This window comes from Brassica napus, chromosome C5, assembly GCF_020379485.1.
Source record: "Brassica napus cultivar Da-Ae chromosome C5, Da-Ae, whole genome shotgun sequence".
NCBI classification, from domain to species: domain Eukaryota; kingdom Viridiplantae; phylum Streptophyta; class Magnoliopsida; order Brassicales; family Brassicaceae; genus Brassica; species Brassica napus.
The window spans coordinates 9,233,994-9,340,921 of NC_063448.1; the positions used below are offsets into that span (position 1 = coordinate 9,233,994).

The following is a 106,928-nucleotide window of genomic DNA, read 5'->3' on the forward strand; positions in this document are numbered from 1 at the left end:
GTTTTCGCCAGTTTCTTATACGTACGACATGGGAAGAGTAAACTCAGGGGTAACAATGCCAACAAATGGGTTAACAAGTCTGATCTGATTTGTTAATAACAAATTGTTATTTGAGTTATGGAAGAAAGTAACCAATGAACATGGGCTTTCTCTTACATCGAAAGCCCTTTTGTGTGTGTTACTACTTACTAGTGAATGTAAAAAACTAAGCGTATACCGTTGACTAATAACTTAATTCCTTAATAGTCATATGGTTATTAGTTGGCTACCCTCTACACGCTCCATTACCGGCTTCAATATTTTACCTTCTTTTTTTTTTCTTAACTACGCACATTGTTCTGTATATAATCTTGCTATAAAATTTCAAACCAACATAAGGCATGCAAGTATTCTTATATTTCGTAATATTAAAGGAAGAGATCAATCATACGATTCATATCACATGCATATGCAATGTTGCTCCATGCTAAACGTATGAGATAGTACGGATAATATGCAATATTTTGTTTGTTTTTTTGGATTAAAGGATTCTTATTCTCATCACGTATACATATATGTAAGTATATCCGAAAACCCCATATAAAAACTCAGCTAACGCTCTTTTAACATTGCTTAAATATATGAAATTGCTTGCTTTAAATAAGATATAAATGAGAAAGGGACTAAGCATCAGTTCTTTTTTAAATTTGGAAAGGAACTTTCATATATCTTTGCTTCAATACAAAGGAAATTATGTTTGGTGTACGATATCACGTTTCAACTCAAAAACTACATATCTCACAAATTAATTTCTATACTTTATAAAATAAAGTACTACTATATTTTTCGTCACTCGGAAGATGTAAATATGTAATATACTCTACTAATTTAGCAATATATTGTTGTAAATAGACATAACACGATTAAAACGGACCAAAAAATATGTATGCATTTAATAATGTCACCAAAAAATGCTTAGCAAATAACAACTTGCTCTGAAACTAATAGAATTTATGTTTCTGTATTATTCATATACATAGGAACCTTTTATATATAGGAAATTACACCGTCATAGAATAATAGAAAGACTAAAGAAAAAAAATACAAATATGGAAAGAGTACAAATCATAATCTAATAAGGAAAAGTCAAGATGCTGATTCTCTCTCTCTCTCCTCACGGTCGACTCTCTCTCTCTCTAGCATTGGACCGGTTATGAACCGGTCCGGTTATGGACATCCACAATATGATTTATAATACTCCTCTTTGGATGCCATAACCATACATGGATTGTAATACGCTTTAGATGTTGCCTCATTAAAACCTTACCAGGAAAACCCAGTGGGACAAAACTATGGTGAAGAAAAAAAAGTACAACACGTATTACTCCCTCTGTTCTGAACAACTCGCGGCTGGCCTCATGAACAGCCAAGATCTTCGAATGGTTTGAAGATGTGGCCGCGATCGTTTGCTTCATGGAACGCCATGATATGGTCGTTCCACCATATGTAAAAATATAGCATATCTGTGATCGAGCATTGTGTGGATCCGAAAGATAACATGCATCAGCAAAATCAACTAAACCTTCTTTGTTTTGGTTAGTATAAAATAAACTCAAGTCTTTCTTTCCTTGCAGGTAACGAAGAATATGTTTAATCCCGTCCCAGTGCCTTTGGATTGGACAAGAGCTAAATCTAGACAATAGATTCACGGCAAAACATATATCTGATCGTGTGTAACTAACCAGATACATCAAAGCTCCTATGACACTGATATATGGCACTTCGGGACCAAAGACGTCTTCATCGTCCATCTTAGGACGGAATGGATCAGTGTCCAGGCCGAGAGACCTCACGACCATGGGGCTAGATAAGGGGTGAGACTCGGCCATGTTGAATCTCTTGAGTACTTTTTCTGTATATGCCATTTGATGCACAAAGATTCCATCTATTATGTACTCAAGCTGTAATCCCAAACAAAACTTTGTTTTTCCAAGATCTTTCATCTCGAATTCTTTGTTAAGATATTCAACTGTTTGGAAGATTTCTCCAGAGGTTCCTAGGATATTTAAATCATCAACATACACTGCTATAATCACAAAGCCCTGGCCGAATTTCTTTATAAAGATACAAGGGCTGATCGGATCATTCTTGTATCCTTCTCTCTCTAGGTACTCACTTAACCTATTGTACCACATTTGGCCTGATTGTTTCAATCCATAAAGTGACTTATTCAACTTTATACAGTGTTTTTCTCGAGTTCTCGATTTGTTTTCAACTCTATACCCTCTGGTACTTTTATATAAATCTCATTATCCAGTGGTCCATATAAGTATGCAGTTACAACATCCAATAACCGCAAGTATAATTTCTCTCTTATAGCCAGACTTATCAAGAATCTAAAAGTAGTAGCATCCACCACAGGGTAGTATGTCTCCTCATAATCGATTTCTGGTCTCTGTGAGAATCCTTGTGCAACAAGCCATGCTTTATATCTCACGACCTTGCCGTGTTCATTTCTTTTCCTCACAAAGACCCACTTATAGCCGACTGGTTTAACATCATATGGTGTCAGGACTATTGGTCCAAAGACATCTCTCTTCTTTAAAGAGTTTAACTCCACGTTTATAGCTTCTTTCCATTTGATCCAATCTGATCGTTGAGTGCACTCATAAATAGACGTGGGTTCATGATCCTCATTCAAATCCATAAGTTCAAGTGCTACCTTGTATGCAAATATATCATCAATGTCGACATTCTTTTTGTTCCATTGTATCCCACACAAGACATAGTTTATTGAAATCTCATTATTATCAGGACCTTCAGTACCTTGAATCTTAGCGTCCCAAGAATCAGTATTAGATACATCAGGGCTGGCCGCATCTAAGCATTCATGATCGGCCGCGATCGCTATTAGGGTTTTGGGATCGGCCGCGGTTAAGTCTCGGGATTTAGGAATGGCCGCGGTCGTTTCTAGGGTTTCAAGAACCTCGGTTTCATTCTCTGCACCTTTCTTAGTTTTCCGAGGGTTCTTATCTTTGGAACCTATTGGTCTACCACGTTTCAAACATTTTCTAGACTCTGTAGCAACTTGATTGTGTCCCTCTTGAACATCAATTCTGATTGGTGCATTAACAGCTGGTATATATGACTTAGTCACTCTTTTCGAGTCAGCAAAGGAATCTGACAATTGATTAGCTAGCTTTTGTAAATATATAATATTTTGGACTTCTAAATCACATTCCTGAGTCCGAGGATCTTGCCAAGATATGGATGTTTGATTCCTTGTAATATTTTTTTTACCAGCTTATTGCTATCTCTCCCTAATGTTGGATGTTCAGATTCATCAAAGTGACAATCCGCATACCTGGCCTTAAATAAATCACCCGTAGTTGGTTCAAGGTATTTTATATAAGTTTTAGAGTATAAAGAGTAATCTGAGAGTTTAGGAGAGATTAGAGAAGTATTAGAGATGATTTAGAGTAGAATCTGAGATCAAGAGACTAAGAGAAAAGCCATGGAGGCTAAGAATAATCTCAACTGTCTAATCTTTATTATGGATGAGGTTACAATATTTATAGGAAAGTCATTAGGGCTTTTGCGCAAAGGGAAATGACACTAGTCTAAGCATGTGAAGTCAAGGCTGAATGGAGTGTCTCCTTTTGAAATGAACGGACAGGAGAGCACACATGCTTCTGGCTTTACAGCCTGTCCAAGAGCTGGATGGATAAGGCGCGTCCCAACCTTATCCATAAACGGTCTGATCCGTTCCAAACCTTCCGTGTCTAATGAAGGCACTGCTCGTCCATCTTCCTCTTCTTTCACGTTCCCTCAGATGTACGGTCATGCCCTATCCGTACACACCATGCCCTAACTTTGCAAAACCTTTAAACTGACTTTAAAGGTTATTCAAGCTCTCATGGTCGAGGTGATCCGTACCGTCCGTACTTAGGCCGTACCGTCCGTACTTAGGCCGTACCGTCTGTACTTAGGCCGTACCATTCTTCCTTTGCACATTACTTTCCCAACTCCTCTTTTCTTTCACATAATGGCTTCCTCATCTCAACACTCCCCCTCAAGCTTGGCTTTGTGAAAGCCTAAGCTTGGACAGCCATGAGATCTTCCTCATTAAAAACCTCACCAAGGAAAACCCATTGGGACAAAACCTTGATGAGGGAAAAAGAGTAAAGACCTCATGACTTAGGGAATTAGCTCCTTCTCTTCCCAAGATCTATGAGTCCCAATCTGATATGAATGGACTCCACAGTCTTCTGTCTTGCTGCCTTAGTGAACACATCAGCCAACTGATCTTCACTCCTAGTGTAGCATGGCAAGATGACTCCTAGGACAATCATCTGCCTCACCTTGTGACAATCAACCTCAATATGCTTGGTTCTTTCATGGAACACCGAGTTGGAGGCTATGTGGATCGCGGCTTGGTTATCACAATGCATGGTCATTGGCGTGGCTTGATCAATCCCCAAATGCTTCAAGATGCCCTTGATCCATACTAGCTCGTTTGTAAGCTTCAGCATGGCTCTATACTCAGCTTCTGCACTTGAGCAAGACACCACCTTTTGCTTCTTGCTCTTCCAAGTCACCAAGTTGCCTCCAATGAATGTGCAATAGCCGGTTGTTGATCTCGTGTCAGCTCTATCACCAGCCCAATCAGCATCACAGTATCCAACAACTTATGTGCTTCCATTGCAGCCCATCCATACTCCTTGATCAGGTGAGCCATTGAGATACATCAAGATCCTCTCCACCATCCGTCAATGATGCTCCTTAGGCACTTGCATGTGTTGACTCACCTGATTCACAGCAAAACAAATGTCAGGCCTAGTTATGGTAAGATAAATCAATTTGCCAACTAGTTTTCTATAGAGTTTGGGATCCTGATAAGGTTTGCTGTCTTCAATCTCCCCCTCTCGTGGGACTTTGTAGCCATCCTCCATAGGCATCCTTGATGTCTTGCCTCCATAAGCACCTGCACCTTTCAAAAGATCAAATGTATACTTTCTTTGGGACATGAACAAACCCTCCTTGGATCTACATATCTCAATTCCAAGAAAGTATTTCATTTTTCCCAAGTCTTTAATCTCAAACTTGGATTTAAGGAACTCCTTGGTTGCTATGATACCTTCCTTATCACTCCCTGTGATAATGATATCATCAACATACACAAGAAGTGCAATCATACCTGAGGGAGTAGTTAGAGTGAAAAGAGTGTGATCTAGCTCAGACTTCTTGAAGCCTCGGCCATTAAGAGTAGTGCTCAGCTTGTTATACCAAGCTCTTGGTGATTGCTTCAGCCCATAGATAGCTTTCTTCAGTCTCAACACATTCCCTTTCTTTACTAAGTGTTCCAAGCCCGGAGGTGGATGCATATACACTTCATCCTCAAGCTCTCCTTGTAGAAATGCATTCTTCATATCCATTTGCCATAAGCCCCATCCAAGATTCACAGCCAAGCTTAATACAATCCGGATTGTGTGTAGCTTAGCCACTGGTGCAAAGGTCTCAATGTAATCTTCTCCATATGTTTGAGTAAAGCCTCTTGCAACCAGTCTTGACTTCTTCCTCTCAACCTGACCATCAGCCTTATACTTGATTGTGAATATCCATCTACTAGTCACAGCCTTCTTCTCTTTAGGTAACTCACTCTCATACCATGTATCATTCTTGATCATAGCTCCTGCCTCAGCTCCAACTGATTCCTTCCACTCCTTGTCTTGTATTGCCTCTTCATAGCTTCTTGGGATATAACCCTCATCCAGATTTACCATAAATGCGCAATGTGCTTTAGGATATTGAGCAAAGGAGCACACAGCTTGAGAAGGATGCTCCACTGCTTGGGCATTGTAGTACACTCTCGTGTTTACCCAAGAGGAAGGATCCTTCCTCACTCTTGTGCTTCTCCTCAATTCTGGTTGTTGAACTCTCACGGCTTGCTCTTGAACATCCAGTTCTTCTTCTTCTTCTTCTACATCCTCAACTGATGCTTCTACTTCTCTTTGTTCCTGCTCACCTTGATTGTGAGAGCCTGAACTTGTCTCCCTTTGTTCCTGATTCAAGCCGGCTCCATCTTGGCCTAAACTTGTCTCCAACCCTTCCTTATTCAAGCCGGCTCCTTCTTGGCCACTTTCTTGAACTTCAGGCTCATTTCCCCCCTCACGATCATGGTGAGAGTCTCCATGTTGTTCCCTTTGACCAGAGTTCTGATCCTGGGACATCTTGATTCCTAGCCCCTCTAGGATAATCCTTAACACCCCAGCCTTATCTGAGGTTAGATCTTTCAAGTCTTCTTGGTTCTTTTCTTCATAGTATCCTCTTTCTTCTACAAACTTCACATCCCGTGATACTAGAACTCTTCTTCCTTCTGGATCATAGCATTTGTATCCCTTCTGTGTTGTAGAGTAGCCTATGAATACAACCTTTGTACTCCTTGCTTCCAACTTGCTCCTCATCTGTCCCGGAATCAACACATAGCACAAACACCCAAAGACTCTCAAGTGTTCTACCGACGGCTTGTGTTTATTCAAGACCTCAAATGGTGCCTGATCTTCAAGTATCTTTGTAGGTGTCCGGTTGATCAGGTAGCAAGCAGTGGCCACAACATCACTCCAAAATCTTTTAGGAACATTTGCTTGAAACATTAATGACCGAGCAGTCTCCATGAGATGTCGATTCTTCCTCTCAGCCACACCATTCTGTTGAGGTGTGTAAGGGCAGCTTGTTTGATGAAGAATCCCATGATGAGCTAGATGATACTTGAATGCATGGCTAGTGTATTCTCCTCCATTATATGATCTAAAAATTTTAATCTTAGCATGATAATGGTTAGTCACATAAGCTTGAAAGTTTTTAAATGCATCAAGAACTCTATCTTTAGATGAGATTAAGGTTAACCAGGTGTATTTGGATTTTTCATCAATGAATGTGACAAAATACTTATGATTCTCCCTAGATAAGCAAGGTGCAGTCCATACATCAGAATGAATCAAATCAAAGCATTTTTCATAAACAGTAGATGACCTTTGAAACACAGTTTTACAATGTTTGCCTAAAATGCAAGCTTCACAGTCTTTAATCTCAAAATTAACACCTGGCAACATCAAATTCAAGGCTCTACTATGAGGATGTCCTAGTCTAGCATGCCACAAAGCATTCTTATTCAAACTTGAAGTAGTAAATAAACAGCTTGATTTAGAAACAGGAGCTAATTCTTCAAGCATGTAAAGATCCCCTTTAGTAACTCCTTTTCCAATCAACTGGCTGCTCTCAATATCCTGAAACTTCACATCATTAGGACTAAAGATAACATTGCAATGAAGATCAGTAGTACACTTCTTTACTGATAGTAAGTTTGATGTGAATTCTGGCATGTAGAATGCTCTAGTATGTTTATTAAATAGTTTTAAGTTTCCTATTCCTCTAATAGGAATTTTATCTCCATTTGCAATCATCACATGTCCATTAGCAGGTTCAATATCTTTAATCAAACTAGTGTCACTAATCATATGATGAGATGCACCAGAATCAACTACTAATGGTTTAGTCATGTCACTAGCCATAAGACAAAGTGTACTAGATGACTTGAGAGAGTGATCAGTCCTAGCAAGACTAGCATATACATGATCCGGTTTGGCAATTCCATGTTTCTCAAGACTATTATCATCATTCTTAACTATCATTGATGCACCAAAGGAATAACCATAAGTGTTACCGTTTTCCTTAAGCATCTTGATGAGGGAGTCAATGTCTGATCTCCTAATGTAGTCTTGCTCCCCTCCTCGGTGATTTGGATTGCCTGCATACGCCACCAAAGACCTACCATCACTCTCCCTTCCTCCTTCATCATTGCTCTTTCCTGAGGTACCAGCACCGCTTGATCCTTCACTCACATTTGCCCTGGCATCCCTCTCCTTCACGAACTTGGCCGGCTTCAGATGGGGGTGGAGTATCCAGCACTGGCTCTTCTTGTGGCCATGCTTCTTGCAATGATCACAGCTCCCATTGAACTTCATGTCTTCAACCTTGTTGTAACCGGCCTTGTTTGCTTGAGGAGCTTCATCAGAGTTGACTTGCGCAGCCTTATTTGCAAGTGACATCTCCCCTTTGCTTCCAAACAATCCAATAGACCCCTGCTCCTTTTGAATTTGAGAGCACACCTCCTCAAGGTCTGGTAGCTTATCCGCTCTCAACATGTGTTTAATCAGTGAGTTGTAAGCCGGATTCAAGGTAAGCAATAGTCCAAAGACCTTATCCTGCTCCCTCCTCTCATTAAGCAGCTCTGGATCGGTTGTGCTTGGCCTCAGCATCTCCAGCTCTGACCATAAGGACCGGAACCTCCCCAAATGCTTGGTGAATTCCATGTCATCTTGTACCAAGCCGTTTATGGCTTTTTTTACTTCAAACACTCGGTGAAGGTTTGAAGCATTCCCATACACCTTCTTCAAGGTGTCCCATAGTTCCTTAGCTGACTCACAATAGCTGTAAGCCTCTAGGATCGCCGGCTCTAGAGAGGCATGAAGAACTGACATCACAAGCATGTCTTCTCGCTGCCACTTCTCTACGGCCGTTTCATTTGAGACCTCTTCCGAGTCTTCTCCCTGAGTAATGAGCTATGGAGCTTCACCATCCGTGAGATGCTTCCACAAAACCTTACTTCCCACTGTGGTTTTCACCATCCGAGACCACACCAAGTAGTTACTCCCCTTGAAAGTAACTGCCACCTTCATGTGCATGCTTATCCCTCCATCCATCTTCAACAACTTGTTCTTGAACTACTTGTAGAAGACTTTGAACTTGAGACTAGACTGCACCAACACGTCAAGAACTCACAACACACACGCAAAAGCTTCAATCTTGTAACCACAACGTAACCAAGGAAGACTTGAGGCTAGAGACTCCAAGGAACCTTCAAAGCTTTAGTCTTTAGCCCACGCAAAGAACTCAGATTCTCAAGAACCTGGCTCTGATACCATATAAGTTTTAGAGTATAAAGAGTAATCTGAGAGTTTAGGAGAGATTAGAGAAGTATTAGAGATGATTTAGAGTAGAATCTGAGATCGAGAGACTAAGAGAAAAGCCATGGAGGCTAAGAATAATCTGAACTGTCTAATCTTTATTATGGATGAGGTTACAATATTTATAGGAGAGTCATTAGGGCTTTTGCGCAAAGGAAAATGGCACTAGTGTAAGCATGTGAAGTCAAGGCTGAATGGAGTGTCTCCTTTTGAAATGAACGGACAGGAGAGCACACATGCTTCTGGCTTTACAGCCTGTCCAAGAGCTGGATGGATAAGGCGCGTCCCAACCTTATCCATAAACGGTCTGATCCGTTCCAAACCTTCTGTGTCTAATGAAGGCACTGCTCGTCCATCTTCCTTCTCTTTCACGTTCCCTCAGATGTACGGTCATGCCCTATCCGTACACACCATGCCCTAACTTTGCACAACCTTTAAACTGACTTTAAAGGTTATTCAAGCTCTCATGGTCGAGGTGATCCGTACCGTCCGTACTTAGGCCGTACCATTCTTCCTTTGCACATTACTTGCCCAACTCCTCTTTTCTTTCACATAATGGCTTCCTCATCTCAACATTTTATAATCGTGGGGGAATCATATCCAACATATATCCCCATCCTCCTTTGAGGTCCCATCTTTGTTCTATGTGGTGGAGCAATTGGTACATAGACGGCACAGCTAAATGTCTTAAGATGGGATATGTCTGGCTCATGACCCGTAAGAAATTGTGATGGGGAATATTTATGTTCACTATACGGTCTGATACGAATCAGTTCGGCCGCATGCAAGACCGCGTGTCCCCAAGCTGTGTCCGGAAGCTTAGACCTCATAAGCAATGGTCTAGCTATTAGCTGAATTCGTTTTATGAATGATTCGGCCAAGCCGTTCTGTGTAGGTACATGTGCCACGAAGTGTTCCACACTTACCCCCATGGACATACAGTAATCATTAAACGCTTGGGACGTGAACTCACCAGCATTGGTCTCTATCATTCCGACCTTAGCATGGTAAAAGGCCAGTAGAGAGCGCATGTATAGACTCTAGGACTTTCTTATAGCCTTGGCCGATCTCTATGATCTGAAGGAACTCTTTGTTTCCTTCGCCCTTAGTCTCAATATGAAAGTCATTCATTCGAATGTCTTTAAAGCTCAATAGGCTTCTCTTAGAGCTGGGTGAATACAATGCATCAGATATCTCTAGATGCGTACCCTTAGGCAACATGATGTTAGCCTGGCTGTAGCCCTCTATGAGACTGGCTATACATGGAATGATACTTTAGAGACTTCATATAAAAACTTTCATTCATTAATAAAATAAGTTCAAAGCAATCAAAACATAGAAAACATAAAGAAAAGAACACTAAAACATAGATGTCGAATTCAACTTTATTCTTTTAAACAATCTGAAGTTTCATAATCCATAAGATCGTCTCGTTCATGATTGAAATCATCTTCACCATCTTGATAAGTCATATGAGCTTCAGGATTCTTTCCTTTCAAACTCTTTTGGTAGAGGTCAGCGAGATGTTTGGGAGTCCTACATGTCTTAGCCCAATGATTATCCATACCACATCTATGGCACACAGATTTGGTCGAGTTTTGTGGCTTGAAAGATGTACCATGGCCTCGGCCATGTCCACGGCCTCCATAGGAGCCACATCCATATGAGTTGCCTTTGCCTCGACCAAACGAGTTTCGGTCTTGACCACCACGTCTATGTCATTTTCCACGACCACGGCTGTGTTGGCTATCACTCTGGACATGGTTCGACTCTTTCTTAGCCCCTACGGTCGCATGTGCCTCAGGTAATGGGTTTGTTCCAGGAGGTCTCAATTCACTGTTTCTCATCAACAGTTCATTGTTCTGCTCAGCGAGCAAGAGACAGGAGATCAGATTAGCATAAGTTGTGAAACCCTTCTCACAGTACTGTTGTTGTAACAACACATTGCTTGGTGGAAGGTGGAAAAAGTTTTCTCAAGCATATCCTTATCTTTTATATCATCACCAGACAGTTTCAATTTTGAAACTATTTTAAACAGAGCCGAGTTATACTCGTCCACGGACTTGAAGTCCTGGATTATGAGATTCCTCCAATCATACATAGCCTTTGGTAATAACACCGTTCTATGGTGATCATATCTCGTTTTCAACTCTGTCCAAAGGTCTAGAGGATTCTCAATAGTCAAATACTGATCTTTGAGACTCTCAATAAGATGATGGCGTATAATTAATATCGCATTGTATCTATCTTTCTCACTTGCATTATTTCCCTCGGTGATACATTCACCGAGTCCCTTGGATTTTAAGATGATCTTAGCATCAAGTGCCCGTTGCAGGTAATTATCTCCAAAGAGACTTAAGGCAGTAAAATCCAAGTTGTTGATTTTCGACATCTGAAATCATATGTTTCATAATTTAGATTTAAAAGTGTTCAAGCAAATGCAATCAATATGCTCAAGCAATCTGGATTCTAGGTATGATGGAAATAGGTCATTTGTATATGATGCATGCATGTTCAATCTTAGCATTCAGATTTTATATGCAATCAGTTCATACTATTATGCATGCATGATGCAAACGAGCCGCACGGCTACAATCTTAGCAAACGGTTTCAATGCAATCAATACAATGGTCATTCGTTTTCAATCTTAGCAAACGGTTTTCTAAGAGTTCAATGTGTAATTGCAATTAAATAGTCGAGCAATGCAACAATTAGGGTTCATTCGAGAATGTATGAAAACTATCAATACTAGCCGGATCATTATCAAGATGAGAATGCATAAATCATTTAACCTAGCAAGCGATTTTTATTTAAATTCAAGCATTCAGCTTTAATCAATCAAACAAAATAGTATTTGATTTTAATTTCAAGACATTAGGGTTTCGATCAAACAATCAATACGACTTCAATTTGAAAATCATTCAATCGGTTTTATAAATTCAAACAACCAAATTCAAGAATGAGATTATCAATCCTAGCAATCGATTACTATGTGATCAAATTCAATACGGTTTTAATTAATCAATGCTATCATACTATATCCAAACATACAATCATTTAAACAATCAATTTCGATTCAAAGCATTAGATTGGAGTTTCGATTTTAATTCATTCAATCAATCAATTTGATTTCGAATTAGGGTTTATAAAATCGAATGTGTTAATATTAGGGTTTTAAATAAAATCGATTTCATGCATTCATGCAATAAGCATGTATGCGGCTAGGATCATGGATATTAGGGTTTCGATTTTGATCTTAGATCATTGGGGTTTTGAGATTCAAAACCATTAAGGTTTCGATTTTAATTGATCAAACAATCAATCTCGATTAGGCTTTGGGGTAACAAACTTATGATTATGAGCTTCGATTTACTCATTGGGGTTTTGATCTATTACCCTATGGTTTTGATTTCAACATTAGATCATACTATTAGGGTTTGTAGTTTTTATGGTTTCGATTCTTATCAAACAATCAAATTCGATTATGGGTTCTCTTTAAGGTTTCGAATTACCTTAACCTCAAGTAGGGTTGAATGGACCACCAAAGAGATGAACCGCAAGCTAGAACTGATCGGAACGCGAGCTGATGTTGTCGCGAGCTGTCTGATTGCTGAGATCGGGAACGCGAGCTGTCCAACGTGCTGATCGGGTCGCGATAACGTGTTGTGAGCTGTCCGCGAGCTGTCTGAGATCGTCTTGTTTGCGAGCTGAGGTTGAACAAGCCGAGATCGTCCGAGCTAGGATCAGGAACGCCTTGAGCTGAAGCTGATCGGGAACAGATTGCAAACAAGGATCGGGATGTAAGGTTTCGCGATCGGGATTAGGATGGTTGCCGGTAAGGATGTTCGCCGATTAGAATTAGGGTTTTAGGCGGTTTGTTTTAGCTTAGGGATTTATATTCTATGGTGTTGTAAAACTAGAGAATATAATCTATGTTTTTGTATTATTCATAAACATAAGAAGCCCTTTATATATAGGGAATTACACGGTCATAGAATAATGGAAAGACTGAAGAAATAAAATACAAATATGGAAAGAGTACAAATCATAATCTAATAAAAAAGGCAAGATGCCGATTTTTTCTCTCTCTCTCCTCACGGTCGACTCTTTCTCTCTCTCCTCACGGTCGACTTTTTCTCTCTCTAACACTGGACCAGTTATGAGCTGAACCGGTTATGGACATCCACGATATGATTTATAACACAACCGGAGCCCTCGTGACTTTTTAGCACCGTTTACTTACTCTTGAAAAGCGTGACACGAACGCGCTCATGCGACGCGCGTAAGCACCATCTTCCCGCGTTGAGCTGTCACTCTCTTTGTCGGTCTCCGTCTCTTTTTCCATCGCTTACTCTCTCATTCTCCACCACTTTCATTATTAAACTAATCAGCCATTAGAAGAAAAAGCTTCAAAAGCTTCACTGTAACTCTCCCACAACCATTTAAAACGCCATTACATTTCAACCACTCTTTTCATCTCTCTCTCTCTTCTCTTTGAATCTCCGACATGACAGACGACAGAGTTTACCCGGCGTCGAAACCTCCCGGCGCAGCAGCCACCGCCAACCCAACTTTCCCGGCGAATAAAGCTCAGCTCTACAACGCAAACCGCCCCGCTTACCGTCAACCAGCCTCCCGCCGCCGCACGCATAGCCGCGGATGCTGCTGCCGCTGCTGCTGCTGGACGACTTTCGTGATCATCCTCCTGATCCTCCTCGCCGCCGCCGCGTCCGCCGTCGTGTACCTAATCTACCGTCCTCGACAACCGAGCTTCACCGTCTCTTCCCTCAAAGTCTCCTCTCTCAACTTCACCTCCGCCAACCACCTCACCACCGCCATATCCCTCTCCGTCATCGCCAAGAACCCGAACAAAAACGTCGGGTTCAACTACGACGTCACCGACATCACGGTCTACAAAACCTCTCCAGGAGACGATGACGTCGTCATCGGCAAAGGCTCGATCCCGTCGTTTGTCCACGGGAAGAAGAACACGACTCTGCTGAAATCGACGATCGGGAGTCCCCCGGGAGATCTTGATGAGCTGTCGGCGGGGAAGCTTAAGGGAGAGCTGAAGGCGAAGAAAGCGGTGGCGATTAAGATTGTGCTTGATACGAAGGTGAAGGTGAAGATGGGGTCTGTGAAAAGTCCTAAGTCGGGGATTAGGGTTACTTGCGAAGGGATTAAAGCGGCGGCTCCGTCCGGGAAGAAGGCGACGACGGCTGCTACCTCCGCCGCTAAGTGTAAGGTTGATCTTAGGATCAAGATCTGGAAATTCACTTTTTAACCGCTGGGTAAAAAAGGAAATGTAATTCACGTTCGTAGTTTTTTTTTCATCTTTCCATTGTTTCAATTTTCGTTTCTTCTTAATTTGATTTCATATACAGCTCTTCGATTCCCGTAAGACTTTTTTTTTTTGGTTTATGTAAATGAGGTATAATATATTTGTTGTGTTCAGTCTGAGCTTCACTGTTCTCTATTGTTTTGTGAAAATTGTTTGATTTGTTATACAAAACAAGTTTAATCAGTTGAATATAGCTATCGTTACTGTTCGAATTTGATTAAGAGAGGTGATCATGAACAAGAGAAATGCGAGAAGAAAACGCCATCCTTAATTAATGTGGTAATAATGCAAGTGAGGTGACCACTACTATAAGTCTATAACTTTGGACAATTAATCTCTGAGAAAATTACAACCAAAGACACATTTAACCATATCATTTACACTCAAAGACACATTGAATACTCGACACACTTTTCAGCTGCGAAAAAGTTTTACTATCCTTGTATTAGACCATCTCTAGTTTCTTCTAAACCAAATTAAAAAAAAAAAAATAATGAAAAAGTTAAGAGAAAAACATAACAATTTATCTTCTTATTCGTTTCTCGATTTCAGATTCCAAAAATCCACCGGTTTTTTGTCTTTCACCAAGATTCAGGCTCCTCCTCCATCACAGGACATGTCTCTCACCGAAACTAATTGTCGTGGTTTCATGTCTGTAGAATTACGCAGCGTACACGAGAAGCAACGATAGCGTGTGTGGCAGCCACGGAGGATGAGCTTAACCAAATCAGAAGGGCAAAGAGATAAAGGAGTGTAGTCCATGTACTTGTAGAGGTCAGGGTCGTTATGTCAAGCATAAGCTATGAAGATAACTTAGAGTAGATGAAGAGATCTTACGACGCGGAGGAGGAGACGATGGAAGGCTGGAAGCAGTTGAAATGGACTTTTCTTGCTGGTGGTTTGTGAGGTGGTTGATGGTGGTGTGGATTGTGTGGAGCTGACAGAGGAGGTGGTCAGGGACAGAAGGGACAAAGGCCAGTGAGGATTTAGATAGGAAGAAATTGGTGGTGGAGGAGAAGATGGTTGTAGCTACCATGGCTATTACTAGAACCAGATTCAAGCTTTATGGACTTGAACGGAGGAGATTTGGAGAGTTTAGTGAAGTCACAGAGGAGAGCGAATTCCAAAATCTAGCTCCGGTGACTAAGGCAATTAATCCGTCAAGAAGATTCGAATTGAGACTGAAGTTGAAAGCAGTGAGCTTTTGAAGCTTGAGCGGAGATCTGGGATTGTGGTGGAGTCACTGAGGAGATCTGAGTTCCGACGAGACTAATTATGGTGACTTAGGAAGGTGGTTATGGATATGAAGATGGTGGATACTAAGGTGGTTGCTCGAGATGAAGAGATGGTGGTGGATACGGTGGAGGTGGAAGACGGAAGAGTAGGGGGGATACGGAGGTGGAGATGGTGGTTGACACCGGAGTGGAGGCCATGGTGGTTATGGATACAGAGGCGATGGATACGAAAGTGGATACGGAGGTGGAGACTGTGGTGACGATAGATACTGTAAATGAGGTTGTGTGGTTATGGATGTGAAGTTCGTGGTTACTGACTTGGAAACATCACGCCTGTCCATACATCACCTTCCCAAACATTATGTATGCTTTTGTAATATATGCGGTTTCTATGTCTTTTATATTATCAAACATTATGTATGCTTACCAAATTAAGTTATTTGACATATTCACTATATCACATTCATACTATATGTGCTAGAAACTTTGTATCTTTTGTACCCTAACCACAACAATCACGTCCACAACAATAAAAATGCGTCCTAAGCCTAACCATTATTTCCTATCCACGACTTTGTAACCACCATATCCTAACAAAACGCACCGTTTAATTTATTAACATAAAAGGAAATAACTAGTTTAATCATTGCTTCTTTCTAAAAATAAGACATAGGTATTTTGATCTCGAATCTACGAAACCTTACAAGTAAAGTGTGTTAAAACCATAATGTATCTTTTTACTGTAAAAAAAAAAACGAAATGTGTCTTTTTCATGTAACCTCCTCATAATCTCTTAAGTAGACCTTTAATCTGGCTACTCTCAGTTGTTGTCAATTAATTGAGCCAGCCATGTGGTCCATGTGTGTATGAGAGAATATACTCATAACATACCCTTATTAAGAACCTATCAACTATTGCTTCACTATGAATTTACATTCATATAATTGGTTTCTATTATTAATCTCAAGGTCTGTTGGGTGGTGTATTTTTATTAATAAAATGTGGGCACGAAGTAACTGATAAGGTCTAGAAGGTGTCGGTGAATATGTTCGATTCAACTTTAACAAGCACAAGCAAAGCTACGATGAATCATGATTGAAAAGCAGGTCTTATGTAATTATCAACAACAAAAAGGAGATTAGGTGTTATGGTGTAAAACGACGACTAACATGTGATGGAATTTGTTTGTTTTCCACAAAATAATATATAAAAAATAAAGCAGTTGCAAAATCCTCTTATTTCAACTCAGAAAACCAATTTTTATTTTAAGTTGGTTAGTTTAATCAGTTATGAATATAATATCCGAAAGTGCACATAAAAGTGCGAGAAGAATTTATCTTATTGACCAGTGACAATGTTTTAGTAAATATTTTAGGTTTATAGAAACTATAAACCCAGCCTAAAATTTCTATTCATAAGATTTTAGTGAATATCTCCACACAAAAAGATGAGACTATTTTAGTTGTAAAAGTATAAAATCCATGGTGGCAACAACAAAAAATATCAGTTTTCCACACAACTATATTTTCTTATTCTTCCATATAGGTATTATTTTTTTAACGTCTAAATAGATTTTTATTAATATACCAACGTACCAATGGAGTTATAGAATTGTATACAAAGCAACAAAATACAAATTATTACACAAAGAGAAATATGCAACATGTTAAAAACAAATCATTTATAGAAGTGAAGATTGGTGTTACTTTTTTTGCAGTAAGCTTTATACGCTAATAGAACATATGATCTTTATTTTCTTTCTCCAAAATTAGTCTCACTCTCATACGATGGATATGCCATTTTGGCATTTTATTCCTTTTCCATATCGTAAAAGTAAAAATCCATTATATCCATATAGGTATTATATTGAGTTAAATGTGCTGTTGATCAATAAATATCAAATTTCAACCAAAAATTATATATTTAAACGGCTAAGATAATGAGAACTTTCATATAAGCGGCAGATAGTAAAAAACTTATTTCTACAATTATAATGTTAATAAGTGTGTAGAATCAAAATGATAATTGTCACAGAACTGGAGAAAAAACATGTGACCACCACATGCTATTAGATGTCCAAGTTTGACTTTTATCAGTCACTCACAAACGCCTTGGCTAATAATAAAACTCCTCGTGCTATTTAATTGTGTTTTGGTTATGACTTATGCTTAATTCACTTACCTAAAAAATCACTTTTACTTAATGGAAGGATGTAATAAGATAGACCCTTTGTTTCAAAATTTTCAAAATAATTCATTTTTAGAATTTTCACACATACTAAATTTTAGTTATAAATGTATAGTTTTTTGTGATTATATATTTTATATAATTTTAAACCAATAAAAATTCAAAAAATGGAACACAACTAATTTATTTTTTTTGGAGTTTACAATTAATCATTATTGGTTAATAATGAATATATTAAAAATTCAAAAATATATCTTTTGAGAAAAAAAAAATTATTTCAAAAACATGCATCTATCAAACGATGGAGGGGTATTTAGCCTAATTTTAACGTGTCCAGCATGCAAGTTCTCATCACAACTTTAAATTTTACAAAAAAAAATTCCTTTGGTTTCCCTCTTCGACTTGATGGTCCACCCTTCTTTCTGGCGATTTCGTCTTCAAGAAATCCCTCCGCGTCTTCGCAATCGTTGCTTCCACACCTCTCCGGGTGCATACACACCAACCTCTTCTTCTCAGAGGATCGTTTCGGTTTCCTCATGCTGGTCACTTACGACTGATAACGATCACCAATCCCTCTTCCGTTACTTCGACCACGTTCTTGAATCAAGCGTGACAGCTCAGCAATGCCAGCAAGTTCACGCCCAAGTACTTCTATCCGATTTAATCTACCGTTCCGGGTCACTAGCTGCGAAAATCGTCTCGGTTTACACCCGGTTTGGTCTCCTCAACGATGCCCGTAACGTGTTCGACACTGTTCCGCTTGTTCTGTACTCGGATTTGCGTTTATGGAACTCGATTTTAAAATCCAACGTCTCTCACGGACAACACGAGAACGCTCTTGAGCTCTACGATGCAATGCGTGAACGAGGTCTCACAGGGGACGGGTTTATCTTACCCTTGATCCTTCGAGCTTGTCGTTACTCAAGTCGTTTTGGTTTGTGCAGGGCTTTGCATAGTCATGTGATTAAGATTGGTTTGCTAGAGAATCTCCATGTAGTGAACGAGTTGCTTGCACTGTATCCAAAGGCGGGAAGGATGGGAGATGCACTCAAGCTGTTCGTTGAAATGCCTGTGAGAAACCGAATATCGTGGAACGTCATGATTGCAGGTTTTTCTCGAGAGCATGATTGTGGAAGTGCTGTTAGGGTCTTTGAATGGATGCAACGCGAAGAGTTTGTACCGGACGAAGTGACTTGGACTTCGGTTTTATCTTGTCATTCTCAATGTGGGAAGCTTGAAGATGTGATCAAATATTTTGATGTTATGAGGATGAGTGTGAATGTAGTTAGTGGCGAAGCTCTTGCTGTTTTCTTCTCCGTGTGCGCTGAGTTGGGAGCGTTCGGTAATGCTGAGAAAGTTCATGGGTTTGTTGTAAAAGGCGGGTTTGAAGAGTATTTGCCATCGAAGAACGCGTTGACGTACGTGTACGGGAAGCAAGGGAGGGTTAAAGAAGCTGAGCAGTTGTTTAGGAAGATAAGGAACAAAGGTATAGAGAGCTGGAATGCTTTGATAACTTCGTTCGTGGATGCTGGCAAACTCGATGAGGCGCTCTCGTTGTTTACTGAGTTGGAGGAGATGAATGGCTTTTGCAACGTCAAGGCTAATGTAGTTACTTGGACTTCGATTATCAAGGGGTGTAACGTGCAAGGAAGAGGAGATGATTCGCTTGAATATTTCCGGCGAATGCAGTTTTCGAAAGTTTTGTCTAATTCGGTGACGATTTGTTGTATACTATCCATCTGTGCGGAGCTTCCAGCTTTGAATCTGGGGAAAGAGATCCATGGACATGTGATTAGAACCTCGATGAGCGATAACATTCTGGTTCAGAATGCATTGGTGAATATGTACAGCAAGTGTGGGTCACTCGGTGAAGGGAATCAAGTATTTGAAGCAATTAGGGACAAGGATTTGATCTCATGGAACTCGATGATCAAAGGTTATGGTATGCATGGGTTTGGTGAGAAAGCTCTGAGTATGTTCGACAGAATGATAAAATCCGGGTTACATCCTGATGGAATTGCTTTGGTAGCTGTTCTTTCAGCTTGTAGTCACGCAGGGCTTGTTGAAAAGGGACGCGAGATTTTCAGTTCGATGAGCAACAGATTTGGAATAGAGCCACAACAAGAGCACTATGCATGTATTGTTGACCTCCTTGGCCGTGTAGGATTTTTAAAAGAAGCTAGCGAGATTGTGAAGAGCATGCCTATGGAGCCTAACGTCTGTGTGTTAGGAGCTCTATTAAATTCTTGCCGGATGCACAAAGACATGTACATCGCAGAGAATATAGCATCACAGCTTTTTGATCTTGAACCGGAGAAGACTGGAAGCTATATGTTGCTGTCTAACACTTACTCTGCTAGCGGAAGATGGGAAGATTCTGCAAAGGTTAGGGCTTTGGCGAAGAAAAAGGATCTTAAGAAACTATCTGGAAGCAGTTGGATTGAGTTAAAGAAGAAAGTCTACAAATTCTCGTCAGGATCATCAGTACAGAGCGAGTTTGCGAGCGTCTACCCGGTTCTTGAGGATTTGGTAAGTCATATGTGGAAGAAAGGCCCTACTACACACGATGGACACCGTTACGAGGATGATCATGACTTATGGACAGCGTAATAGATGAGTATATCCCGCACAGACTGAGAAGATGCAGAAGAAACAAAACCAAATCTACAGAACTTATCAGCAATGCTACAGACCTTTATCAAACTAGTCTCAAAAGTGAAGAGTATTGCAGGTTCTGATAATCCACGGCGTTATCTTTGATGTGCTAAATGATGATCGTAGGCAAAGCTAAAGAACGCTATTGCCTGTCCTGTACTACCGAGAAATGTCTAGCTGCTGCAGAACCAAGTTGAGTTCAGCCTTGAAACGTTTAATCTAGCACTGAAGATCGCACACAATTCTAGAACACCCACCAATTGGTTCATGGTCACACAGATCAGCGTCGAAGTCAAAGATAATGGTGTGCATAACGATATCTTTCTGAGATTGTACTATAACAGTTCTAAGTTCAATCATACTCGTACATTACTTTCAAATTTATGAAATAATCTCAATACCAACTATAACGTTTAACACCTTTTGTAATTAAACATGCTTGGCATCAAGCAGCCCCCACCCTCACAGCAGTTGAATGTGAAGAATTGGTTACAAGTATCCCAATCTATCTCGCAAGTCTTAACTGTTCCTCAAAAACTAAAACCAAAAAAAAAGTCTTTTTACAAAGTCTCTGCAACAGCGTGAAGTTCTTACTTCTGATAAGGATGGTATCGACCTGGCCCTATACCATTGCTCCCATTTCCTCTGCCACTACTTGAGCCACTGTTGCCGTCTCCATGAGCTTTCCCACCTCCATAAGCAGCTGCCGCAGCAACACCATAGCCACCCATATGGCTATAACCGCCAGATCCATAGCCAGGGTTAAACATTTGGCCTCCATAGCCATAACCATAACCATAGCCATACCCACCACCGTAACCATAAAATCCAGCGGCGGCATTAACCATGGAGTTCCCGGCGTAGGCTCCATAACCGCCATAACCGCCATACATATTGTAATCTTCATTTGCATTCCCACCATAACAATCTTCCTGATCATACTTGCCAGTAGCACCATAGGAGCGAAAGCTGTTATCTCTCCCGGCTCTCTTTGGTTCAGCCCTCTTTATATCGACCTATTGAGTCATCATCAATGCTTACGATCACTAACTAGTAACTACGGTTCTTTAGCTTAAATTTGAAAACAAAAGAGGTAAAAGAGAAGGTTACCTGTTTGTCACCGAGCTCATGGACTTTACCATCGGAGAAAAGTCTGTCCACAGAATCTTCAGCGAGAAAAGTTACAAAACCGAACCCTCTTGACCTTCCAGTGTGGTGGTCGTACACGATCTGATGCTCAATTATGTCACCATATACACAGAAATACTTCTTCAGCTCATCTACAAATACGAAAAGCCACATTAACAGCTACAGTAAACAACCACATACAGACCATAGAAACTCTTACCTTCTTCCAAAAATGGTGGAAGGCCACCAACAAAGATTTTCCTAGTTTTTGATACTGCTTTGGTATCAGTATCCCTGTCTCCTCTAGGAACTGTCCTTTTCAGGTCAACCTAATATATAAATGGCGGAATTAACTAAATCATCCAACAAGTTATGAAATGAGAAACTTTAGGTGATAACTACCTTCCGGTCATCTATTACATGCTCTTCTTCCTCCAAAACTTTCTCTGCAACACCTGAATCAGCAAAAGTCACAAACCCAAACCCCCTTGGCTTTCCAGTCATTCTATCTCTCATGATCACAGAGTCTACAACTTCTCCAAACTTCTCAAAGTACTTCCCAAAATTTTCTGGATATCAAAAGTGGAATCAAAACGCAAAGAAAAAAAATAAACCAACAGAACAAGAGAGACCTTTTGAGTCTTCCAACGTGATAAGAATTTAAGACAAATCATTCATGTTAAGCTCAATTCAGACAATGAAAAAGACACAACAGAAACATGTTTACCTTCAGTTGTTTCCCAAGAAACTCCACCAACGAATAGTTTCCTAACACAACAACACTTTCCATCAAAATCCTAAGACATGAACAAAACAAAAAAAAAGTATAAACCCTAAGATAACACTAACCCAGGAGAACACATGGACGAAGAAGAGTGACGATGGACACTAGATTGCTTCATCTGCATCCCACCAGTATCTACAGCTGCAGCACCACCGTTACTCCGATCATCAACAGTCTCCACTACATAATCAGACGGTGGTAGCTGTTCGTCTTGTTGGTGACGATGGTAAGAGTCATCACCATAACCACGACCTGAGTTATAATCCATCGATCACTGCAGATGTGAATCAAAACACACACAAAAACCTAAACTTTCTCCTTCTCCCGATGAAACCCAAACAATAACAAGTAAATATTTTTTTTTTCTACGATTCAGATTCTTAGAATCTAGAGTTCCGATGGCATCAAAAACGTTCAAAGTTTTGAACTTCAAGCCCAGACGAGAAGTTTTTCTTTTGAACAAAATTATTATTTTTGATTCGGCGTTATCAACTTAATCATCGGAATATACGAAAACGACAACGTTTCTAATGTGGTCAACGTTGGTCAAACAATTCTTTATAGCTTTTTAGTCAACACATCAGGAGATCAAAGGTTGAATTTTGTGTTGACGCTTTTAACAGTAAAGTTGACATCTTTACATACTACAACAAAGAAAAACTCTCTTTAGTTCCGGTACAACTGCAAATGAAAGAACAAATCTTTTAAGCAGCTTAGCTTTGTTGAGATCTTGCAGCTTTCAGTGCTTCAATAACCGCAGAGAAGTCTTCATCGCTCAAACCGTAAGACCTGGCAACTTTGTAAAGCTCGTTTGCTGCTGCTGCAATTGGAGTAGACTGAGACACGGACTCAGCTAGTCCCAGTGCGAGTCTCATATCCTATATCACATGCATAAACAAATGGTGAGTCTTTGTGAGAGTTCTCAAGAATGAGATAACACTACTTTACAAAGTACAAACCTTCTGCTGGTGCTTCAATGGAAAAGCCGTAGGGTACACTGACTTGATCATTGAAGGACCTTTAAGCGAGTACATTGGCGCATTGATAGCTCCTTGTGAAACAACCTGCAGTGGTTTTTCCTCATGTTAATAGCAAAATTAGAGAGGGAAATTTGCTGTTGAGAGGATGGTGTTTTTGACTTACCTCGACTAGTACATTTGGATCAAGTCCTACTTTCTGGCTTAGAAGTATTCCCTCGGCGAATGATGCCATCATACTGCAAGAATGAATGAGACTGAGAGTCTGATATTTGAATCCTTGGATGGTGAAATCATATACCTTCCCATGATCATGTTGACAACAAGTTTCATTGCTGCTCCATTACCAACATCTCCCAAGTAGAATCTTGACTGAAATCATATAATGCAAACTAGTAGTTTATTTACACAAGAAAGAGGAACTGAAAGCAAAGCACAAGCAAAAAAGAGAATACCTTTCCCATGATGTCTAAGAAAGGTGCAGCTTTTCCGTAGAGTAGCTTGTCACCTGAAATTGTTAAGCGCCAGGTAGTCTTAAATATCATTTCATTTAGTCATGTTACAAGGCATAGACAAGACTAACATGGACAACCAGAACGCAAAGGAAATGTAATCTGAAAATGTATAAAATGATGTAAGCATATAGATGATACAAGCTCAGTGAGGAATAAGCTGTTACTAACCTGCAGTGAGGAATATTAGCTGACCATCTTCGGCAGGCTTTTTGGAACCGGAAACTGGTGCCTGTGAATAATCAATACCGGTCCCATTTGCTAAAAGTTTTCTCAATGATTCCAAACAGAGATTTTTAAAAAGATGTCTTTACCTCTAAAAACAATGCTCCGGTATCCTTTATTTGCTTGCTGATTAACATCGATGAGGCAGCATCAACAGTTGAGACATCAACATACCTGCATTATAGCAAGGCAAGTCCCATTTTTTTTATTATAGCAAGTGTAGTAGAGGTGGTAAATCTAACGAAGGAGTAGTAGAAGGTGGTAGGTACCCTTTTCCTGAACTAATTCCAGATACGGCTCCATTCTTTCCACAGGCAACATCGATCTGACAAAAAGCATAACATAGTTTCTGTCTTTTAAATGGAGTGGAAGAAGATGAACAAAACAAACAAACAAAAGTGAAACATACGCACTGCACTTTCAGGATCTGCTAGCATTGCAAATGTGAGATCGCAAGTTGCAGTCACTTCTTCAGGAGAAGACTTGTATCTGCAAGAGGTTTTGCATATATACATAAGCTTTAAAACCTCACCTGGAGATAAATCACATCATTCTTTATAAAAAAAAAAGCATTGAGATTCTTACTTTGCTCCTAAACCGACGAGAGGATCACATTTGCTCTTAGTTCGATTCCACACAGTCACATCACACCTTAAAAGATCAAAGCAGAAAATTGATGAGAATTGTATTGTTACCCGTAACATTTCTCTCTAAAGTCTAAAAACTGTTCCTATATTCAAGGTATAGCAAAGAAAGTGTTACCCAGCTTTGAGGAGGTTTTGTGCCATAGGAGAACCCATGATTCCCATACCCAGAAACCCAATGCTTACACTTCCAAGTTCATCTGTCATATACAAACAGGCCATTCTTCAGACACAAGACTAACCAGAAGGGGAAATTCGAGATTGTTATCCAAACATCTTTCTTAGCATTGGTAACACAACTCATGGTTCTGAGAAACAGCAAGACTTGTGGCAATTGAGTACCATGTGAAGGCATAAACCAAAACAAGAAAAGAAATTACCTTTGGTAGAGGGAGTAGGTTGCAGGGAAGAGCAAACTCTATAAGAGAGGGGAAACAAAGGCTTTGAGAGGAAAGGAGAAATGGGTTTGGGTCTGAATCGAACAGGGATACGAGGGCAGAAGATCGAGCAAAAAGCCATGGCTCTTGCAGGAGCAGAAGAAGAACGCAAAAGATAACGGAAGCCAAGGCAATGGCCAAGTGTGTTTGTAAAGTTATAAACTTGGCTCACATTTCGAGGCGTAAATATCTCATTATTTATCATATTTACCGAGGAACAAAATGACAAAGAAACACGAAGTGTTCGACAGGACAACAAGACCAAACAAAAGACACGCCATCTCGATTCTCAAATGATTTATAGGTTGGTTGATTACAGTCTGTTATTTTATCGGTTGGTTAATTGATTTAACAGCCAATCACTACAATCTGGTATATCATAAACCGTATTTATGTAACTCAAACAGAACCGAACCGAAAAATCTAATTGATAACCGGGTAATGTACTACTAATGTATCCCAGGGAAAAAGAAACCAACGTATATGCCTATGGAGGAAACTATTTTTATGTCTGTTTAACTCTCTCTCTCTCTCTCTCTCTCTCTCTCTCTCTCTCTCTCTCTCTCTCTTTCTCTCTATACAAAGCACTTAAAAAGGATTTGGTTCTCCGGCTGAGCTCACGGCAGATCACCAACAATTTCAGTCACCAATTCATGTCCTGCTGCAAGTTCGTAATCTTCCATTTTTATGCCTGAAAACCAACACCGGAGAAAACAAGATGATCAAAGAACAAAACCCCAAGCTTCTGGATTTATGATAACAGTCCTGAATACGATTTTATTCGCCTTACTCTGAAAGGCTGATGAGCAAGTAATTTAGATTTACTAATAAGCTTGAGAGAGAGAGAGTTACTAACCAAAAGGAGTCTTTCTTCTCCTGTTCTAATAGCTCTTCGAAGGAGATGTCTGAAACTTCATCATCTTGACTGTCTAACTCTGTACTTGTTTTGTCTTTGAGTTCCATGGAAGCGCTTATCTCAAGAACCTACACTATCAGAAAGAGTACTCATGGCTTTAGCTATAGTTAAGCAGAAAAAAGAAACCAGAATACTAAGGAAAGTTTGAATTGTGCTAACAGATTCCAATACAAAAAGTTAGCACAGAGAAGACTCTACTGGTCTATTAGACAACATCAATTATAAGATCTTGAAGTTTCGGACACAATCTACAGAGATCACAGAATCCATTGACAGCTGCATAAATGACTAGTAACAAGAGATCGAGTTTGGCTTTACCTTTTTGTACGCAGGTGAAAGTTTTAGTTGTTGTTGGAGCCAGTTATATACAAGCGCATCTTCTTGTACTCTTTTTTGTTCCATCTCCAGCTTGTAAATCTGTTGAGACACAAACATTACTTTCTGCCTAAAAGCAACTTAAAGACAAAAAAAAAAGAATCAGGCAAAGAGCTGATGAAGCTAATATTCACCTGTTGACGAAGGCGGTCAAAGGAAGACCTATCAGCCTTGAAGAGAAGAGCTTTTGTTATTGAATACTTACGCTTGATTACCTCCGACCTACAATATAAAATAATCAGGCTCAAATTAGCGTCACTGGGGAAGAAAATGGTTTGGAGGCACATGAAAAACTAAAATGTCACCATCAGATGTAAACTTTAGGATTAAGCAACAGAAAACAAAGCAGCTACATTTGTTATGAATCCAGAAATCCAAGTCTTGAGTTGTCAACAGCATATGAACATCTATAACATCTTCCCCAAAGTGGACACTTAGTTAACATATTTTGATCGTACAAGAAACAATCTGGTTTCCTCAAAATGTAGGAAGAACAAAGTACAAGGATCAGAAATGAACATATGATGATGATAACCTCTAATGGAAGCGTTAACTTACTTGTTCTGTAATTCATTTTTGGCTTCTATCAAACAGTTAGCAAACTCCCCAACCTGCATAAGCGAAGGAACCCAAAGGATCATCAATCCAAACTCAACAAAGGTTCGAAATCGTAGATCATAAGGAAGCAAGCTGATCATGTTGTTTATCAACTCAAGTAGTATATGATATTGAACTAACACCACCATCAAGCTAAAGGCCACAGAGGTTCAACATGCACAAAAAGCCTATTGCTTTAGGGAAATTCAGAGTCTTAGCAGACATTAATGCATCAGACTTTGATCTAAGGTTCAAATCCTATAAAGTTATAACCTTTAGAAGCTAACCTGAGCTAAGGTCAATCCTTTAGCACTATTGCATTTGACAAGATGATCGTACTGCTGCTTGATCTTCCTCTGCGTTGCACTGCTCGACGAGGTAAAAGGATACAAGCAAACAAACTCCGGTTTAGTTTCCAGCTTCGGAACCAACCCATCGCCGCCGGATTCATCATTCCCACCTCCTCTTACCTCCGACTTCTTCTTCTTCTTACCTCTCCTCTTCCTCTTCTTCTTCTTAGCAGACACTCCTTCATCCCCATCCCAATCAGACTCTTCCTCCGACTTCTTATCGCAGAGCAGTAACTCGTAAAGACGCGATTTTGCACAACGGGTCTCGTCATCTTCACCGGTTTGGTAATGGGCTGATTCAGAAATCTCCGATGGTTCGAGTTTGGTTTCGGATTCGGATGAGAGTTTGTGGTTGGAGATAGCAGCTCTGCGGCGGGAGGCTTTGAGGAGGAAGTAGGTAGCGGAGATGAATGAGAAGAGGGAGAGAGATAGGAGACATGAGAAGAGGAAGGAGTACATGAGAGGGTTTAGTGAAGATGCTGTGGTTTCGATTTGTGTGAAATGCGGAGCCGCCATTAACGTGCTTCGTACATCACAGAGGGGAAGGGAAAGAGATAAAAGAGAAAGCGACGACGGGACTTTTTATTCTTTTAGTATCTTAGGATATTTTTATGGCAAGTTCTTGAAATCATTTTGGACTTCAGTTTAATTGTTGCATTAATTTGGTTGTGAATTTACCGATACTATCAGATTATAGTTGTGTTTTTAATCTTCACTGACCAAGATTTTTTTACTACATTATTTGTTTATAATTTATTAATATATTTTTCTGCCAAAGTTATAATTTATTAATATTAAATGATAAAACTCTACATTTATAAATATACTAGGTATCTTCCTACACCATGTGCATTAAAAAAAATTAAAATATTTTTTAACAGATAAACTAGATTTTGATCCTTTTTTTTATTGATAAACTTATTGTTTGTTATTTCACTAATATGTTTAAAGCTACGCGTTCGGTTTCGATTCAGATCTTTTTAAAGTTTTAGTTCGGTTTCGATTCGATTTTTGATTTTTGATTTTTTTATTCAAGAAATATAGGAACTATTTAGTTATTTATAAGTTTGAGTTTGGTTTCAGTTTAGTTGTTTTGGTTTTTAGTTTGTTTTAGATACCAATTTTAAAAACCTGTTAAAATCTTGAGTTCAATTCGGTTCTGGTTTGGTTCTCGCTTTAAGCATAATCTTAAATAATTCAGGTAAAAGTCATATTTTTATTTTTGGATAAAATATCATTGAACAGATGAAAACATTTGTGATTGTTATAGCGGTTTTGCACCTTGCGTAGATGTGAAGTATTAACGAACCTATATTGTTTGAACCATTTTATTAAGGGGAATTAGTTGAACCATTTTGTAAATATATTAAAGTAGACACAATTTCACTGACCATATATTTTATACACCAGTATATGTATTTATTATTTTCGGGATTTAGAGTTTAGGATTATCCTTCTACATATATACACATTTAGGGACACTGCTCTAAGGTTGACAAATATATAACTGTAAATCATTTTAATATAAACTCCATGGACTATATACAAATATAAAAATCAATATTGTTAAACTTGTGTATTCAGTAGGTCTGATATGTGTATTTTTAGCTTTACCAGTCAAAACTATATGAAACCATAAATTGTTAAAACCGTAAGTAAATATTTTCTGATTGCATAGTCTATATGTCATTTGTTTAAATAATGATAGTCCACTCATGAATCTCACAATGTTTTGTTTACATGAAAGAAATGAGTATTATTTATTATTAATTAATATATAGCTAATTATCTTTTAGGCTATATTGTAGATATGATCGGCAAATATATAAGTATCACATATCGCTTTGATTCATGTCACAAAAATTTAAAATATTTTATTTAAAGCAAATCTTAGAAAATTTAGGAAATCTAGTTATATCACCTATTAAATTGATTAGATCATTGTTAAAGAAATATATGGTAATATATTGTTAGTATAAATTTAAGATAAAGACCAAAATATTAATAGTCTAGTGAAAGGGTCTAACAACTTTGTATAAGTAGATTTTTTCAGAGTGATTCTCTTTTAATAGAATAGATATAAATTATATTTTAAAATAAAACTTTATTAATATTGTAAATTTTCTTTTTCGTATCAATATTTTAATATAAATTTGATTTAATTAAACATAAAAATTATATTTAAGAATATACATGTATATATTTGAAATTATAATCTTAGATAGATTTTTCTATCTATTTATTTTAATGAAATATATTAAATAAATTTGTAAAAGTTGCATAATTACCAAAAATTAAAATTAAACAATATTTATAAAATTTGTAGATATATAAGAAAATAATGATTTTACGATTAAATTTTTATCATTTTCTAAAAAAATTGTATGCATTTTTGAAAATTTTAGTAATAAAATTGTATAATTTAAAAATATTTAATTAAATTATTTTTTGAAATTTATAATGCCATATTTTAATATATTTATTTTAATGATGATTTATGAGTTATTTCCATATTCTAAAAAAATTTCCAAAAATATAAATTGACATTAAATGTAATATATGAGTTATTTCCATATTTTAAAAAGTTTACCAAAAATATATATTAACATTAAAAGCAATGGTCCATGTCATATTAAGTTATAAGACATGTCATCAATTTCAATAGTCTTGTCATATTTGTTTTATGAAATTGATTGTAAAAAGGACATGTGGCAAAATCACTTCGCAAATATAGTCTAGGGGACTAGATGTTTTCCTGCACAATGTGCAGTAAAAAAATTTAAAATATTTGTTTAACAGATAAATATAAATTATATTTAAAAATAAAATTATATTGTAAATTTTCTTTTTATTATCAATATTTTAATTTAAATTTGATTTAAACATAAAAATTAAGATAAAAATAATTTTGTTTATTTTAAATTATATTTAAGAATATGCATGTATATATTTAAAACTAGGGCCGATCCGCGCTTCGCGCGGGATATTTGCTTTGATTAGGGCTTTTTGCTTGCTTTGATTACTGTTGAAATGAACTATCTGTGTAAATTAAATTGGTTGGTAAGTTGTTAGTACAAAACTATACGTCATGTCTTGGGATTTTCATTGAGGTTGTGATGTTCATTGCGTTTAGCAATTGCTGCGTTTAGTTGAATGTGTTTGTTGTTTTTGATTAAGTTATTTAAAGTAGTTTTCTTTTTTCATGGTTATATACATGCATGTTTCTTTTTTCATATACATGCATGTTTTCTTTTTCTTTACTTGGCGGATTATTGGAAATTATAAATATACTCTACCATTAAAATATTTTCATGTATATATATTTTATAAAAAATATTATCCAAAGTTTATTCTACCTTGATTAGGACAATAAATTGAATATATCTTAGACCACAAATCATAAATATTTTCAGTCTTATACATTTTTTTCTTCAAGTCATTGTTACTTTTATTTCATTTTATACATTTCTCTTAATATATATATATATATATATATATATGCATCCAAATATTTTTAAAAATAATATTTTCATTTAACTAATGTATCTATTGTAATTTTAAAAATATTATAGTTTTTGTGCACTTGATAAAAATATATTTGGCGTTGGTGGTATTTGTATTGATTGAGAACCTGAATGGATATTTACTTGCATAAAGTTTTTGAAAAATAATCTTAAGGATAAATCTCTTTTCTCAAATTCCATTTATTTTGTTTGGACTTCAATTAGTATTTGAAAGGAAAGAGATTTGAGTGGTATTGCAAATAAAAGGGTTCAAGATTAGTAAGATTGGCACGTCGAAAGATAAGTAAAAAAGAAACATGATTTTTTTTTTTGATGTTTTGAATGCGAGCAACACTCTTAAATCCAAGTACAGAGAGACTTTTGAGAATCGTTTAAATTTTAAAGCTTTGTAAAAAATTTCAACCATATGTACATCAGCAAACCCAAAAGCAGACAAAATAAGAACATTCATTATTGATGAGAAAAATGGAGAGAACCCGATCTGTGTTAATCTGATTACTATTGTTGCAAAGTAAATTCTTGATTGCCAAAGATGAGATAATGTTCGGGTCTGATGAGCCAAAAGGCCCAAAACAATAAACAAATCAGATATTGAATGTTGTCTATTTTTTCTATTTGTGCGTCTTTCAAGTTGATGATTCCTAAAATCATCATTCTCTTGATCATCTATGTTTCTAAACGCTAGCTTTACCGAATGCTGCAGAGCAAGGTCATGATGCAGATTCAATCGATTGTCATTAAGCTTGTTAAACCGCTTATTCAAATCATTAAACTTATCCTCACACTGCTGAGGCGAGACATGATAACCTCTCTCAAACAGAACTTCAGAAACAAATTTCCATTTGCTCTTTCTCTGTAAAGCCGCAAACTTTCTTCTACTACCACCATCCATACTCAAATCATCACCTATATAAGGCACGTCGGTTATCAGAAACTTCAACATCTTATCAGTCAACTTCATCACTGCCATGGAGACTTTTTAGCTGATGGATTCGTTGTGACCATCACCACCTTCCTCACTAAAACTTGGTTCATGATCATAACTCACTGAGTTATTCTCTCTTTCTCCTTTATGTTGCTCAATCAATGGCATGTTGTGATTACATGTTTGAGTTGTACCCACGGTAAAGGGAAGACTTCCAAGCGGTCTGGAATTGGGGTTGTGATGATGAACTCTCATGGAACCTTGTAGATCGAAACTTCCGTACGACAAAGCTCCACCACAGACCATACCTTCTTGAGGAGAATTCTCATCCCTTTCTCCCTCAAATCACTTCCTATGTGAGAAAAACATTAAATATAAACAATTCAAGAACCAAATCCAAAAAAGTATAGACCTTTGTCACCAAAATGTGAAACCTCAAGTGATTGTACAAAACTATCAGCAGTGCTTCTTAACCTTTCAGGATTCCCAGAAACGCAAAAGCCTTGCCTCAACACGCTACCTGCACTGTCCAGCCTTCAATTCAGATAGATGAATCTGCGAAAGAAGCCATTATCAAAGAGTATGAGAGATATTTAACAGAGGAAATTTTCTGAAAAAGCAGGGTTTGGACCTCGAGGGCGATTTGGCTGGCTTGATACCAAGGTTCTCGAGGACAATTCGGCTGGCTTGAAGAAAAACGGTCCCCACAGATCCCAATCCCTAAACGCCTTCCCAAGATTCTCCCTATTCGGATTTGGAAATACCACCAGCTTCAGATTACTCATGATCATCGACAAATCCCTCTTCACCGTATCCCACACCGGCTCCGTCAACGTGTGCGGCTGAGACCCGAACCCGCTCCCCCCGATCGTCCTCGAACCTTCAAGCTGCCGAAGTTACCTGCCGGCGGAAGCGACGGAGGGGCTGAAACTGGCGTCACTTTCTGGGAGGTGGAGGAGGAAGACGGCGGAAGCGGAGGGAGATTGGATTGGACGAAGGGAGAGGAGAGAAGACTACGGTTTAGGGCTTGCGTAAGCCCATACACAAAGCCCAGATCAATTGTATTCTAAGTTAAATGAAGCTGTGCGTTTTGATGAAAAGGACACGTGTCATTTCCTCAAGCAGCGACTTTCTGACCTGGATCCTAGGTGGCAGCACAGGAGGGAGGCAAACATATTTTTATATATATATATATTATAATCTTAGATAGATTTTTTTATCCATTTATTTTAATTAAATATATTAAATAAATTTGTAAAAATTTGAATAATTATCAAAAATTAAAATTAAACAATATTTATAAAATTTGTAGATATATAATAAACTAATGATTTTACGATTAAATTTTTATAATTTTCTAAAAAAATTGTATACATTTTTGAAAATTTTAGTAATAAAATTATATAATTTAAAAATATATAATTAAATGATATTTCGAAATTTGTAATGCCATATTTGAATATATTTATTTTAATGATATTACCATATTCTAAAATAAATTCAAAAATATAAATCGATATTAAATGTAAAATATAAGTTATTACCATATTTTAAAAAGTTTACCAAAATATATAAATTAACATTAAATGTAATTTTCCATGTTATATTAAGTTATAAGCCATGTTATCAATTTTAGTATCTATCTATACTATTATTTGCGAAGTAATTTTTTGGAATTGAGCTCTCACGTTAAAAGTTAGAGTGGTTAATATCGTTTATACCCTTAATGAATAAAATGTATAACTAAATTAAAAATAAAAACGAAATTTTAATTTATTTGATTAAATAATTGATTAAAATTAGTAATAGTAAGAATTATCCAAAATCTGAAAATATAATTTAAAAAGAGATAATTTATGTATATATTGTATTGTTATCTGAAAAAGTCTTTTTAGTAAAAAGTTAAAAACATAAATTATATAACTAAATATTAATCAAATAAAATTCTTAATTATATAATTAAAAATAGAATATTGAATTATCCAAAATCTAAAAATATAATTAAAAAAATGATAATTTCTATATATATTGTATTGTTGTCTGAAAAAGTATTTTAGTAAAAAGTTAAAAACATAAATTATATAATTAAATATTAATCAAATAATTTTTTTTAATTGTATAATTAAAATTATAATATTAATTTATTTTAAGATTTATTTTAGTATAATTAATATAGTGTACAAAGAACTTTTCAAAAATTTATGAAAATGTTTAAGCCCGCGTCGCGGGAAAAACACCTAGTGTCATATTATTTTTGTGAAAATGATTGTAGAGAGGATATGTGGCAAAATCAATTCTCAAATAATGTATAGGGTATCTATCAAAATTAGCTTCAGTTTTGTTTAATTTTATATGGCAATAAAAATAGATAGACGATTTATGATAAAATACTAATAATACATTAATATTATAATGATTTATTAGTTATACTTACTTGTACCGGTATCTGATATTTCAGTTTTTATGTTTTCAAGTTTGTATGTCGACATAAACAAAAAAGCTGATCTAATGTTGGATGATATTCTTGTAATGTAACTAGTGAGTAGTTTTCTTTATCGTAAACTAGGTAAGGAACTCGTGCGATATCGCGCGGGGACTCATTTTATAAAAAAATATGACTTAAAAAGTATTCAAAAAAAAAAAAATATATATATATATAAACCTTAATGTTCCGGTTATATTTTTATCAGAACACATATTGTATACAATTGCCTCTCCATCCTTTTTTTAGTTTCTTTTTCTTACTTTTTCACATGATATTTTGTTTCAACCACTTTTTGAACAAATTTCAATTTTTTTTTGCTTTATAGATAGATAACATTTACTATTTAAGACACAATATTAGAAGCATTAGTTTATAATTTTTAAACAATTACTATTTCTATGTTGGTAATTGTTATTATATATATATATGTATTTACGTGCTTTACTTCTTTAAAATGAATATTCAGAAATTAGATATTGTAATAAATATATGCTGATTTATGTTAATATGACGCTTCTCATTTATAATATTTTTTTGAATTTTTGGGAGAGTTCTTATAAAACACTAACATTTATTATATTAAAGTAACACAATAATTAAATAAAATCAACTAAATTGATAAATTATTGATCTACCTTTTTGAAATCATGATGATTTTGTTGGATCAGTAAATAGTATTTTCTAAATCTATGTGGTATTAAGATATAAATATTGTAGAAGTTTATCGGTTTCTTAATGAAAATTTTCAAGTTAAGGCTTAGATACAAGAATAACAAATAGACTTTTCATGTTTATATGTGTTTCTTAAAAGTTCTTTGTAGATCATTTTAACATTGAATATCTACATTTTGAGCATTCATCTCCCACACCTGACAGCTGGAAACTTAGAGAAATTTTTGCTACTGGGGTTGTGCTTGGAAGCTACCTAGCCGTCATGACTGTTGTTTTCTTCTGGTTGGCAAACGAGACAGACTTTTTCTCGGTAATAATATAATATATATATATATATATATATGTCTTCTTTGCTAATTGTATAGAGTTGTAAACTAACCTTCACTTTCGGTTCGCAGAACGTGTTTGGTGTGAGGTCCATCAAGGGTAATGAACACGAGTTAATGAGTGCATTGTATTTACAAGTTAGTATCATTAGTCAAGAACCGCATAACATGCCGCACATAATGTTTTCGGTACGTTAAGCAGCCGCGTAGCGTATACACACCGTATAGGCGTCCGCACGGGGCGTATTTTAGAACATTGGTCAAAACAAACCTAATATTATTTTACAGGGAATTGCGTCATGCAAGAGGTTAGAAAGGCTTTCAGATAGGACCTAACTCAACAAGTGGTTGGATGAGCTCGTACAGCCCTCTCACGTAAAGACAAGTTGTGGTGGTCAGAGTCCGACTACATTGATGTAGGGTTAATTAATTAAACAAAGTAGAATCAATATTTAGGGATGGCAATTAAGGATCTGGACCACGTGCCTAACCCGTAAGGACTTGTTGCGGGGCGGGATTGAGCCACCATTTAGTAAGCCTGCAAAATTGCGGGCTTCGCGGGACGGACTCAAAGTGGGACCGGCCGAAAACGGGATGGGCTACAGGTTAGCCTGCGGGATTTTGAAGACCCGCAACCCTAAATTCCCATTTCTGCTTTCACCTAAAATATTGAGAGAGAGAATATATTGAGAGAGAGAAGACGATTCGACGTTATGGAGCTCCGATGATGGTGGTTTCAGGGTCGATGATGCTTCTGGTCTCCCTAACGCCTTCAATCTGCACCGGTGGAGCATCTTCGAGCCATCATAAAAAGTTTGAAAACCCACTTTCCATCGAAGAAGAAGATCTAGTTCCTGCCATGGGTTTTTCATAGTTTTGCCTATATGTATTTGTTCACATTATCATACATTTTGGAGCTTTAGGTTTCAATATATATTTAACTAACTTCTATTATTCTTATTTGCAGAAGATGAAGTTGATGGTGAAAAAGAGAAATCTCCATCTTTTTGTCGCTTGTTGGTGATAAAGTTGAAGAACAAGAAGTGTGATTTGGTGTTTTCTTTTTATTTACTTTTGGGATTAAGATCTTTGATTTGATGTTTGGTTTTATTTAATTTTGGATTTAAAAAACTAAAGCATTTGTTATAAACATATGAGTTATAGTATTTAGATTCAGCAACTAAAGAATTGTTTATTTTTAATATATTTAGAGTGTAACAAAAGTAACTAAACTATTGTTTTGATCCTACAAAAATCTTCAACTAACAAGTGTATTGTCTATCCAGTTCAATCCTCGACTAGACTCAATTACTGATGCATCATGAAGCTGATAAAGCGTCATGAATCATGTCTTGAAGCGTCCAGGAGCCATATATCCGTTTGTAATTTTATGTCCCGCGGGCCGATCCGCAAAGGCCTCACTACAAGAAAACATGAGATTAACGACGGCGATATTCCTCGTGAGTTCGTCGTAAAAGAGGCTTTACGAGAAATTAGCGAGGAAACATGTTTCGGCGTAACGCATATTTCCTCGCTAATTCATCGTAACTTAGCGAGGAAAACATTTCGTCGTAAAGACGAAGTACATAATTTCGTCGTAAAGACCACATAATCATTCCACGTAAGGAGGTCGCTATATTTCCTCGTAAATACCTCGATAGGTGTTCCTCGTAAATTACACGTAAATATCTCGAAAGTATTTCCTCATAAAATACACGTAAATACCTCGAAAGTATTTCCTCGTAAAATACTCGTTTAACATTCCTCGTCATTTCGTCGTAAACTTTCCACGTAAATAAGTCGTAATCTAGCTACGAATTTACTTCGTCTTTTTATTTTACAGAATTTAAAAATATAATTAAAAAAATAATTAAAATTATTTAATTTATTAATAAAATTATAATTTAAAATAAAAATCAATACGAAAATATTTTATATATAAATAAGTTTTGAATTTATAATACAACAACCGAAAAAAAAGAACTAAGGGTTGTTCATCGCCTGGTAGAATTCCTCACTCCTCCTCGCAACATCCGCCTCGTTACGTGTGCCGGATGACTCGCCTGAAATGGGATGTTGTTATCGCATGTTCCTCAACATGGACTCCCATTCCGGATTTGTGGCCGCTATAATGTCCAAGAAGCCCTCGACTCCACCCATACAAGCTGTGAACTCAGTTTTTGTCGAGGCCAACTCGTTACACAGCTCAATGACTTCCTCATCCCGTCTCTGACTATAAGACGACGTCGCTCTCGGAAAATTGTTGACGAAACCAATCCCCAACGTACGTCCCTTTTCTTAGGAACAACCTTAAAAACAAAAATTAAATATTGTTAGTAAAAATTTAAAGTTAAATTAAATGAATAATAAAAAAATTAAAATTTTAAAAAATTTTCCTCCTCGTAAATCCTATCCACTTCAAGTGTGGATAAGGTGACGGGTAATCCGTCGGTGGACTGCTGGGTCAGCTAGGTCAGCTGGGTCTGGCGGTCGTCAACCCGAGCAACCAAGTCGTTGAAGATTTGCTCGGACTTGCGATCTAAAAATTGGTCCGCCTTGCTCTTGTGGGTCCTCTCGTAAAGTTGCAAAAGAGACGGGAGTTGTCCCGTCTCTTTGGCCTAAAAAACATTTAAGAAAGTTAGAATATATATATATATATATATATATATATATATTAAAAACTAATTAAATAAAATATTTAATTACCATTTCCAAACGGACACCAGCGTGGGGTTTTTGGCCCGTAGAGTGAAGCATCGGCCCGTGGTCGTGCTCATCTGCCGTGTTACGAGAGGAAGAGCAAGACTAGGCGATTATAATGGCGTTAGGATCCCGCACATCCGTGGTGAGCTCAGCGGGTTTGCCGCGCTCATACCCCTTCACGATCCAGTCACCTTTCCAGTTGGAGACCGTGTCCAACAAACGAACTTTCGCCTTCGCGTAAAACGCTTTCCTCACCCTCTCATTGACCTCCATGAACCAATGATATTTTTGCTGTAAAAAAAAATTTAATTAATAATTAGTTTAAAAATATATATATATATATATATATATATATATAAATCATGAAAAAATTAAAGTATATAGAATTAATTAATAGTAACTTACAGCGTAAATTTTGAACCACGTCTTTCTGGCGTAGATAGACGTCTTTTTCCAGTTCGGATGTGGCATGGAGAAGTAACCTTTGATCGTGTCGGTTACGTCCGATGCAAGACATCCGTCAACCCCAAACCTGAAAAAACAAATTTAAAGTATAAATTATTTATTAATGTTATAAAAGAATTTTAAAAGAATTAAAAATAATAATTAATGTAACATACCACAAAGTTCCGTCCGGTTGGTCGGGGTCTATGACTGGTAAACCTTCTCTGCCTGGCTGACCGGGAAGGTCCTCGACAGTGTACCGCAAGTAAGGAGCACTCGGAGGCACCATCAAATCGGGATGAATCTCGGCGGACATCGGAGGAGCCATCGGAGGAGGCACATGAGGAACCGATGGTGCACTAGAAGAAGGCGACCGAGAGACTCTCTGAGAAGACTGAGTCTCGGGGACAGTCTCCGGACCCAAAGAACCGGGAGCTGAAGAAGAACCGGGAGCCAAAGAAGGCGGGTCTAAACGACTATCAATCTCACTGAACAATTCTCTGTAATGGGGAGTAAGCATTTTTTTTTTCGAAGGCCCTGCAAAAAAATTAAATCTTTGAAGTTAACATCAACAGTATTAACAAATTCTATAATTAACAATTTCTATAAATCTAGCTAAATTCTCTACATTAACCACCTAATCAACACTAATTAACATAAAATCTTTAAACCTATCTAAATTCCCTACACTAACCATCTAATCTATCCTAAACTAATCAAATTAGAGAGGAATTAGAGAGAGTTACCAAATAGAGAGGAAGTGGAGAGGAAGTTGAGACGAAATGAAAGTGTGAGCGATCGCTAGTATATATAAGAGATTAGATATCCTCGTAATTTCCTCGTAAATTTACGAGGAATTACAAAGGCCGGCGTTTTGTTTCCTCGTAAAGCCCACGTTAAATTACGAGGAAATAGCAAGGCCCGTGTTTTTATTTTACGAGGAAATAGTAAGGCCCGTGTTTTCCGGTTACGAGGTCTTTACGACGATTTTTTATTACGTGGAATTAACGAGTCTCGCGTTCTTTATTTTTTAATTTTGTCATTATTTCCTCTTTATTTTACGAGGAAATTACGAGGATTATGTTTAAATCCCTAAAATCCAAAACCCCAAACCCCATCTTCCTTATCTTCTACTTCATATATTCCAGACCCCAAACCCATCTTCCCTTTAACGAGGAACTCGTGAGGCCCGTGTTTGGTTTCCTCGTAACGTCCTCGTTCATTTACGAAGAATTAGCGAGGCCCTCTTTTTTATTTACTAGGAATGAGACGAAGCTAATTGGTCGTAAAACTTTACGGAATTTCCTATAAATACTCATCAGTTTGCTTCTCAAATCAAAGATAAACTCACCAATTTGCTTCTCAAATCAGTGATAATTACTCACCAATTTGCTTCTCAAATTAGAAAGATTTGAATAAAAAAGAAGGAGAAGAAAGATACTGGAACACATGTGGACGGAGACAAGGCTAGACTTACGTAAGTCTCGCCTTGTTTCTTCCCACCTGTGATTCCAGTATCTTTCTTCTCTTCTTTTTTTCAAATAGTACAACGGTAGTCCCTAATTGGTCGTTCATTTACGGGGAATTAATGAGGCCCGCTTTTTCATTTAGGAGGAATGAGCGAGGCCCGCGTTTTCTTATTACGAGTTTTTACGACGAATACGGCTTACATGGAATTAACGACTCCCGCGTTCTCTATTTTTTAATTTTATCCTTATTTCCTCATTATTTTACGAAGAAATTACGAGGATTATGTTTAAATCCCTAAAATCCGAAACCCCAAACCCCATCTTCCTTATCTTCTACTTCATATATTCCAAACCCTAAACCCATCTTCCCTTTAACCTCAATCTATTGTTTTCATTCCAAATCCCAAATTCTAAAATCACAATTCCTTAACTTATAATCTCAATCTCTTATTTCTAATACAAACTCCCATTACCTTACACAAAATCAAATTATATTAATAGTTTTTCATGATTAAATCCATCAAATCACATGCATTAAGTCTGAAAATCAATCTTATTAAAAACAAATACATCAATCGGATACATCGACATTCTCGTCATCACTAGAAACATCATCATTTTCATTAAACTCGTCTTCAACAGCTTCGTCCGTGGCATCGTTGATAATATCTTCGTACTCATGATTATGCGGATAATTGAGAAGGATGTCATCAATTTCTTGTTCAGGTTCCTCGACTTCATTTATTTGTTCTTCTTGTAATGGTGGTTCTTCTCCACTGATGATTCGTCCTCGAGGTGTAACTTTGATCACGGCTAACCAATTTATTCTCGATTCCCTCATCCGAGGGTATGGAAGGAAGCTAACTTGGTCTGCTTGTGAAGCTAATATGAAAGGCTCGAATTTGTTGTACCTTCGTCCACCATTGACATCAACTACACCGAATTTGTTAAGCCGAACACCTCTGTTGACGACGGGGTCGAACCATTCACATTTGAAGAGGACGCATTTCAGCTTCAATATCTCTGGGAATTCGACTTCAATAATCTCCGTCAAGATCCCGTAGAAATTTGTTTCCCCTTTCACACATATTCCATAGTTACTGGTCGCCCGCTGTCTACCATAGTCATATGTGTGAAAAGTATAACCTCGTGTGAAATACATCTGTGATGTGGTGACCTTTACAAGTGGAGATTGAATTACTTCGTCTAACCACTTAGGATAATCTGCATCGTCGTCATAATCAATCTGCAAAAATAAAGAGAACGTCGAAATACAGATCATGCATGAAAAAACAATTTGATCAACCTGAAAAAATTAAGAGTTTGAGGTAATACCTGATTCTTCAACCACTTAATAAAGTGTTGATCTTTCCTTTTGTCTACGTCACTTGTGGATATACCTGAGAATGTTTCTTCGACTTGAGAAACAAATAGGCTGTAAAATCACATTTTATATTAATTAATATTTGGCAATTATATAATTTATACTTATATGTGTTTAGAAGTGTCCATATATGTTACCTTTCAAAATAATGCATCAATGGATCCTCGCAATTGAGTAGAATATAGGTGTGTGCACTATGAGCGTCTTCTTCACTCGACGACCAAACCTCTTTTGATTTTCCACCGAGTCGTCCAGTCTAGCTAAAGATGTATGGAACACCAGCAACTGCATATGTTAGCGCGACACCACCATCATCATTTCTTCTTGGAACTCTTTTCCGAGTACGTACTTTTGACGCAAAGTAGTACGATGTGAAGTGAGAAGTTTTTTCCGTCACAATGAATATTGTCTCCCTGACATTCCGAATGGACTAAATCCATATGTGCATAATCCAAGATACACATTCTGGCTATTGCTAGCGAATTCTGGATGTACTTTGTTAAAATGTTTCCAGGCTCTTGCATCTGATGGATGACTCATCTCACCATCCGTCTGAGTATGCTCGGCATGCCATCTCATCCCTCCGGCTGTCTGCTCAGATTGATACAATCTTTTCAATCTGTTTGTAATTGGTAGGTACCACATCCTTTGGTACGGTATCCTATTACGTCCCCATCCTTGCAGCTTGAATCGTGGCTTCTTGCAGAATCGACATTCTTCTAACTTCTCATCATCTCCCAGTAGATCATGCAGTTGTCGATGCAAACATCTATCATCTCCGAAGGTAACCCAAGACTATAAACCAGTTTCTGAATCTCATAATAAGAATCAACAGACACATTATCTTCCGGCAAATACTTTTTAAACAAGTCTGCCGATTCATTCATGCAACTTTCAGGTAGATTGTGATCAGTTTTAATATTCATCATTCTAGCACCCAACGACAATTTAGAGAGAGACCTTCTCTACAACCACTGTAAAGTGGCTGATTCGCTGCATTTAACATTTCATAAAACTTTTTTGCATCTATGTTAGCTTCTTCATCTTCATCATGAGCTATGAATGCATCATCTACCATATCATGAACCATATCATAATCTACCATCTGCTCCTCCTGATGGTAACTATGTTCATTATGCAAATGATGATCAACCGGTTCTTCCTGAAAATTGCTATTACTACTACTAGCTTCATTCTGATCATAATTATAACCTTCTCCATCTTGAAACCAGATATAGTAATTTGGCGTGAAACCTCTATTTATTAAATGCTTCCAAACATTTTCACGATTTGCCAATTTTGAATTGTTGCATTTCCGACAAAGACAAAACATCTTACCGCTTTCTTGGGCGAGCGGTGTGGAATCTGCTTGATGCATAAATGTCTGCAGACCCGCAAGGTATTCTTTCGTCACTCTCCCGTTAGCATCTCTATACATATACATCCACCTCCGCAACTCAAAAATATTCCCGGAGCCCGACATTTTTTTTTCTTTCACGTTTTTTTTTTTCTGTTGGTGTGTTTAAAATGATGTTCAAACGTCCATATTTATAGAAATTTTTCGAATCTGGTAGTTGTAATTTTGCTAGGAATTTATAACGAAATTTAGTTAGGTTGCCGAAAAAAATGTGTTACAACTACAAAGTTGGTGGATTCAAAATTTCCTCGCTAAGTAGACGTAAAATATTTTCTCGTAAAGTACACGCTACATTTACGTCGAGTTTACGAGGAAAGCGTATTTCCTCGTAAAAGCCACGTGGCATTACATCTACTTTACGACGAAATGATTTCGTCGTTATTTTACGAGGAAATAACGTTGATTTTATATTTCTTCGTAAGTTCCTCGTAAAGTCGACGTAAATTTATGTGGATTAGTTTTCCTCGTTAAGTTTCCTCGCTAAACTTGTGTTTTCTTGTAATGCCTACATGTTTTACGGTGCGGGTTTGGTCAGCCATTTTAAGAACTGCAGCCCGCACGGGCCTGACCCGCTCGAAGACGAGTCCGCTGCGGTACGGGACGAGACGGGATGGATTTGACATTCCTATCAATATTATCCATGAGCTTTTTAGGTCCATCATAAAGGCAAACGCAGAGGGATTATTACAAGGCCACTATCAAAGACCAAGGACCACAGTTGTCTTACTCTTATCTTTTCAAAGCAAAGCATGCCAGAGGGACTACACTTGGATACATGACGTTAGCCTTTAATTCAATTTCTCATTATTCCCTTTCTGATATCACTTGGTAAAACCTAACTTGGCTTGATGTACAGTCAAAATATTGTCACTTTGAAGTTTAATTAGGGCTTGGAATGATTTTTCCAAGCTAATAACCTTGTGTAATACTCTTTAGCAGTGCACACTGCAAGTGAAGTTGTAGTAATAGGTCTTTGATTAAATTTTTGCTCTGATTCTTGACTTTCATTGTCTTGAATTGGCATATAGGTGATTTCGAATCAGTATCCAAACACATCCCTTAATCCAGACCAAGGGAGTCAACACTCAAGATGAAGTCTCATGATACAAAGGGAGATGTGTTACATCTACTAGAGGCTAAGACAGAGAAGAATGGAAGCCATTACCGATGCATCTGATTCATAGTTATAACCGTATCTCTTGATATTCTATTTGATTAAGAGGTGTGATGAGCATGTTTCTATTGAAACGTTGATTGATAGTTACTGTTATAACTATGAATCAGATAGATCCAGTCGGTACGAATGAGAATGGGAATGGGTGATCCACCGCTCGATGTGGTGGTAATCATCCAACGTCAATGCAGGAATTGGGTAGTTGTCATCATAAATTTTGGTGACATATATACATCAAAAATACATTAATTACATTTCTCTTCAGTAGATGCAAAATGTCTTTAAAAAAAAGTAATTTTGGAGCTATGGAACTGTAAATAATGCAAGGCTATTTAAAAAAAAAATGTTATACATTTTCCTATAGGTTTTTTTTGGCAACACATTTTCCTATAGTTAGTCGTATTTCTTTTCCCATATTTTCCTAGTGATATGTGTAATACATATATATACTATACTTGAGAGTAGAGAGAGAGTGTGAGTGTAATAACTAAAAGACATGATTGTTCTGCAGGATCTAAGCAAAAAGCCTCTCTCTCTTTTTTCACCCTCTTCAATGCAGTGTCTCTCTTTCTCTCTCTTTACTCACAGCTCTTGTTAGCTTCAAATCCTTCTCTAACCCCTTCCATTCTCTATTTCATAGACTAGAAAGCTGCATCCAAATCCTGTGGACCGTGGTTAGCTCTGGTGCAACGCCATGGCGGTTGTTGTTGTTCTTGCTGTGATTTTGTTGGCTATGGTTGGTCACTCAAGTAAGACAACCTCCTCTGTTCCAACTCCTGCAAAAGTTGAAATATAATAACACTTCTCTCTCCATCTCCCATCACATGGATTCTTTTGCTGGGAGAAATATTTGTTTTCCTTTTTTACCCTTTTCTTTCTCAAATGCTCCTTTGAATCAACTCTTTTTTAGTACAGTTCATTGTTTGAATTTTTCTAAAAAGAAGAACCCTTTCTTGCTCTTCTCATACCTTTTCCACAAAAGGTGTGCCTTTTTTTTATGTGGAGTACCATCCTTTTTGAATTACACATTAAGGTTTCATTTCAGTCAGTGAATGAGAGTTCAATAATTATGCGAACAACCTTATTATGCCCTCTTTAATTACGCATTTAGTTTACATTTCACACATAGTCGCTGAATGAAAATTGAAGAAATATGTGTGGTCATGAAAGTTTGTGTGTGTGTGTGTGTGTGTGTGTGTGTGTGTGTAGGTGGGGCATGGTGTGTATGCAGAGAAGGATTAAGCGAAGCAATGCTGCAGAAGACATTGGACTACGCATGTGGCGCAGGAGCTGATTGTGGACCCATTCACCAGAACGGACCTTGCTTTAACCCAAACACCGTTAAGTCTCACTGCTCCTACGCCGTCAACAGCTTCTTCCAGAAGAAAGGTCAGTCTCAGGGAACTTGTGACTTCGCCGGCACAGCCACCGTCTCAGCCTCTGATCCCAGTGAGTCTCTCTCCCACCAACCACTACATTCATTCATTAGGATTTAAGTCCAAAACAGTTTGCTGAGACCATCTTTTAAAGTTGGTAGCTCTAGTAGTTAAGCAGAGTTTTTAATTGCGAGTCAAAAATGGAAAAAAGCAAATCACAAGGAGATAGTATATATCAAATCTAAACTTCACATGTTTCAATGTGAATGATGTTGAGATACAAACTATATACTAACTTAATATATACTATATAATAACACGTCAAGATTCTCTACACAGAATTAAGAAGATATATTTAATTAGTAACTGTTGTCTCTTGTGGTGTTATATGATAATAGGCTACACATCGTGTCCTTTTCCTGCGAGTGCAAGGTATACACACACCATTCTTTCTTTCTTGACCACTTGTTTCTCATTCTTTGTAATTTAATTTTGAGATCGTGTGTTTGTTTTGTTGTTGTTGTGTCCATATTTTGATGATGCAGTGGTAGTGGGACAACGACACCAGTGACGACAACACCTTCGACAAGAGTCCCTACGACAACTAATACAAGACCCTACACGTCCTCAACAGGAGGAGGTTTGGGAATCCCGTCTGGAATCCCAGATTACACAGATCCATCCTCTGGATTCAAACTCCATAACCCAAGAGACACCACCTTCTTTGTATCCGGACTCTTGGTCTTCTTCTTATTCTTTTTCAACTCCTACTTGTTGAGCTAGTAAACAACAACTAATTAAGATGGAATGTAGTAGATCATGTGAGTGTGGGTCACTCTCTCTCAATAGTCACTACTGTAATGATGGGAGAGACATTTAGTTGGACGTGTCTTGTTTTCCTAGCTGTTATCCACTTGGCTCTGAATCAAAAATGTACATTTTTTAAAAAAAAATTAGATTAAGAAAACAGCAATATTTAAAGTTGTCTTTCACCGGAGCTGTTTAGAAAAAAACTATATTCTTTGCCGGAAAAGGTAAATCTTACGTAGTTTTTTTTTGGTGACGCATCCCCGTTGCGCTATTGCAGAGACAGAGACAAAGAGCTGGCAAAAAACCAATCTAGGTGATGATTGTTTCACTAGTTTTTAGTTTTAGTTTTTGGTTTTTAGATTTTACCTTTTGGTTTTTGGTTTTCAGTTTTTGGTTTTTGGATTTGCTGTATTTTTATAAAATTTTCAAAAATTAACTAATTCATTACTTTAAAATAATATAATAAAATAGAAATAAATATTTAGATTTTACAATTTAAATTTATCAAAATCCTGTGATTATTATTTTAAAATAAAATAGAATAGCATATTTTAATTATTATATTTTTATAAAAAATATATTATATTAAAATATAAATGATAAAATATATATAAAATTACACAAAAATAAAAAATTAAATTTTGAAACTACTTAGAAATTTTTCTTATATAAATTATTTTTAATTTTTAAAACTTGAATAGAAATAGTTTTTCTTATATAAATATTATAAATGATACAAAAATAAAAATACATAAAATTTTGAAACTAATTATAAATTTTCTTATATAAATTATTTATATTTTCTTAAAGTTGAATGGCTATTTTTATAATTCAGGATTATACAATATATTTTATTAATAAAACATATTATGTTTTTATAATTTTTTGTTATTTTTAATGTGACTAATAATTATTAAAATAATTCAATTGTTTTATTTATAGAAACTAATAACTAAGTTTTAAAATTAAATAATATTATTTATAAAATATATAAATTTATTTACAGATATGAAACACAAATTAAAATATTTCACATTATTGTTTAAATGATATCTAATGTACAAAATATTTTATGATAATTTTAACTTTTATGAAAATATTATTTATTAATTATTAATTAATTATAATGTAATAGTTTCTACAAAAAAATCAAAATTCGTTTTTCTTCATAAAAGCTCACAAAAGTTTGTTTTTGATTTTTCTTCATAAATTGGTTAAATTTTTCAAAAACTAGTTTTCCTAAATTTTGAATCAAACGCTGAGATGGACCAAATGGGCACACAAAAATCTGGAATAGGACACTTCTATTTCTAATTCTTTAATGAATTAATAATAAATATAAATTCAGCTGAAAATACCAGAAAACAAGTTCAACATATTTACAAACACAACCACTCTACCCACCCAATTACTAATAACCTGACCCGACCCATCTGTTTTCCTCTAAATCCCTAATTTTTTTTCTTCGACGTAACCAAGAAACACAAATCCTCCAAACACAATCGACAATCTCAAATCACTATCTCCCTCAATCTCCCCTCACTAATCAAACTCTGTAACAATCATCTTGAAGTTGGTCCCTTGAATCTCATATATTTCTCTGTTTCGTGTCACTCATTGAAAAACTATGGCTCCTAAGACTCGCTTCGCCAGAAAAACAAACAAGGAAGGTGCGCCGGAGAAGAAGAAGAAGAACAGGTCTGCGGCGGAGAAGAAGAAAGCTGCGGCGGTGAAGAGAAGGAGAGAAGCCGTGAAAAAAAAAAGAGATGCATCAAAGAAGAAGACTGAAACCGCAGAAAAGAAGAGGAAGCAAGACTCGTCTTCGTCGGAGTCTTCATCCAATCCAACCAAGCGGCGTCGGACCGCATCTTCACCAGAACAACATTCCGATCCCGATCATTCCCCGGCACCATCAGCGGAATTGCTTTCTCAGGATGATAGAGAGGGTACGCCAAGCCCATCATTTCCGATTGAGCCACAAAAAGCACCTACTCAAACACCCAGTGAGGCGGAGAATCCACTGCAAGATCCAATAACTTCTAACAACAGAGAGGATCCCAACAGAGAGTCACACTCACCAGAGGCTGCCATTAACAATGAAGCGCAAAGAACGGTAAACAAATCAATTTAAAATAGTTTTGGAATTTTTATGATAATATTGAACTAACAAATAGGAACCGTGAGCAGATTGGATCTAACAACAGTGATTCAAACCCACCTGAGGCCGCCATTGGATCTGCTACCATTGACAATGACGCGCCAAGAACGGTAAACAAGTCAACTTGAAATGGTTTTAGAAATATTTATCATAGAGTTGAACTAACAAATAAAAGAATGAAACTAGTTCAACTGGTAATAATATGTTGTAAAACATATTCACTGGAATTTATAACTGGTACAACTATGAAAATTATAACTAGTTTAACTTATACAACTGAGTATCGTATAATTAGTATAACTAAAAGAGTGAAAAATGAGGAACTGGTAAGTGATACAACTATTAACAATATAACTAGGTTAACTAATTAAACTGAGTATTGTTTAAGTATATGGTTTTATTGATGTATAACTGGTTTAACAAATGTCGTATAACTAGGTTTACTAGTACAACTAGTAATATTATTTTTAGTACAACTAATTTAAGTGGTACAACTAAGTGATTTTGTGTTGTGTAACTCGGGGATATTTATTCAGTGTATTTAGTGTTCTTATTTGTGTCTTCAGGCTGGGGAGGAGAATATGGCCGTAGAACCAATGAGACCTGTTGGTTTTTTCTTCAAGCCGAGTGATTAGTGGACAGCTTGCAAGCTCTCCTCAAGGTGCCACCAACACGATTTTCTGGAGACGATTAAAGACTTTAAGGAGTCAGAGAAGAGTTGGTTTGAGAATCACCCTCAGTTCAAGCATTTATTCCACATGGATTGTTGCGAGAAAAGAAAGGTTCAGGGATTGTGGATGTTGCTACTTCGTTGTATGCATACAGGAAAGGAGCGACAAGCTTGGTTTGGGGTAAACGGTGTTCCAATTAGATACTCTATCAGGGAACATGCCCTCCTCTCTGGTTTATACTGCGGATCATACCCTGAAAACTATCCGAGAAAAGGGAAGATGAAGTTTGCAACAAAGCATTTTAAGCACTTGCAGAAGAAGACTAAGGAGAAGAATAGGAAGAAACAGGGTCTGAGAGTGACAGAAGCGGATGTCTTAGAGAAGCTTGAGAAGATGGAAGCTGATGATGGTAGTGATGAGCGTCTGAAGATGGTGGTTCTTTATTTTTTGACCAGAGTAATAAGAGGAAGGACAAGAAATGCATACTTCATTGAGCCTTTCATTCTCCAGGCAGTAGATGATCTGGATTTTTGCAACAAGTTTCCATGGGGCCGTTACACATTTGATGATTGCATGAAGGAGATTTTCCACTTGAGGGATCATTTCGCTAAAGGGCTCCCAGAGAATAATATGCAGTGGACATTTCCTGGGTTTGTCATCCCTTTGGAGGTATATGAATTATGTTTTCCATAAGCATATTAGTTATTATATAAGTAATTAATTATTATATAACTAATATGATTGTGTGAAATGATGTGCAGATATTGGCTTTTGAATGTATCCCTGTCCTTAGGGAAAGTTTCAGAGATCCTGATCCAAACTGTCTTCCAGATTGCCCAAGAATGTGCAAATGGAAGTACAAGAGGACTGGGACAACAGGATTTGCATTAGAAGAGATTTATAAGGCGCTTGGAAACACAAAGGTAAAAGATTTTAATTTTTAAGTATTGTTCTATCTTTATCTTCAAGTTCATAGTTAATTTTAAGTGTGATATGTTGTTGGTCATATTTCAGGTGATTTCAAGTACGCTGAAACCACAGGGAGATGAACTAGACCTCTTGTATGAAATCATGGATGAAGGGAGTGTGGAAGACGTGGAGCTGCAAGATGATTCAGATAAGGCAGACATAGCCGTTGACGGTTGGAACCGGATCCTTATAGAACCGGAAGGAAAAATATTTTGGGAGGATCTATTCGAGATGGATGTGAGAACCCGGCCTACCACACAGCAACAATCTGAGCCTCATGGTATATTCGAAGGACAGGAGGAAGAAAGGGTATGTGAGGAACCCGAGGCAGGGGCGAGGCAGGCCGTGAGAGTGTAAAAGAGTTGGAATTGAGATTGAACAAGAGAATGGATGACGGATTTGCATTGAGGGACGAAACAATTCGTCTCTTGGAAGCACGAGTAAAGGAGTTGGAAAAAGATAAGATTCAAAGAGAAAATTGGTCATTCCAATTTGGTGAATATGAAACATGTGAGGCTTCAGGAGGTAATTGATTTTAAAATTAGTTTTGTTTTGATGTCAAATTTGCATTGGAATTGTTTTGATGGGGTATTCATTTTTATTATGTTGTAGATAATATGGGCAATGGCAATGAGGATGGTGAGGCAGTGGCTGAGAAGGATGGTGAGAAACAGGTCGAAGAAGAGGCTGAGAAGGATGGCGCGAAAGAGGCTGAGAAGGATGGCGCGAAAGAGGCTGAGACAACACCTGAAGGTATTTGTTGTTGGCTTTTTTTCATGTGCTATCGGTTTAGATTTGCTTCAGTGATATAAATTTTGCCGTGTGGTGGTTTTGTTGTAATTTGTTTTGTTGTAGATGCTGATGGTGAGGAAGAGGCTGCGAAAGAGGCTTATGAGGTCGCTGGCAATGAGGATGAAGTAGGTCAGAAGGAGGGCGAGACAGAGGCTGACAAGGAGGGTGAAACTGAGGAAGGCAAGACAGATGTGGAGGACTCGCCATCTACTCTTCAAGTGATGGCAGAAGCTGCGGAGAAACTCGAGAAAGAGGTTGATGATAAGGCTGCTGCAGAGAAGGCTGGTGATGAGTTAGCTGCTGCTGAAAAGGCAGCTAGTGATAAGGAAAAAGTTGGTGATGAGGAGGAGACCAGGCCAAAGAGGACCCATAAACCTTCTCGTCCGCTCAGGTCTCCGTATCAGAAAAACTAATAGCTATTTGGAATAGCTTTTAAGAACTAAAACTTATGTTCCAACTAAAACTTATGACTTATGTTTCTTTTGATGCTAAAACTTATGACTTATGTTTCTTTTGTGTTAAAACTTATGACTTATGTGGATGTTGTGTTAAAACTTATGATATATGTTTCTGTTTCTGTTTCTGTTGTATTAGGACCGTTGTATTATGCTAAAACAGGTATTATGGAATCACTAATACAAGTATGACAATCCAATAACATTTAAGAATGGTACAACTAGTACAACTACGTAATAACATTAGTTTTACATAGTTCAAAATAACGTGTTGCAAATTTAAAATGTGTTGAACATTTAAAACGTGATACACATTTAAAATTTTGTAGTTTCACATAGTTGTACTAGTTTATTAGTTGTACCAGTTTGTACATAGTTATACTTTGGCAGTGAAATCGGAAAATATTAGTTGTACCATATAAAAAATACAATTACCTTAGTTGTACCACTGTTGTACGTTTACATATGCTTGCCCGGATACAATGAAATCATCACTATTGTGAAAATACTTGTCATGTATGTTTTGAAAAAAATAAGTGGACAAACAAGTTAACAAACCTTAAAAGTATAAGGTAGATCAAACGAACTTTTGTGATGGAGTTAGAAATCTAAAAAAAAAAAAAAGAACACAATACAAAACACAAAGAAACATTTCCAAACACTTAAAAATTAGACTATTTGATTGGTTTTTTAATAGGGAACACCCAAAAGAAAATTTAAATTTTACAATCTGCACAGTTGTACTAGTTATACTAGTAGATCCTATTTTAGTAAATTAGACATAGTTGTACTAGTTTTACCAGTCGAACCTATTTGAGTTTTACGAGTTGTACCAGTAAGACAACACAAACATAATGCATAAATAAAGTTCCACAACACATAAATAAATTCTACAACACAAATAAGTTCCACAACACACAAATAAATTCTACAAACAAATGAGACTCATTCATCATTTTTTTCGTTACCACTTCCTTCGTTGTCACCTCCTTCGTTCCCATTTCCACTGCTGTCACTGCTGTCACTACCACTGCTATCACTGTCACTGCCATCACTGCCACTTTCTTCATTTTCACCAATCAATGGTGGAAACTTCTTCTTTCTCTTCCTCCGATATTCTCCGGCAGATGGGAATCTAGTAACTTGTAGTCTTCCTTTTTTTTCTCCACATACGGAGGGAGGACAACCTGATATCGGATTTCCTCAGGAATTTCAGAATTTTCCCATGTTGAATGATGAGGCACTGGATATATTGTCCTGTAATATGCCAAAGTCCACTGCTCCATCCAGTAATACCTAGAACAATAATGTTCAGCCATTTCTCCACGTGCCATGATGGCAGCAAGTGCATGCACACAAGGATACCGATCAATATCAAAACACCTACAATAGCATGTTTTGTTGCTCAGATCAACCAAATAACCATGACCATCCTCGCCAAGCACATTGTAGTGACCTTCAAATGTATTTAGCTCGGTCACCTTCAGCTTTTTAGCCGAAGGATATATGTGATGCAATATCCCATGCACATGTGGGATTAGTATCTGCCTCTCTGGTACGCGTAGAGATAATAGACGGTATTTGTTGAACCATTCTGTTATCTTTTCCACGATCACATCAAGCATTGGCAACAACGCATATTTCCTTGGTTCCTTCAAAACACCATTGATAGATTCAACAGTGTTGGTTGTGTCTATGTTGTACCTTTCTCCCGGAAATTTACATCTTGCCCATTTTGTCTCATGAACACTGTCATCTAGATACTCGGCCGCTTGAGGATACATTTTCCTGAAATCGTTGTAGCATTTGATGAACTCCACCTCACTGTAAATACCAGCAATACTTCTAAATTTTTTGGAAACCCCTTTCTTGTTAACATTGCTGCAAGCTCCGCTGACATTATTAGACAAGTGATAATTGCAATATCCATGGATCGCCAATGGGTATACCTCGTGTACTTTCTTGATGATACTTTGGTTTCTATCAGTACAAAATACAAGCTGGGGATCATCTGGTATCAAAGTTTTTAATATAGTTAAAAACCACTCCCAGCTTGCATTTTTCTCACCATCTACTACTGCAAAAGCAAGGGGATAATGATGATGATCTGGATCTTGAGCAGTGGCAATGAGAAGCACTCCTTTGTACACACCCTTCAGGTGAGTTCCATCCATTATTATCACTTGCCTCATCGCCTTGAACCCTTCGATGCAAGCTCCGAGCGCAAAGAACATATACTTAAACTGGTTCTTCTCATCCACTTCTAATTGTGTAATGGTATTAGGATTCATCCTTTGTAACATGTACAAGTAAGATGGCAGCCTAGCAAAACTCTCCTCCGGGTTACCACGTAAATCACTCAAAGCTTTATTTTTCCCTCTCAAAGCCGTAGAATATGAAACCTTAACACCCAGCTTGTTCTGCACCAAATCTATGAGAGTCTTTGGATCCGGAGTCTTGTATTTGCCGGGATAATCAGAGTGCACCACTGATGCGACCAAGCTTGGCGTGCCTCTTTTCTTCTTCTTCATGACACTTGCATCTCCACGAGAGCACGTATGAATCTTTCTATACGTTCTGATAGAGAAAAAATCAGAGTTTTTCAGCTTTGCAGCTCGTAAATACCATCTGCATCCAGCCCCACGACATTTCAATATGTAAACCCGAGGATTCGACTTCTGTATATCAACCTCAAAACAATTGGAATGCACACCTTTGTCCACTAAATCCCTCACTTCTTCTCTAGTCGCAAATTCTTGATGAAGACTAATATCAATGCCATCATCCCATTCTGAATTGACAACAGGAGGTTCAACTGCTGTAACAGCCGGCAACTCCTCCCTATCATCCATTTCATCACCCTCTTCACTGATTTTCTCATGCTCAAACTCATCCTCTTGAATATGAGGAACAATTTCCAACTCTCCAACTCCAACCATGCCATCATTAGCTCTGGCATCACTCAGATTTTCCTCATTCATAAAAAACATCTCGTTGCTCTGATTTTCTGAGACGATTTTGGCAAGTTCCACATGCAAGACACAACGTCGGTTCTTCTTATCTACCATCATCAAATATCCTAAAACATCTTCATCATCCAAGATATAACAAGAATTTTTATTATTCAAGACCAGCGGAAAGTAACTCAGTTGAAGCTTGGTGGCATCTACATCAATCTTCAGTTTTTTGCCTATTCTTTCAACCAAGTTGGAATAAGTAATCTCCTCATATCTTCCTTTCATCACCAATGTAGAAATATGTCGGTCTACACCATGTTCAATGTGTATCACCACAGATCCATTGCTATCCATACTTCCTGAAATGAGTAAAAAACAACAATATTATTGAGTAGTTGTACAAGTTATATGAGTTTTACGGTTGTAAAAAATATCTGTTATATTATCACTTTGACGGGTTTACATATCAAACTAGTTATAAGTTATACAAGTAATACCAGTTATCCGACGTTCATTTTGCACATGACTATTACAAGTTATATTAGGTGTATCAATACCACCTATTCAATGTGTTACACTTAGTTGTACCAGATTTACTAATGATACATTTTCTATAAAAATGTTAGTAATACTACATCAGTTGTACCAGTGAAACTAGTTGTTAAAAAATTTTGAGTTACAAGTTGTACCGGTTGTACCATACACAAAAACGATTTCTTTTACAATTTTATGTTTCATACTCTAACAAAATTCTATCAACCAACCTTATAATCTGACTAACAGGTAACATGTATTTTATATGACTTAACCGAAACAAATAAAAATAAAAATATAAGAGAGAAAGACAAAAAAGAGAGAGGAAGAGAGTTTACACTTACCAATAGATTTCAGAACCAAGGACGACGCAAATGGGATGTTTCACGGTGTCATAACCTGTAAAAATACCCTAAGAAACAGAGGTAAAGGTTTGTGGGTGAAGAGTTGAAGAATAGAGGTTTGGTTGGTGAAGGAAATGAATTTTCGTGGTTGGGTATGGTTGAAGAAGAAATGGAGAAGAAGAAGAGTGATTAAATGTTCAGTGGGACCCAGATAAAATCTGATGGCTAAGATTAAAACAGACTCATAAGATCCAGCGGCTGAGAGACAAGTTTCATTAATGACATTATTGTAAATATTTCATCTTTAAAGATCGGACGGCTCAGATTATAACGTGAAGAATCAGATCCAATGGTTGATGTTGAGCTTTCATTAAGGGTATAATCATAACTTACACTCATTTGTCCCATAAGAGATTAGTTTTGGTTGTTATAGATTTTTTTTTTGTCCTTTGTCCCTTTGTAGATTAAAGTCCCTAAATTTTAGAGAATCTATTTATTGAAAATTTTGATTGGCAACTCAAATGGTTTTTAGAAAAACAAAAACAAAAACCAAAAACTTGATTGGTTGAAAAATAGTTTGATAACAAAAGCAAAAAGCAAAAACCAAAAACTAAAGCAAAAACCACGAAAAATCAACCTTAATAACAAGGATGCTAAAAGTGTCATTTAAATGTTTAATCTTAAACTAATAAAGGGTAAATTAGTCATTTTGGCTGTTAATACTTCTTCCACCAACTCAAGAACACGGGACTTTTTGATTTGATTAATCAGATCCCACGACCAGCTGCCGAAGACGACCGCCGGCGATTTTCCCGGTTTGATAACTTTCGTTCCCTCTTCTTCTTCCTCGCGGGTGCGGAAGTTAGTTTGCTTCTTTATCACCTGGAACTTTAAAATCTACAACCATTGTATCGAAACACGTTTTCATTTTACGTTATAGCTGTTCAAATTCTCGATTTTTCTGATGAGAATCTATATTAGTTCGGTGTACGTGAGTTAGAGAGGGTTATGTTCTATGCGCATTTTTGTGAAGTTAGTTTACTTTTTTTTTCATGTCTTAAGATTAAATTTTTTTTTGTCTTTTTGGTTTCTGCTTTTATTGTATGAGTTGAGGATCGAATCAAATGTCAAGACTTAATTGGAAACTGTTGTTTTATTGTGGGTTGGCAGTTCCAAGTTTGATGGAAGCATTAATTACTTCCAGGGTTGTGCCACTTCGGGTTGCCTCTAGAAGGCTCTCATCAGTTTCTGCTCATTTCTCTTGCCTTGAGTTTAAAAGTTATCATTGTAGAAGTGGGCGTGTCTCCATCATGAACCATCCCAAATTGCTCCATCCTGTGACTGCTTCTGTGCAGCCGCAGGAGTTGTCAGCTTTGGGGAACGAAGGAAACGTTGTTCCTTCTAAAGGTAAAACTACTAACTATTACATTGGAATCTTAATGTTGTGTTTGGGTTTAGGGGATGATAACATCTTAGCACATTGGTTGTACAATTGTTAAAGCAGGTTTATATTATTTAGGAGGTGTGATCAAAGAGTTATTTGAAATAAGTTATTAGCTTTTGAAAAATTTATAGATCATGTATGTTGAGCAGCTGAGTTCCTACTGCTGTTTATTTATTTATAGAAATTATGGATCTTTGGAGAGATGTTGAAGCTGTATGCTTCGATGTGGATAGCACGGTTTGTGTGGATGAAGGTATTGATGAACTTGCTGAGTTTTGTGGAGCTGGAAAGGCTGTTGCTGAATGGACTGCCAGGTTTTACTTCCATCTCAGCCCAAGTATATATATACATTGGAGCTCTCTGATTATTTATCATAGGCCTTGTGTGAGTTATTATACTGAGTATTGCTTTCTTAGAGCAATGGGTGGATCTGTTCCATTTGAAGAAGCTCTAGCCGCAAGACTTTCTTTGTTCAAGCCTTCTCTTTCCAAAGTCGAGGAATATCTCCAAAAGAGACCCCCTAGGTACTCATTTTGTTTACTTTGGATATGTTGATTTGTCTCACTCTTTAAGTGTTCCATTAGCCAAGCTCATCTCTTCAAATAGACTTTGACCAAAAGAGTGGTTAACATCTAGCTTGCTTGATCTCGCACAAGATATGTAGAACAACAGGCCGGGTCCATATTGCTTCTGAATTTAATAATATACTTTGTTTCCTTGATTTCTGAAGACTGTCCCCTGGCATTGAAGAGTTAGTCAGGAAGCTCAGAGCTAATAAAATTGATGTCTATTTGATATCTGGAGGTTTTCGGCAGATGATCAATGTACTTTCTCTATCTCTCCTTTCATTCTAGTTGTTTCTTCGCTTTCGTTGCATCAGTTCATTAGTAGACCAGTAGAATAATGGTGATAACGTTTTGAATGAGTTTGTTTACACTCTAGCCCGTGGCGTCGATTCTTGGCATCCCTCGAGAGAATATCTTTGCCAACAACATTCTATTTGGAAACTCTGGCGAGTTTGTGGGCTTTGATGAGAATGAACCTACATCAAGAAGTGGAGGCAAAGCCAAAGCAGTGCAACAAATACGAAAGGTTCATCAAACTTTTTCTTACTTAGCAAGCTCCATTAGTCTTGTTGAATACAACACTCTTTACCAATGAGAGATGGTTTTTTTCAGGGTCGTCTCTACAAGACTATGGCCATGATTGGAGATGGTGCTACTGATCTCGAAGTACGCTTAGCTTTTCATTAATTGAGAATTTACACATAACAAAGAGATCTCAGATGAGCAGCTAACTAAAAACTTATTCACTTGCAGGCACGTAAACCTGGTGGCGCAGATTTGTTCATATGCTACGCAGGAGTTCAGCTTCGTGAAGCTGTTGCAGCACAAGCAGACTGGCTTATCTTCAAGTTTGATCCTCTCATAAACTCGTTGGACTAAATGTCTCTATCTATGGTGATTAGCTCCATTGAGCGAAAGCTGCTAAACTCATTATTCATATCTCAAAAAAATTGTACTTCTTTTCCTTTGAATGTATGAAAACTCCATTGAATCAATAAATGTTTTTGGCAGCCACTTGATCTGTTTGTTCAAGCTTCACTGAACTTATAACAAAATGTTGGTCTTTGTGAAGAGAAAATCAAACAATAGATTAATCAGATCTTGTTGATAGACATTCTGGATCTCAAGTTAACGAACAAAGTTATAGCCTCCACGTCCAAATCCACCACGACCGAACCCTCCTCGGCCACCACCACGACCTCCCCGTCTTGCTAAACCACCTCCACTGCCTCCTGAATCGGCTGGGTTCACTCCAATTATTCGCCCATCAAGTTCCTGTTTAAACAGGAAACTCCATAAATGGCGGCGGATAGACAAAACCAAGCAAAGAAAGAACAATTCTATTGTGGTCTGAAGCACCAATGCAGTACCAAATCATTAAACTTATCGTCAAAGGAAAATGAGATAAACAAAGCAAGAAAACAAACGGTTCGGTACACATATGTCATAGCATCAGAAGATCTTAAAGGGTAATGAAAGAAAGCAAAGCGAGAAAGAAACTAGCTAGACTCATGTTATATCTTTCAGTAACCAAAGAAGCTGGAAAAATTGGTAACACCTGATCATTCATCTGTTGCATTGCCTTATTAGCAGCATCAATCGAATCGTATGTTACGAAACCAAATCCCTTCGATACACCAGTCTCACGGTCCGAAATCACTACGACTATGATGAACAAAAGTATATATATTAGTCCAGAAAAAATGAGGAAGACAAACCAATGGGAAAATGATTCAGCTACCATCAACAATTTTGCCAAATCTGCCAAAAGCATCTCTCAAGATATCTACATCAGTAGTTGATGAGAGACCTGACAACAAGAGGCAGCATATAACAGAGGATGAGATTCTTAAAGACAATCAAAAACAGAAAAGAGAAGACTATATTGTCTTAGTTTTGGAGTCTCTGACCTCCAACAAAGAGTTTGGAGGGAGTCAAAGAAAGATTGCCCTGTAACATAGCGTTGGCGGACTGCAAAGCTCTAGGCTGCCTAAATATGTTCCCAGCTTTACTAAACAAATCCATGTAATGCATCTTCTTTCAATCTGTTAGCAGATTTTTCAAGACAAGACAAAAATCTCAAAAGAGAGAACAAACCCATAGATTGGTGATCACAAGGGTGAAAAGCTCATGAAAGGTCCATTATGTCTATAAGAATTGAGTCAAAGCTTACAACTTTAACTCACTAATCACATTCCTGATGAAACCATTTTATTGCATATCGAAATCTAGCTAGGATCAGGAAGCGAATGTTCAGTTTCAGTAAACAAGATCGAAGCCGGATTCAATAGAGAAATACAAACCTTGAAAGCGAATGAAACTACATACATACCTTTTTGGGTTTCTATGTCGATGATAAAAACATCTCGAGAAGTCGCCGGAAACGAAAAACCCTGCCTTTTATGTCAGAAGTCCGATTCTGCACGTGACGATCTATAGTCCGTTGATTAATGTATGAATTGATCGTGACCGTCGATGAAGTTTTTTTTCTTTTTTTTTTCCAAAAGTGATTATATTTTGTTAAACCCCTAAACATCTCTATACAAGTTTCGAAGCAGTAAGCCATTTGATCTGAGACTACACCAGTACCAACATCTTCATCTTGCCGTTTTTTCTATAGAGCTCACTATTGAATTCTGTATATCTTTGCCATTGAGAAGACCTCTCTGATTAACCTTAAATGCTTGATAGAAGTGACTGAAGTTAGGTGGTTTTCACATTATAAATCGAACAAAGCTTGAAAATTGCAATGAAAATAATCTAAAGAAACTGAAGATATATAACATTCTTTGTTAGTACATTGACTTTGTCTGAGTTAGCTTTGCACAAAGCTTGGTCCAATTAGCTAATGCTGTACGCCACAGGTATATCATATGCTTCTTGAGTGTTGACTAGAAAGAATTTGACTTTGTAAAATACATCTCTTTCTGCAACTTGTTTTTTTTTCTATTTCATAAAGAAAGATTACTTATAAACATGGAGGTTCTCCAACATATTGAATTCACAATCTTTTTTCCCCCAAAGTTTCTGCTTTCTTTTTGGCTATTGGATCATTTCAATGGAGAGGAGAATGTTCCTAGTTCGAATTCTGATATGGTGATGATAGTGATGGGGCAGATTCATCGTTACAAGAGTTGTGTTGAGAAAGAAAGGAAGGGTTTGTTGGAGCTCAAGACATACCTGCTGCTCTCATCGATCAAGGAAGACAGACACTTTTGATACTTGGAGTAATGACACAGTGAGTGATTGTTGCAAGTGGGAGAGAGTTAAGTGTAATCGTACAACTAGACGGGTGATTGGCCTTGCCCTCCATGAACACTTCCTTTAATAGGTTTACCTCTTGTAATAAATCTTTCCTTGCTGTATCCCTTTGAAGAGCTTCAAAGTTTGAACTTATCTAAGAGCTGGTTCGGAGGATTCAATGCCTCGTTCGTTGAAGGTATACCAGACTTCTTTCCCAGATCATACCGTCTTAAGTTCAGTGATGCATACCCTTGCTGACAAGATTTTATTCTTTTGCAGGTTATCAAAGTCTAGGGAGATTAAGAAACCTAGAGATACTGGTTCTCTCTTACAATCAATTTGATAACATGGTTTTACCTTTCCTCAGCTCCGCAAAATCACTTACAACTTTGTTTCTTCGTGGTAACAACATGGATGGTCCCTTTCCTGCTAAAGGTTTGCTTTTCAATTTCCTTATCCAGCAGATCGTGTCTTTTCAGTTCTTTCTGAACATTCTCTTGGGATCCTTTCCAGAACTTAAATATCTGACCAACTTGGAACTGCTGGACCTGAGTAGAAACAGATTTGACAACTCCACACCTGTACAAGGTAAGTATCTATTTTACTTGTCACTGACAACATCCTGGTCGGTCACGTGTAAGTATCTTCCTTTCCTTTATGTGGTTTTGTCTTGTGGCAGGTTTAGCTGACCTGAGAAAGTTGAAAACTCTGGATCTAAGTCGTAACGAATTTACAGGCTGGGGTCAATTGCAAGGCAAGTTTAGTCAAGCCTTTTAAACGTTCAATTAAGAATGGTGCTGGTGAATCCAAATGTTCATATATAAATTTGTTAATCTAGGGATTTGCGAGTTGAAAAATCTGCAAGAGCTCGACCTCAGCCATAACCAACTCATAGGTGAGTTTCCATTATGCTTAACCAGCTTGACTAGACTCCGAGTTCTTGATCTCTCATCAAACCAAATGACTGGGAAGGTGCCCTCTGCTATTGGTAGCATTGAATCCCTTGAGTACTTATCACTGTTTGATAACGACTTCCGTGGTTTCTTCTCGTTGGGTTCGCTTGCCAACCTCTCAAACCTTAAGGTACTCAAGCTTTCTTCAATATCCAACTCTCTCCAAGTGGAGTCAGAAGGTTCATGGAAGCTAGACTTCCAGTTACATGTTATTGCAATTCCGTCTTGTAACTTGGGAAAGCTTCCTCATTTTCTCCTACACCAGAAGGAGTTACGTCTGGTTGACAGACTTCATGGAGTATTCCCTTTTTGGCTAATGGACAACAATACAAACCTTGAAGTTTTGCTTCTACAGAACAACTTGTTTACGAACTTTCAGCTACCCAAATCTGCTCATAGGCTCCTCTTGCTGGATGCTTCAGCTAGTCAACTCTTTCCCCATGACATTGGGTGGATACTTCCTAACCTACGGCACCTTAACCTGTCAAAGAATAGTTTACAAGGGAATCTGCCATCTTCTCTAGGTAACATGAAAAAGATGTACTTCTTAGATCTCTCTCACAATGTTCTCTACGGAAAGCTACCAAGGAGTTTAACAATGGGGTGTTATTCTTTGATGTTTCTTAAGCTTTCTCACAACAAACTTAGAGGCAACATTTTTCCAGAGCCACTTCCTTGCAGGTATTGTCTTTGGATAATAACCAGTTTTCAGGGAGGATTGGAGATGGTTTGCTGAACTCAAGTTCCATGTCTGTGCTTGACTTGTCGAATAACTATCTCACTGGTGTTATTCCTGGTTGGATTGGCAACTTGTATGGCTTGTCTATGCTCTTGATTCCAAACAATTACCTAGAAGGTCAAATACCTGTTTCTTTGATTGACATATCCTTCCTTGTGTTGTTGGACCTCTCTGCAAACAGATTATCTGGTGACCTACCTCACCGCTTCAGCTCTGATACAAGAATGCTGTTCCTGCAGGATAATAATTTCTCAGGGACTATCCCAGACACAGTACTGGGAAATGCCTCTATACTTGATCTAAGAAACAACAGATTGTCCGGGAATATCCCCAAGTTTGTCAGCAACCAAAAGATCTATATTCTTCTTCTGAGGGGGAATAACTTAGCAGGCTCTATTCCTTCCCAGATGTGTGGCTTAACCAACATCCAACTTTTGGACCTTTCTGACAACAGACTGAATGGATCTATACCCTCATGTTTTAGCAATATATCATTTAGTTTCCCTAAGCTACAACACGATGGGCAAGAGGGTTATGATAATGCTGGATTGATGTTTGTGTCTAGTGATATCTTTGGAGGCATGGGTATAGACGAGGAATTCTTCTCCACGGAAGATTTAGGCAGGTATTATAGATCTATGCTTATGTTGGATCCTTTTACTGTAGACTACACGGCAGACAGTGTGATCGAAGTCCAGTTTGCAGCAAAGCTAAGATATGATTCCTACATAGGTGTAACTCTTGGGTTTATGTTTGGACTGGATCTCTCTGAGAATGAGCTGAGTGGTGAGATCCCAGCAGAGCTTGGAGATCTTGTTGATATACGAGCACTGAATCTATCTCACAATCATTTATCTGGTGTCATCCCAGAAAGTTTTTCTAATATGGAGGATTTAGAGAGCCTTGATCTTTCCTTCAACCTCTTACACGGCCAAATCCCGAGCCAGCTTACAAAGCTAAGCAGTCTTGCTGTGTTTAATGTCTCTTACAACAACTTATCAGGTATCATTCCATTGAAAGGGCAGTTTAGCACCTTTGATGAAACCAGCTACATTGGCAATCCTCTTCTCTGTGGACAACCCACCAACAGAAGTTGTAATGGTGACACTTTAAAAGAAACGCCGGCGGATGTTGGAGAAGAGGAAGAAGATGTGATTGACATTGTATCTTTCTACTGGAGCATTATTGCAGCCTATGTGACAGTACTGCTAGGGATACTTGCTTCACTCTCTTTTGATTCTTCGTGGAGCCGAACATGGTTTTCTGTTGTTGATGCTTTCATCCATAAAGTGAAAAGTCTGATATCATAGACTTTTAGTCAGGTACTAAACCATATGTCAATGTTTCTTCTCTTTTCTTTTTCTTTTATAATAAGATGTAATGTGAAATGTTCTTTGGCTTGTAAGTTGTAACTCATGTATTGTAGCTCCTCATGAGAGCATTACTTGTATTCTGTTCCTGTGCTATACTTACTGTCTGTTCCTCTGAGTTTTGAAGTACTGTAATGTCTCAAACTTGTTTTAATGCATGAATCACCAAACAAAGAAGACAGAAAGGAAAGAGAGAGTATGGAGGATGTTTCTCCACAGGTCGTATTAAGACCAGATAGACTGTGAATGAGAATCAGAGATGATGAAGGAATACCAGATGTCTCAACAAGTCTGGCAGGTTTCATAATCAACTATTGGTCCTCTCAAAGTGGGTGGCATCACCTGATTCTGTAAGCCTCTTGAGTTTAAGCTTAGTAGCTACTTTCGAGTATCAAAGACACTTTTGGATTGCACTGCCTCTAATATCTCTCTAAGAGCTCTGAGATCCTTCCCCGAATGCTTTAACTCGGACATCTTTCAACCTTCCCTCCAATGCCTGCAGGCTTGCTTTTGTGAAAACCAGCTTCTGTCAGTTTGCTTCCATGGAGCTGGTTCAATGGGAAGTCTCACAAGGGTTTCATAACAAACTCAGAGCTTCTCCATCTTGGAGATCTCCAGTTTCTTGTGAATCAATTCCCACATTATATGTATTAAGACAGAACTTGACAAAGATATTGCAAAGTTTTTACATTGCTTGCAAGTTGAAAATAAACAAAAACAAAAAAAGAAGATGAAACAGAGAAATTGCACAAAGCAGAAAGAGAGAGAAAGTAGATCGAGTTGGTTCCGGCGTACGGCCGGTGCGTGCGCGCGCGTGCCGTCGCCGGAACCGGAGTCAGTCCGTTTTTAAAGCAATCCTAGTATCTCTTTTTCGTATCCCTTCCACCTTTGCCTTGTCTGAGCTCTGGCGGCGACTGAATCCATGGTGCATGGCGGTTTGTCTGTTTTGGAGTTAAGACGCGACTGTGGGTTGGGGTTCTGTGGTGGAGAGACGGATCGGTTAGATCAAGGTGCGATTCCAGGAGGAGGAGGCTCCTACAGCTCCGTCGTTGTCAGTTTTCTCCGGGAGGTGGAAGTTCTTATTTGCTCCGCCGCCGCCGGTTCAGTTTTTTCGGGAAGGGGAGGCTTACAGAGCTCTGCTGTCGCCGTATAGTTTCCGGAGGGTGGAGGCTTCCTTAGCTCTACGCTGCCGGCTTGGAACCCGTAGGAACATTGGGTGCTAGCGGTTAAAGGTTGGTTTGGTTTTTTGCTCTTGTCGGCTCGGGGAGACAGGAGATACATCGGATGAGATCTTTGAAGAAGTTAAGCCTCTCCGTCGTTCAAATCGCCGACAAGAGAGATTAGACGAGGTCGTGATTTACTTTCGAGAGAAGAGTGGGTGGTTCTGAGGAAAGCACGGTATGTCCGATTAAGCTTTCGATGGAGGATCACCGGAGAGGAAGGCGGTTTGACGTGGGTTTCGAGATCCGGCGTAAACAAGGTTTGGTGAGGTGGCTCAGGAGGCGTTTCGAGGCGGAGAAGATCAGGTTGAGGCGGTTTTGCGACGCGTGTCGATCCGAGGGAGTAGATGCTTCCACGTGTCCTGCAACCTGCTTCCTTGATGCGCGTTCTCCAGCCGGCGTCGGTCGGGTCTGAGTGGTGTGGGCCGCGGACCTGTCTTAAGTGTTTACATTGTAGCCCGTATGTGTTGGGCTTCTTGTTGTCTTATGTATTTGGGCTTTGGGCCGGTTTTATTCAATAAAAAAACTTAATTTGGGAAAAAAAAAAGAAATAGAGAAATTGCAGAGCTCCAGCAGAAGAAAGACAACAACAAAAAAGAACTAACTCAGAGTTAGTTAGCTTTGCCCTCATCATCACCGAACCTAACTTCGATTCTAAATTAAACCCATCCTATCTTCAGCCTAATGTACAGAAGAAGAAAATAAATGATGCTTCTAGCTGTCCTTGTTCCTCTGTAACGCACTCAATCTCTGATCTGCAAAGATATTGTTCAAAGGAACAGATTTAGACATAGATGCAATGGATTCACCTGTTGTTGCGTAAACTAGTGGTTCAATCACAAGGACTTAAAAGCCCACCTTTGTTTTTTCTGTACCTATGTCTCTCCAGGTCCGGTCTTGGTAGCTTCAACATCAATCGATACGGCATTTCTAGATTCTAAAGAAGCTTCATCTGTTTGAGCAACTGAAGATGGGTTTACTGCATTCACAGTGCCCTGCACACAGATTTTCAGTGTTTTCCATTAAGTAAAACGCATAATCAGGCATCTCAAGAGAGAAATAGTATTAAAATCACCATATCGAGCTGAGGTGCCACGGCCGCTGTGTTTATGTTAACATCCAGAGGGTTGATGAGACCAATACCACCCTCAACTCCGTTTGAAGGAGGATCTTTGACTTCAGTAGCAACAGTTTGATCCTTGCTTAAAGTTCTTGGTATCTTTGATGTGTTAGCCTGATCCCCATTCGACATAGCTGGCCTCTTTCTGTACAACAAAGAAAGAGAATTCTTCAGGAAAAAAAACAACCAACTGATAAAACCTCAAAAGTAAGAAACTAATATAAGCACTCGCCTATTAGTTGAAAACAAAACGCCACGAAGCAATTTTCCATCTATCATTGTTTCAATACTATAACCAACTGGGAATGTCTCGGTGACCCTGGCGTGAAACATCATCTTTACTTGATCAAATTGGCCAGTGTTCAAACCGAAGTTCCCTCTTCCTACAATAAAAGCAATCACAAACAGGCTTGTGATATCCCGCTACAGATAAATGATACCTTACAATGTTTCAATTGAATCTTGACTAGTTTGCTTTAAACACACCTTGATGCTCCATATTGTTTCTGACAAGAGAATTATCGTATAAGGGATTTGCATGACTTTGTTCTTGGCATTTCAGCTTCAGTTGCTTCTTTAGAGACATGCTGCCTACACTCTGATCAAGCCTTGCATCATATCCAAGTCCTATCAACCAAAAAAAAAAGAAAGAATAAAAGTTTAGAAAGGAAACGCCTGGAGTTTTGGCAATTTGCAAGTTGAACAGAGATTTGTTGAAACCTGTGTGCAAGTAGAACATGTCATCCAGTGCCTCAAGACTTTTATTGCAGCCACCAACAAAGATGAGAAATCCCGCTTTATGAGGATCTAAACAAGCCCCTGCAGAAGAGAATCTAGCAGATGGTCCTTCTCCCATGGCGAGAACCTTTGACCACACACATGTCTCTACAGGTAAGAACGACAAGAAACCAAAAAATGTGAATATGCTATAGATCTCAGAGACACAAAAAACAATATGACAAATGGTTAATCTAAAAACATTTGCCTGCACAGCTTTAGTCCGGACAAGAAATTAGGGGAGGTCCTTGCTTTTATAGAGAGAAAGGACCAAAGCTAATCTCCCTCACAAGTATTAAACTTTGGTATTGAATAGTTTTTTTCAGTTCACATACCGACATCAAGCACATAGAGATCATCGTAAAGATTCTGAGCATCTGTAAACCCTCCAAACACATACAAGTTTCTCCCAAGTGAAACAGTAACATGACCAGCTCGAGGTGTCAACAACTGGCCTGAAGTACTCAGCTCCTTCCACACGAATGTATCTGAAAGTCAAAATGAAAAATCTTATGACATAAAAGAAACACTTACATCAGATAGAACACACACACACTCGTAAGTTTAAAAAAACATGAATTTGAGAAACGCTTTTGCACCTGTATCAAGAATATGAACATCAGACAAGTAATAGTCATGACCATCTTCACCACCAATAACAACGATTTTGTTCTTCCACGATGAGCAAGTGTGGCTATCTCTCGCAGATGGAGGATTCCCAATTGTAACAGCACGTTTCCACACATAAGTCTCTGCACAAGTGTAAAGTTTAGCTCAACCTCGATATAAAACCAATGCATAAGAGATGATGATAACATGGAAAAGATTCACATGCCAATTGAAGAAAGCCATTACCTGTATTAAGTACGTATAGGTCATTGTAATAGATTTCGTCATTAATATCAGAAGATTTCCCACAGCCTCCAAATACAAAAAGCCTTTTCCCAACGAGAGTGGCGCTATGACCTTCTCTTGCCTCAGGTCCCTCTCCTCTAACACTCTGGCACTTCCAAGAATGTGAAGCTAATAACCACAAACGGAAACAAACAAACCAATTCAGTATATGACTACTTCTCAAACAGGAAGAAGTAAGAAGCTTGAAAGAGAAAAAGAAAAAGCTTACAAGTGTCAAGAATGTACAAATCATTGAGAGGTTTAGTTCCATCAGTACCACCAAACACCAAAAGATTGTCGCCGACAGTTGTACAGGTGTGACTGTCCCTAGGAGGAGGAGGTGTTCCACTGATTATTGGTTGAGTCCATATCTGCTTTGCTGCAACAAAGATCACCAGAGTGAGAGAGAGCATGAAAACCACAATAGAGACCAACTCAAAATCATATTAATACAACAAACACTTGCTCAAAAGGGTCAAATCCAAATCATTCAAACACGATGAAATATACTGGATTAAAAAAAAACAAAAGCTTTCAATATAATATGTTCCATTTTAGCGCAACATGCAGGATGAATAAACTCTCGAAAGTGCAAATCAATCAAAGAGATAAAAAAAAAAAGAGATTCAGACAACCTCAATCAACATAAATCTCCGACAATTTAAGACGGAGATTGAATGTGGGGGGGAAGAGGAGGACAAACCAGAGTCGAAGACATGGACTTGATTGGTTTGGCAATTATCTTTGCCATAGCCACCAAACACGTAGAGAAAGCTACCTCCTTTAATGGCGTTACAAGTGTGTCCCCACCTCTTCCCGGGGCCCCCGTAACACGACGACTCACCCAGACCCACTTGTTGCTGTCGGACCCTTTCCCACCTCATTTTTCTCCAGAAAGTGCGGGAAAACGAAAGGGTTTGTTTTGTAAAGAGGAGGAAGAAGAGATAATCCGATTACAGATGATAAAAGGTAGGTTGCTTCCTTTCTTTTTTGCTTAGGTTTTTTTTTTTTTCTTTTTGGAAGAGAAAACAAAAAAAAGGAGGAAACTTTATATTTTGCTTTGCTGATTACTGATTAGTGACAAAGCGCAAGCTTCTTGACTTTTTGTATTACGTGGCCTATTATTATGACGTGTCGTAACACTACTGGTAACTAAAGTCTCCTAAAATAGTGATTTGGGCCCCCGAGGCTCAAGGATATACGTTACAAAGATTTCTCTTTTTATTTGATTTATAAATAGTTTTCTCTGATTGAAATCATGTTTGAAAATAAAAACAACTAACCTACCCCAGATAAGAAAATATTCATAGTTATCCAGCCTTGAAAATAATATTATATAATTTTCTCTTTTTTTTCCACATTAGAAAATTTTCTTTTATTATCTGATTTATATAAAACCATTTTTTTATTTAAGAAGAAAAAAGGTGGTTCCACTAAAAACCATAATCATCGTTTTTCTAATGATTATTTGATATATTTGGAAGACGAGAAACAACACTTCCTTATGTGAATACATGTCAAAACAATGGAACTTTCTTATTTTGAAGCTAAATACTCGAGAAAAGCAAATCCTATAGGAAAAAAGGAAAAAGATCAATGATCTTTCGAACATGTTTATTGAAGCAGCTCCTTTTTAAATATCCAACTTGTTAAATCAATGTATCAATAATGATTTAGTTAATAATTTATGAAGGAGTTTTAAAGATCAAATAGATGTTGAGTTATTCAGGTTTCGTGGTTGTAGAAGAAGCTTCTCGATGTTACATGTTGAGATAGAAGATTGCTTTGAAACGTCGTGTATGAAAAGATTTTAAAAATCCTCACAATCCAAATAGAGACCAATTAAAACTTTAGTAGATATAACTGAAAATCCAATAGATTGACTGATCCTCTTCCGAGAGATAAATATATTTGTTGTTTTAATAGTAGTTTTGAGAGTGTGAATTCAATTTATATATTCAAGAGTAGAAATGAACGGGCTAATTCACCAGCAAAGAAAGTTATGAACAAAGACATAAACTTTTTTTTTTGTCATCAACTTATATAGAATCAGTACTGACTCTGTAAACCAAAGCGGAAGTTCTGCATCCATGTGAACGACGAAAGACAGTTGCTTCCTGACACTACGTGCTAGGCTATCCGCCTTTGAGTTTTGCGTCTTTGGTACATAAATGATCTTTGATCTGAAAAAACTTCCTTTCAAGGTCTTGATATCTTCTAAATAGCTTGCAAAAGCAGGTCATTCTTCTGGTTCTGAAACCATCTTCACCAATTGAGAACAATCTGTTGCAAACGTAACCTGAAACTGTCGTAAGTTCCTCATACATTCCATTACCCATAATAGCGCTTCCATCTCCGCATGAAGAGGGGAGAGACTAGCCCTAACATTCATCGCCCCATCAACCCATCAAAACCCGCTAGAGTACTAAACCAACCTTGTCCAGAGAAAATATAATTCTCTTTCCAAGAACCATATGTGAAACATCATCTTCCTGGTATTGAGGGTAGGGTCACTGCCTCTATGTGTGGTGGTGTCTTCTGTGTGTCTGATATTTGTGCCTCAGCCCATAATGTAGATTATGTTTCTGCCAATTTAAGTGTGTCCTTGGGATCAATGTCCAGATTACTGAAGACTTTGTTATTCCGTCCTTTTCAAATGTACCATAGAATCCATGCAAATCGATGATCATCCATCTGCGGGAGAACTCGGCAAAAGAGATGATCCATGTTTGTAAAGAGGGAACTTGTTGGGAAAATGACTGAATTTGAAGGTATCGTTGAAAGGGCCCAAACCTGAAGTGCTGGAGGACATTCAAAAAACACATGGTTTATTAATTCTTCATCGGCTCTGCATCTTGCACAACATATGTCCCCTTGTATCCCTCTCCCTCGCAGATTTTTCCTAACTGATATACATCCTGACACCAATTGGTATAAGAAATGTTTTATTTTTAGTGGACACCGTATTTTCCAGCAAAAAGCCTTTAATACGTCAACTGAGGGTCCAATCAGTATTGGTGTTTTTTCCTTGTCTGGATAAACATGTTCTATCTAATATACTGATTTAACCGTATATTTTCCATTTTGTGTGAAATGCCAACCATATCTATCTACCATCTGACTTCTACTCAGTGGTATGCTTTCTATAATTTTTGCATCCTTGGGATATCCACCAAAGCCCGAATTGCCTGCGAGTTCCAAGTTCGCGGAGTGGAATTAATGAGAGAATCCACTGTAAAGTCTGGGTAAAGATTATGTTGATTTTTGTTTGCTGGTCTCGGACGAGAGTGGTTGGGAGCCATGGATCATTCCATACAGATATATGATCCCGATCTCACCTTTTTGATTAGTCTTTTGCTTACGAGAGATGACCAATTGATGAAAAAATGAATGAAAAAAAGTTGAACAAAATTTTATCTAAAGAATTGAACTGGAAAAAAAAATTGAATAAAGAGAATGTAGAGAAAGAATTGAACAAATATTAAACATAAATGGTAAACAAAAAGATGAAAAATTGTTTTCAGAATTTATTGAATATAAATTAGCATCCAAACATACGTAAAATGAAACCATGAATCTTTAAACTTATAATACAAGTTAACTCTACGGTATATCTCTGATGTTGCTCAGACTACTAAAAGTTTATTTTTCCTAAAAAAAATATGAAGCATAAAGAAAAATATAAAGCATAAATCTTTATTTTCTTGAGTCGAAGAAGATAAGTTTAACCTTCTTTGTTTTTTTTTATTTGTACATGATGAGGTTAAATTAATAATGGATGCTTGAGTGAATGTGTTGTTAGTATTGAGCTACTTTCTGGAATCTGAATTCTTTTTTTATCTTTAGAACTCTAATTATTGTTTTCACTTGTTCATAGATTTTAAGGGAGAAAAATATTTGTTCATTGGTTTATTCACATAGGAGAAAAAGATAGGAATGTAGTGGGACCCATAAACTAATAGTTTCACAAAATATTCAACTCAATTGGTAAAATTTTAATTTTGAGGAACTATAAATTTAACATGATTTTTTTTTGGGAAAATTGGAAATATGGAATAAAAAGACAAGTAGATTGTCCCTTTGTCATAATATGAATTATAAGTTGTCCTAATGCCATAATGTTTTCTGTAAACCCAATTAAACCCCTAATCTAATCTTTTAAACGTTTTTGTTAATTTAATTATGTTAATAAAATATTATTATTATTTTTAATTAATTTAATTATTAAAAAAAAATATATACAAAAGGGAAAAAATCGACTAAAATTTCCCCCAAGCTCGATGAACCCTAATTGTTGTCTCCTCCTTTGGCGATAGAGAGAAAGGACGATTTGAAGGGGATCTCGCCGTCGCCGGTGTCGTTTTGGCCGGTAATACTCCGCCGGTGTTCTTCTTCTTCTTAATCGAAGTCTCAGAGACCTCGTCTCACTTGGCGACTCGTTCTCAATTAAGTCGCCGAAGACCGCTGAAGCTCGTACCTCGCCGATAACTGAACTCGTGCCTCACCGCTCCGCTCTCACTCTCTCAGCCATAGTTTCAAGCAAACCAATCGATTCTCCTCAGGTTTGTTTATGAATTTTTTGCATGTCTTTGTATCTCTTACTTGAGCTTGTTTAAGATCGATTTTGAATGTCATAAGTTTCGATTCTTTTTTCTGTGAATTATTATTTAGGCTTCAATCTTATCAAAATTTCCTACTTTTTTGAGCTTTGGTTAATTTGTTTTTGTAGCAACCGATCTCTAGTAACTCTTGTTTTATCTTGTGAATTATATTATGATGCATGCGTTTATAAATATTGACTGTAGTGATTGTGTTTCTTGCATTGTTTATAGGTATGACGATTGATCAGTTGCCTAAATGCTTATTCAAAGAGGGAACTGAAACACAAGTTGAGAAGGTCAACAACAGTTGTCGAACTTCCATACTTGCGAAGGTGGCGAAGTACTGTCCAGACGAGTACAAAGAAGTGTCGGAGGATCCGCTATTTGCTCAGATTGTGGCCATTCATGTACACAAGCTTCAGTTTTCGGCAAGAGCGATCCACACCTTCGTTTGCAAGCAGCTTCTGTCCGCAAAGCGTTATGAGTTGTGGTTCCATTATGCTAGGAGGCCTCTCAGATTTTCAATGCAAGAATTCTATGCCATCACAGGTTTGAAATACAATGACGAGCCCGACTTGGAGATTGATGACTGGGAATATGATGGAGGGTTTTGGAGTAAGTTGCTAAGGAGACAGAAAAATATTTCGGTTCAGCAAATCAGGAAGGTTCATGTGAAGTTGTGTAATACATGGTCTCGTGTTGATAGGCTGCGGTTGGTCTATTTGTGTGTGATTGCTGGTATTCTTATGGCGAAGGATGAGAAGGTGTGGATCCCATACAAGTACATCAAGCTCGTGATGAACTTCGAGAAGATGAGGAAATATCCGTGGGGTCTTCACTCTTTTGATATGCTGGTGAGTTCCATTATCAACGCTAGGGATAAAGTGAAGACGCAAAACAGTTATGTCGTAGATGGATTCTCGTATGCACTTCAGATTTGGTTGATGGAAGCTGTTCCGGACATTGGGTCTCTTTTGGGTCAGAAACTGAGAGAAGGCGTGAAAACCATGAGGTGCAGAAATTGGAAAGGATCTGCTAAGATTTCCTATGAGGATATTATTACCATAGAGTCTAATTTTGCTTCCACCGTAAGTTCTGTTTCCTTTAATTGATGTTATTGATGTGCATAGTTCTTAAATTGGTGCGTCTTTAACCTGTTTTAATTTTTTTTTTGTAGGGAGATGTGTTTCCATCCATTTCTACATCTGGAAATTTCAAAGACGTGATTACTGATGCCGAGTTTGTTCGAGTCTGTGAGATGAAGGATGAAAGAGTTGATCTAATCATTGACATGCAGCGAAACAAGTATGACTGGAGTAAGCATGTTTGGGCTTATAAGGAAACAGTGAAACCATTTCAGTACAGTTCTGAGGAAGATGGTTCAGATGAGGAAGCGGCTGTAGAGACAAGTGAAACTGAAATTGAAGAAGAAATAGAAAGCACCCGTGTGTCTCCTACTAAGAAGAGGAAGAACAGGTTTCGGGATACTGGTGCGGAGTCGAGGAAGAAGAGGTTACTTTGCCAAAGATCAACCGAGAAATATAGAGATCTTGAAGAGGAAATGAAGTCCTATATCCAGAGTATGTTTAACTCTTCTTTTACTGCCTTAGGCCTCGAGGTACGCGAGATTATTGAAGACCGCTTTACCAAATTAGAGGAGAAGATCCTTTCATCTCAGACTCAGGGTGGTGCACCTGCTAATACTCAGACTCGTGGTACTGATCCGTTTTGGACTCCTTCTGCTGCTGCTGCTGGTGCTGCTGCTGCTGCCACTGCTCCGGCTTCGGTTTCTGGTCGTCCTCCTGCTCCTACTCGGGCTTCTACTGAAGCTCCTGCTTCGGTTTCTACTCCAGGTCTTGCTCCTTCTCGCAGTGCGGCTTCTGCTCCTTATCGCAGTCGAGCTTCTGCGACTGCTCACAATGGTGGTCCTGCGAATGCTGCGAAGACAAGGTCTCAGACAAAGGTAAACAAGAAGTAGATCATTTTTCATGTCTTCGGTTGCTGTTATATTTTCATGTCTTTGGTTGCTTTTCTTTTTCATGTACTCGGTTTGCGGTTTGTAATATTATTTTAAGAATGATGTTGTCTTTGCTGTGTGTAATAATTATGTAAGGATGATGTTTTGGATCATTTGTGTGATATCATTATAAGGATGGAATCTTTCTTTAAAAAATATTAATGTCATGTTTTGTGTTTCATAACCAGGATGCAGATTTGTCTGATGTGTTTGGCAGCTTATTTAGCACCTTAGATGTGAATATAGGGACCCAAGAGTACTTACAGAAGACAATGGGTAACCTTACACAAGAGTCAAATGTTGACGGTTTTGATCCATCTCAAGACAAGCAGTCCGAAGGACCTTCTGATTTCACTACGCCAATGACTTCTTTTCGGCCACAGATCTTCAAAACACCTTTCTTGATTGATAGTGATGATATAGAAGTTCGTTGCAAAGCGAAAGACTACGAATTAGTTTTCCTTCCAGAAGAGAAATGGGCCAAACTAACTGAATGGACATTGAATCCCACGTAAGTTATTTGAATTGTTTTATTTATTTTTCCTCAAATCTACCTCTTCACTAACATCTCAGCAATGCTTTCTTTTTACAGAGTACTTCAGATTGGGCCATCTACATTTGATGCAGAGTTAGCCTCGCGGATTATTGGGCCTAATATTTGGTTGAAGAACTTTGTGAGTTTAGCTCTGAAATATTTTGCAGATTGCTTTTTGTTGTTGGTTCTCATTCCTAAACAAAATTGTATTGTCTTTTTCAGGACATGGACGCCATGATGTATTTGTTTCGGGAAAAAACCACATTGCGTCGGTGGAGTCCAGACCGAGTCGCATTTTTGAACTGTATGTTCAGTAATCAGATTATCACGGCCTATGGGAAGTTAGATGGAAACAGGAGAGGGTACAAAATCGACGACAATTTTCTCGAGTATGGAAGAGGCGAGCTTCCATATCATGGAAGCACAGGTTCAGTATGGAGCGTTGATGTCGATCGTCTCTACATCCCTATATGTGTTAACCAAATCCACTGGATCTCTATTTGCGTCAATCTTGTGAACCGGACAATTGATGTCTTCGATTGTGGGGGTAAGAAGAACAACAGGGTCATCGAAGCTTTTGCCGTCCTCATTCCACGAATCGTCAAGGCAGTCCAGTCGCCAGAGAGGAAGAAAGATTTCAATGTGAAACAGTATACTGTTTCATATGTCCCCATGCGCGGCCTAAACATGAGTGGTAATGATTGTGGTGCTTATTCATTGAAGTTCATAGAGTGCCATCTACTTGGATTAGATTTCTCATTGGTGAACGACGAGAACATCAAAGAAGCCCGACACAAGATAGCTTTTGATCTTTGGGAAGCAGCAAATGATGCGGTCTTGCAATCTCGGATGTCTACATTTAAGCCTCCAAAACGTGCTCCGGTGAAACCTGTTGACCTCGGTTAACTTCATGATTTTTAGCTTGATCCTCTTAGATTTCAAGTTTGTTTCTTCTTTGGGTTTAAGACATGGTTAATTGATTCTTACATTACTCTTATTGTTATGGAATTATTGGTTTTTCTACTATTTTACTGTTTTATGAATTACTTTAAGGAAATAAATCACATAGGGTGTCATTATATACTCTAAACCCTAAAATACCGTAAACCCTAAATTAGCTCCGATTCATACTCTAGAACCTAAAGTAACTTTGATTCATACCCTAAACCGTTTATTAGCTATGATTCATACCCTAAACCGTTTATTAGCTATGATTCATACCCTAAATCCTACATTAACTATGATTCATACCCTAAACCGTTTATTAGCTATGATTCATACCCTAAACCGTTTATTAGCTATGATTCATACCCTAAATCCTACATTAATTATGATTCATACCCTACACCCTAAATTAGCTTGAATTTATATCAAAAACTTTAGTATAGATAGGTTTCAAATACAATACCCTAAATCACATAAAGAAAGAAAAATAATTTTTTGTTTAAAAAATAAAAATTAAGTATATTCAAAAGACGATTTTAAGTTGGAGTTACCCAGTAGGCCCAGTATACTGTTTCTGGTTAAAAAATAAAAATTAAGTATATTAAAACCCGACCCTGAACCCGGATCCACACACCCCCAAAGACGTGATTTTCTTTTCAGTTGTCGAAACCTAAGAAAATAAATTTGAGAGAAAAGGGGATTAGGGTTCTTTGTCTGCGAATCCTGTGAGTCTCGAAACGAATTAACAATGACCAGTTCGACGACTTCTTCTGCTCGTTTTCCTCGCATCTCTAATCATGGTGTGCCCACAAGATGTTGGTGTGGCGAGGGTATAACCACTTTTGGTTCATCGACGGCGGAGAATAGGTATCGACGATTCTACAGATGTCAAATCGCAAGAGATGTAAGTCCATGATTCAATTTCGTGTTCCACATAACACCATACTGACTGTTTTTTGGTTTCTTTTGCTATAGAGAAAAACTGAGAATCATCTATTTAAATGGATTGATGAAGCTTTGATTGACGAGATACGGATGGTAGATGCGAAACATGAGAGAGTTGCTCAAGAGATTACAAAGTTTGAAGAAAGGGTTATGGAAAAAGTGAAGTCCGAAATTGTTAGAGTTGAAGCTGAGATGTCAGAAAAGTTCAAAGAGAAGGTGAACTTGGAGATTGCTAGAGTTGCACAGGATATGAAACAGAAGCTAAAGATTACGACGGTTGCTATGGTTGTTGTGGGAGCAATCGTGGGAATATGGACTTCTCTGACTGTCTGAGCAAGTTTCAGTGATTGGTTGCTTGTCGTTTGAGTTTGATGGGTTCAAAATAGCTTAAGATTGCATTATTGTTTTCATTATGATCGCCTATAATACACTTGATGGCTTCTTGTTGACTCTCGGTTGCTGACTATTATCAGCTTCAGTTCACATTCTAATACTTTTCTTCTCCTTCATGTTGTTTCAAAGCTAGTAGCTTCAGTTCACAATTTTCTTCTCCTTCATGTTGTTCACGAAGCTAGTAAAAATACAAGAGAGATAACACGATGTCTAATATCCATAACCAAGAACAAAAAAATCCAAAACCAAGCAAAACGAGTAAATCAAGTAACCAACACCATAATGAAAAACAAGCTAATCAAAAGCAAGAAAAATCCAAAACAACGAACTGGCTAAATCACTCTGTCGCATGTAGCTCTGTTATGATTCTCTTCGCCACATCGACTGCATCTGCGCCTCTTCTTTTCTTCAGCTCCTTGCGATGAACGAAGTTTGTCTTCGACCGTCTCGTATCTGCGCTTTCTTCTCCTTCCTGCTCCTCTTCTTGATTCAGGAGGTTCCACATTAGCATTCCAGACATCATCTGGAACAACCCAACTATCCTCCGGAACACCTATTGGATTGATAGTTTCTTCATAAGCTGTTCTCCAAGTGGAAGTCGTGTACATTTCATCCGTTAGTGAGGATGGGGCTCGACCAACTGTTAAACCAGCCTTGATTGCGTGTCTACATGGGATTTTCAGTAGGTCGTATTTCCCACATGAGCAGGTTCTTCTATCCAAATCAACCAGGCAGTCGATTGTATCTCCGCGAACCAAAAAACGGTACTCATCAACTGGCTGAACCAGAAACGTTTTACCCTTATTAATCCGCCTGTCTATCTTTTTCTCGATGGCAATAGTTAATGGTTTTGTGTGCTTCCTGCTTCGTGTGCGCCGTTCGAAGAACCAACGGGTCAGCATTTCTCTGATGCTATCCAACAAAGGAATGACTGGATACTCTCTTGGTGTGCGCAAAGCAGAGTTTATTGATTCAGCTGGGTTAGTCGTTCTGATGTCATACCTGAATCCTGGAAACTGACAGCGAGCCCACTTTGTAACATCTGCATCTGTTAAATATTTTCCAATAGCTGGACTAATATTGCAGACAGCTTGGAATCGCTTCTGAAAATCAATGACTCTATAAGCTTTAGAAGCTTTTGCAATCAATCCAGCCAGTCCCTTTCCTCTGTAATGTGTGACCACATTATTCAACAAATGGTGGATGCAAATTCCATGATGAGAAAGAGGATACACATTCTCTATTGCCTTACAAAGTGAGGCATTTCTGTCTGACACAAAAGCTAGAGAATGCTCGTCCGCAATAACAACCTTTAGCTGTCTCATAAACCAATCCCATGAACGATCATTTTCTGAGTCCACAACCGCAAACGCAACAGGATACAAGTTAGAGTTTCCATCTAAAGCGGTCGCAGCAAGTAAGACCCCTTTGTATTTGCTCTTCAAAAATGTCCCATCTACCACAAGAACTTGTCGCATGGCTGTCTGAAAACCTCGTACTGATTGGCCAAACGAAACGAAGAGAAATCTGAATCTACCATCAACATCGGTTTCATAAAACGTATGCGTTCCTGGATTAGCTTCTCTCAGCATGTGCAAGTACTTTGGAATTTTTCCGAAACTCTTCTCTGGAATACCTCTAACCATGCTAATTGCAAACTCCCGAGCATCCCATGCTAAGGACTTAGATATCTCACATCCATGTTCCATCCTCATAATCTGTATGACATCATTTGTTTTGGGACCTTCTTTCACACCATCATACCTATGCATTATTAGACTGCCAATTGTCTTTGCAGAAGCTGTCCGACCACCATTATTCATACTCGACGCAGCGCATGTATGATCCGCCACATATTTTTTGATGATGAAATATGTGGAACCTGATAACCCCTCAGCTCGAACACTCCATTTGCAAGGGTTGTATTTGCATCGGATGTACCAAAGGTTTCTGTCAGATTTCACAACTTTGTAATCGAAATTATGCGTCATTGCCGACATTTCCATAGTTGCTTTCAACATGGTTTTGTTTTGAAACGTTTCACCCCTCTTCACAACATCCACCATAGAAAACCGAACACTTTTTCCATTATCGTCTTCTTTTGCTTTAATGGCGAGAACATCATCTTCTTTATTGGCGTTTGAGTTGGAATTATCTTCAACATCCTTGCTTGATTCAGATGAACGAACACTGTCATCTCGAGGTGGAAACGAGGAAGGTTCACCTTGTTCTCTGATAGGCGAGCTAGATTTCTCATTATCAACCCCAATGTTGCTGTTGTTTCCACTGATAGGTGAAGTAGACACACACAAGCTTGTAGAAGTTTTTCCACGTACATAAGTAAGAAAATTTTTGACTTGCCGATCACTCTCAATGATAACTGGGGGACAGTCTATTGAACCGATTAACTCCATAGGTAAGTAGCTTAACTCAAGCTCGACAAGGTTTTGGTCAATTCCAAAATCTTCTAAAACCATACGCCTTAGGTCTTCAAAGGAACTTGTCAATTCCATGTACAATACTCTACCTCGTTTGTTCTTATCAACCGCAAATCCCCATCCTTTAAGGGGATCAAATTTCCACAACCCACAAGAAGCATAGATATGCATCTTCTTCAACAAGAAATTCAAAATTTTTGGATGAAAAATATCAAAATCCTCTCACCAAGAAGAAGACCACGATTTTTTTAAAAAAAAATTACTTGGAATACACGAAATTTAAGGAAAATAGATTTAGAAGATATTCTCTTACCAGATTATGGAGATATTTAAGGAAAATATACAATTCGAAATTCGTAGAACGTACATTACGTTGTCCGAAGAATAAAGGAATGTGGTAGATTATAGAATAATATTATGGCAGACTCGTGAAACATGGCAGATTTTGTCATTTGGCCTCTGTAGTTATATCAGGAAATAATAGTTAATCAAATCTACCGTAGTTCAGAAATAAAAGTTATGGTAGTCGTTTACTTCTACCATGTCTACCGAAGTTCAGAAATAAAAGAAAGAGTAGTCGTTCAATTCTATCATGCTAGAATTATAACAAATGGTCGATTTAAAGTTCTGGTGTTTGCAGATATTTATGTAGTTAACCGAATATGCAATCTACATCCTCGTAGACACTAGATTATGTTTTCTGCCATCGGTAGACCAAAATATGAAATTGTGTTCCACAATTATTTAGTCAACCAAAGTATTTTTCATATGTTTGTCTCTTGTTTATATACATTTTGTATATTTTTCCATATTTTTAGGATTCTTAAAATAATTGATATGATTTTTCAAAGTTCATCAGGGGTACCTAAGTCCAAATCTGACCAAAAAGAGATTTATGGCAAAAGGACAATGTACTTGTTTTTCTATTCCGTTTTGGCAATTTTTTCTTTTTTTTTCTCAAGAAATGGTCACCAGTTGAAGCCATAGTTTTTTCATGTAAACCAAATATGGTCGGATATAGGTTTTTTTGAAACAATTCTGCTTTCGATCAAAACTTGGTTTAATAATATGGGCAGTTGATAATAAAATAAGACAATATTTATTTTACATTTTTAATATTGAAAATCGATAAAAACTTCGTTTAATTATGTGAGCAAATTCTTACTAGTTTTTTAGTACTGAAAATTTCGTATATGAGAATGTCTTCCATACAACCTAGATATGTATGTATGTGAATTATCATTATTTGGTATTTACTTGATTTGGTACATGTATGAGTATGGTTATGTTGATTTTTTTATTATCAGAAAACAAATCCATACTTGTTCATTAAACCATTCCATATGTTGATTAAACTCGTTCAATAACTTATGTTTTTTTTTTTTTTTTTTTGGTCAAATAACTTATGTTTCAATCTTAGAATTCCAAGGGGAAAAAACGAAATAAACAAACAAATTTAATTAAGAGTTGATCTTCCAAAGTGGATCAGTCCATAGATTAGATTCATCAACACAAAAGACAGACAATGTCACCATGTCGTTTGATGTTTGGATAGATAGAAATGGTTGAACGTAATAAAATCTTGAGCGCCACAATATGGTCTCAAAGTTGCTAAATCATTTGAAGATTCTCTTAAGATGACCAGAGCCAAGCAGTGTCAGGTCAAGAGGCTCAGTAACGGAAGCGGCCTCTCCTAATCCGAGCCCAAGCAATGGCTGCAACTGCTGCTCCTCCCAAATGAGCAGAACCTGAGATGTTACTGTCCCCCTGCAACGACCAAATTTTGTTGTTGTTTGTTTAAGAATCATCATCAAGTTTTGAGCTTTTGCAACTGTCATATTAGATTCTCAGACAAAATCAAACATTACCTCTGTTATCCTTAAGATGTCTTTACCGATGAGGAAGATTCCCTGAAAGATAAAGAAGAGCGAATTTTTGGTTGACTTGAGAAGAGAAGCTTTGAGTTGCCATGAAAAATTAGCCAGAGAGCTTATAAACTTACAAGCAGCATCGCAGGAACTGGAATGAAAAATTCAAAGTATAAAGTAGCTGTTGGGTTGAGGAAGATATCGAGCAGCATGATGGCATTCACAGCTCCACTCGCACCCTTTTATGAAACAGAAAAAGAGTTCTTTATAAATCATCCTCACTTGCATATGAATTTCACTCCATGCTCTCTATGGAAAACCGGTAAATTCAAACATACCAGTCCCGGGGTTCTCGATGGATCCCTCACGAAAGCTCCATGGCCCTGTCCACCGCATGTGATTAGTCGCACAATAGAAAAAAGGGAAAGTGTGCAAAACTATCTTATCTGAGGAGCCAGCATGATTTGAGATAAAGGAAACTATTTGATCTTCTATAATGCTGGTTGCTCTATACCTTGGGAGATGAGGCAGCCAGATAAGCATGGTGAATCAAGTAGAACACAGAGCCACCAAGCGCTCCGGCAAGGTACAGCTTCAGAAGGAACTGAGGGCCAAAGTTTCTTGCGATCTACCAATTGAGGAAAACAACTGACTATCTCTACCAAAACTTTTAAAGTAAGACTAACAATGACAGGCTCAACAGTGCTCTCCACTCAACAAAATACAAATCAAAGGAGAAAAGAGGTGTGTACACTGGTTCCAAAGAAGTAGAGTCCGATCATGTTTGAGACGATATGTCCAATGTCAATATGACTGAATGCTGAAGTAATCAGAGTGTGTAGACGTCCACTGGTGAAATTGTCCAACGATATCTGCTCAAATGATATCAATCAAATTCTTAGCCTCTTTCAGTATCAACTCGGATATCATATAAAGACATCTAGATCCACTTTCTTCATAACATGAATCAAAACAAGCGATGTCTGTAAAGGTGTAAGATTTTTTGAGGACTGACCATGAAATTATTAATCATGAAACGTTGGTCGAAAACACGCCACATGAGAAAGACACCAGTGTTAGCTAACAGTAATCCAAGAACAACGTCATTAGATGACAATCCTTGAAGCCAATGCTTCCTGTCAAAGGCAAAAAAAAATCGAAACTTTTTTATTCTTTCTCATGACACAATCAATCTCTTGTAAGAAGATGATGAGGGACAGTACCATCCACGCCTCCCAGAATAGCCTCCGAGTTCGAAACCCTTTCTGGGAAACTGAGAACGCAAGAACGCGACTTTCGATTCCACGAGATTCCCCAGTTTCGCGGATTTGTTCGTCAAAGCGCTCGCGAAAAACCCACGAATCTTCTCCGATCGCCATAGGAGAGATGGGTCGAAGCGGCTCGCGGGAGGAGGAGGAGACGGGGTCGAAGGAAGGTAGCGGGTCCGAAAATGGCGGGTCTGGCTAGGGCGATAGAGAGAAGTGAAGGAGTGGTGATTCGGTAGGTTCGCGAGCAGTTTGGTGAGACGCGAAGATGAGTCGACGACGACTCTGCGAGCGAACATCGAATTCATCTTTGCCCCCCAAAAAGGCGAGACCTTTCGCGTTAGAAAAGAGAGAAAAAAAAAATGAAACTTTGATGGAGGCAGGCGAAATCTCAGATGTTTAAGACGCGAGTGCTGGATAATAACTACTGGCCTACTGGGTATTGTTCAGTACTCTCTCTTCGATTTTGTTTTTACACATACATAGTGAGAGGAATCAATGTGCGGAGCAGTTTATAGCAGCTCCTTTGTTGTTTTCGTGTAAAAACTTTATTCATGTTCTGGAAAGATATGTTACAAACTTCCAGTTTTATCGTCTTTTTACTTTACCTCGCTCGTCAAAACGCAGAATCTTTCTTTTATTTACCCCATTCCCCTCTGTATTTTATGATAGTTTGAACAGAACCAACACACCAAGTTTACATGACTCAACAATGTATCTCCAAACTCATCATCGTCAGTTAACTTTGCTTATTCCAGTTTTGCCATGTTGTTGTCGGCCTAGCCAGCTTCTGTAACGAGTCCTTTTAGTAATTCAAAATGTTTAATACAATGCCTGTGATACACTTACCATCAAAGACTATTGCCAAATGAATTATCATCGATTTTGGAAATCATTGTTATTGGTTCATTGGTTTTAACAATCTTATTAAAATTCTTCATTATTGGTTTGAGAATTTTAAAAATCCATCAAAATCAAAAAATTTAGTTATTATGGATCTTTTAATTATAATTAAATCTAGTGTTATTAAGAGATAAATTTAGTCGATTTTTACTTATAAGACATAACTTTCAAAATATCACGTGTATCCATGAGATTTATAACTTCTATGTGATAGGAAAGTATAGAAACCAAAATAATCATTCTTGCCAAATATCTTTTGCACATTCAACCCAAATTATATGTCAAAAATTATAATTCATTACATTTTCTATAATTACTTTTTTGAATGTATAATTATATATTATTGTTTATCATTAAATAATATATATATATATATATATATATATATATATATATATATTATATAGTTTTTGAATTATATGTTTTTGAATTTGAACTTTCTATAAAAAAATCAATTATTTTTTATTTTTGAAAACTATTTTTCGAAAATTATTTGGAATATATTTTCAAAATTTATTTTGAAATAGGAAATTATTTTGAAAGTATTTTAATAATTTTTATTTTAAATTTTAAGTATTTATTTATTTATTTTTAAAATCCTAAACAATATATTTTAAATTTCTCAACCATATATTTATTTTACACATAACTTCTAAAATTATCTAATTTAAAAATTCTAAAAAATAAATGAAAATATTACATCCAACGACAGTTTTAAGTTTTTATTAACGTAATAAAGCATTTTTTTCTACCAACACACTTTCTCCTAAGAGCTTCTCTTCTACCAAACAATTTAGTTACATCGAAACTAAATAGTTGTGTAACTAAACAAGCATTTTAGGGAGAATGAACACACACCACACATCCTTCTTTCCAATCGACGGTCCAGATTAAATCTGGCATTTTTGATAAGACTGATATATGTCACGGGTTGGTGAGTTGGAGGCAACAATCTTCGGCACCCTTTTCTGAACGACGGCATCCTCGGTTATGAGATCCTCTTCGTACTGCCGGATAGTTGTCTCTTGGGTTAGCTAGCAAGTTCGGATTGTGATTTTTTGGGGAGTTGGTGGCGTTTGAGTTCTTCATAAACTGTAGGAGCCGTATGTTTCATGGTTTGAGGGCGCCTTTTCTCTTTACCGCAGCGACCAGAAGCTCTCTCTGTTATCAACTCGCCTGCTGGTCCTTTGCGCTAAAGTTAAAGTTTCGTCCAAAGTCAGTTTTTCCTTTGCTTCATTTTGTCATTTTCGTTTCTTAGATCTTCTCTCTTTAATTTAGTATCGTACTTCTGCTAATAGTTTGCTTTGTACCTCTGTAAAAAATTGAAATTTTGATATAATAATTTAATATTTTATAAAAAAAAAGGTGAAAGAGACTGTTATGGGTCTGAGTTATTTCTTTTTCTTTCAACGTTTTTTTTATGTCAGTTGATGAAATCTTTTCATGAGAATTTAATTCAGAGGGAGAGGGAGTATAAAACAGAGGTTGCTCTGTTTTGTTCTCATTCTGCAGGCTAGCTTGTATGTATCTTTGCATCACTGAAAGAAAAATGGCCTCATAAATAAGAAAAATTGATACATATTATATAATGATAAAAGACGCTCAACAACAACAGTAAGGCTTCGCTACAGATTCATCCAATGGAAATTAAACTATAAAAACAAGGATCAGAAACAGACAAGGAAGATCATATTCATGGTGATGAAGCAAGAAAGCCAGTTCCTCTAAACTTCTCCTCCATCAAACCATCAATACGAGCCACCATCTCCGGCGTCAAATAATTCTCCCAGTCCCCAACCTTCCCTTTCCTAAAATAAGCACTGTTCGCATACACAGCAGGACGATCCTCCCTATCTTTATCCCCTTTATTAGCTTCAAGATTCTTCAAAGTCTCAAAGCTACAAAGCTTCACGACCCTCTCCACAACCCCTCCTTCCTCTTCCTCCTCTGTGAACCCATACCCCATAAACTCAGCTAACCTCTTCACATACGGGAACGGGTCGCCCCTCATCGTCTCGTACTTCAAAAACAAAATCTTCTCCGGGTTCGCTTCGTGGGCCTTCCAGTAGCCCAAAACATGATCTAGATAAGGCCCGTACACAGACAAGCCTTGGCAATATTTATCAAAAGCCTCCTCGATGCCGACGAGATCTCCCTGCTGTGACCTCTCCTTGTGAGCGAACGTCCACATGGAGACAAACGTGTCCTTGGGGTCTCTCCAAATATAAACCATCTTACAACCAGCCTTCAAGATCGATTCAGGCAAGAGATTATAAGGGATGTGAGTGGAGAAGAGCGTGTTGCCTTGGTCCTTGAGGACGTCCACGCTCGGGAAGAACGGGAAGTCGATCTCGATGTAAGGCACGAACTCGTGCGGGTTGCGTTTGAGGAGAGGGTTCGTTGAGTCGTCGAACTTGGAGCGGTTCGCGATCGCGAAGGTTAGGGCTTTGAGCCACGTGGTGCCGGTTTTGGGGTAGCTGCAGACGAAGAAGTCGTTGGGCCGAGCTTTGAAGAAGTTTTGGGCGTGGAGAAGGCCTTCGAGGAGAGGTTGGAGCCACCAGTGGCCGCCGTACTCGACGAAAGGGTCTTTTGGTCGCCAGCCGTTTTGGTGAGGAAGCGTGGCGATGGTTTCTTGGTAATGTTTCTGGTTCTTCTCGAATTCTGAGGGTGGGGATGCAACGACGTCGTTTTCGGATTTGGATTCCATTACAGAGAGATGGTTTGTTTTTTCTCTTATTTGCTGTATAAGAAAATCAAGTGATTGATTACTCGTTTGTTTATGATGCTATAATATATAGTTTTGCTGTGTGGAATGTACATAAGTAAGTTGGTGGTGACGGCTGACGGGTGAGGAGGATATTAGTTACCAACAACGTGTTATATGTGTTTCACATTTGCTGGTTTGGTGACTACTGACTATGGAGTTACAAAAAAAAAAGACTATGGAGTTTCTCTGAGCTAAAAAAATTATATATTTTTTATCAAAACAAAAGTGCATAGGATAAAGAAAATATTACAGTTTTCCACTTTCTAATAACACTAAGACAGTTTATGCTCTTCGGGCACCTTTCACCTCTTCCCATTCATAAAATAATTGAAATCTAACTAAATCTTAACTAAATAAGAAAATAATATTTATTTTTAATCTTTTTAATATGACAACTTAGAGCACTCCCATTGGTGAATTCTCCGAATCTCGATTCCCAAAATCCACTTTTGATTATTATAAAAAAAAAAAATTTCGTTTGATTTTTTTTTTTTAAATTAATAAACCAACTAATCGCGGACCGCCACTAACACGTGGCGGTCCGCGAACAGTGTTGATACAGGTTCATCCCAGCGAGCTCAAGTGATACAAGTTCATAAAAAACATGTTATTATATTAATTTTTTTTCTTGGAAACTGTGAGATGCTCTTATGGTTTCTCTCTCTCTCTCTCTTTATTTTTCTCTCTCTATTTATTTATCTTTCTCTTCTACCATCAGATTCAGATCTGTCCTCATGTCCCTGAAAATGATTTTTTTTTTTTTGTAAATTAAGCTACATTTGCGTAAATTTGTTTTTTTTTGTTCACTTTATTTTACTCTCTAACATAATAGTTTGAAGTATTTGATCTGTAACTTAGTGCTCTTATTTTCATTTTTTTTTTGCTATTTTAGATTTTGGACAAGAATCATTTGATGTTGACAAGATCTTGAAATATATTTCTTTCAGCCCTTTCAAAGAACCCATCTTCTTAAGGAATAAGCTTCATGGCTCTTCAACTATTTCCTTGAAGGAGTTTCTAGCTAAGTATAAGAAGCAGAGTTCATCAAGTTTTGTAGTTGAGGAAAGTGGAAGCTACCAGCTTAGGAAGATGAACTCAAGTAAGCCTTAAGGGCTTGTTGATGTATCTATCAATATATCTGTAGAAAGACAATACTTTGGAGGTTTTACTAGTAATATCTCTGAATTATGTTCATTTAGCATTTGTCTAAAATCTGTGAGGTTTTACCGGTAATGTCTTCGAACTATGTTTATTTAACTTGTGTAGATGAGATGAAGGTGAAACTGACATAGATGAGTTCTCATCTTATGATGATATGCTTGCTGCACAAGATTTCACTCAACGATACAAGTTAAGAAGGCCAGAGAATATGTATTTCCAAGCTCATCGTTTTAGAAAACCTATTAGGTGTACAAGTGAACTAATGTACATGTAAGGTTTTGGGAATTTATGTACACGTGGACAGTGAAAATTATGTGTACATGTTTGATAATTATGTGTACAACGTTTGCAAGTTTTGCTTTTTTGTACACATGTATGCCACAATTTCTATTGTACACATGTACACTCATGGATGTGCACAATTTTTTTGTTGTCGATATATGAGATTATGATAGAGATACGAAAGTTTATATATATTTTTTTAGAAATCTTTTTATTATTGAAAGGTCGTGTAATCATTGGCCCATCAATTCTAAAGTGTACATTTTTACCATACCTACAAAAAGATTTCTATGTCATACGTCCAAGTTTTTTTTGTACACATGTACGCCACAATTTATATTGTACACATGTAGACTCACGGATGTGCACAATTTTTTTGTTGTGGACATATGAAATTATGATAGCGAAGGGTAGTATTGTAATTTTATATATCTTCTTCTTCATCGACACTCTCTTTCTACAAAATTACAGCCATTTTTGTTTTCAGACATAAATCACCATTTTTGGGATGATTTGCTTTGATTCAACCTCGTTTCTTTATTATTACCATTCAAATATGATAGATCCTTGATATAACAACTGATTTTTGACTCAAATCACCATAACATAGATGTTTTTTAACTGGCTTTGTGGCCGAGTGTACTAAACTCGCGGTGGCGGCGAAGTCATGATATTCTGGTCTTGGTGGTCAGAAATAGTTTAGGATCAAATGAAGGACGCCGAAAATGCTAATCCAAAAAAAATATCCAAAAAAGCAAACAAAAAAAAATTCACTGTTTTCTACGTTTTCTGAGTTTCAGCATTTTAAAAAATTTAAAACCAAAGCAAAAGAAAAAAAAGATTCTTGTTGTTACGCTTAGTTAGCGGCACATATAACGAAATGCTAACTAGATCTTACACTTTTCCAAGGCTAACAATGTCTTTAACCACCAAAAACTACCCTAGTAGCAGAAACTGCTCTTTTATGTAATAAAAAGTCAAAAACTGACTCATAGAGTAAATCACTCATCTAAAATTTTAATTTAACCAATCATAAAAGACTAAAATGTAATTGGTTGAGCAGTTTTTAATAAAGTTAAAATTAATATAGAAAGCTTAAAACATCTTATATCGAACACCAAAACCTTCTAAAAAATCATATATTATGATGGCTGAAACAAATATATATTTATGAAGGTCGGAAACCCTTGCTTCTTCGGTTTTCTCTGTGATTTAATAAATACTTTATAACTCACGTTTTGAAATGAGATTCGTTAAAAAAAACCCAATAAACCTCTTTGGTCTGTAAGCGTTCTCTTCAATGGAAGTTTAGGGCTTTCAATTTTTAATCATCGGTTCATGACTTATCTAAGAAACACAGATTGACTCTTTGAGTTCCATGAATCAGTTTATCTTCTTTTGTCTCTACATCTCCCCATCTTTAATAAATTCATCATCGGTTCTTTTATTTTACCTGATAAATCATTATTGTGTGGGTTTAATTTTCTTTGGTCATCCTTAGCTTGCACCCTTTGATCTAACCAAGAAGAAGAAGAAGACATTTGTCGTTCAGGATGCCATCGAAGACTCAGCTGAGTCACATGTGAGACATATTATCCGTTGCCTGATTGTTGAAGAAGAGTTTATGTGCTGTGAAACATATTTGTTTCTTTTCATCAGTTGCTTTGTTTAATCTTTTTTCCTACAAATAATGATGGTTTTGACAGTTCATTTACGGGAGCCAAGAAGTAAAAGAAGAAGAAGTGTTTGACATTTTCTGTCTTCCTGAGTTTTTTTTTTCCATTCATTAAACTTGGATTTTGAAGATTATGTGCCTTACATTCTTTTTATTTTGATGGTTTTTAGGTTGAATGAAGATCATTGAATAAAGAAAATGTCGATGCTCCAGAAGATTTGGAGGGTACTTTATATATCTTTGTCTGATAATTCTAGCGACATAAATTTGAACCTTACAGAATGTATATTGCAGAGCATCCTAATGCCGAGGAAGAGGTGGAAGGAATTGATCTGAACCAGCAATGTTACCCGTGGGAGAGAAGTGACATGGATTACTTATACGATGAGGTAAGCATATCATTAGATGGTTTGCGGTCCATCTTTGAGAGCCGTCGATTGTAAGTAGATTGAAGTTGCACGACACTAAGATGTAAAGAATTACTAATCACGATTACCTTACTAGCAGAGTTCTTTTGCACAGCTATTGTCAATGAAATTAACACTGGAAATTGTTGGTGCTATATTTCATGTTCTAAATGCTAACGCAAGCTCCAATGTTGATTCTCAGCTTTAACATGCCAAAATCACAATGCAGTGGGTGTTGTAAGGGAATTCAGTAGGCACAAATTTTCAGTTGAAAAAAATTCTAAACTGTATTTATGCATCAAACTTATCACCTATAACATAATAATATGCTTTTTCTGTGCTAGGAACCGTTTGTAAATAAAATGTCTCGGATGTATATGACTGCTGAGTTTGTTGCTTTTGACAGTGAAATCACTAAGCTTGCAATATGTCAGGACATCAAAAGCATCTCAGTTGATGGTTAGCTTTACAATTTCGTTGGTTTCTTTTTCCTATTATGTTGGATGAATTATTTTAGCTAACAAATATCGCAACAGAGCGCTGTCAATAAGTCTAATAGATTTATATATACATTTAGAATTGGAAGTTTGGTGAGAACAGGAACAAGTACTTCTGTCACGCTATTGGACAGTTATACGTCATTTCAAGAGAATTGATTTCTTATATTTCCCATAATCAGTAAGATTTTAACTGTTTTGTCTACTTTGCATTCATACCTCATTCTCCATCTAACTTCTCGGTGCTACTATATAATGATCAAGTCATTTTCTGCACAAATAGGCAAGTGGGGATGTTACGTTGGTTGCTTAGTTTATTGGGCTTGGCTATACAAAGTCTGTTGTGACTCTAAAACTTTTACCTCATTTAACATTGATTCTGGTTCTTGGGAGCCAGAGAACATATGTGTAGCTGCGTTCGACTCGACATGTAGCGGTATATGTAGATCTGCTGATCCCATTGTGGAGGTTAACATGCAATGTGTTGACATGGAAATCATTATTTGGAAGCTACATTTCGAGGCATTTCCTCAACATATAAATAGACCATAGACAAAGTTTGATATTTATAATACTCAGTGATCATGGAGTCTGCAGAAAACAGTCATTTTGCATATTTTATATGGAACCAAGAGATATGTCATTTGTTTGATGATTGTATTATGATAGCTACTAACATAGGAGATGACTAGAGAAAGAGAAATGAGTATGAAACTCTTATATGGGTAGCTTTTGTAAACACATTTGGGTTTATTAACAGTTGTGACAAGCAATTATGTTTATAGTAAAGGAAACCCGCCGCAACGTCTATAACAAATGCGCCTGTTTTTTGGTTGTTTGGGATTGAAATAGCTTATGGGTTTTCTAAATCAATATAATTGATTTGACTAAAGCTATCTTGGATGACAAAAAGAAGGATTGCAAGTTTAATAACTTCTACTTTAGACTTTAATTTCAACTAAATTATAATCAGTCTTTTATCCATATCATCTTAGTTATAATCGTAAGGATTTATTAGAATAAATAAACAGTTTCAACAATATTTAATATGTAATTTAATAAACAAAAGAACATGTAGGATTTTTAGGATTTAAAGAGATTTGAGACAATAGTTAATGAATATGAAAAGAATACGAAGCAGATGATGAAAAATGATTTGAACAAATTAGTGGCAACACAGAGCTAAGCGAGATAAAAATATCAATCAATAAAGAATGAAAGAAGAATGAGTAGGGTTAAGTTATTACACAAGCCAAAACTAAGACAAATCAAACGACAGAACGTGAAAACAAATGTAAACAAGACAAAAAGAGATGGTGAAAATAAAATGCATTGAAAAACTGAATGCTATATTAGTAAACAAGAGACAAAAATAGATTAAAATGCAAAAAATCCACGCCTTGGCGCGGATAACGATCTCTAGTTAATATAAAAAGCTTAAAACATCTTATATGGAACACCAAAAACCTTCTAAAAAGAATAAACCAGTGTCAAATGTAAATAATAATACATGTAACGTACTCAAGTTTAAGTACATTTTAACCATTTCTAATGTGTGACTATAAATTTCTTTTCAGACAATAAGAAGAACAGTCTTCAGAGAATATCTGAACCTGACAAACTTTCTGAGATCTCTACAATATTACAAAAAAAAAATCTTCAAAGTGTATAAGAAATCAAGAATCTTGTGATTTGTGATTAGACTCAAAAAGTTTCTTTTGCTTTTAAGCTGTGACACAATCTTGTAAATAAGGATGGCTCGAGTTCAAAAACCTTAACCAGAACGGTTTATACCTACCTATAGCCAGCTTCAGCCAAGGTTTCATGTTACCATTATAGTGAATCACAGCAGCCGTTTCGATCAAACGGTTATCAATGTTCACATCGTAACCTAAACCTAACACATGCCATCTTCTGTCTAGCGGTTCAGTGAGACCATAGAAAGCCAATAGACCTGGAGGCAGAGTCCCCAGCTTCCAAAGCGTTCGTTCTGAGTTCTGCTCTTGCCAGTAGTGGTACCTAGCAGTCACATTCGCTTTCCTCCAAGCGATCAAGTCGAAAACGTTCATACCAAAAGCCCATCCGCATGCTTGTGGGTCGAACTTTGAGCTGATGAGCGAGTTGGAGAAGTTTTGATACTTGTAATAACGGTGGAAGGCTTCAAGACACGTCTCCACAGCTCCGTTGACGTTTCCGTGAAGATCCATGGAGAAGAGTGGAGTCAAATCTTTCTGAACGACAACATCGTCGTCTAGGAACACGATCTTCTCTAGCTGCGGATAGACCTCGGGGATGTAGAATCTGAGATGGTTTAGTAATGATAAGTACTTGGGGTTCCTCACTTTTGGCTCAGAGTTTGTTTCTTGACTTGTCTGGTCTCCGAAATAGTAAGCTCTTGAGTCTGTATCCAGAAGTTGCTTAACAACAGGAGAATAGGAAGCATTCAGCCAAGAAAACTCTTCAACGCTCCTGATCTCTATCGCTGAGCCCTTGAAGTCGTTACTTAGAAACCAAGCCTGCATAGCTTTGTAGCTCACTCGATTCGTCACTATGTGGAAAACAAGCTGCTTCGGATGATCAGCGTTAGAGACGGTTGAATTAACAACAACAGAGGCGGCTATAACGTTATCAGTAAAGATGCAGAAATGGGAGAGGTTGTTGTCAACAAGCCTAGGTGAGTCCTCCGCTAGTCCACGGCGTGATGGTGGCTCAGTTAACCAATCAGATGTGAGCTTGACTATCAAACAGTGGAGGCTCTTTGGTAGTGCCTCTGCAAGCGATTGCGCAAATAGTGTGGTTTGAACGGTAGCTGCGCTTGCGCGCTCTTCAAGGGATTGGATGTGAGATTTCATGGTCATCATTGTGGTGGCTATGTCGTAATGCGCGTCTTGCGCCTTGTAGATAAGAGTTGAAAGGCCCGTAACGATGGGTTTTGCTTCGTCTAGTGAAATGGGTTGACCTCTCATCGCTGCTTTTGAGAGCAGAAGCTGACAGCTTCTGATCTTAGAAGTCAGCTCCCAAGCTAAGTGGAGATTGTTGTGCTCTTTGGCTATAAAAACATAAGCCTTGGCAAGCGTCATTTGCTCTCCTAACTGCCGAGCGAACGAGGAAGCACTTGTTACCTCTTCCGTGAAGTTTAAATGGGGAGGAGATACGTTCTCGGTTCTTGTGTCTCTTTCCTATCAAAGAAATGAAAATCAGAGTAAGTTCTTCTAAGACACAAACATCAAAAGAAAGGAAAAAAAAAAAACATTTCTGTATATGTTACGTTCTTCTCCATATTCCCTATCATATACTCTGTGAAAGAAAAGGTTACGTTCTCAAGACCTGGACTTGCTAAAAAAATCTCTAACAAATTCCGCATGACACTTGGATTGTCTTCCCTGTAGCATTTCTCAGTGTATTGTGGTCTATTTTCCCGAAATTTCTTTTTGATGTTTTAAGAAGTTGGAGTATGAATCATGTACACTCTAATTACAATGTAGCTTTTATATGATATTAGCATGAACATCAGCAATTTTAATTATAACTACTGCATCTACTTTTCATTGGAGAGCTTCCCATCTATAACTCTACACTATTGCATAAAGCGCCTTGAATATTTTTATCTCTCAGATAATCGGCAATCAATGTCTAGATATCATATAAAACAGTAGACGTAAAAGGTACAAATATTATCAAGAAATTTTGAATATTTTTACACATGGGACGTGAGAAATGCTCTCTGTTTTGTGATCTTATACTCTGACACTAAGAGCAAATAAAACCCGAAACCAACAAACAATGTCAATAAAGAAACTACAGTCGCCAAAACATTCCCAGGCCAAGTAAACAACCAAAAGTAGATCTTCAATAAGAAGAAACCAAATATAACTAAAGAATCAAAAGCTTTTAATTTATAAAAGACATCAACTTAGCAACTTCAATGATACAAATTCTCAACGTAACAAAACTAAGGTTACAATTCCACTGGATTCTCACCAATGTTTTGTCAACGGCAAGAACAAGATCCAGACCTTTTTCAACACATAGCATGGGAATCGAATGAAGAGCAAGGAAGGAAGGAAGAGAGAAAGACATACAAGTATAAGCTGAGATGGATCTTGTTGCTGATGATGATGCTGAACCATGAAGAGAACCAAACCAGCCAGAGAGAAAGAAGCAAGGAGAAGCCATATCCAACTCAACAGTCTCCTTCTAACTACCCTCCGCCTCCTCATCTTTCCCCTACGAATCCTCCACGGTTTACTCTAAACCCAGATTCGAGCAGAGCCCAATGAATTCGAACAAACAAAAATCTACCGACAGAGATTGTGATTATTATGACCCTAACTTTCGCTTTTGCTTACGCGTTTCTTTGAGTGCATCAAATGATTTCTCTTCTTTCTTCACTGTCCAAAGAAATGTTTAATGTTGACAGATCTAATCTTATTGCCTTACTCAATCACTGTCGATCATCAAAATCCTAAAACTTTTCTTCGTTTATTTTCCAAACTTAACTTTATTTTAATTACAAAATGAGACTGCAAGTAGATAAAAATGTCTATTAACACCCAATCCCTCCGTCGGTGTTTAGATTAGATTTTTTTTTATGTTTGGGTCCAGAAGGCAGAAACAATAGCTAAATTTAGTAAAAGCAGGAGGAATAGAATAACACAAATATCTTCAGATTACGTCCAACACGTTTTCTTCGATAGTGTCACAAAGGAAAAGTAGTACGCTGAAATCAAAAGATATTCGTATTACAAATTACAAATTACAAATTACAAAGGGCAAATCTCCAAAATAGCACATTTCTAAGTTTATATCACAAAAATAACACTCAAAAACTAAAATGACCAAAATAGCATTTTATCTTTTGAAAATTTTAATTTTTTTATTTTTCAAAATTTGAAATCTTATCCCCAAAACCTCATTTCTCAACTCTAAACGCTAAACCCTAAACTCTAAACCCTAAACTCTAAACTCTAAACTCTAAGCCCTAAACTCTAAACCCCACTCTTTAACTCTAAACCTTAAGTTTGTGACTTTTGATAAAATATTAATTGCTATTTTGTGATTTTTGACTTTGAATGTTAGTTTGAGAACAAAAACTTGATTCACTGCTATTTTTGTTTTTTTCTCAATTACAAATTACAAATTTGAATTTTCTTCAAACGGATCGTATTGGGCTGGTGGTCCCATAACGTTGTTTTATTTTTCTCATAAACTCGCGACTCGAACTTTGGGCTTTTTCTTTCTAAACAAGGAATCAAATGGTCCTTATGGAAAAAAAGGAAAGAACATTTTGGTGACCAGAGGGAAACAGTACATGAAGTTCAGATCATGTACCTTGTGTTATTCGAATAACCTCACACATTCAGAAGATAAATAAAATTATATATAGCCGGTTAATGACGTCGTCTACATGATCATAAGATACAACTTGAACTTGTTGAGTAAAGTTATATCATTTATTCGCGGAAGCAACCCTCTGCTTCACTTAAAGTTGGGTGAATGGACTTAACATTCTATTTGGTGAATGAACAAGTTTTTTTTTTCTCATCTGAAATTTCCATTCATATCAAGAATTCAATTAAATACAACAAAAACTATCAGTAAAGAAGAGTTTAAGGCAACACCATAACCATACAAAACAAATAAGGCTACAACACAAAGGTAATAACACTAATTGGTTACAAAAATATCCTTCAGCCGAAGAGAATATCCAATGACCAAATATGGTTGCCAACGGTCTTCTTTAATCACACTTTTTGCTATCAAGAAAGCACCAGTGTTAGCTTTTCTTGATTGTGTGAATGAGCAAGTATCTAAGAAACGATAAGAGGGTTTTATAAAACAAATCTATAATCTTTTAACTTAGTAATCATTTAGGTTAAGAAATAAATTTAGACTCTTCTAATGTGTAAAATGGTTAAGTATTGTAGCATTAACACAAAGGGCAAATCTCCAAAATAGCACATTTCTAAGTTTATATCACAAAAATAGCAATCAAAAACTAAAATGACCAAAATAGCACATTTCTAAGTTTATCCTTTGAAAATTTTAATTTTTTTATTTTTCAAAATTTGAAATCTTATCCCCAAAACCTCATTTCTCAACTCTAAACCCTAAACCCTAAACTCTAAACCCTAAACACTAAACCCTAAACCCTAAACCCTAAACTCTAAACCATAAACCATAAATCCTAAACTCTAAACCCTAAACCCTAAACCCTAAATTCTAAACCCTAAATCCTAAAATTTAAACCCTAAACCCTAAACTCTAAACCCTAAACCCTAAACCCTAAATCCTAAACCCCACCCTTTAACTCTAAACCCTAAGTTTGTGACTTTTGATAAAACATTAAGTGCTATTTTTGTGACTTTTGACCTTAAGTGTTAGTTTGGGAACAAAAACTTGATTTAGTGCTATTTTTGTCTTTTTCTCTTCACACAATGTACTGAAATTAATCACTATAGTTTTTAGTCGGGTTTTCCACTTTGTTGATGGTTCTCTTCATAGTGGTCAAATAGGTTTGATATATTATTAGAGACAAAATCTCACACGTAAAAACAGTTAAATAATATAAAAGAGAGATGAACCAATCCATTTATTACCAACTAGTTTTACACTACAAGAAAACATAAGTTTAACGAGGGCGGTTTTCCTCGTGAGTTCGTCGTAAAAGAGGCTTTACGAGGAATTAGCGAGGAAACACGTTTCGTCGTTACTCGTTCGTCGTAACACATATTTCCTCGTCCATTCGTCGTAAATTAGCCTGGAAAATATTTCGTCATAAAGATGAAGTAATCATTTCGTCGTAAAGACCACGTAAATATTCCACGTAAGGAGGTCGCTAGATTTCTTCGTAAATACCTCGAAACGTGTTCCTCGTAAACTACACGTAAATATATCGAAAGATTTTCCTCGTAATGTACACGTAACAACCACAAAATTATTTCCTCGTAAAGTACTCGTTTATCTTTCCTCGTCATATCCTCGTAAACGTTTCCTCGTAAAATACTCGTTTACTCTTTCTCGTCATTTCCTCGTAAAGTTTCCACGTAAATAGGTAGTAAATTAGCTACGAATTTACTTCGTTATATTATTTTACAGAATTTAAAAATATAATTTAAAAAAATAATTAAAATTATTTAATTTATTAATAAAATTAAAATTTAAAAAAAAATCAATACCAAAATATATTATATATAAATAAGTTTTGAATTTATAATTCAACAACCGAAAAAAAAACTAAGAGTCGTTCATCGCCCAGTAGAATTCATCACTCCTCCTCTCTACATCCGCCTTGGGATGTGTGTAGGATGATGACTCGTCTGGAATGAGATTTTGTCGTCGCAAGTTCCTCAACAAGGACTCCCATTCCGGATTTGTGGCCGCTACAACGTCCAAAAAGCCCTTGAGTCCACCTATACGAGCTGTGAAAGCAGATCGCGTCGAGTCCACCTATACGAACTGTGAACGCAGATCGCGTCGAGTCCATTTCATTACGCAGCTGAGCGGACTCTCTACGCAGCTGCTTGGACTCTCTACGCAGCGCAATGACTTCATCTTCCCTTGTCTGAGCATAAGACGATGTCGCTCTCGGAACATCGTTGACGGAACCAATCCCCAACGTACATCCCTTTTTCTTAGGGACAACCTTAAAACAAAAAAAAATAAATATTGTTAGTAAAAATTTAAAGTTATTAAATGAATAATAAAAAAAATTAAAATTTTTAAAAATTACCTCCTCGTAAATCTTATCCACTTCATGTGTGGATAAGGTGACGGGTAATCCGTCGGTGGACTGCTGGGTCAGCTGGGTCTGGCGGTCGTCAACCTGAGCAACCCCGTCGTTGAAGATTTGCTCGGACTTGCCATCTAGAAATTGGCCCGCATTATTTTTGTGGGTCCTTTGGCCTAAAAACATTTAAGAAAGTTAGAATATATATATATTAAAAAATGATTAAATAAAATATTTAATTACCATTTCCAAACGGACACCGGCGTGGGGTTTTTGGCCCGTAGAGTGAAGCATCGGCCCGTGGCCGTGCTCATCTACCGTGTTACGGGAGGCAGAGCAAGACTGGGCGATTCTGATGGACTGAGGATCCCGCCAATAATGGATGAGGCCATCCCACACATCCATGGTGAGCTCAGCGGGTTTGCCACGCTCATATCCCTTCACGATCCAGTCACCCTTCCAGTTGGAGACTGTGTCCAACAAGCGAACTTTCGCCTTCGCGTAAAACTGATTCCTCACCCTCTCAGTGACCCCCATGGACCAATGATATTTTTGCTGCAAAAAAAATAAATTAATAATTAGTTTAAAAAAAAAAAAATATATATATATATATATATATATATCATGAAAAAACAAAAGTACATATAATTAATTAAAAGTAACTTACATCATAAATTTTGAACCACGTCTTTCTGACGTAAATCGGCGTCTTTCTCCAGTTCGGATGTGGCATGGAGAAGTAACCTTTGATCGTGTCGGTTACGTCTGATGCAAGACAATTGTCAACCCCAAACCTGAAAAAACAAATTTAAAGTATAAATTATTTATTAATGTTATAAAAGAATTGGAAAAGAATTGAAAAAAATTTAATGTAACATACCACAAAGTTCCGTCTGGTCGGTCGGAGTCTATGACTGGTAAACCTTCTCTACCTGGCTGACGGAGAAGGTCCTCGACAGTGTACTGCGAGTAAGGAGCACTCGGAGGCACCATCAAATCGGGATGAATCTCGGCGGGCATCGGATGAGCCATCGGAGGAGGCACAGGAGGAGGCATCGTCGGAGGAGCCATCGGAAGAGGCACATGAGGTGCACTAGAAGAAGGCGACCGAGAGACTCTCTGAGAAGACTGAGTCTTGGGGACAGTCTCTGGACCCGAAGAACCGGGAGCTGAAGAAGAACCGGGAGCTGAAGAAGACGGGTCTAAACGACTACCAGGCTCACTGAACATCTCTCTATAATGGGGAGTAAGTCTGTTCTTTCGAATCGTCTGGAAAAAAAATTTTAATTTTTAAAATTAACATCAACAGTAATTAACAAATTCTATAAACCTAACTAAATTCCCTACACTAACCACCTAATCAACACTAATTAACATAAAATCCGTAAACCTATCTAAATTCCATACACTAAACACCTAATCTATCCTAAACTAATCAAATTAGAGAAGAATTAGAGAGAGTTACCATTGCTACGAAATAGAGAGGAAGTGGAGAGGAATTTGAGACGAAATAAAGATTGAGCGCTCGAGAGTATGTATAAAAGACTACATGCCCTCGTAATTTTCTTGTAAAGTCACTACAAGAAAACACATGCTTAACGACGAAAATTAACGAGGAAAAACAATCCTCGTAAATTTGCGTCGAGTTTACGAGGAATTTACGTGAAAAACTAAAGTCATCGTTATTTCCTCGTAACGTAACGACAAAACTGTTTCGTCGTAAAGTGGATGTAATTTTACGAGTATTTTACGAGGAAAAACTATTTTGTCGTAAATACGACGTAAACTTTGCGTGGTATTTACGAGGAAATAGTTTACGTGTATTTAGCGAGGAAATTTTTGAATCCACCAACTTTATAGGTGTTACACGTTTTTTTTGCCCACCTAATTAATTTTCGTCGTAAATTCATAGGAAAATTACAACTACCAGATTCGAATTTTCCTATAAATATGGATGTTTGAACATCATTTTAAACACACCAACAACAAAAAACGTGAAAGAAAAAAAATGGCTGGCTCCGGGACTATTTACGAGTTGCGGAAGTGGATGTATATGCATAGAGATGCTAACGGGAGAGTGACGAAAGAATACCTTGCGGGTCTGGAGACATTTATGCATCAAGCAGATTCAACACCGCTCGCCCAAGAAAGTGGTAAGATGTTCTGTCCTTGTCGAAAAGACAACAATTCGAAACTGGCAAACCGTGAAAATGTTTGGAAGCATTTAATAAATAGAGGTTTCACGGCAAATTACTATATCTGGTTTCAACATGGAGAAGGTTTTAATTATGATCAGAACGAAGCTAGTAGTAGTAATAGCAATTTTCAGGAAAAAGAACCGGTTGATCATCATTTGCATAATGAACATAGTTACCATCAGGAGGAGATGGTAGATTATGATAGGGTTCATGATATGGTAGCTGATGCATTCGTAGCTCATGATGAAGATGAAGAACCTAATATAGATGCAAAAAAGTTTTACGAAATGTTAAACGCGGCGAATCAACCACTTTACAGTGGTTGTAGAGAAGGTCTCTCTAAATTGTCGTTAGCTGCTAGAATGATGAATATTAAAACTGATCACAATCTACCTGAAAGTTGCATGAACGAATGGGCGGACTTGTTTAAAGAGTATTTGCCGGAAGACAATGTGTCTGCTGATTCTTATTATGAGATTCAGAAACTGGTTTATAGTCTTGGGTTGCCTTCGGAGATGATAGATGTTTGCATCGACAACTGCATGATCTATTGGGGAGATGATGAGAAGCTAGAAGAATGTCGATTCTGCAAGAAGCCACGATTCAAGCCGCAAGGACGGGGACGTAAAAGGGTACCGTACCAAAGGATGTGGTACCTACCAATTACAGACAGATTGAAAAGATTGTATCAATCAGAGCAGACTGCTGGAAAGATGAGATGGCATGCCGAGCATACTCAGACGGATGGTGAGATGACTCATCCATCAGATGCAAGAGCCTGGAAACATTTCAACAAAGTACATCCAGATTTCGCTAGCAATATCCGGAATGTGTATCTCGGATTATGCACAGATGGATTTAGTCCGTTCGGAATGTCAGGGAGACAATATTCATTGTGGCCAGTCTTTCTTACTCCATACAACCTGCCACCGGAGATGTGCATGCAACGGGAGTTACTATTCTTGACCATATTAATACCTGGTCCGAACCATCCAAAAAGGTCCCTGGATGTTTTCCTACAACCACTGATAAAAGAGTTGAAGGATTTGTGGTCAACAGGGGTGAGGACGTATGACTGTTCAACGAAGACGAATTTTACGATGCGAGCGATGCTTTTGTGGACCATAAGTGATTTTTCTGCCTATGGGATGTTGTCTGGATGGACTACACATGGGAGATTAGCTTGTCCATATTGTAATGGAACGACAGATGCGTTTCAACTGAAGAATGGTAGGAAGACAAGTTGGTTTGATTGTCACCGTCGATTTCTTCCCATTGGCCATCCTTACCGAAGAAACAAGAATTTGTTTAGGCACAAAAGGGTTGTGAGAGACACTCCTCCTCCATATCTAACTGGAGAACAAATTGAAGCGCAAATCGACTACTACGGAGCTAACGAAACAGTTCGTTGGGGTGGTAATTGGCATGTCCCTCATAATATGCCAGATTCTTACGGTGTTCATCACAACTGGCACAAGAAGAGTATATTTTGGGAGTTGCCATATTGGAAGGATCTTCTTCTGCGCCACAACCTCGATGTGATGCATATAGAGAAGAATTTCTTTGAGAACATCATGAATACAATATTGAATGTCCCAGGGAAGACAAAAGACAACATAAAATCGAGGTTGGACTTGCCGGATATTTGCTCAAGAAGCGAGTTACATATTAAAAGCAATGGACAAGTTCCCGTTCCGATATTCAGATTATCTTCAAAAAAAAAGTCGGTGTTGTTCAACTGGGTGGCATCAGAAGTGAAGTTCCCCGATGGGTATGTTTCGAATCTCTCTAGATGTGTTGAAAAGGGTCAAAAGTTCTCCGGGATGAAGAGTCATGATTGTCATGTATTTATGCAATGACTACTGCCCTTTGTATTTGCGGAGCTACTTCCAACAAACGTACATGAAGCACTTGCAGGTACGTAGTGTATTATATCACAATAATTTACAAAATAATATATGACTAACAATGTGTTTAATTTTTTTTTGAATATAAAAGGCATTGGAGCATTTTTCAGGGAGCTGAGCACACGCACTCTTAAAGAAGAAGTTGTGGAACAGCTTCAGGAGAACATTCCCATCTTATTGTGCAACTTGGAGAAGATATTTCCTCCCAGATTTTTTGACGTCATGGAGCATCTAGCTGTCCACCTCCCATATGAGGCATTGCTTCGTGGACCTGTACAATACGGATGGATATATCAGTATGAGCGAGCCATGAAATATTTGAAGGGAAAAGCAAAGAACCTCGCCAAAGTTTGACGGAAGAAGTTTCTCACTTCACATCGTACTACTTTGCGTCAAAAGTACGTACACGGAGAAGAGCTCCAAGAAGATATGATGATGGTGGTGTTGCGCCAACATATGCAGTTGCTGGTGTTCCTGACATCTTTAGCCAGATTGGGCGACTCGGTGGGAAGTCTAAAGAGGTTTGGTGGTCGAGTGAACAAGACGCTCATAGTGCACACACCTATATTCTACTAAATTGCGAAGATCCATTGATGCGTTATTTTGAAAGGTAACATATATTGACACTTCGAAACACATATAAGTATAATTAATTGTATAATTGCGAGAGATTCATTCCTATAAAATGTGATTTTACAGCCTATTTGTTTCTCAAGTCGAAGAAACATTTCCTGGTATATCCACAAGTGACGTAGACAAAAGGAAAGATCAACACTTCATTAAGTGGTTGCGGAATCAGGTATTAACTAAAACTTTTTTTTCATACATTATCTGTATTTCATTAACATTCTCTTTATTTTTGCAGGTTGATTATGACGACGACGATGCAGATTATCCTAAGTGGTTACACGAAGTAATTCAATCTCCACTTGTAAAGGTCACCACATCACAGATGTATTTCACACGAGGCTATACTTTTCATACATATGAGTATGGTAGACAGCGGGCGACCAGTAACTATGGAATATGTGTGAAAGGGGAAACAGATTTCTACGGGATCTTGACGGAGATTATTGAAGTCGAATTTCCAGGGATACTGAAGCTGAAATGCGTCCTCTTCAAATGTGAATGGTTCGACCCCGTCGTCAACAGAGGTGTTCGGTCTAACAAATTCGGTGTAGTTGATGTCAACGGTGGACGAAGGTACAACAAATTCGAGCCTTTCATCTTAGCTTCACAAGCAGACCAAGTTAGCTTCCTTCCATACCCTCGGATGAGAGATTCAGGTATAAATTGGTTAGCAGTGATCAAAGTTACACCTCGAGGACGAATCATAAGTGGAGAAGAACCACCATTGCAAGAAAAACAGATAAATGAAGTTGAGGAACCTGAACAAGAAATTGATGACATCCTTCTCATTGATCCGCATAATCACGAGTACGAAGATCTTACCGATGATGCCACAGACGAAGCTGTTGAAGACGAGTTTAATGAAAATGATGATGTTTCTAGTGATGACGAGAATGTCGATGTATCCGATTGATGTATTTGTTTTATGAATAAGATGAGGGAGTTTGTTTTATGAATAAGATAATGTGGGGTTTGTTTTATGAATAAGGTAATGTCGGGAGTTTGTTTTATGAATAAGCAAATGTGGGAATTGTGGTTTGGAATGGAAATAAAGATGGGGTTTGGAATATATGAAGTAGAAAATAAGGAATATGGGGTTTGGGGTTTCGGGTTTCGGGTTTTGGCTAGGGATTTAAACATAACACTCGTTAATTCCACGTAAGTACAAATCGTCGTAAAGTCCTCGTAGCTCAACGAGGAAATAACGACGAAATATAAAAATAAAGAACGCGGGACTCGTTAATTCCACGTAGGACTAAATCGTCGTAAATACCACGTAGGATGAATTCGTCGTAAAAGCCACGTAGGATGAAATCGTCGTAAATAAAACGTAAGACAACGAGGAAATAACGACGAAACCTAAAAATAAAGATGGGGTTTGGAATATATGAAGTAGAAAATAAGGAATATGGGGTTTGGGGTTTCGGGTTTCGGGTTTCGGGTTTCGGGTTTCGGGTTCGGGTTTGGGGTTTCGGGTTTGGGGTTTCGGGTTTCGGGTTTCGTGTTTGGGGTTTCGGGTTTAGGGGTTCGGGGTTTGGGGTTTCGGGTTTTGGATTTCGGGTTTCGGGTTTCGGGTTTGGGGTTCTAGGGATTTAACCATAACACTCGTTAAAAATAACGACGAAACTTAAAATTAAATATGGGGTTTGAAATATATGAAGTAGAAAATTAAAGATGGGGGTTTGGGTTTCGGGTTTGGGGTTTCGGGTTTCGGGTTTGGGGGTTGGGGTTTGGGGTTTCGGGTATGGGGTTTCGGGTTTGGGGTTTCGGGTTTCGGGGTTGGGTTTCGGGTTTCGGGGTTGGGGTTTCCGGTTTCGGGTTTCGGATTCTAGGGATTTAAACATAACACTCGTTAATTCCACGTAAGCACAACTCGTCATAAAGTCATCGTAGGATGAAATCGTCGTAAATACCACGTAAAATGATTTAAACAAAACACTCGTTAATTCCACGTAAGCAGAAATCGTCGTAAAGACCACGTAAAAGGATTTAAACATAAAACCCGTTAATTTCACGTAAGTACAAATCGTCGTAAATATCTCGTAGTGTAAAAACTAGAAAAAAAAGAAAAAGGAGAGAAATACCAGATTAACATGTAGCAAGACTTCCAGCAATTATAATACGTAAGTCTCGCCCACATGAATTCTAATATCTTCTACTTTTCCTATTTTTTTCAAATATTTATAATTTGAATAGGATTTTGTTGAGGAATGTGATTTGAGATAAGGTGTGATTTGGGAGTTTGTGTGTGGTTTGAGAATGAGAGTTGTGGGTATATTTATAGGAAAGCAAGCCTCGTTAATTCCTCTTAAGCTAAATCGTCGTTAATACCTCGTATAAAAAAACACGGGCCTTTGTGATTCCTCGCAATTTCCTTGTAAAAAAAAACACGGGCCTTTGTAACTGCTCGCTATTTCGTCGTAAACTTACGAGGAATTTGTGACGATAAGTAATCTTATATATACACCCGAGCGCTCACTCTTTCTTTCCTCTCTACTTCCTCTCTACTTCCTCTCCATTTCGTAGCAATGGTAAGCCTCTCTGATTCCTCTCTAATTTGGTTAGTTTAGGATAGATTAGGTGGTTAGTATAGGGAATTTAGATAGGTTTGCGGATTTTATGTTATTTAGTGTTGATTAGGTGGATAATGTTGGGAAATATATTGTTGATGTTAATTTTAAAAATTTCATTTTTTTCCCAGGTTCGAAAAGGAAGACTTACTGCCCATTACAGAGAGATCTTCGGTGAGCCGGGTAGTCGTTTAGACCCGGCCTCTTCTTCCGCTCCCAGTTCTTCGGGCCAGGAGACTGTCCCCGAGACTCAGTACACTCAGAGAGTCTCTGGGTCTACTTCTTCTAGTGCACCATCGGCTCCTCATGTGCCTCCTCCGATGCCTCCTCCTGTGCCTCCTCCGATGGCACCTCCGATGGCCGCCGATATTCATCCTGATTTGATGGTGCCTCCGAGTGCTCCTTACTCGCAGTACACTGTAGAGGACATTCTCAGTCTGCCAGGCAGAGAAGGTTTACCAGTCATCAACCCAGACCGACCGGACGGAACTTTGTGGTATGTTGCATTTTTTTTTTTAATTCGTTTAAATTTCTTTGATAACATTAAAAAATAATTTATATTTTAAATTTGTATTTTCCAGGTGGGGGGTTGACGGATGTCTTGCATCGGACGTAACCGACACGATCAAGGGTTACTTCTCCATGCCACATCCAAACTGGAGTAAGACGCCTCACTACGTCAGAAAGACGTGGTTCAAAATTTACGTTGTAAGTTTCTATTAATTAATTATATATACTTTAATTTTTTCATGATTTATATATATACTTTCTAAAAAACTAATTGTTAATTTATTTTTCCAACAGCAAAAATATAATTGGGCCTTGGGGATCACTGAGAGGGTGAGGAAGAAGTTTAACGCGAAGGCGAAAGTTCGCTTGTTGGACACGGTCTCCAACTGGAAGGGTGACTGGATCGTGAAGGGGTATGAGCGTGGCAAACCCGCTGAGCTCACCACGGATGTGTGGGATGGCCTCATCCGTTATTGGCGCCTTCCTGATTCCATTAGAATCGCCCAGGCTTGCTCTAACTCCCGTAACACGGTCGATGAGCACGGGAACGGGCCGATGCTTCACACTACGGGCCAAAAACCCCACGCCGGTGTCCGTTTGGAAATGGTAATTAAATATTTTATTAAATAATTTTTTTAATATATATATTAATTTATTCTAACTTTCTTAACTGTTTTTTAGGCCAAAGAGACGGGACATCTCCCGTCTCTTATGGAACTTTACGAGAGGACCCACAAGAACAAGGCGGGCGTATTTGTAGATGGCAAGTCCGAGCAAATCTACAACGACGTAGTTGCTCGGGTTGAAGACCGCCAGACTCAGCTGACCCAGCAGTCTACCGACGGATTACCCGTCACCTTATCCACACTTGAAGTGGATAAGATTTACGAGGAGGTAAATTTTCAAAAAAATTAATTTTTTATTATTCATTTAATTTAACTTTAAATTTTTACTTACAATATTTATTTTTTGTTTTTAAGGTTGTCCCTAAAAAAAAGGGACGGACGTTGGGTATTGGTTCCGTCAACGATGTTCCGAGAGCGACATCGTCTTATGGTCAGCGACGGGATGATGAAGTCACTGAGCTGCGTAGAGAGTCCGCTCAGCTGCGTAACGAGTTGACCGCGACAAAATCTCGTATGGGTGGAGTCGAGGGCTTCTTGGACGTTTTTGCGGCCACAAATCCGGAATGGGAGTCCATGTTGAGGAACATGCGACAAGAACATCCCATTCAAGTCGAGTCATCCGACGTACATAACGAGGCGGATGTTACGAGGAGGAGTGATGAATTCTACCGGGCGATGTACGACCGTTAGTTTTTTTTTTTGGTTGTTGTATTATATAAATTCAAAACTTATTTATATATAAAATATTTTCATATTGATTTATTTTTATTTTAAAT

At 37.6% G+C, this 106,928-nt stretch overlaps 17 protein-coding genes and 1 pseudogene across 26 annotated transcripts; 8 read left to right on the forward strand and 10 right to left on the reverse strand.

Annotated features, from left to right (window-relative positions):
• The first annotated feature begins 13,366 nt into the window (after positions 1-13,366).
• On the forward strand, positions 13,367-14,465 carry LOC106447264 (NDR1/HIN1-like protein 13). The gene has a single exon (XM_013889157.3). The coding sequence runs from the start codon at positions 13,513-13,515 to the stop codon at positions 14,287-14,289; it is 777 nt and encodes a 258-aa protein (XP_013744611.1). The 5' UTR covers positions 13,367-13,512; the 3' UTR covers positions 14,290-14,465.
• Positions 14,466-14,679: 214 nt separating this feature from the next.
• On the forward strand, positions 14,680-20,803 carry LOC106447265 (putative pentatricopeptide repeat-containing protein At1g17630). The gene has a single exon (XM_048758210.1). It carries the CDS (start codon positions 18,174-18,176, stop codon positions 20,376-20,378), a length of 2,205 nt encoding a protein of 734 aa, XP_048614167.1. The 5' UTR covers positions 14,680-18,173; the 3' UTR covers positions 20,379-20,803.
• On the reverse strand, positions 20,804-22,797 carry LOC106447269 (heterogeneous nuclear ribonucleoprotein 1-like). The gene is made up of 6 exons (XM_013889162.3): positions 22,401-22,797; positions 22,279-22,319; positions 21,954-22,120; positions 21,772-21,880; positions 21,534-21,703; positions 20,804-21,439 (listed from the first exon to the last, which is right to left on the reverse strand). Exons 1-6 carry the CDS (start codon positions 22,601-22,603, stop codon positions 21,014-21,016), a joined length of 1,116 nt encoding a protein of 371 aa, XP_013744616.2. The 5' UTR covers positions 22,604-22,797; the 3' UTR covers positions 20,804-21,013.
• An 80-nt stretch (positions 22,798-22,877) lies between these two features.
• On the reverse strand, positions 22,878-25,295 carry LOC106447268 (glyoxylate/succinic semialdehyde reductase 2, chloroplastic). Its single transcript, XM_013889161.3, has 12 exons — positions 25,074-25,295; positions 24,812-24,893; positions 24,635-24,700; positions 24,463-24,538; positions 24,319-24,374; positions 24,139-24,223; positions 23,996-24,056; positions 23,768-23,820; positions 23,614-23,684; positions 23,479-23,551; positions 23,295-23,399; positions 22,878-23,213 (listed from the first exon to the last, which is right to left on the reverse strand). The coding sequence occupies exons 1-12, from the start codon at positions 25,210-25,212 to the stop codon at positions 23,049-23,051; spliced, it is 1,032 nt and encodes a 343-aa protein (XP_013744615.2). The 5' UTR covers positions 25,213-25,295; the 3' UTR covers positions 22,878-23,048.
• On the reverse strand, positions 24,326-27,983 carry LOC106447271. 3 transcript variants are annotated; one of them, XM_048758212.1, is made up of 11 exons: positions 27,306-27,982; positions 26,980-27,032; positions 26,556-26,643; positions 26,365-26,463; positions 25,987-26,114; positions 25,700-25,821; positions 25,074-25,663; positions 24,812-24,893; positions 24,635-24,700; positions 24,459-24,538; positions 24,326-24,374 (listed from the first exon to the last, which is right to left on the reverse strand). In XM_048758212.1, the coding sequence occupies exons 1-6, from the start codon at positions 27,882-27,884 to the stop codon at positions 25,782-25,784; spliced, it is 987 nt and encodes a 328-aa protein (XP_048614169.1). In that variant the 5' UTR covers positions 27,885-27,982; the 3' UTR covers positions 24,326-24,374; positions 24,459-24,538; positions 24,635-24,700; positions 24,812-24,893; positions 25,074-25,663; positions 25,700-25,781. The 3 variants fall into 3 exon arrangements, with proteins under 3 accessions (XP_048614169.1, XP_048614168.1, XP_048614170.1); XM_048758211.1 differs by having other exon boundaries at positions 25,074-25,654; positions 25,691-25,821; positions 27,306-27,981; XM_048758213.1 differs by lacking the exons at positions 24,326-24,374; positions 24,459-24,538; positions 24,635-24,700; ... (1 more) ...; positions 25,074-25,663; positions 25,700-25,821 and having other exon boundaries at positions 26,082-26,119; positions 27,306-27,983.
• A 16,298-nt stretch (positions 27,984-44,281) lies between these two features.
• Positions 44,282-46,254, forward strand: LOC106427096 (PLASMODESMATA CALLOSE-BINDING PROTEIN 3-like). Of its 2 annotated transcripts, XM_048758219.1 has the most exons (5): positions 44,282-44,451; positions 44,532-44,640; positions 45,101-45,340; positions 45,666-45,699; positions 45,813-46,254. In XM_048758219.1, the coding sequence occupies exons 2-5, from the start codon at positions 44,586-44,588 to the stop codon at positions 46,048-46,050; spliced, it is 567 nt and encodes a 188-aa protein (XP_048614176.1). In that variant the 5' UTR covers positions 44,282-44,451; positions 44,532-44,585; the 3' UTR covers positions 46,051-46,254. The 2 variants fall into 2 exon arrangements, with proteins under 2 accessions (XP_048614176.1, XP_048614177.1); XM_048758220.1 differs by lacking the exons at positions 44,282-44,451; positions 44,532-44,640 and adding an exon at positions 44,680-44,873.
• A 1,279-nt stretch (positions 46,255-47,533) lies between these two features.
• Positions 47,534-51,244, forward strand: LOC125587515 (tol-Pal system protein TolA-like). 2 transcript variants are annotated; one of them, XR_007323789.1, is made up of 6 exons: positions 47,534-48,190; positions 48,265-48,345; positions 48,802-49,575; positions 49,668-49,829; positions 49,921-50,400; positions 50,488-50,628. XR_007323789.1 is itself a non-coding variant. In XM_048758215.1 (3 exons), exons 1-3 carry the CDS (start codon positions 50,262-50,264, stop codon positions 51,078-51,080), a joined length of 630 nt encoding a protein of 209 aa, XP_048614172.1. In that variant the 5' UTR covers positions 50,041-50,261; the 3' UTR covers positions 51,081-51,244. The 2 variants fall into 2 exon arrangements, 1 of the variants encoding a protein (XP_048614172.1); XM_048758215.1 differs by lacking the exons at positions 47,534-48,190; positions 48,265-48,345; positions 48,802-49,575; positions 49,668-49,829 and adding an exon at positions 50,731-51,244 and having other exon boundaries at positions 50,041-50,400.
• A 730-nt stretch (positions 51,245-51,974) lies between these two features.
• LOC125587514 lies at positions 51,975-55,368 on the reverse strand. Its single transcript, XM_048758214.1, has 2 exons — positions 54,958-55,368; positions 51,975-54,438 (listed from the first exon to the last, which is right to left on the reverse strand). Exon 2 carries the CDS (start codon positions 54,431-54,433, stop codon positions 52,202-52,204), a length of 2,232 nt encoding a protein of 743 aa, XP_048614171.1. The 5' UTR covers positions 54,434-54,438; positions 54,958-55,368; the 3' UTR covers positions 51,975-52,201.
• Positions 55,369-55,639: 271 nt separating this feature from the next.
• On the forward strand, positions 55,640-57,981 carry LOC106427145 (phosphoserine phosphatase, chloroplastic-like). 3 transcript variants are annotated; one of them, XM_048758216.1, is made up of 8 exons: positions 55,640-55,818; positions 56,128-56,364; positions 56,583-56,715; positions 56,818-56,925; positions 57,132-57,225; positions 57,344-57,493; positions 57,580-57,633; positions 57,721-57,981. In XM_048758216.1, the coding sequence occupies exons 2-8, from the start codon at positions 56,139-56,141 to the stop codon at positions 57,844-57,846; spliced, it is 891 nt and encodes a 296-aa protein (XP_048614173.1). In that variant the 5' UTR covers positions 55,640-55,818; positions 56,128-56,138; the 3' UTR covers positions 57,847-57,981. The 3 variants fall into 3 exon arrangements, with proteins under 3 accessions (XP_048614173.1, XP_048614174.1, XP_048614175.1); XM_048758217.1 differs by having other exon boundaries at positions 55,664-55,772; XM_048758218.1 differs by having other exon boundaries at positions 55,689-55,810.
• Positions 57,927-59,449, reverse strand: LOC106427146 (glycine-rich RNA-binding protein 6, mitochondrial-like). Of its 2 annotated transcripts, none has more exons than XM_013867878.3 (5): positions 59,300-59,449; positions 58,878-59,012; positions 58,709-58,777; positions 58,526-58,632; positions 57,927-58,242 (listed from the first exon to the last, which is right to left on the reverse strand). In XM_013867878.3, the coding sequence occupies exons 2-5, from the start codon at positions 58,999-59,001 to the stop codon at positions 58,096-58,098; spliced, it is 447 nt and encodes a 148-aa protein (XP_013723332.2). In that variant the 5' UTR covers positions 59,002-59,012; positions 59,300-59,449; the 3' UTR covers positions 57,927-58,095. The 2 variants fall into 2 exon arrangements, with proteins under 2 accessions (XP_013723332.2, XP_013723333.2); XM_013867879.3 differs by having other exon boundaries at positions 59,271-59,366.
• A 286-nt stretch (positions 59,450-59,735) lies between these two features.
• Positions 59,736-63,401, forward strand: LOC106427144 (annotated as a pseudogene).
• A 1,604-nt stretch (positions 63,402-65,005) lies between these two features.
• LOC106427084 (rab9 effector protein with kelch motifs-like) lies at positions 65,006-68,291 on the reverse strand. 2 transcript variants are annotated; one of them, XM_013867819.3, is made up of 11 exons: positions 67,987-68,291; positions 67,513-67,662; positions 67,245-67,412; positions 66,989-67,141; positions 66,725-66,877; positions 66,333-66,497; positions 66,099-66,239; positions 65,845-65,995; positions 65,568-65,757; positions 65,368-65,487; positions 65,006-65,247 (listed from the first exon to the last, which is right to left on the reverse strand). In XM_013867819.3, the coding sequence occupies exons 1-10, from the start codon at positions 68,165-68,167 to the stop codon at positions 65,368-65,370; spliced, it is 1,572 nt and encodes a 523-aa protein (XP_013723273.2). In that variant the 5' UTR covers positions 68,168-68,291; the 3' UTR covers positions 65,006-65,247. The 2 variants fall into 2 exon arrangements, with proteins under 2 accessions (XP_013723273.2, XP_013723272.2); XM_013867818.3 differs by having other exon boundaries at positions 65,351-65,487; positions 67,987-68,290.
• A 2,773-nt stretch (positions 68,292-71,064) lies between these two features.
• LOC125575312 lies at positions 71,065-74,059 on the forward strand. Of its 2 annotated transcripts, XM_048758221.1 has the most exons (3): positions 71,066-71,845; positions 72,116-72,972; positions 73,062-74,059. In XM_048758221.1, the coding sequence occupies exons 2-3, from the start codon at positions 72,118-72,120 to the stop codon at positions 73,860-73,862; spliced, it is 1,656 nt and encodes a 551-aa protein (XP_048614178.1). In that variant the 5' UTR covers positions 71,066-71,845; positions 72,116-72,117; the 3' UTR covers positions 73,863-74,059. The 2 variants fall into 2 exon arrangements, with proteins under 2 accessions (XP_022558537.2, XP_048614178.1); XM_022702816.2 differs by having other exon boundaries at positions 71,065-72,972.
• A 2,070-nt stretch (positions 74,060-76,129) lies between these two features.
• On the forward strand, positions 76,130-76,659 carry LOC125587055 (uncharacterized protein At4g04775-like). Its single transcript, XM_048757183.1, has 2 exons — positions 76,130-76,285; positions 76,357-76,659. The coding sequence occupies exons 1-2, from the start codon at positions 76,130-76,132 to the stop codon at positions 76,657-76,659; spliced, it is 459 nt and encodes a 152-aa protein (XP_048613140.1).
• Positions 76,660-77,051: 392 nt separating this feature from the next.
• LOC125587056 lies at positions 77,052-79,328 on the reverse strand. The gene has a single exon (XM_048757184.1). It carries the CDS (start codon positions 79,326-79,328, stop codon positions 77,052-77,054), a length of 2,277 nt encoding a protein of 758 aa, XP_048613141.1.
• A 1,267-nt stretch (positions 79,329-80,595) lies between these two features.
• Positions 80,596-82,822, reverse strand: LOC106427081 (RHOMBOID-like protein 12, mitochondrial). Its single transcript, XM_013867812.3, has 8 exons — positions 82,249-82,822; positions 82,041-82,161; positions 81,778-81,897; positions 81,540-81,653; positions 81,364-81,408; positions 81,160-81,264; positions 81,026-81,067; positions 80,596-80,924 (listed from the first exon to the last, which is right to left on the reverse strand). The coding sequence occupies exons 1-8, from the start codon at positions 82,596-82,598 to the stop codon at positions 80,829-80,831; spliced, it is 993 nt and encodes a 330-aa protein (XP_013723266.2). The 5' UTR covers positions 82,599-82,822; the 3' UTR covers positions 80,596-80,828.
• A 1,933-nt stretch (positions 82,823-84,755) lies between these two features.
• On the reverse strand, positions 84,756-86,015 carry LOC106427182 (cytosolic sulfotransferase 17). The gene has a single exon (XM_013867922.3). It carries the CDS (start codon positions 85,898-85,900, stop codon positions 84,887-84,889), a length of 1,014 nt encoding a protein of 337 aa, XP_013723376.2. The 5' UTR covers positions 85,901-86,015; the 3' UTR covers positions 84,756-84,886.
• Positions 86,016-91,432: 5,417 nt separating this feature from the next.
• Positions 91,433-94,453, reverse strand: LOC106427181 (hexosyltransferase GAUT11). The gene is made up of 2 exons (XM_013867921.3): positions 94,065-94,453; positions 91,433-93,161 (listed from the first exon to the last, which is right to left on the reverse strand). The coding sequence occupies exons 1-2, from the start codon at positions 94,200-94,202 to the stop codon at positions 91,707-91,709; spliced, it is 1,593 nt and encodes a 530-aa protein (XP_013723375.2). The 5' UTR covers positions 94,203-94,453; the 3' UTR covers positions 91,433-91,706.
• Positions 94,454-106,928: the final 12,475 nt, after the last annotated feature.

What these genes read in the sequence shown, in the direction of transcription:
- LOC125587055 (XM_048757183.1), top strand. Translation starts at nt 76,130, where the DNA reads ATGACCAGTTCGACGACTTCTTCTGCTCGTTTTCCTCGCATCTCTAAT. An exon ending in GATGTCAAATCGCAAGAGAT is followed by an intron (nt 76,286 to 76,356) that starts GTAAGTCCATGA and finishes CTTTTGCTATAG; the next exon opens with AGAAAAACTGAGAATCATCT.
- LOC106427096 (XM_048758219.1), top strand. Translation starts at nt 44,586, where the DNA reads ATGGCGGTTGTTGTTGTTCTTGCTGTGATTTTGTTGGCTATGGTTGGT. An exon ending in GGCTATGGTTGGTCACTCAA is followed by an intron (nt 44,641 to 45,100) that starts GTAAGACAACCT and finishes GTGTGTGTGTAG; the next exon opens with GTGGGGCATGGTGTGTATGC. An exon ending in CGTCTCAGCCTCTGATCCCA is followed by an intron (nt 45,341 to 45,665) that starts GTGAGTCTCTCT and finishes ATATGATAATAG; the next exon opens with GCTACACATCGTGTCCTTTT.
- LOC106447264 (XM_013889157.3), top strand. Translation starts at nt 13,513, where the DNA reads ATGACAGACGACAGAGTTTACCCGGCGTCGAAACCTCCCGGCGCAGCA.
- LOC106447271 (XM_048758212.1), bottom strand. Translation starts at nt 27,884, where the DNA reads ATGGCGGCTCCGCATTTCACACAAATCGAAACCACAGCATCTTCACTA. An exon ending in AAAAATGAATTACAGAACAA is followed by an intron (nt 26,644 to 26,979) that starts GTAAGTTAACGC and finishes TTTATATTGTAG; the next exon opens with GTCGGAGGTAATCAAGCGTA. An exon ending in TTGACCGCCTTCGTCAACAG is followed by an intron (nt 26,464 to 26,555) that starts GTGAATATTAGC and finishes GTGTCTCAACAG; the next exon opens with ATTTACAAGCTGGAGATGGA.
- LOC125575312 (XM_022702816.2), top strand. Translation starts at nt 72,118, where the DNA reads ATGACGATTGATCAGTTGCCTAAATGCTTATTCAAAGAGGGAACTGAA. An exon ending in AGTCTAATTTTGCTTCCACC is followed by an intron (nt 72,973 to 73,061) that starts GTAAGTTCTGTT and finishes TTTTTTTTGTAG; the next exon opens with GGAGATGTGTTTCCATCCAT.
- LOC106427081 (XM_013867812.3), bottom strand. Translation starts at nt 82,598, where the DNA reads ATGAATTCGATGTTCGCTCGCAGAGTCGTCGTCGACTCATCTTCGCGT. An exon ending in TGGCTGCCTCATCTCCCAAG is followed by an intron (nt 81,409 to 81,539) that starts GTATAGAGCAAC and finishes TGCGGTGGACAG; the next exon opens with GGCCATGGAGCTTTCGTGAG. An exon ending in CAGTTCCTGCGATGCTGCTT is followed by an intron (nt 81,068 to 81,159) that starts GTAAGTTTATAA and finishes TTTATCTTTCAG; the next exon opens with GGAATCTTCCTCATCGGTAA.
- LOC106427145 (XM_048758216.1), top strand. Translation starts at nt 56,139, where the DNA reads ATGGAAGCATTAATTACTTCCAGGGTTGTGCCACTTCGGGTTGCCTCT. An exon ending in AAACGTTGTTCCTTCTAAAG is followed by an intron (nt 56,365 to 56,582) that starts GTAAAACTACTA and finishes ATTTATTTATAG; the next exon opens with AAATTATGGATCTTTGGAGA. An exon ending in CAGTGCAACAAATACGAAAG is followed by an intron (nt 57,494 to 57,579) that starts GTTCATCAAACT and finishes GGTTTTTTTCAG; the next exon opens with GGTCGTCTCTACAAGACTAT.
- LOC106427146 (XM_013867878.3), bottom strand. Translation starts at nt 59,001, where the DNA reads ATGCATTACATGGATTTGTTTAGTAAAGCTGGGAACATATTTAGGCAG. An exon ending in CTCCAAACTCTTTGTTGGAG is followed by an intron (nt 58,778 to 58,877) that starts GTCAGAGACTCC and finishes TCTTGTTGTCAG; the next exon opens with GTCTCTCATCAACTACTGAT. An exon ending in ATTTGGCAAAATTGTTGATG is followed by an intron (nt 58,633 to 58,708) that starts GTAGCTGAATCA and finishes TGTTCATCATAG; the next exon opens with TCGTAGTGATTTCGGACCGT.
- LOC106447269 (XM_013889162.3), bottom strand. Translation starts at nt 22,603, where the DNA reads ATGGATTATAACTCAGGTCGTGGTTATGGTGATGACTCTTACCATCGT. An exon ending in ATGTAATAGATGACCGGAAG is followed by an intron (nt 21,881 to 21,953) that starts GTAGTTATCACC and finishes TTTATATATTAG; the next exon opens with GTTGACCTGAAAAGGACAGT. An exon ending in TCCACCATTTTTGGAAGAAG is followed by an intron (nt 21,704 to 21,771) that starts GTAAGAGTTTCT and finishes TCGTATTTGTAG; the next exon opens with ATGAGCTGAAGAAGTATTTC.
- LOC106427084 (XM_013867819.3), bottom strand. Translation starts at nt 68,167, where the DNA reads ATGAGGTGGGAAAGGGTCCGACAGCAACAAGTGGGTCTGGGTGAGTCG. An exon ending in AGTCCATGTCTTCGACTCTG is followed by an intron (nt 67,663 to 67,986) that starts GTTTGTCCTCCT and finishes TCTTTGTTGCAG; the next exon opens with CAAAGCAGATATGGACTCAA. An exon ending in TCTCTATGTGCTTGATGTCG is followed by an intron (nt 66,498 to 66,724) that starts GTATGTGAACTG and finishes TCTTACCTGTAG; the next exon opens with AGACATGTGTGTGGTCAAAG.
- LOC106427182 (XM_013867922.3), bottom strand. Translation starts at nt 85,900, where the DNA reads ATGGAATCCAAATCCGAAAACGACGTCGTTGCATCCCCACCCTCAGAA.
- LOC125587515 (XM_048758215.1), top strand. Translation starts at nt 50,262, where the DNA reads ATGGATGACGGATTTGCATTGAGGGACGAAACAATTCGTCTCTTGGAA. An exon ending in AACATGTGAGGCTTCAGGAG is followed by an intron (nt 50,401 to 50,487) that starts GTAATTGATTTT and finishes ATTATGTTGTAG; the next exon opens with ATAATATGGGCAATGGCAAT. An exon ending in GGCTGAGACAACACCTGAAG is followed by an intron (nt 50,629 to 50,730) that starts GTATTTGTTGTT and finishes GTTTTGTTGTAG; the next exon opens with ATGCTGATGGTGAGGAAGAG.
- LOC106447268 (XM_013889161.3), bottom strand. Translation starts at nt 25,212, where the DNA reads ATGGCTTTTTGCTCGATCTTCTGCCCTCGTATCCCTGTTCGATTCAGA. An exon ending in GCTAATATTCCTCACTGCAG is followed by an intron (nt 23,821 to 23,995) that starts GTTAGTAACAGC and finishes TAACAATTTCAG; the next exon opens with GTGACAAGCTACTCTACGGA. An exon ending in TCTTAGACATCATGGGAAAG is followed by an intron (nt 23,685 to 23,767) that starts GTATTCTCTTTT and finishes ATATGATTTCAG; the next exon opens with TCAAGATTCTACTTGGGAGA.
- LOC106427181 (XM_013867921.3), bottom strand. Translation starts at nt 94,202, where the DNA reads ATGAGGAGGCGGAGGGTAGTTAGAAGGAGACTGTTGAGTTGGATATGG. An exon ending in ATCCATCTCAGCTTATACTT is followed by an intron (nt 93,162 to 94,064) that starts GTATGTCTTTCT and finishes TTTCTTTGATAG; the next exon opens with GAAAGAGACACAAGAACCGA.
- LOC125587514 (XM_048758214.1), bottom strand. Translation starts at nt 54,433, where the DNA reads ATGGATAGCAATGGATCTGTGGTGATACACATTGAACATGGTGTAGAC.
- LOC106447265 (XM_048758210.1), top strand. Translation starts at nt 18,174, where the DNA reads ATGGTCCACCCTTCTTTCTGGCGATTTCGTCTTCAAGAAATCCCTCCG.
- LOC125587056 (XM_048757184.1), bottom strand. Translation starts at nt 79,328, where the DNA reads ATGCATATCTATGCTTCTTGTGGGTTGTGGAAATTTGATCCCCTTAAA.